General features: G+C 34.9%; 1 long non-coding RNA gene across 1 annotated transcript; it reads left to right on the top strand.

Annotated features, from left to right (window-relative positions):
- Positions 1 to 87,929: 87,929 nt before the first annotated feature.
- On the top strand, positions 87,930 to 139,553 carry LOC124521287 (uncharacterized). Its single transcript, XR_006964442.1, has 6 exons — positions 87,930 to 88,033; positions 93,073 to 93,191; positions 116,010 to 116,082; positions 132,600 to 132,772; positions 134,905 to 134,969; positions 139,333 to 139,553. It is a non-coding gene; the product is annotated as an uncharacterized LOC124521287 (long non-coding RNA).
- The last annotated feature ends 4,626 nt before the right edge of the window (positions 139,554 to 144,179 follow it).

Below are 144,179 nucleotides of genomic sequence, written 5' to 3'. Positions count from 1 at the left end.
ATAGCAAATTAAGGCTATTAAACATGCTCAGTGTTCCTGCTTAGAGCCTTCTTTAATCTCTCTCTCTCTCTCTCTTTTCTGTTTCTTTTTACTTCTTTCTGTAGCATTTGACAGTGTTTACTACTCTACTTTTTAGTCTGTAGTATACTACAGTTCTATTCTTTCCTGCTGCTCTACTTACTTCATTAACTTCTATCAACTTAGGCTTTTTTTTCCTACACACCCTTTAAGTGTAAATATTGAAAGTGTTCATGGTTCTCTTTCTTCCTTTATTATTTTATCTTATCAAATTAAATTAAAAATTTCTGAAGCCTACACTATGTTAAGTACTGTGTTATAAGAAACAGGAGATCTGGTCTTGCCTTCAAAGAGTCACAATCCAGTGAGGGAGATAGACAAGACATTAAAGCATGAGAATATAGCATAATACTGGGCTATCTAGAAGAGGAGCTATATTTATTTAAGTATGTGAATCCAGGGAGAGGCTTTATTCCATCTATTTCCAATGGATTCCTGTAAAGGTGACACTGGAATATTGGGATTTATAATAAGAAATATATATTTGGTCTTTGTCCTGTTTCTGACATAGAACTCCTAAAATCTTTAGTATTTCTTATGATGAGAGTCATAAACGTGTCTTGTTATGTTAATGAGGTGACTTTTGGAAAGCACCTAGGATGGGAGCTGATTGCCAGTGAAGTCAACAATGTGGTTAGAGGGTTAGTACTTTTAGTCCTACCCCCGACTGCTGGGGAGGAGTGAAGGGCAGTAGCTTGAGTTCAATTGCCATTGGCCAATGAGTTAGTCACTCATCTCTATGTAATGAAACCTTTATATAAATTCAAGGTGGGTGGGAGAGTTGCCGAGTTGATGGACATTTGGTGAGAGTGGCCATGTTCCTTCCCATGTACCTCACCCTGTGGATTTCTTTGATCTCTTTTTTCGATAAGCCAGTAATCTAGTAAGTAAAATGTTTCTTCGAGTTCTGTAAGCTGCTCTAGCAAATTAATTTAACCCAGGGAGGGTATCCTGAGAACCTCTGATCTATAGCTAGTTGGTCAGGAGCCCAGGTGATAACCTATACTTTCCACTGGCATCTGATGCACGGGGAGTGGGGTGGGGCATAGTCTTATAGGATTAAGCCCTTAACCTGTGAGTCTGATGCCATCTCCCAGTAGATAGTGTCAGAATTTAGTTAAATTATTGGACACCCCACTGATATTGGAGAATTGCTTGATAGGAGATACCCTCCCCCAATGGAATTTGCAGTTGACAGTTGAATCCTAATAGAAGGATCTTAAGTTTTAATTGGTACTAGAATTCTTTTACATGTGAAACTGGTTTTGAAGGCCTGAGAGTTATCAGGTGGAAATGGAGTGGTGGTGGAATGAGATGAATGTACCAGGCAGAGAAAACAGGTTCTGCACAGGCTCTGTGGACTTGTGAAAAGATAGGATCACCTGTTGAACTATAGTGGATTAATATGATTGAAACATGGGATAAGTCTGGGGGAAGAGAAGAAGAATGAGAGTGGTGTTAGAAGCAAATTTATAAAAACCCTTGTATGACACATCCTAAAATTTATGTGCTGGGTTATAGCTGTTACCCCTTGACTTTGATCTGAGGAACATTTCTTTCTTTTTCATGAAAACACACTCACCAATTCAATAAGGAGAAACCCACTGAATAAATGGAATTTACTGAACATAGTGCTTTTCTGGTGGCCTATTTAATAAAATTGCTGAGCTCTTCTAACAACCAAATCATTACTGATTTAATTCTTTTGATCCACACCCTAACACATACATGTTCAGGATTAAAAAAAAAGAGCAATAATATCTCACATACCATTTGAGCCATTCTGCAGAATCAGATTTATACAAACAAAAGTAAAAGGATTTAAGTATATATGCTCAGGAATGATAAATGTCCTGTTGAGTGTAGCAGCAAAAAAGAAACCAAGAAATCCTGAGTGTCTCAATAGCAGAATGCTTGAATAAATGTGATATCTGTTTTTTTTATGATTTATTATACAGCAGCTAAACAAATCCTACATTAGATCTATTGATTTAAGGGATTACCATGGTGTTTTGTTAAGTGAGAAGAGAATGAGCTGATGATGGCCTTGGTATGCCAATGCCTCCCTTACTCAAGTTTTGGGGTGACACCTTATTCAGGAATGACTTGAATTGTATTTCCATTCATGTTTTGGCTGATATTTTCTTTTTTCTCCATGTTGGATCTCCTTTCTCTTTGAATGATAGCCTTCTCTACATCACTAATTTGTGCTTGTGATGTATTGTTTCTTACTGATGTTAGGATTGCAAAACTAATTTCAAAAAGAGCATGGTTTCTTCACTTTTAATTTCTCTGCATTCATTTAGTGTTTAAAGTACACTTTTCTCCCCTTCGATCTCATCAAATTTCAACTACCACATTCCTATTTCTCTAGATGATATATTATTTGCATCTGCACAGATCCACATAATGCTAAAACCCTGGAGGTGTGATTATCCTGAAACACAAATTAACATTTGCATCAGCTGTCTGCAAGGGTGGTGAAAAATGCTTTTGCAGTGTTGCTGCCCTGGAAGAAGTTTAATAAATTTTCCTAAATATAGATAGAGAAGAATACTTTCTGACTTAACTACTATAAGATTTTTTTTTATTATTATTCAGAGGCTTTTCCTTTTGACTGTCTTCACTTTTTCATTACCATATGTTCCAGAATGAGAAATTAAAATTATTTTACTTTGTGTTTTTGCTGTTTGCATCTTTAAGTGGGCATCATTAAATATTTTATGGAAATTGTTCAACTTAAGTAGTAATTAAAGGAGGCTGTTTCCTTTTTTAAAAAATTTTTTAAAAATGTTTATTTATTTTTTGACAGAGACAGAGACAGAATGTGAGTGGGTTAGGGGCAGAGAGAGAGGGAGACACAGAATCTGAAACAGGCTCCAGGCTTCGAGCCATCAGCACAGAGACCGATGTGGGGCTTGAACTCACAGAGCTGTGAGATCATGACCTGAGCCGAAGTCAGACACTCAACCCACTGAGCCACCCAGGCGCTCCAAAAGAGTCTGTTTTCTAAAATCGTGCGTGGTATTAATGATCTTTTAGATGTGATTTTCAAAATTCCAGTATTTTTCTTTCCTTTATACTTTCCTACAGAATATTGTATATGTGGGCTTGAGCCTGTTAGCATTTGATAGGAAAATGTCTTCAAGACACAGTATTCAGACTGGCTCTGCCAGACCTCTGGATTTCTTCATCTTGCTTTTTCCTCACATTTTTTGGTCATCTTATAGCTCCTGTAACCTAATCATATACTGAATAAGACAACGGGAAAGATCTTAAACTCAAATGGTCTGTTATTTTTTCATGTGTTTAAAAAGTAGGTTAATGGTATAAGAAAAACTGAAATAATGTGCTAAGATATTTTAGATTGTCTACAATTTTAAATCACTCAGGTTACCCTTCTTTCTCCTTTCTCATGCAGAATTTCAAGTACTATCAATTGAGTTAATTATATTTTCCATTTTGTTAATGTTTTCCTCAGAGTCCTAATTTTTTTATAACCTTGGACCTGTTGATCTACTGTAATGTGCATGGTCTTTAGCCATTTCTGAGAAAGCTGTAGCAGACCAATCTTTGTTTTTCTTCTATGCTCTACTTAATGAAGATTATGAAGAGGCTTATAGTAGCACTACCATTTGTGATTTCATTATTGTTATTGAGTGCCAGTTTTTTTTTCATATGGTCACTGATGACTGGGGCTTTAGCTGTTCTATATAATAAGGATAGAAGTCTTTGAAAACACTGTCATCTTTGAATCTAATTAAGTACAGAATGATATAACCATTATTAATGAATGACTCCTTTTTTTTCAGTTTAATTTAAAATCTAGAGCTTTTCTTTACTTCCCCAAATAATTGTACTTGTGGTCAAAAGCATAATAAGTTAGAATATTGATTAATTGTGAAGAAAACCATAAATCTCATTTTCATCATTGTTTATATTATTAATACCATAGAAGAATCACATGAGAGAATAGGCATGGTAAGGCCAAGTTGTACATAGCCATTACTTGGTCAAGTTTCTTTGAGATTTGGATATCTTCTCTCTCAACTCTCAGAGCTAATGCTAAGTGCAGGGAAGGCAAAGAAGAAAGCTCTGATCCCAAGTTAGCTTACTCAGGCACCAGAGACCCCTCTTCCCATCCAGGTTTTCTTTCAGGAAGCAATATCTGGTTGAAATTCACAAACATTTTGTGAATTTAATATTGTATACAGACTTGGAAAGATATTTTTCCCCTTGTACCATAATGTTGTCAGCTGTGTTTATGAATTCTGGTGACCTTGGAGAGTGTATTTTTCCCCTTTGGTACCCATCAGGAACAGAAAGACTCCAAGAAAATATTGCATTCATAAGGGACAGTTTGAATGTAACCAAACAGATGTTTCAAAAACATACTTTTCTTAATCAAATATGGTCTGTGATGCACAGAATATCACAGGGTTTGATAAAAGCCTAGACTACAGACGCCTCATTGAGCTGAAATACAAGTGTGGCATGGCTTGTTAACAGAGCTTAACAGCTTGTATACTCTTTCACCCTGTTACATGCCTAATAGAGTAATAAAAATGTATGAGGGATAAAAAAAACGTTCTGATTTGTGAAACACAAAATCTCTGCTGTGAATTAGAATATTTTTTGGAGTTACAACTACATTTTTTGTACGTAATTTAAACTGCAACTAACTAGCAGTTTGTAGAGAGCTAATGCACATGCATGTATGTTTTATTTACATATGTGTGTCTATTTACCTTTCACCATCATTGATATACATGCACACTTTGTTTTTAACCAGGATAAGGTTTTCTTTCTAAATTAAGTTTTTAGTAAAGTGACTGTTTTATTAATAGGCGTCTCAGCACTCACACCCACCCACCAAGAAAACAACCAAAAATATTTAGAGTTTTAAATAAATTAAATCTCTTGTTAACATGCCTCATTATTTAGCCACTATTTGTGAGAATGAAATGATGTGTATTGTTAAGGATGAAAACACTTTCCAAATGTTGGCACTATTATCAAACTCTTAAAAATAACTTAAAAGCAGCTCATAAAAATTTGTATCATAATCTTTGAGTAGTTATTGCATTTCCCCAAACATTTCCCCTGCATTAGGTTTGCCAAGGTGATAAGGAACAGAAAGTTTGTTTAACTCTTTTTCCTAAAGTGGGATGAATGGCTTTTAGAGACTAGCTTCCTGCTGTGGAATGATCTATTCTAACTATACAGGTCAACATTGACTTTTGTAATCACTGAAGAGTTACAAAGAAAATGGTAGCTAAATATCCATGAACCAAAATACATTTCCCTCCCTTCTTTTCCCCTTTTATTTCTAGTATTCACAAACCTAGGGTAAACCTTAATAGGTAATTCATATTTTTTCAAAATTACAATTTTATTTTACAAGTATTATTATAATTTCACAATGTATGTAATAACCTTTTCTTCTAAATAACAGGGCTTTAGAAATTATTGCAGTTAGTTCAAGTTTATATATTCAGATCTTGCAAGAATTGGAGATCTATGCTAAAAATATATTTTTTGGTGCAGTGCCCAACTGGCTCAGTCTTTGGAGCATTCAAACCTTGATCTTGGAGTTTAAGTTCAAGCCCCACATTAGATGTAGAGACTATTTGAAAATGAAATCTTAATATATATATATATTTTTTTCTTTTAGATACTTTTTGTTTTAGATAGTACTATAAATTTCATGATATGAGTATTTCATTAATATATAAATTTAAAATTTAGAAATGGATATTTTTATGAGCCTGTCATTTTTCATGATTATGAGCATAATGCATGGTCACTGGCAAATAAAAACAAAACAAAACTACAAATATAGGAGGATCCGTTACTCAAATTAGGTCTACCCACCTAGGAATAACCACTGTTATGGTTTTTAATATATACATCCAGACTTTTCTAATATACCTCTATATGTTAGATATATATTAATATCAACATTATTCTATTATTTTACTGATATATTTGATGACGTGTATTTATTACAGATGTATTTACATGTAAACATATGTACCTATGTAATCCAAAAAGGTTTTATAGTATACAGATAATTTTATAACCAACCTTATATTTGCTTATGGGAATTAAGAATAAGAGCTAGAACTTGAGTCTTTATAGGAAGGTAGAGAAGACAGCCATGCCATTAGTTTAAGCTTTTACTTTATTCTTTTACCAAAAAAAAATTCTTACCCTATAAATACAGTAAAAGAAGAATAAAGAAAAATCATTCTATTTAAATAAACTCTAATAAGTCTGTGTTCTCAGTTTTACCCATTATACCATTTATAAACTATATCTATCTTAAAGCCTTCTTTATTTCTTCCTTTTCCTTGAAATATTACAGGGATATATATATATATATATATATATATATATTTCCATATATATATATATATATATATTCTCTTGCCTTATATCAATATTTATGATGGTTGAGGACATGGTAAGTAGGTGCTTAATAATGAATCGATAATGTATATGGTACCTTTCTGGGATGGGGCATCTCTGTTCATATAAACATGAAGGCTTCAGGAGCAGTGACATTTTCTTTACTTGTGAATCCCATGAGCATTTAATGAATGAAATATTTATTTCAATCCTTTTATGGCCTTGCAGAATATTTCAGAATATCCTCTAAAAGTATATAGAAGAAAATTTGCTTTTTTGGAAAATTCTGCTTTTGGATGTGGAGGGAGACGAGGCCTATAAATCTTTTTAGTCCTTAATATTTTTATTTTAACTTTCCTTAGATATTATCCTTTTAAATTATAGGCATCCAAAAATAATAAATAATGTAGAATCTTGTATCATGCGAATAAGGAGCTATGTTTATTTTTAATTATTAAATTTTTATGTTGCTGAATAATGAGTATACACTGAAAATTCAACTAATTGAAAACATAAAAACTAAAACATTGTTACATTAATCCAGATGCATTACACCCATCTGTAGCAAGCATTGAAATCTTTTCTTTAAAAAATGTTTTAATTTTAATTTTGATAGACTATATTTTAGAGTAGTGTTATTTAGATTCACAGAAAAAAATGAGTGGAAAGTACTGAGATTTCCTATATTCTCCATACCTCCATATACAGACTCCCTCCTTCACTCTCAAAGTCTCACACCAGAGTGATGCATTTGTTACAATAGATGAACTACGTTTCCACATTTTTATCATTCAGTGTATAGTTTACGTTAGTGGCCACTCTTGGTGGTGTATGTTCTGTGGGTTTGAATAAATGTATAAGTACTAGCATCTACCATTATAGTGTCATCCAGAGTAGTTTCACTGTCTGAAAAGTCATGTGTGCTGTACCTATTCATTCGTCTCCTCCCTACACCTGGCAACCGCTGATCTTTTTAATGTCCACAGTTTTGCTTTTTCCAGAATATCATAGAGTTGGAATCATATAGTATACAGCCTTCTCAGATTGCCTTCTTTAACTTAGTAACATGCATTTAAGGTTTCTCCATTTCTTTTTATGGCTTGATAGCTCATTCCTTTTTGGGAACTGAATAATATTCCTATTCCATTGTCTGGATGTACTACAGTTCATTTATCCATTCATTAACTGAGAAACATCTTGGTTGCTCTCAAGTTTTGGCAATTATGACTAAAGCTGCTATGAACATCTGTGTGCAGGTTTTTGTGTTCAAATTGTAAGTGTTCAAATTGTTTGGGTAAATACCAAGTAGTATAACTGCTGGATAATGTGATATGAGTATGTTTCACCAAACTATCTTCCAAGGTGGCTATGCCATTTTGCCTTCTCACCAGCAAGGAATGAGAGTTCCTGTTGCTCCCCTTGGCAGCATGTTGTCAGTGTTCTGGATTTTGGCTATTCTAATAGATGTTTTAGTGGTGTGTCATTGTTTTAATTTCTAATTCCCTAATGACATATAATGTTAAACTTCTTTTCATAGACTTATTTGCCATCTGTATATATTCTCTGATGAAGTTCAACCCTTTAGGCTATTTTTCAATTGGGTTGTTTTTCTTATTGTTGAATTTTAAGATAACAGTCTTGTAAGATCTTCTACAAATATTTTCTGTGTCTTCTTGTCTTCTTCAATTGTCTATGTCATATTGTGTGAGTATGGAAATTATATCTTTCAAGGATTTCATCCATATTATCTAAGTTACAAAATTTTGGGGCCAAGGTTGTTCGTAATATTCCTTTAATGTCCATGGGATCTATAGTGATGTCCCTTTTTTCCATTTCTGAAAAAAAATGATTTGAGGTATTTACATTTTATCTCTTTTCTTCCCAGTTAGCCAATTAGAAGCTTATCAATTTTATTGATCTTTCAAAGAACTAGCTTTTGCTTTTGTTGGTTTTCTCTATTGATTTCCTGTTTTTGATTTTATTGATTTCTGCTGTAATTTTACTATTTATTTTCTTTCTCTTTGATTTTCATTTACTCTCCCTTTCATAGCTTCCTAAAGTGGAAGCCTAGATTACTGATGCTAGATCTGTGGTTTTTTTTTTTTTTAATAAATGTGTTCAGTGTTCTAAATTTCCCTATAAGCCCTGCTTTCCCTGCATCTTACAAATTTTGATGAATTGTATTTCTATTTTCATTTAATAGAAAATATTTAAAAATTTCTCTTGAGATTCGTTGACACCTATATTATTTACAAATGTTTATTCAACCTCCCAAGTATGTTGGGATTTTGTAACTATTATTAAGCTACTGATTTCTAGTTTAATTCCACTGTGGTCTGAGAGCAGACATTGTATGATATCTATCCTTTCAAATTTATTAAGGGGTGTTTTATGGCTCAAATGCAGTGTAAGCGAATGTTGTATGTAAACTTGTGAAGAATGTATATTCTGCTGTTATTGAATGAAATAGTTGCTAGAAACAGTTGATAGTTATATTCAGTTGATTGGTGGTGCTGTTGAGATCAACTATGTCTTACTGATTTTCTGCCTGCTGATCTGTCCATTTCTGATAGAGGGGTGTTGAAGTCTCCAATTATAGTAATGGATCCATCTAATTCTCCTTACAGTTTATCTTTTTTTTTTTTAATTTACATATTTTGACACTCTCTTGTTAGGTGCAAACACACTAATGATTACGTCTTCTTGGAGAATTGACCTGTTTATTATTATATAATCCTTTTTTTCCCCAACAACTTTACTTGCTCTGAAATCTGCTTTGATTGAAACTAATATAGCAACTCCTACTTTCTTTTGATTAGTGCCACCATGGTATATCTTCCTTCAAGAATTTACCTTTAATCTACATGTTTTTATATTTAAAGTGCGTTTCTTAAAAAAAATTAAAGTGGATTTCTTGTATACAACATATAGTTAGTTTTTTTTTTGAACCACTCTGATAATGTCAGTCTTTTAACTGACGTATCTCTACCATTGATGGTTGAAGTGAGTATTGATATAGTTGAAGCAAAAGCTACTATATTTGTTATTATTTTATATTGATTGCCCTTGCTCTCTATTCTTTTTGTCTTCACTCTTCTCTGCCATATGTGGTTTTATTTTAGCATTTTATATGATCCCATTTTCTTTCCTTTTTAGCATACAAGTTAGACTTAATTTTTTTTAAGTGCTTGGCCTAGAATTTACAATACATATTTACAACTAATCCAAGCCCACTTTAGGATAACGTTATACCAGCTCACAGATAGTGTGAGTGCCTTCTAATATCAAAATTACCTTAATTCCTCTCTCCTAACCCTTATTGCTGTCACTCATTTCTTTTATACAGTAAGTATATGTAGTGAATACATTGTTAGATTCAATGTATGAACAAACATTAGATCAATTTGAACAAACCTTAGATCAATTATGAATAAGAAAAATAGCAGTTTTAGTTTTAATTAAAAGTTTTAATTTCATCTTCACCTATTCCTTCTCTAATTATGTGGATTCTAGTTTCTGACTGATACAATTTTCTGCCTCTATGAAGAACTTTTAACATTTCTTTCAAGACAAGTTTTACTGGCAACAAATTCCCTCAATTCTTGTTTGTCTCAGAAAGTCTTTATTTCTCTTTCACTGTTGAGGGATAATTTTGTAAGGTGCAGAATTCTAGATTAATGTTTATTGGTTTTCCTCTCTACGCTTTAAATGTTTCATTCTATTCTACATGGTTTCTGAAAAGAAGTCAGATGTAATTATCTTTGTTCTTCTATAGGTAGATATATTTTCCCTTGCCTTCTTTCAAGATTTTTTTTTCTTATACATTGTCTATCTATTCTTGAATGCTTTATAATTTATCCATTAGGTCTTGGCACATTAATCATAATTGCTTTAAATTCCCAGTTTGATGATTCCCAAATCATTACCAGATATGACTCTGGTTCTGATGTTTGCTCTGCCTCTTAATACTGCATTTTTGCCTTTTAGTATGTGTTGTAATTTTGTCTGGACAGCCAGAAATGTTAACCTCTTATGGAGGCTTCTGCTCTAGTAAGTTGTGATTATTGGTACAGGCATATCTTAGAGATATTGTGTGTTTGGTTCCAGAACACCACAATAAAGCAAATATTGCAATAAATACAGTAAAATGATTTTTTTTAGTTTGGTATAAAATTATGTTTTTGGGGCACCTGGGTGGCTCTGTCAGATAAGTGTCCAACTCTTAGTTTCATTTCAGGTCACAACCTCACAGTTCATGAGTTCAAGCCCTGCATTGGGCTCTGTGCTGACAGTGCAGAGTCTGCTTGGGATTCTCTCTCTCTCCTTCTCTCTCTGCTCCTCCCCAGCTCACTCTCTCTATCTCTCAAAATAAATAAATAAACTTCAGAAAAAATTTAAAAAATAAATAAAATTTGTTTTCACTTTACAGTAACCAATATGTATGCTAAAAATCATCTGACCTTTCAGTAAGTTGCAATCTTTTTGCTATGGAGGGTCTTACGTTGATATTGATGGTTGCTGACTGATCAGGAAAGTGACTGCTGAACGTTGGGAAAGCTGTGTCAATTTCTTAAAATAAGACAACAGGAAATTTGCTGCAGCAACTGACTCTTCCTTTCACAAATCATTTCTCTGTAGCAAGTGATGCTGTTTGATAGCATTCTTTCAAAATTGGAGTCAGTCCTCTCAAATCATGTTACTGCTTTATCAAATAAATCTATATAATAGTCTAAATCCTTTGTTGTCATTTCAACAATTTTCATAGTGTCTTTATCAGGAGTAGATTCCATCTCAAGAAACCACTTTCTATGCTCATCCTGAGAAGGAGCTCCTCACTACTCAAATTCTATCATGAGATTGTAGCAATTCAGTACTTATCTTCAGGCTCTACTTCTAATTCTACTTCTCTTGCAATATCCACCACATTTGTAGTTATTTTATTCACTGAAGGCTTAAACTCCTTAAAGTCATCCATGAAGAGTGGAAGCAACTTCTTCCAAAATTTCAGTCATGTTGATATTTTGACCTCTTCCCATGAATTGCAGATTCTCTCAATGGCATCTAGAATGGTGAATACTTTCTAGAGGCTTTCAATATACTTGGCCCAGATCCATCAGGGGATCCCCATCTATGCAGCTATAGCACTATGAAATGTATTTTTTTAATAATAAGACCTGAAAGTCAAAATAACTCCTTGATCCATGGGCTGCAGAGTGGATGTTGTATTAGCAGGTATGAAAACAATATTAATCTGATTGCTATCTCCATCAGAACCCTTGGGTGACAGGTGCAATTGGCAATGAGCACTAATCTCTTGAAAATAATATTTTTTTTGGTCTTGGGCAGTAAATCTCAACAGTGGGATTAAAATATTCAGTAAACTATGTTAACAAATGTGCTGTCATCCAGGCTTTGTTGTTCCATTAATAGAGAACAGACAGAGTAGATTTAACATAATTCTTAAGGGCCCTAGGATTTTTGGAATGGTATATGAGCATTGGCTTCAGCTTAAAGTCACCAGCTGCATTAGTCCCTAACAAGAGATTCAGCCTGTTCTTTGAAGCTTTGAAGCTAGGTATTTACTTCTCTATTGCTATGAAAGTTCTATATGTCTTATTCTTCCAATAGAAAGCTGTTTCATCTATATCGAAAATCTGATGTGTAGTGTAGCCACCTTCATCAATTATCTTTTTTCAAATATACTTTATTGTCAAATTGGCTAACATACAGTGTGTACAGTGTGCCTTTAGTTTTGGAGGTAGATTCCCATGGTTCATCACTTACATACGACACCCAGTGCTCATCCCAAAAAGTGTCCTCATCAGTGACCATCACCCACTTTCTCCTCTCCCACAACTTCCCCATCAATCCTCAGTTGGCCCTCTGTATTTAAGAGTTTCTTATGGTTTGCCTCCCTCCCTCTCTGCTTGCACCATATTTTCCCCCCCTTCCCACATGGTCTTCTGTTAAGTTTCTCAAGAACCACATATGAGTGAAAACATATGATATTTATCTATCTCTGACTGACTTATTTCATTTAGCATAATACCCTCCAGTTCCATCCACATTGCTGCAAATGGCATGATTTCATTCTTTCTCATTGCCAAGTAGTATTCCATTGTGTATAAACCACATCTTCTTTATCCATTCATCAGTTGATAGACATTTAGGCTGTTTCCATAATTTGGCTATTGTTGAAAGTGCTGCTGTAAACATTGGCGTACAAGTGTCCCTATGCATCAGCACTCCTGTACTCATTGGGTAAATTCCTAGCAGTGCTATTGCTGGGTCATAGGGTAGATCTAGTTTTAATTTTTTGAGGACCCTCCACACTGTTTTCCAGAGCAGCTGTACCAGTTTGCATTCCCACCAACAGTGCAAGAGGGTTCCCATTTTACCACATCCTCGCCAGCATCGATTGTTTCCTGATTTATTCATTTCAGCCACTCTGACCTGTGTGAGGTGGTATCTCAGTATGGTTTTGATTTGTATTTCCCTGATGATGAGTGACATTGAACATCTTTTCATGTGTCTGTTGTCCATCTTGATGTCTTCTTTGGAAAAGTGTCTATTCATGTCTTCTGCCTATTTCTTCACTGGATTATTTGTTTTTAAGGTGTGGAGTTTGGTGAGTTCTTTAAAGACTTTGGATACTCACCCTTTATCTAATATGTCATTTGCAAATATCTTTTCCCATTCTGACAGTTGCCTTTTAGTTTTGTTGATTGTTTCTTTTGCAGTGCAGAAGCTTTTTATCTTGATGAGGTCCCAAAAGTTCATTTTTTGCTTTTAATTCCCTTGACTTTGGATATGTGTCGAATAAGAAATTGCTGTGGCCAAGGTCAAAGAGGTTGTTGCCTGCTTTCTCCTCTAGTGTTTTGATGGTTTCCTGTCTCACATTTAGGTCTTTCATCCATTTTCAGTTTATTTTTGTGTATGTTGTGAGAAAGTGGTCTAGTTTCATTCTTCTGCATGTCGTTGTCCAGTTTTACCAGCATCATTCCTAAAAAGACGGTCTTTTTTTTCCAGTGGGTACTCTTTTCTGCTTTGTCAAAGATTAGTTGGCCATTTTTGGGTATAATTCTGGGTTCTATATTCTCTTCCATTGGTCTATGTGTCTGTTTTTGTGATAATACCATGCTGTCTTGATGATTACAGCTTTGTAGTAGAGGCTAAAGTCTGGGATTATGATGCCTCCTACTTTTTTTTTTTCTTCAGTATTACTTTGGCTATTCGGGGTCTTTTGTGGTTCCATACAAAATTTAACATTGTTTGTTCTAGCTTTGAGAAGAATGCTGGTGGAGTTTTGATTTGGATTGCATTGAATGTGTAGATTGCTTTGGGTGGTATTGACATTTTAACAATATTCTTCTAATCCATGAGCACAGAATGTTTTTCCATTTCTTTGTGTCTTCTTCAATTTCCTTCATAAGTTTTCTATAGTTTTCAGCATACAGATATTTTACATCTTTGGTTAGGTTTATTCCTAGGTATTTTATGGTTCTTGGTGAAATTGTAAATGGGATCAATTTCTTTATTTCTCTCTCTGTTGCTTAATTACTGGTGTATAGAAATGCAACTGATTTCTGTACATTGATTTTGTATCCTGCGACCTTGCTGAATGCATGTATCAGTTCTAGAAGACTTTTGGTGGAGTCTTTTGGGTTTTCCATGTAGAGTATCATGTTGTCTGTGAAAAGTGAAAGTTTGCCTTCTTCTTTGCCAATTTAGATGCCTTTTATTTTGTTTTGTTGTCTGATTGCTGATGCTAGGACTTCCAACACTATGTTAAACAGCAGTGGTAAGAGTGGACATCCCTGTTGTGTTCCTGATCACAGGGGAAAAGTTCTCAGATTTTCCCCCATTGAGGATGATATTAGCTGTGGGCTTTTCATATATGGCTTTTATAATGTTAAGGTATGTTTCTTCTATCCCAACTTTCTTGAGGGCTTTTATTAAGGAAGGATGCTGTATTTTGTCAAATGCTTTTTCTGCATCTATTGACAGGATCATATCATTCTTTTTTTATATATATATATATATATATATGAAATTTATTGACAAATTGGTTTCCATACAACACCCAGTGCTCATCCCAAAAGGTGCCCTCCTCAATACCCATCACCCACCCTCCCCTCCCTCCCACCCCCCATCAACCCTCAGTTTGTTCTCAGTTTTTAACAGTCTCTTATGCTTTGGCTCTCTCCCACTCTAACGTCTTTTTTTTTTTCCTTCCCCTCCCCCATGGGTTCCTGTTGAGTTTCTCAGGATCCACATAAGAGTGAAACCATATGGTATCTGTCTTTCTCTGTATGGCTTATTTCACTTAGCATCACACTCTCCAGTTCCATCCACGTTGCTACAAAAGGCCATATTTCATTTTTTCTCATTGCTATGTAGTATTCCATTGTGTATATAAACCACAATTTCTTTATCCATTCATCAGTTGATGGACATTTAGGCTCTTTCCATAATTTGGCTATTGTTGAGAGTGCTGCTATGAACATTGGGGTGCAAGTGCCCCTATGCATCAGTACTCCACAGCAAAGGAAACAACCAACAAAACTAAAAGGCAACCAACGGAATGGGAAAAGATATTTGCAAATGACATATCGGACAAAGGGCTAGTATCTAAAATCTATAAAGAGCTCACCAAACTCCACACCCGAAAAACAAATAACCCAGTGAAGAAATGGGCAGGATCATATCATTCTTATCCTTTCTTTTATTCATGTGATTTATCACATTGATTGATTTGCAAATATTGAACCAGCCCTGCAGTCCAGGAATGAATCCCACTTGATCACGGTGAATAATTCTTTTCATATGCTGTTGAATTCAATTTGCAGGTATCTTGTTGAGAATTTTTGGATCCATGTTCATCAGGGATTTTGGCCTGTAATTACCCTTTTTTTGGTGGGGTCTCTGTCTGGTTTGGGAATCAAAGTAATGCTGGCTTCATAGAATGAGTCTGGGAGTTTTCCTTCCCTTTCTATTTTTTGGAACAGCTTGAGAAGGATAGGTATTAACTCTGCTTTAAATGTCTGGTAGAATTCCCCTGGGAAGCCATCTGGTCCTGGACTCTTATTTATTGGGTGAATTTTGATAACTGATTCAATTTTCTTCACTAGTTATAGGTTTGTTCAAATTTTCTGTTTCTTCCTGTTTGAGTTTTGGTAGTGTGTAAGTGTCTAGGAATTTGTCCATTTCTTCCAGGTTGTCCATTTTGTTGGCATATAATTTTCATAGTATTCACTGGTAATTGTTTGTATTTTTGAGGGATTGGTTGTGGTAAGTCCAATTTCATTTGTGATTTTTATCTATTTGGGTCCTCTCTCTTGAAAAGTCTGGCTAGGGGTTTATCTATTTTGTTTATTTTTGCAAAAAACCAGCTGTTAATTTCATTGATCTGTTCTACTTTTTTTTTTTGATTCTACATTGTAGAATTATTTTTTTTGATTCTACATTGTAGAATTATTTCTGCTCTAGTCTTTATTATTTCTCTTCTTCTTCTGGCCTTGGGGTTTCTCTGCTGTTCTGCTTCTAGTTCCTTTAGGTATGCTGTTAGATTTTGTATTTGGGATTTTCCTTGTTTCTTGAGATAGGCCTCGATTGCAATGTATTTTCCTCTTAGGACTGCCTTTGCTGCATCCCAAAGGGTTTGGATTGTTGTGTTTTCATTTTCATTTGTTTCCATATATTTTTTAATTTCTTCTTTAATTGCCTGGTTGACCAATTTATTCTTTAGTAGGATATTCTTTAACGTTCATGCATTTGGAGATTTTCCAAACTTTTTCCTGTGGTTGATTTCAAGTTTCATAGCATTGTGGTCTGAAAATGTGCATGGTATGATCTCAAATTTTTTATATTTACTGAGGGCTGTTTTGTGATGCAGTATGTGATCTATCTTGGAGAATGTTCCATGTGCACTCAAGAAGACTGTGTATTCTGATGCTTTTGGATAAGAAGTTCTGAATATATCTGTCAAGCCCATCTGGTCCAGTGTATCATTTAGGGCCATTGTTTCTTTACTGATTTTCTGCCTAGATGATCTGCTCATTGTTGTAAGTGGAGTATTAAAGTCTCCTACAATTACCAAATTCTTATAATAAGATTGTTTATGTTTGTGATTAATTGTTTTATATATTAGGGTTCTTTCAAATTGGCTGCAAATACATTTATAATTGTTAGCTCTTCTTGAGGAATAGACTCTGTAATTATGATATAATGTCCTTCTTCATCTCTGTTACAGCCTTTAGTTTAAAATCTAATTTGTCTGATATAAGTATAGCCACTCCAGCTCTCTTTTGACTTCCAGTAGCATGATAGATGGTTCTCCATCCCTTCACTTTCCATGTGAAGGTGTCCTCAGGTTTAAAATGGGTCTCTTGTAGACAGCAAATACATGAGTCCTTTTTTTTTTAATTTTTAATCCTTTCTGATGCCCTATGTCTTTTGATTGGAGCATTGGTCCATTTACATTAAATTTTATTATTGAAAGATACAGATTTAGTGCCATTGTTTTATCTGTAGGTTTCATGCTTATAGTGATGTTTCTGGTCCTTTGTGGTTTTTGCAACATTCTACTCACAGAGTCCCCCTTAGGATCTCTTGTAGAGTTGGTTTAATGGTGATGATTTGTTCAAGCACACCTTTGGCCCCTTTCTCTCTCTCTTCTGGAACGCCTATGATATGGGTATTCCGTTTCATTGAATCACTTAGTTCTCTAATTCTCCCCTCATGATCCAGAATTTTTTTTATCTTTTTCTCAGCTTCATCTTTTTCCATAATTTTATCTTCTATTTCACCTATTCTCCCCTCTGCCTCTGCAATTCTCACTGTCACTGCCTCTAGTTTATTTTGCACCTCATTTATAGTATTTTTTAATTCATCATGATTATTTTTCAGTTCCCTGATCTCTGCAGCAATAGATTCTCTGCTGTCTTCTATGCTTTTTTCAAGCCCAGCAATTACTCTTATGACTATAAGTCTAAATTCTTGTTCAGTTATATTGTTTATATCTGTTTTGAGAAATTCTTTAGCTGTCATTTCTTCCTGGAATTTCTTTTGAGGAGAATTCTTTTGTTGTGTCATTTTGACTAGTTTTCTGTCCCTTATGTGTTTTAAAAGCTTGTTTTGTGCCCTGAACCTTCAAACACTACTATATCAAAGAGGGGTCATATACTGTCCAGGGCCTGGCCCTTCAGGAGCTGTTATTTGAAGAGTGTTACTTGCTCTTCATTGTTGTGACTTTGGTTACTTTATCTTCCTACTCATAGTGATGTTTTGGACCCTCCACCAGGTGTGCTTTGATTTGTCCCTTGAAGTAGCCCTGGAAAGGAAAACATACAAACAAATACAAACAGAAAACAAAAACACGCAAATATGCAAACAAACAAACACACACACAAAAAAAACAACAAAAAAAAAAAACAAAACAAAAACAGAAACACCAGCTACAAGTTAACAATAGGATGGAAGTTTTGCTGATGGAAGAAGCCTTATCCCATACAAAGAGAAATGACAGGGGCAGGGGAAAAGAAGAAAATCGATCAGGCAGAGAAACTATATGGCTTAATTCAGAGAGAGAGAGAGAGAGAGAGAGAGAGAGCGAGAGAGGGAAAAAAAGCAGGAGATATAGAACAGGTATAAAGAGAATAGATTAAATATGTCTCCTTATAAAACCAACAACCAGAATAACCAGACTAGAAGAGGGAAGAAATAAAAAGGAGAAAAGGAAGAAAAAAATATATAATAAGAATTGTCTAAGATTTAAGTCAGAAAATGCAAAACCACTGGGTGCCTTGGAACTGGTGGCAGTTCTGGTCTGCGGGGGGGGCATCTTGTTCTTCAGCATCAATCCCACTCCAGTACATACACAGTTACCAGGCACAGAGGGGCCTGGTTTGGTGTATGTGGTCCTGCCTCTACTGTGGGCATGCTGTCCTATCCCTAAAACCCCACCTTGATGGTGATGGTGAGAAAAATGGTGACACCCATCTCTCCCTGGATTGGGTGTCTCAAACCACTCTATTCGGGCCATCTTCACAATTCCCTGGGTGTGAACAAGGCGGTTTGTCCTGCTCTGCTGACTTCCACGCCTCCCTGGTGCTTGGCTGGGATTTAAACCCCGATGTCTTAAAGGGTCCTGCTCTGTGTGCCCCAGTTCCAGGGCAGTGCCACTCTGCTTGCTGACAAATGGCCTCTGGCTAGTGGGTGCAGGTGGGGTCCTTTGTCCTTTGAATGGTTATATACCTTCTTCCCACAGCACTCCAGGAAGGGGATTGCTTTCTCCCATTGCGGACTGTACCTCGGAACTAGTTACTGAGCTGGAGGCTGGATCCCCTCCTTCCCAGGTGCACCAACAAGGCAGCTGGGTCCCAGTCTGGAGAAACCCCACAGTTAGAGATTGGATCCTTCTCTGTCCCTGTCTGTGGTTTTTCTCTTGTCCAAATACACTTTTACAGCCTCTCTTTCTCTTCCCTTTGTCTCTCTGCAGAAGGGGATCCCTCCCATCTGTGCCTACGCCACCCATTTTATCTCTCCCGGTTCGCAATCATGCACCTGTGTCCTGCCAGGTTGTCCTCATGGGCCTCTGGAGACTTGTCTATCACTGTGCAGCCTGGACTCTTGGATTCAAAGTCCTTTGGCCTCAACACTGCTATGTTTAAGGGACAAGGGAATTTCAGGTTCTCTTACTTCTCCACCATGTTGAAGGATCCAGTCCATCAATTGTCTTAACCAGTTCTCGATAACTTGTTGCAGCTTTTACATTAGCCTTTGCTGCCTCACCTTGCACTTTTGTGTTATGAACTAACCTCTGCTAGCTTCCAACTTTTCTTCTGCAGCTTCCTCACTCCTCTCAGCCATCATAGAATTGAAGAGAGTTAGGGTTTGCTCTGGGTTATGCTTTGTCTTAAGAGAATGTTATGCTGGTTTGGTCTTCTATCCAGACCACTAAAAGTTTCTCCATATCAGCAATATGTCTGTTTCATTTTCTTATCATTTGTGTGTTCACTGGAGTAGTACCTTTAATTTCTTCAATAACTTTTCCTTTGTATTCATTTACAGCTTGGCTAACTGTTTGGTGCCAGAGGCTTGGCTTTCAGCTTATCTCTGGTTTCAACATGTCTTCCTCACTAAGCTTAATCATTGCTAGCTTTTGACTTAAAGTGAGAGACCTGTGACTCTTCCAGTGGAACACGTAGAGGCCATTGTAGGGTTATTGATTGGCCCAATTTTAATATTGTTGTGCCTCAGGGACTAGAGAGGCCTGAGGAGAGGGAGAGAGAGAAATGATGGGTCAGTGGAGCAACCAGAACATACACAAGATTTATCAGTTAGGTTTGCTGTTCTTATATGGGTGTGGTTCATGGTACCTCAAGAATAATTACAGTAGTAACATCTAAGATTACTCATGCCCATAACAAATATAATAATAATGAAAAGTTTTGAAATATTGTGAGAATTGCCAGAATGTTGCACAGAGACAAGTGAGCAAATACTGTTGGAAAAAGGGCACTTTAGTTTAAAATGAGTGGCTCTCAACGTTGGTGGTCTTGAATTTAAAAACACAACACTGGAAGCCAATGCCTCTCTCTCCTGGGCCTCTAGTTATGGAAGAAAAAATTAGAAAAATAAAATACTAAAAACATATCAACAATAAAACCCTGGATGCTTGGTTACCTTTAAAGTCTTTAGAACAAAAAGCATTTTGGCTTGCTTGCTTTAGGAAAAAAATAAAAAAAACAAAGTCTCAACAGAGTTAGGTGACAAGATTTATCTTTATCTTTCTAGATATATACCCAGACAAAATATAATTTATAATTACAAAAATATAATTTTATGGATCCAAGTACCTAAGAAATTCTATTTTGCTAATGCCTCTTGGTTACTTATATTTCCTAAAGGCTTTTTATGGACAATTGTCTTTAAGCAGATCATTCTTTTCCACAGCAATCTAACTTTTTATATGGGTTGTTGTATACTTCATTTTTCTTTGTAGCCCAGCAGTAACAAAAAGTAGTATACACTAAAGAAATAAACCTTGTGATTTTAAGAAAATTTTATTTTCTTAAATAGTATCTTTAGATCACTCATTGGACAAAAATAGAACATTTCATGAACTCTTTGTATTACCATAATATTTTGGACGTGTGATTTGCAGCTGTTTTTATTTTATGAATTCTGTTCTCTGATGAAGCAGGATGTGAGCTGATGTTTTTAAATCATATTGGGCAGGCCACTTTTTCAGAATATAAGAAAAGCAAGATCAAGAATCATTGCATTTACTTACATTTTCTGTGGCTGAAGGACTTTTATTAATGATATTTTCCACTGATTGTTTCAAGATGCCTGTCACTAGAGCTCTAAGCAATTCAACAAGTATTTCCTGAATGAGGCAAGTTCTCAGCATGAAATTTTTTTTAAATGAGAAAAAGAAATCTCTAAATAGTGTTTAATGATATGCTTTTGCAAGCATCATTTCCCCTCCCAAAAAGAGCCGTGTGAAATAGAATTTTCCATTTATAGAAAAAAACAGTGCTATGATGCCATAGTTCAATAAAACTTTCACTCTCCTATATTAAAGACCTTTCTAATAAATACTTTTCAACAAATATGGTTAGAGAAAAGCATTCCTCTCTTGGAGAACTAGACATATTTTATCATTTTTGAATATAGGATTTATCTTGCTGTGCCCTTTGTTTGTCTATTTGTTTCTCAGGGACTTGATTGCTAGAAGTTAAGAGTGAAATTTGAAGATTAAGTACTGTCATAGGCAGAATAATAGTACATACCTAATCACTAAAACCTCTGAATATGTTGGGTTGCATAGTTAAAGGAAAATAAGGCTACAGACTGATTTAAGTTTGCAAATCAGCTGACTTTAGGATAGTGAAATTATCCTGGATTATCCAGATAGGCCCATGTAATTACAAGGGTATTTAAAAGCAAAAAAGGGAATAAGAAGAGAGAACCAGAAAGATGGCAGCTTGAGGAGGATGTGGCCTGAATTGCTGCTTTGAATGTGGAGGAAAAGGACCATGAGTCAAGGAAACCAAATGGCCTCTAGGAGGTAGAAAATGCGAGCAAACAGTTTCTCCAGGAAACCCAATAATAGCAAATTATCAAACCTGAGGAAGTGGTTGTAGAACCCCCAATTTGTAGCCAGGTCAGACCTAAGTGTGGGTAGCCTGGAGACTCACTATGTATGGTTGACATCTGAAGTGGAGGTGGCAGTCTTGTCATTTGCTATAATGGCTCACAGATATCAGGGAAATACTTATGTTTACTGGTTTATTACACAGGTTACAATAAAAGATATAGCTGAACAGCCATGATGAAAATGTACATAGGGCAAGGTCCAGGAGGGTCCTGAGCACAGGAGCTCATGTCCCTGTGGAGTCAGGGAGCATCACCCTTCTAACGGGGTGAACCTGGAAGTTCTCCAAACCCCCCACAGTTTTTTGTGGAGGCTTCATTACAGAGACATGACTGGTACTGACTGAATCCCCAGCCTCTCTCCTCTTCTTAGAGGATGGGTAGGGGACTGACAGTTTTAAGCTTCTGTCATTTAATTTTTTTAATGTTTTTTTTATTGAGAAAGAGAGAGAGAGAGAGAGAGAGAGAGAGAGAGAGAGAGAGAGAAGCACAGAGAGAGGGGGACACAGAATCCGAAGCAGGCTCCAGGCCTGAGCTGTCAGCATAGAGCCTGACACAGGGCATGAACTCACAAACCATGAGATCGTAACCTGAGCTGAAGTCGGACTCTTAACTGACTGAGCCACCCAGGTGCCCCTGAAAGTTTTAAACTTTTAATTATGGCTTGGTCTTCCTGGTGACTGGTTTCCATCCCGAAGCTACTTGGGGTCCCCAGTCACTGGTCATCTCTTTACCATACAGACAAGACACTCTGGAGATTCCAGCTGTCTTAGAAGCTCTTTTGTCAGGAACCAGGGTCAGCCACCAAATATCAGAACAAAAGCTGCTCCTAGTACCCCTAGTGCTCAGGAAATTACAAGGATTTTAGGAGCTCTGTGTCAAGAAGTAGCGAAAGACATAAATATATATTTCAAGAAATATATATTTTCTTATTTCATACACACCTTTTAATTTATATGATCAGTAGTCTATTGCTAACATCCCATATAAAGGGCATTGAGAAATGGCTAGCATTTTACACAAGTTGGTTTAAGAGGAAATACTTAAATACCATTACTAAGATGCTTTTATTTTAATGGAGAAATTATTCCAGTAAACAATTTATATATTCTGCCCACAAATATTGGTAAACACATAATATTGATTTTTGTGATATTATTTATAATCTGTATAAAATAGCATATGATTAAGGACTGGAGAAAATTGCAAAAAACATATTTCAATGTTAATTTAATGTTAAGACTTCAGTCTCAGACCCGATTTAAGGTCACATCACCTTGGAGATTGGAGATATAATAACCAATGAAGAGCTAATTCATATTATAATGTTTTGAGCTTTGCCATCAAGAACAATATAGACCAGTAACATCTTTCTTTCATATTTTTAAATAGTAAAAATGATATGATCAAAATTACTCATTATTTTTTACTAAAACAATGTTTTTTGGTTCTCATCTGATATTACTTCAGGATAATGTATTTTCTGAGGTTTTGGTTTATATAATGAAATTTTAAATAATCATAGAGAACATAAAGGGGAGTAACAGGACATGAAGTTAGACAAGGACTCAATCATCAGCGATTTACAGGGGATTGTAAGAACTTGGGATTTTATTCTGAAAGCAATGTGCAGTCATGGGAGAGTTTGAGCAGAAGCGTGACAGAATCTGAAGTTTTATAAAGATCATTCTGCCTGCTGTGTTGAGAACAGGCTGTAAGAGCGCGAGGTGTGAACAGGGTGACTGGTTATGGCCTGGAATGGGAGGATAAGAAGTGCTTTTATTTTAGATGTATTTTTAAGGTAAAACTTGCTTTTTTTTTTTTTTTTTGGAAAAGATTAGCTCTAATGAGAGAGGAGTCAGGGATGATTCCAAAGTGTTTGCACTAAACAGCTAGATAGCTAAAGTGGTCATTTACTAACAGAAGCAGTTATTTTTTTTCTCCAGGAAAGCTGTCTATAAGATATCCAATGAGGATGGAGATAGATGTATGAATTTGGAGTTTAGGAGCTAGCTCAGCATTAGAAGTGTAAGTTTGTGAGCCATCACACTATAGATATATTTTAAGCCAAGATACTGAATGAAGTCACCAAGGAAGTTGTAAATGCGAGCATAGAAGGGAGGTAGTTACCGGAGAGGGATTTAGGATTGAGAGCAGAATTTTATTTTTGGTTTGCATTCCGATTAGTATAATCTGGTAGAAAATTAAAAAAACATCATGATGCAATGGTGGCAACTTCTGGAGAAATGGGAGAGAATGGAATCTAGATCTCAAAGTCTTAACATAGGAGCAAGATATTTTACTTGTCATGTGTCAGAACTAACAGTTGGTACTTTCTGTCCTTTTAAATTATAACCATTCTCATGGTGTACAGGATGTAAAGAGGCATCTAATTTTGCTTTCAGTTTGTATGCCTCTGATTTTAATGAGTTGAGCAGTTTTACATGTGTTAATTATTTGTTTGGGTTTTCTTTTTTCTAATGAACCCATTCATAAAACTTGAAGGCAAATGCATAAAGAGGATAAGCAGAACACCAGGGGCTAAAGGACAATACCAGAGGGGTTAACACATGTGTAATTGAAGTTCCAGAAGAAGTGAGAGAGAACCAGGCCATTTTGATCACATAGTAGCTAAAAGTTTTCCAAAAAATTTAAAAGGTATCAACTCATTTATTCAAGAAACTTAGCAAACCTAAAGAAAGATAAATACAAAGTTAACCACTGTTAGAGATATGATTGTCAAACGTGTGAAGATGAAATATGGAGAAAGCAGAGAAGGGAAAATTTGAGATGCAGCTGAGAAAAGACATCGCCTCCATCACTAAAGTAGTATGTACTTACTGTTCATCAGAAACAATGCAATAGCAGTATACAACACACACCAGAGGGGCTATTTCTTGAGGTTCCAGCAGAATCCTCTATTCACAATGAAACATGATAATAAGATGTAACCAGTAATTTCTGTAGGAGCCAGTCCAGGAAGCTGAACCACAATCTCTGAAACAATTGGCTCAGAAAATCAGGACTTGGTCGATGACTGCCAGCCTCATCATGAATCCACAAACCTTTTGACCCGGTTTCCAACTCAGGACCAACCAGGGCACCAAACACTTACCAAACCAATCACAGATGATGCTTTAATTTGAGTCATCCTACCTCCACCTCTCCCATGCCAACAGCCTTCAGTCAAAGTATAAAGTCCTCCTGGGGCACCTGGGTGGCTCAGCTGGTTAAGAGTCTGGCTTTGGCTCAGGTCATGATCTCATGGTTTGTGAATTTGAGCTCCACATGAGCTCCCTGTTGTAAGCACAGAATCTGCATCAGATTCTCTGTCCCGTCTCTCTCAGCCCCTTCCCTACTCACGCTCTCTCTCTAAAAAATGAATAAACATTAAAAAAAAAGTTTAAAGCCCTACTTTTTGTTCACTTTAAAACTTCCCAACTTCCTTGCCTACCTTTGGGTTTGTGCCAGATGCAAGTCATATTAGTTTCCTATTTCTACTGTAACAAATTTCCACAAATTTAGCGACTTATTAACACAAATTTGTAATTTTACAGTTCCAGAAGTTAAAAGTCTGAAATGAGTCTTACGGGGCTAAAATCAAGGCGACGACGGGGCAGTGGTTCTTCTAGAGGTTCTAGGGGAAAATCTGATCCTTGTCTTTTTCAGCTGTTCCGGGCTGTCCACATTTCATGACTTGTGGCTACATCATTCTGACCTCTACTTCTGTTGTCACATCTCTTTTGATTCTCTTGCCTTTCTCTTACAAGGATCCTTGTGTTTACATGTGGCCCACCAATATTATCCAGAATAATTTCCTCACCTCAAGATTCATAAGTTAATCATAGCTGCATAGTCCCTTTTGTAAAGGACTTTTTTCATAAGGTAACATATTTTGTAAGGTAACATATTCACAAGTTCCAGGGATTAAAACATAGACGTTTGTGATGATTGATTTATATGTCACTTGACTGGGCCATGAGGTATCCCGACATGTGGTCAAAATGTTATTCTGGGTGTGTCTATGAGAGATTTTTGATGAAATTAACATTTAATCAGCAGATTGAGTAAAGCATTTTGTCTTCCTTAATGTGTGTGACCTTCATCCAATCAACTGAAGATCTAAAAGGCTGTGTAAAAGGGAATATCTCAGGCCTGTCTGCTGAGATAGAATATCAGTCTTCTGTCCACCAACTGGAACTTATGCCATCAGCTCTCCTGAGTCTCTGGGTTACCAACTACAGATCTTGGGACTTCTCAGCCAATTCCTTATAACAGTCTCTTGATTACTGAGAAAGCCAATTGCTTACTATAATCTCTTTATGTATACTATGATAAATATTTATATCTCTCTAGGTGTATACACATATCTCCTATTCATTTTGTTTCTCTGGAGAATCTTAACTAATATAAGACCTCTGAGGGGCATTATTTAGCCTGCCACTCAACTGATGGGGGCTACTCCCTTGCTATGGCAAGCTCTGAAAATAACCTCTGCTTGTTACCATTTGGTAACTGCAAGTAGAATTTCTACACCATGTTGAGAGGTTTGGCAGTATCAAAAGTATAACTTTATATAGATTAAGGCAGGGCACATAGAAAGTACACCGTCAACTTTATAATGTCTCTGTGAACAGCTGTATCAACATACTGGAAGCCCACCCATTAGCCATGAACATTCACCACAGAAGTCAAGGGGCACTGATTCTGTTATCTGGAAAGTTGCAAATGACTTCCAGCACCAAAGAATTATTGGTCAAAACAAGAATCACACACAGAGATAAGTTTCCTTTTTTTATTCTTTGATATATTAAATTGTTTGTTTATATATTTTAAATATCCAATTCTATTAGTAAAGATCTAGGGTGTGTGTATATAATATATATACATGTTATATATACACACTGTATAATGTATATAGTGTCAGTTGTATGTACATGTATATATATAGATATATATCTGTACATACACATAATTATTGTTATTCTTGGTTGTGTCCTATAAAATTGTAATGATCACTGTTATTAGTTCATATGAAACCATTGCTCCTATGGGAAATAGAGGGTTATGTTCCTGTGATCACCTGGTCACGATTTCATTAACCAAACAAGACACAACCTTGTTTTATGTATTACACACACACACACACACACACACACACACACACGTATGAATATGTACACAGATATATATATATATATATATATATATGAACATAAGCCTTATCTATCTATATAAACATATATAAAACATAAGCCTTATTTAATATATATTTCTTACAAGTAAGTAATTGCATGGGCTTTAAATGATTTGAAGCTAAAGTCCTTGCAAAACAAGCCAGTCTCATCAGTACTGAAAATCTACTCTTTCACATAACTTTTTCTTTATAACACTTAGCAATATTAAAAAAAAATCTTCTTCAGACTTCTGATCCACAGAACCTGCCTAGCGTGCAAGTTTAACAGTTTTCACACCATATCACCTCTTGAAATGTGTGAGCTAGCCCCTACTAGCTGAGAAGGATTTAACATGTGCTTGGATTACATGACTATAATTTTCTTTAGTTTTGAGCCTTACAACAATACTGTCTACTATGCTTTATTATGATGATAATCAATGATTATTATCATTATTATTATTCTTCAGGTGTCATCTCATGAATCCACAAATTTACTTGCTTTTCCATAGCTTTATCACATACTATAGATGTTACTTTAGCACTTTGTGGAACATTTTACATATCGGTAGGCACATTTTTCCACCTTTCCCTGAATGTATTGTATTGTTGATTCATTAACATAGAACTCATGGTTAACAGCACTATAATTCATCTCAGAATAAAGCTTATTCAACACATTTTTTTTTTCTGTAAGGCATCACAGTCTTACACTTGGGAACACTAGACAGCACTTCATCACTATGCTGGGGGGGCATTTTAAAGAAAAAAAATCACCAAGGAAAAATACAAAACTACAAAAAAAAGTAGCAATAAAGAGACCACAATAAAGACACTTATTTACATATGAGACCTGAAACAACATGACAGTGTTGTTTGATCTCAGCTGGGAACATGTAGGTTGGGCAAATCAGATTTTTTGCAGCTCTGCACATATCTATGAAAATGCCCTGAGTTATGGTTTGCAGTTACAGATACATTTTATTGAATAGACAAATGCACAAACAGAATCCACAAATAATGAGGATCAGCTGTGTGTGTGTGTGTATTTCTAAACTACTCTTGAAATTTGTATGTAAATGTCCTCATAATGTCATTGAGGTCAAACTCTGATTATTTCTGAATTCCTAAAAAAAGATCTCTACCTTTCCATTCTAGCAAGTAAAACAGATGAAAATCCCTGATCTCATGCAGCTTGCCTCTGGTGGCAAGGTAAGGTAAGGACTGGCATATCATATAGAACTTATGCCTGAATATGGTTGTATTGATTTTAATCATAAAAATTTTTGCAGTATTTTGCATTTCATTTTTCATACCTTCCTAAATTTCAACATGTATTTTCCTACCACGCCTCAGTAAAGACTTCATCTCACACTGACTACATATGGCTGAAGATCTAATCAATGTGGGACCTCCCTCTAGCAGAGAACAGGTCCCAACACTTGATATGCTGCTGAGAAGTAGTATGCTATTTCTTTCCCATGGGACACTTCAGCTTTTCTTGAATCCTATGCAAAGCCAACTACTCATAATGATGAGTTTTAAGAATTGCTATTAGGTACTTCTTGCTATCTTAGAAAAATTAAAAGATAACTTCAGAAATGTCCTGTTGTCAATTAGGCTGGCAGTTAGCTTACATGTGTCAGTCACTGTTCTCAGGGGTGGTTTCTTATTTATATTATTATTCATCCCATAACTGTTCATTTTTCCTCTGGGTAAATACAAAGATTAGGGTTGTACATGGATGTTTGTAGTTTTAAATTTTTCTTTTATGGTCATAATCTGTACATGGTATGTAAGGATGGAAAAAGCAAAACAAAATAACTCCAGTGGTCATCCAAGTATTTCTAGTCACCTAATTCAGGACTGGTGAAAATGATAAGTTTTGTATTGTGTACAGAAAATTTAGAGGATAAGCAAATTATAAGAAGATATGTGCACACTATCAGATCTTCAATGAAATGTTTGTATGGTTAGTAAAGCCAACCCAACTAATATATTTTCTACTCTCATCTCTTCCTAGAATGAAACCTAAATCTGATATTTAACAAAAATCAAGGTTTTGTTGTACACTGACAAGGTTTTTAGATTTCAGTTCTGTACTTTCACTTAGATACTGGAAAGAGCTCTTGGAAACTTCTGGCTATCTAAAGATATTTAGTAATTAGATAACACAAGTATTTTCTGTGAAAATGACTCAGAAAAATACTACACATCACCATTTCATTCTGCTTAATTTATCAATAATCATGCTATGTTTAGAAATAAGAGTATTTTCTGGTAAACAAACTTGATTCTTTAAAAAATTCCATATAGGGGCACCCAGGTGGTTTAGTCGGTTGAGCGTCTGACTTCGGCTCAGGTCATATCTCGTGGTTCATGAGTTCAAGCTCCACATCGGGCTCTGTGCTGACAGCTTGGAGCCTGGAGCTTGCTTCAGATTCTGTGTCTTCCTCTCTCTCTGCCCTCCCCTGTTCATGCTCTGTATCTCTCTCTCTCTCAAAAATAAACATTAAAAATTTTTTTAATTAAAAAATTCCTATAAAGGTTATTGTTTTCATTGATTCATCTTGACAAAATGCTTATGTCTATGTCAGTTATAACCTGTTATTTTATAAACAGATGTTAGATTCCTCTGATTTGGAGCAATAGTGACTCAGAATAATGATGTCGTATTTTCCCAGAAGTATTTTGTAGTCTCATAAATTATTAATATTTTTATTGCCCCCAAATAAAAATTAAACTATCTTAACTCACTAGGCAGGAAATCAGCTTAGTGTTGTAATGTTCTGCTTTTAAATTTATTTAAGTGTCAATAATAATATAGGAATTTTCATATCTACCATACGTTAGGGTTTCAAAATTGTTTCACATATATTGTTCACCATATTGAGCTTTCAAAAGAAATAGACTATGATAAGTGTCTTCAAAGTAAAATTATGATTAATCAATTGTGTGGATAGCACAGCATAATCTAATGATCACATTTGGTTGCACTTACAAAGGAACTGGGATTCTTGGGCAACATCTCCATTTCAGTTTATGTTGGTGCTATTTCCTGCAGAAAACAGGTTTTTTTTCCCCTTAACATTTAATTCATATGGACATTATGAATTCCAGTCAAAACATTCATGTGGGGTGTTTAGATTTCCTTTTATAAAATCTGTAACTGATGCATTTTTATTAGGGTTAAATATTTTGGTATGTCTCCATCTTTTGCTACAAATACGGTAGCTAAAAATATGTCTAATTGCAGCAGTATCTCAAATCTTGTTAATCTCAGTTCTCCTTACCTATTTGATTGTCAGCAGAGGATGCTGAGCACAACTTAGGGTCACACTGCACATTGAATGTGTCATCCCTTTGAAATCAACGTCCCCATACTCTGTCATATCTTGTCCTCTCTCCCTCTTTATCCCCTGGAGGCTTTATAGGGAGACTCTTGATCTTTTACTTCAGCCCTCCGGAAGCACCCTTTCCTCACAGTTATTCACCCAGAATTATGCGTATGTTAATTCGTGTTCCACTTAGTTTCTTAACTCTGTAAAAACTAAGAGGTGTGCCTATATTTTGTTTTAGATGTCCCTGAATATTTCATAACTTGTAGGCATTTTTTAAAACACTGTCAGCTGGTTGGGTGGTTGATCTGCCTAGGACACAGGGAAGCCTTTTAGCAGGTTGTTGTATTGCCTCCACTTGCCATCCTAAGTGTTTTTGTTCTCTGAGCCTGCAAAAATGGTCTCATGTTTCATGTGAGTTTCCCTCCAACAGTGTAAAAATAATGTACTCTAAAATAAAATCATATATTAATGCACTCTAAAATAAAATCATATAGTGTAGTCAGTTCTTTGTCTTTTTTTTAATGTTTATTTTTGAGACAGAGAAACAGAGCACGAGTGGGAGAGGGACAGAGAGAGATGGAGACACTGAATCCAAAGCAGGCTTCATCAGGTTCTCAGCTGTCAGCATAGAGCCGGATGCAGGGCTCGAACTCACAAACCATGAGATCATGACCTGAGCCAAAGTTGGATGTTTAACCAACTGAACCATCTAGTGCCCCTGTAGTCAGTTCCTAAATCCAGTGTTACTCTCTTCTTCATCTAGTAAATTCTACATAAGTAAATATTCAGTGCAATACTAACACTAATAAGACCAAACATTTGGAGAAAAGCTTTAGGTACAATTTGCTTAGGTCAGTGGCCTTAATATTAGTGTATGGTGTTTGGTCTCACACTCACTGCGAGTCAATGGGCAACATTTCTGGATGAAATTGACTAAATTTTGGTATGTTTATTTTTCTTCAGCCACCTATTGATATACGTTTCTGAAAACAGAAATGCATATAATACGAGGGAAAGGCAAAAATGATATGGACTATGCTTAGTTAAAAGGAAGTGATTTTAAAAATTTATCATGAAAATTTTTTTTGTTTTAAATGACAATGCATTAGAAAGCATGATGTGGGAATTAACCTATAGAAACACATCTTTATGAAGCCACTCAGAAAAAGTGATTACCATAAGCTTAACTGATAATTGCTACCATAAAAGTCAGAATAATCTGTTGGGCCTTAGAAACGGTAAGTCGCTATCATTATTTGTATCAGTAATTCAATTTCTTGACCCCTACCCACATTATAGAGGATGTTTCTAAGAATGGAGTGATGATTCAGAACAGTAAAACAAAAAAACTTAAATCTAGAGCCATTTCACACTTGGAGGACACAGGTTATGACAGCTGGCCCCTCTCTGTGTCTGTATTTTGTTTATAATAATTGGCAGGATGCTATGACTTTCCACTCAGTACTACTCAGAGCAAATAAGAAATGTCTGATGAAGACACAACACATACCAAGCAATTGCGTGTTTTTAAATAAAGGATGCAACTTTGTGTGTCAGGTGAGGATGGGAATATTTGGCTGCTGATCGGACAGTTTTTATATTTCTCTTGGTAGACAATTCTTCCAAATATGGCTCAAGTGATGGGAATGAACATTTTTTACCAGCTGGTCATTGTCTTTTCCCTTGGGATGTAAATAAGCTTGGACAATATGATTATATTGTAGACACCTTTCTTGAAGATTTGAATGGTTCCTTGTAGAACTGCTTTAGGCTGAATCTTGATTGGGAAAGTTTTACTTACGAAGCTTATTGTTCATTCTTAGGACACAATCTTTCCAGTTATTCATGATATAGAAGGTATACTCTAATTAAAAACAAAAACTTTTCATTTCAAACATATAGAAATATTATGCTACTTAAAATTATACTTTCCATAGTATAGAAATCTAGAATATAATTTTTATACTTAGTACTTCAAAATTTTTGATAGCTTTATTGAGTAGTGGTTACCACACAATAAGCTGTATGTAAAGTATACAATTTTAAATATTTGGAAATATGTATGCACCTGTGTGTATATACCACAATAAAGAAAATGAACATACTATCATCCCTGAAGGTTTTCTTCTTTTCCTGTATATCTCTCTGTCTCATCCTAGCCCTTCCCAGGCATTCACACTGATGTGCTTTGTGTCACTATGGAGTTAATTAACATTTTCTATAAGTTTATATAAATATAATTATAAACATATACTTTTAATTGAAGTTAATTAACATTTTCTATAGGTTTATATAAATATAATTAGAAACATATACTTTTAATTTTGCCTAACTGCTTTCATTCAGCCTATTGTGAGATTCATCCATGCTGTTGGAAGTATGTCTTCCTATTACTACTGTATGAATAGACAATGAATTTTTATCCATTCATTCTGTTTATAAATATTCAGGTTGTTTCCAGTTTTTTACTTTGCTAATAAAATTTTAAACATGAAACTTTAAACAGAAACATATCAGCAATAACATTAAAACAAAATGGAATAAGTATTTCAATTAAAAGATGAAAATTATCAGACAACATTAAAGAAATATCTTTGGACTACTTACAAGAGACACATCTTAAATATAAAGGAACATAAAGTTTGACGTATTTTCATTTCTCTTGAGGAAATATCTAGGAGCGGAATGGCTAGGTCATGTGGTGTTGTACACTTGAATTCTTAAGACACTGACAAATTATTTTATAATATGGCTACACCGTTTTATATTTTCATCACCGGTGTATGAGAGTCCCAGTTGACCCACATCCTTGCCAACACTTGGTATGATCAGTCTTTTTAATTTCAGCTATTTTAATAGATGTATAGTGGCATACCACTGTAGTTTTAATTTGCATTTTCCTAATGAAAGATGATGTTGGGTATCTTTTTAGGTGCGTATTTGGTATCTGTATTGCCCATTTAAGAAAACTGAGTTGCTTATTATTATCGAGTCACTGAGCATTCCTTAAATATTGTCAATACTAGCTTTTTGTCAGGTATGTGATTTGTAAATATTTTCTCCAGTCTGTAGCCTGTTATTTCATTCTCTTAACAGTATCTTTTAAAGAACAGAAGTTCTGAATTTTGATGAAGTATGTCACTTTTTAAATGAATTATTTTTTTGCTTTCCTTCAATAAGTTTATAATTGTAGGCTGTATGTCTAGGTCCCTGATCGACTTTGAGTTACTTTTTTTACATGGTGTAAGATATGGATTAAAGTTTATTTTATGTTTTCACGTAGGGATGTGGTTTTTTTCAGCACTAATTGCTGAAGACACTATTTTTCCTTTTTTGGATGGCCTCTACCCAAAAAATCAGTGGTTAATATATGTTTGAGTCTATTTCTAAAATCACTTTTCTGTTCAAATCTCTTTCTTATTTATTTAACACTATTGTATTGATTACTGTAGCTTTATAACGAGTCTTGATGTAAAGTAGTGTGAATCCTCCAAATTTTTTGTTCTTTTGGAAAGTTGTGTTCTCTGCTCTTCGTCCTTGGTGTTTACATATGAATTTTAGACTCAGTGTCATTTCTACCAAAAAAGCCTGCAGAGATTATGACTTGGACTGTTTTAAATTTATAGTTCAGTTCAGAGGAGAGTGACATCTTAACTAAATTTACTCTTTTTCCCTGTGAATTTATGTCTTTCAATTTATTTTGGTCTTATTTAATTTCTCTCAGCAAAGTTTTGTAGTTTTCAGTGCACATATACAACATTTGTCAGAATTATCTCTAAGTATTTTATCACTTTTGATGCTTTTAAATAATTTTAAAATTTCAATTTCTGATCATTTATTGCTATTATACAGATATATAATAGATTTTCATATTGATCTTGTATTTCATAGCTTTTTAAAATTAATTTATTAGTTCTAGTAACATTGTTGTAGATTCCATAGCATTTTCTATATAGACAATCGTGTTATCTGAGAGAAAAAAGTTTTCTTTGTCTTTCCAAACTGTTTTCCTTTTATTTCATTTTCTTGTTTCATTGCACCGATTAGGACCTCTAGTACAATGCTGAATGGAAGTGGTCATAGTGTAGGTGCTGCCTTGCTCCAGATCTTAGGGAGAAAGCATTTAGTCTTTCACCATTAAGTACTGTATTAACTGTAGGCTTTTATAAATACCATTTATCAAGTTGGGAAGTTCTCTTCTATTCCTGCAGTTTTTATAAGAAATAGATGTCAGATTTTGTCAAATGCTTTTTCTACATCAATTGACACGATCACATAAGTTTCCTTCTGTAGTGTGGTGATGAATTACATGGCTTGTTTTTAAAGTGTTAAACCAAACTTGTATTTCTGAAATAAAAGCTTTTATCCTGTCAGGTCTTGCTTTAAGCCTCGTAGGGTAGCCCAGAACAACATTTGGTCTAATCTTCCTCCTACTGAGACAAAACCACCCTAAATACTCCTGCCTAAGTTCACCAATTAAATTTTCTACTCTGGCTGGCAAGAACAGGAAATATTTCTAGTTTAGTGCAATCTTCAAGTCATGTTCTTTGTTCTCTCTTCTCCTTTCCAGTGGTTCTTTTCCATGCTAAGGTAATTTCTTTAAATGCATGTGTTGAGTAGTACTTAGCTAAAGATTTGGGGAGGGGCTTCTACAGATCTCTGGGGTTCCTACTCTCTGTCACTCTGTCCTATGAGCTCTAGCTGCTTTGATTTCCCCAGATGTCCATCTTTATCTTTTCCATTCTTGGATTCCTCCTCCTTGTACTGTACAGTATAAATTCAGGCAATCTTAGTGTTCACTTCTATTGTTTCCCTTCTCTCAGGGATCATTGTCATTATGGCCTGATGCCTATGTCCTTGGAGGTTGTTTTTTTATGCAGTGTTTTGTTTTGTTTGTTTCAGGTCGGAGAGTAAATCCAGTTCCATCCTGAACAGAAGAAAAATCTTATAATATTTTAGAGTATACCTTTTCTCCATCCTCAAAATCTATTACTCTATGAATTAAATTATATTTGCTTTTTGGTAAGGTTGGTTAGTTTTTATTTTTAAATATTAAATTTCATCAAATTAAGTGGCACTTGTCTCATTTTTTAACTAAAATTTCTGGACTTTTTCTTTTTTTTGAAGTTCACAGAGACTGAATTCTGCTGTCATAATAATGAGTATTTATATGATTTGAAACTGGCAGATATCGACTTTGAAAACTATGACTTCATGCATTTTCATATGCTTGTTGTCTTCATAGCATTAATTGCTCCATTTTACGTGAAGAGTTTTATTATACCCATTTACTCATTTGCTAACTGTATGATGAGCTTGAGGAATAAAGTGATAAATCAGCCACAGGTCTTTGTCCTGTAGTACACAAAGGCCATGCTATTAACAAGTGAAGGTAGTAAACTGCTGATTTTCAAGTAAACACATCTTCTTTGCTAGTCATTGCAGTGTTTTGGTGATCAAATGTAAAATGCAGTGGCATCCAATGAAACCTAAGCCCTGGTGAGGTCATAGTCTGTGGGGATGCTGTTCACTCATTTTATCTTCACTGAGCTCCATTATGGTAACTGAAATAATTACCTGTGTGTAACATTATTTTGTATGTTTTCTCCCTTCAGTCTATATATAATTTTGTAATCAACATTAATTTTGGAGGGAACGAGTCAGGAGATGAATAGGCATATATTCTTTTTTACATCAAATAATAAATGTAGAGTTTTAAAATAGGGAACTTTAAGAAGATGGGATTTCTTAAACAAGCTGAGAAAATTGAATGCATACTCTAAGATATTAAATATATCTATTTTACAGCAAATTTTGGTATAAATACATTTAATAAGTAAAAGTATATTTAGTAGTATTCTGATATCAACTTCCAGTTCACAATAAAAAGGAACTTGTTTTAACTTTTAATTAGAATGGCTAATGGATTAGTCTAATCTGGTATGATCTCTATCCAAGTTTTTGTGATTCTCTCTGTCATCGATGTCTTATGAATTAGGTTGCTTCAGAGTCCTTATTAAAAATCACAGAGAGGGGCGCCTGGGTGGCGCAGTCGGTTAAGCGTCCGACTTCAGCCAGGTCACGATCTCGCGGTCCGGGAGTTCGAGCCCCGCGTCAGGCTCTGGGCTGATGGCTCGGAGCCTGGAGCCTGTTTCCGATTCTGTGTCTCCCTCTCTCTCTGCCCCTCCCCCGTTCATGCTCTGTCTCTCTCTGTCCCAAAAATAAATAAACGTTGAAAAAAAAAAATTAAAAAAAAATCACAGAGAATCCTGTTTTTTCTTAACCACTTATTTTCTTTTTTGTTTTATTTATTTATTTATTTATTTATTTATTTATTTATTTATATTTTAATGTTTATTTATTTTTTTGAGAGAGAGACAGAGTGTGAGTGGGGGAAGGGCAGAAAGAGAGAGAGATACAGAATCTGAAGCAGGCTCCAGGCTCTGAGCTGTCAGCACAGAACCCCACGTGGGGCTTGAACTCACGATCCATGAGATCATGACATGAGCAGAAGTCGGATGCTTAACCGACTGAACCACCCAGGTGCCCCTATTTATTTATTTTTGAGGGAGGGGGAGAGACAAAGAGGGGGAGAGAGAGAGAGAGGCAGGTGAGTGGGGGAGGGGAAGAGAGCAAGGGAGACAGAGAATCTGAAGTAGCAGAGCCTGACATGGGGCTTGAACTTAAGAACCGTGAGATCTTGACCTGAGCAGAAATAGGACACTGAACCAACTGAGGCACCCAGGCGCCCCTTAACCACTTATTTTCAAATTAAATATTTAAGTACCCAATAGTTATCAGTTGTTCTTCGTGGAAGTCTTTCTTGTACCCTCTTAGGCTCTGCAAACTGATGAGCATCTGATCTTTTTACTTAGCACCTTTATGAATGTTTTCACTGCTTTTTGCTTGACCTTTCAATTCTTACTTTTACTTGAGCATCTACACAGTGGCTTATGTCTCCTTGCCACAAGTAGCTCTCTTTCCTGGCTGAAGTACCTGTTCTTTCCAGCACATGGAGGCAAAGATAACTTTGTCCCTTTTTACTTGTCCCTTTTGTGGGGGTAAAAATTATTTATTTGGTATAATAAATGCTAAAAACAGATCCCCCTTTTTGTATGCCATGACTCACCCTGATTAATGCAAATTAGTAGTGCAGGGATGATTTAAACAATTTGAGGGCCTCCACATTGTAATCTACTTGTTCACTCAAGGCAGACAAGAGAACAGATAGGACTGAGTATTGCACAGTTAGAGGGAAGTTAGGGTCCTTGACATCAGTCTTGTTAGTCATTTATGGGATTATTTTAGAAAGTCAAATTCACTGATGTTTCCTCATCTGTAAAATAGAGGATATAATTAATTCTCTTCAAGATACATTAGGATTTGGGGCGCCTGGTCAGTTGAGCGTCTGACTCTTGGTTTCCGCTGGGGTCATAATCTCCCGGTTCATGGGATGAAGCCCAGAATGGTGCCTGCTTGGGTTTCTCTCTCTCTATCCCTCCTCTCTGCCCCTCCTCCCCATCCCCCCCCAGAATAAATAAATAAACTTAAAAATAATAAAAAAAGATACATTAGTCCTGAGAGCTGGAAAGAAAGATGGACTGCAATGAAATAACATGTGCATTTAATACAAGCAATTTCATGAAATTCGGTTACAATTGGGGTGATCATAGATTGAAATTTCAGACACAAATGTAAATCATATGGAAGCAAAACTTTATGGCTATTTCTCTCTATAATGCTCTGTATTTGTGACATATGCTTTATTGGTGGAACTGAGTGTTACAAAGAATGTTTTTAAATTATAATTAACCAAAAGTAAATACTAATGAAAGGCCAGAATAGATTCTTATGGAGTTCCACTCAAGATTGAGCACAGTGATGGTTTTCCAGTATGTGCAAATGACTTAAATAAAAATATGCATAGACCTTTCTTTATTCCTGACTGATTAGAAGCAATCGTTTAAATTTCTTCTATAGGTTATATCTCTTTGAATGATATTCTGTTTCAATTTATTAATATCTTCATTTAACACTGAGCCTTGTACCTAGAAGGTGCTCATAAATATCTGTTGGACAAATTAATTAAATTCAGAAATTAGCACATTTCTAATGGAGATTTTGTGGGTACAAATTTCTCTTCACAGTGTTTCTATCTAGTTATTGTGTAACAAAATGAAAAGTGCTTCTTGAAGAAGATGCTTTCTCTCACAGATTTCCTCAAAGGTTGAGGCACATGAGGGACATCTTTCATCAAGCATCCAATACTCAGTGAAGTGTTAACTTATTTATACTCTCTCTCACTTCATAAGCACCAAAGGTTTCTTATATCACTTTCTGAGGAATGTATTTAATATTGTTTGGATATCTTATATTACATTTGGACTTACCCTGGAAAAGGAAAGATGCTTCTCTAATTATAGGCCCTAAGTGAATTCTATTATTTAATAGCCTCTTTGAATCAAATAAAAATTAAAGAATCAGGGAGGTTTATTTAGCACTCCATGTTTTTGAAAAAAAGCCTAAATTGTTTTGTTCTGCATATTGGGATAGAAAATGTCAGAGGCAAGAGAACTGCAGAAAATGCTATTTGATTTTTGTCTGCATTGGTAAGGGGGGGCATAATAGCCCGGACAGTTGTCATTAAATATAAGCATAGTGGAGAGGAGATTTAGCATGGGAACTCTGGGGTTAGTCAGCTGCTGTTCACGTTCTGATGGACTAATTCACTGACTGTGAGCAAGTTATTCATTTATTTGTTCCTCAGTTTTCTCATATGTAAAATGGGGGTAATGGAAATAATATCTACCTCATAAGACTTTTCTTTACTTGGAAAATGCTTAACTCGGACAGGTAGATAGTAAGTACTTGTCAGATATTAGTTGCCATTATTTTCTGAGTGAAAATCCATTAGTTTTTAGTTGAATTTTTCTCCAAATGGGATTTGAATATAAAGTCTTCACTTTTTGGGTTATGGGCTTTATACCACTGGTTCTCAAACACTGGGCTTCTCATTGGGTGGAAACTCCTGGGCAGTTTAAAAGAATGTATTTATATCTGGGTCCCACCCCCCAGGGATTCTGATATAACTGGAATGGGGAGTGGCCTAATCACTGCAAGTATTCAAAAACTTCTCAGTGATTGTAGTGTGCATCAAAGTGTGAGAACAGTTCTATAGAATATCTTTCTTCAGCCACAGAGAACAAAAGCCAAGCCAGTGATTTAAAAAAAAAAAAAAGTTTGTTCTTGGTATCTGGAATAACACCATAGAAAAAGTCAACTGCAGGAACTCAGTTACATCTGCTTCTATATTCTGCCTTATTTATGTTATCTTCTCCCAAATTGCCAAATTGAAATATCATGTTTGCAGAAGGTTTAAGTCTTAATAAGATACTCCTTTTACTCCTGAAGTACGATGCCAGCCTGAGTGGCCTTTCTATTCTTTATAGTTGCTTCTTAATGTTTCACCATCACTTTCCTAACTATATTAGTGTCTATTGCTTTGTAATAAATTATCAAAAATGTAGCAGCTTAGAAAACACCTATTTAATTTATTAGCCCCACAATTCTGTAAGTTAAAAGTCTGGACACAGAGTTGCTGGGTTATCTGCCTAGGTTCTCATGCTGCTGAAATCAAGTTCTCACACGGCTAAGTTTTTATCTCTAGGCTCTGGAGAGAAATTCATTGCCAAGCTCATTCTTGCTGTTGGCAGAGTTCAATTCCTCGTGGTTGTAGAATTGAGGTTCCCCTTTTCTTTCTGGCTGTCAGCTGGGGTCCTCTCTTAGCTCCTAGAGACTACCTGAAGTTGACACTGTGAATGTTTTCTTTCTTCCAGGCCAGCAAGAATGTTTTTCTGACTTCCAATCATAATTCTCTGTGACTCAAGCAAAAGACCTTTGGATTTAAAGGACTCCATCCAGCCCCTATTCCAGATGTCTGTTCTCTAAGTCTTGCCTTGTGATACTCTCAGTTGCCCGAGGGTTGTGCCGTTGTCCTGGATCCCATCTCCCAACTTTTTTTTAAAAATTTTTTTTTTTCAACGTTTATTTATTTTGGGGACAGAGAGAGACAGAGCATGAACGGGGGAGGGGCAGAGAGAGAGGGAGACACAGAATATGAAGCAGGCTCCAGGCTCTGAGCCATCAGCCCAGAGCCTGACGCGGGGCTCGAACTCACGGACTGCGAGATCGTGACCTGGCTGAAGTCGGACGCTTAACCGACTGCGCCACCCAGGCGCCCCATCATCTCCCAACTTTTAATTCATACTCTATGGTTCCAATTACCTATTTCCCCAAGGCAACAATTAGCTAATTTGATAAAAGAAACTGCTTGGCCCACTGATGGACTGAGAATAGAAGACAGTCTTAATAGACTTTCTTTATACCTTCTCCATGGGATAAGTTTCCTTATTTCAAATGTCCACTTACAGTCTACTTTGATTGTTGGATTGTAGTGGGCCCTCTGAGAAAATGTTTTATTACCAGAGGGAAGACTATGTCTTGTTATAGGACATATGTTGAAAAAGCCTCATTTTTTTTAAACAGCATTTTGAAAGCATTCCAAGTGAAACAGATTATGAACATTCTGCTCCCCAAGGTAGAAGCTGTAAATAAAGATGAAAATTTCTTATGCTGGAAAATGACACTGATTAAATATGGAATAAGGGAGTTTATGTGAGTATTTTGGCCCAGTTATAAGCATTTTTCCTTGCCCTAGCATAGGTCCAGCTATTAATTTTCTCTGCGGGCTGATAGTCTTACTGTTGCACGGTGTTAACAATACAGGTGAAAAGTAGAGTGTGTGAGAGTTTACTACTCTGGGCCCAGTGGTCATTTATTTCACACTTGATTTCTGATATTTGGTCCTTATATATTTGCAGCTACAGAAGATCATGTTAAATGCTTTTGACTTCTCTAAATCCTATAGCTATTTTGTAGAAATTTGCTGTAATTAATACCACATCTTACTGCACAAATATATTCTCCTATGGCATACATAGATAAAATAGAATAAGTGACTTTCTTCTTCATATAGTCAGTACCTGTCAAGTGCCAACTGCTAGTGTCTGGTAAACTGTATATCTCTAGATATATCTTTCATCTTTGTGATCATTCAATTCTTAGAATCAATTTTAGGTCAGTGAGCCACAAAATGTCTTACCTTTTCTTCTTAGACATTGAAGCAGAATCTTAAGCAATATATACATCACTAATATCCTCATAAAAAATTAACTAATCATTCTTCCTTGTTTGTTTTGCCTCAGGGTATGCAATCTTCAAGACATCTGAGCTCAGGGTTTAGGTACGAAAGGAAGAGCTTTCTAGGCATGTTGGCATTTCTACCTCTTAGATTCCTTTTGTAGATCCCAATATTTCTTCCTCTACACATCTCCAAAAGAAATTGCTTTCTATCTGTCTTTAAAGCTTAATAAATATTTTAAATTACAACCCATTCAGTTTTGCTATTTGAATTACTTGGATTAATGATTTCTGCTGAAAACTTGTTCATAGCAAATAAAGGTAAAGAAATATATTGTATGTCTTCTACATCCATTTAATTTTATCTATTTGTGTGTCTAATGATTTATAGCTCTTCCTACAAGAGAAACTCTCTTATAACCAGAATTAATTGAGATCAAGAAAAATTTCAGTTTACCTAATAGATTTATTATAACAAATAATTAAAAAAGAAAGGAAGAAGGAAAGAAAGAAAGGAAGAAAGAAAGAAAGAAAGAAAGAAAGAAAGAAAGAAAGAAGGAAAGAAAGAAAGAAAATGCTTCAAGGCCAGTAGCATAGTATTAAGATTGTCAGCTTCTTCATTGGAATATTTTCAGGAAGATAATATAAAAGGCTGAGAGAGAGCTGGGTACAAAGATTTAAGTATAGAAACAATGGATATGGTATGTGGAGGATCATAGTCAAAAGATGAGGAAGAATGGAACTCTGTGAGACTTGTTAAAAGAATATCATGTTTGCCAGCAATTATAAAACTCTCTTACCCAAATACCAATTATTTTCATTTAAGACACACACTTGGAATTTGAAGACCTAAATTAAATTAAATTAAATTTCTCTTAGATTTAGTTTTCCTTATTTAAGAGAAATGAGAATCATTTGGTTCTCAATACAATAGTTCTGAAGTACTATCATAATACCTTATCATTTGAAGGGCATTGACCTATGGAAATACTGGCCACATGACCACAATTGAGTTGTAAGAAATATAGGGCATTGGTCTGGTGAGGAACTAGTGGTACTGGTGGTGGGGAGATGTTTGGGAGTGCTGGAAATGCAAAAGCTAAACACTGGACCTTTTGGGCAAAGCTGATGTTCAAATACTAGAAGGACTAAGTCTAAACAAGAAAGTCAGAGGTCAAAGGTAGGAAAAGCCATCTGGGAGAATCTGGGCAGGGATGGGGCCAGAACTGGAGCTGATAGCAGTGAAGAAAGGGAGAGAGTTTAAACAAACAGCACAAATATCAAAGGATGTTTCAAGTTTGCCTTACTAGCCGGATGGAGACCTGGAACCAGACTGCCTAGGTTGAAATCGGGCTCTCCTATACACTATAGCTGTGACACTGGTCAGATTAATTAACCTTTTTAAGGATTTGATCCCTTATATATAAAATGGGAAAATTATTGTAATAATCAACTAGTGGTATTGTGAGAATTCAATGAGTCAATACATGTAAAGCACATAAAAGTATGTACCTAATAGATGTTACTCTTGTATTATTGTTGTTATTTTTGTTTTTATTAAAGTGAATGAAATTAAATCAATTAATGTTCTAGGCACTATACCTTTTTTAATCTTTCCAACGTCCCTGTGATATATTTTTGACAGATGAAGAAACTAAATTTTAGATGATAAATGACCTTGCCAATATTTCATAGTTAAAAAGAAAAAAAAAAGATATGGGGTTGAATTAAGATACCTCTGATTTTCCAGATGACATACTGTTTTATTTTCATTTTTTCACAACTATGTATAACATAAAAAGTCTCACTAAAGGCTGTGTAATTTTAGATGAAAAGTAAAGTGATTGTGCTGAGTAAAGAAAGAAGAGATGAGCAGGTTTTGCTCTGAAAGAGTTTGGTGCATTTTCATTGTGTCTTAACTCTGCATGCATGTTAGCTAGGACTAGAAGAAAGGTATAAAAAAGTAAAAATTTAAAAGCAAAGAATAATTTTTAAAAACACATTGTGTTTCTTGCAAATAGTCCTGGATGTATGGTGATGACTGATAAAGTAACTTAATTACTTTGTGTGACAGAACATAGAATGAATGAAGGCAGTAATTGGAAGAGCATCTATGCAGGTATTTGGGGCTATGTTACAAATGGTCTTGAATTGAGGTGCCTGGCTGGTTTAGTTGTAGAGCATGTGACTCTTGATATTGGGGTCATGAGGTAGAGTCCCACATTGTATGTGGAAGCCTATTTAAAATAAAATAAAATAAAAATCAAATGGCCTTGAATTCTATAGTGATGATTTTCATCTATATACTGTAGATAGTGGAGAAATGTGTAAGATTTTTTTCAATAGAAGATGAAAATAATAAAAAATTTACTGAAAGAACCCAATAGCAAGGTGAAGGGGATTTTTACTTTGAGAGAAAATGGGCAAAGGATATCATCAGACTCGAAAAATTGTTGTGATAATGAGTTTTTTTTTAATTTGGATAATGGAAATAGGATGAAATACTTAAGGAAGTAATTAAGGAAAATAAGACTCAAAAGATTTATTTAATATTAGAAGCTTAGAAAGAATTGTGAATTGTAGATTTTTGGCTATGGTAACTGAGTAAATGAGGATTCATTGTTATATGGGAAGACAGGTGGAAAAGTAGGCTTTGGAGGGAAAATGAGGAACTCAGTTTTGAATGGGCTAAGTTGGAGGGATAGTGAGATAAGTTTGATAAAGCAGTCATTTGGAAACATGTCTCTGATATTCAGAAGACTGGCCAGGACCAAAGATGTAGACTTCAGACTGTATAATTAATAGTTGAATTCATGTGAATCATTAGATTACTCTGCATGAGAAGATAGATGGAAGAGAATATGGATAGCAATAGAACCTTGAGAAATATAAGTATTTAAGTAGCAATAAAGGGCAACTTGCTGTTAAAGAAGATGAAGCATAATCAGAGATTTAGTGAAGCTATACAAAGGTGAAATAGAAGATAAAAGATCAGGAAATTTTACAGATAGGATCGTCAGTTTCAGAACATTGGGACTGTGGGATCAAGAAAGATGAGGACTTTTAAGAAGTCATTGGACTTGACAACTGTGAGACAATAGGAGATTTTTTTCAAGAACATTTTTAGTGGAGTAATCAGAGAAAAAGTAGGTTAGAATAAATAGAAGAATGAGTGCAAGTGAGAAAGAGGAGGCTGCAAATACAGATGACTCTTCCAAGAAGAGTTGAGTAGGCAGACAATAATTGGTAGATAATTAATTATTGGGGAAAAGCATGATTTTCTTGGAGAAAAGAGAAAATAGAATTGATAATAAGTGATTTTTTAAAGTAAATTTTGAGGTGGAGAGGATGTTTGAAAATATTTGCTCCTGATGGTTTCTGTTTCCTTACAGAATGAAACAAGGACATCTGCTGGGCTTACAAACTGGGATTTGAAATCTACTAGTGGTTGATTAAAGAATTGGGACAACAAGTGGATTGGGACAACAAGTGTAAAATGTATTTCTAAAAACAGAGCGAGAAAGTTGCATAACGATATTGATTTCAATGTAATATATTCTTAGCAGCCTGGGAAACAGAACAAAGGAAATGAGCAGATGGGCTGACCCAGGGTTGGAAATTGGCAAGATAAATGTACAATGTCAAAGAGTAAAAGGAAATTGATCTAGGAAGATTCAGATAGATAAGGAAAACTGGGATCAGAGAACTTGCTATATTCAGGATCATTGCCAATGATCTGATGTTTTAAGAGAGAAAGTAGGACCAAGAAGAGGGATAAATGTTTGTTAGTTACCTCTTACCTTTCATGTTTTGCATGTATATTGTAATGAGGGATGAGTTTTTAAAATATAATTCCCAAGTTGCTGATATATGACTATTTTTTTTTGTAAAGATGTGACAAAATTGGCACAATCTAAATGAATAAAATAGCAGCTTAGACTTCTATATGGACTGCATAAAACATTGAAAGTGAAATGTATGTATTTTGTTCCACTTGTCTACCCAGTGACTTTAGGCAAGTCTTACTTTTTTGAGCCTTAGTTTCCTCATTTGTATAATACATGGCATATCAACCTCAAAGGTTCTTTGAATTGTCAAGTTTACTTAAAGTTTACTTAAAGTAAAATTACTCGAAGAGTACTGCTTCATGCCAGAAAAAGGGAGATGGTGATTTCAAGATCAAACAAATTTGGGAAACTCTACTGTGTTTTCCTCTTAAAATGTACCAGAATTCTGAGGAACATATTTGAGAAATCTTTTATTACATATATTTGATTTATTAAGGTCACAAGAAAACCTTGTGAGGAAACCTACATCAGGAAATATATTGCATATTGTGGCCAGAATATTAACCATATTTGTTCACATTTTATTTTGAGAGTTTCTATTACTTAATTTATAAATGTAAATCATCATATTATACTTGAAATATATTTTGGATTGTGATCAACCATAATTAAAAAAATATCATTCTTCCTATATCTTTAGTGGCTATCAATTGCTCAGTCATAGAAAACTCTCTGTAAGTATAAAATTTTAATTCATTTTATATGGCTGGCTTTGATTTGCTAATGTTTTTGTTCAGGGTTTCTTCCTCATCCTTATTCATGAAGATATTTGTCTGTATACTATCTTTCTTACAATATCAGGTTTTTGTAGCAAGGTCATGCTGACTCCATAAAATGATTTGGGAATTACTCCTTTTTCTATTTTCTGGAAGACTTTGTGTAGGATTTTACTTAAATATTTGGAAAAAAATTCTGGGTAAGTTAATTTGGGGCGGGAGATTTCCTTATAAAAAGATGACAAATAAAGATATAACAGTAATAGGAATACTTAAATTTTAAAACTTCTTTTGTAAAATTTTGATAAAATATTTTCCTAGAAATTTTTCCAGATCATGTAAATTTTAAAATTTATTGGTATATACTTGTATGTATATTTTTTCTTATATTTTTAAAGTTTGTAGCCTCTGTAATTATGTCCTCATTTTCATTTCCAATGTTGATAAGTTCTGCCTTCTCTTCCTTTTTTTTTCCTTTCTCAGTCTTGCCATATATTTGTCAACATTTTTTGTCTTTTTAAAGAATAAATTTGTGGTTTTACTGACTTTTACCTACTGTAAATTTACCTACCTACCTTTGTTTTCTTCTGCTTTTACTTTATTTACTTTGTTATTTTCTTTTAGTTTAATTTGCTATTTATTTTCTAATTTCTAAAGACAAATACATAGATAATTGATTTTCATTTTTTGTGTGTACAATATATATGTTTAAGGTTATAAATTTTCCTCTAAGCACAAATTTAACTGTATTCCTAGGCTTTTGCATATCGTTTTGTCATTATCAATTAGTGAAAAACATTTCATACTTTTCATTCTGATTTCTTCTTTGACTGTTTTTTTTAGAAGTTGGGAATTTTCTTATATTGTATTTCTGCTATGGTCAGAGATCGTACTGTAAATAATTTAAATCTTTTGCAATTTGTTAAGCCTTCCTTTATGACTTAACATATGGTTCCTTTTGATAAATGTTTATTTGAAAAGAAAATGCATTCGTTCATTATGGTGTGTCGTAATCTATACCAATCACTTGGGTCAGATTTGTTCATTGTCATTCTTTTATGCGGTTACTGATTTTTTATCAGTTTATTTGATCACTTAGAGAAATGTTATTTCTCACTATAATTAGGGATTAATCAATTTTTCCTTTTAGTTTGTTAACCTTTGATGAATATGTTTTGAAACAAAACCATTAGATCAATAAAGATTTTGAATTTTCTCTTTCAAGTGGACTTACCAGCTTATCAACATTTTGAAGTACCAGTTATTCTCTAATAATATGTATTGCCTTAAAGTCTATAACTATAAAAAATTTCTTTTTGTTTGGATTTTTACTTTTACTTTCAAACTTTATGTAGCTTTATATTTAATATATACCTTTCATAAGTAGCTTATTTTTTTAATAATGTCTCACATTCTTTTGGAATACTTAGTCCATTTTTTATTAATAAAATTGCTGATTTATATATTTCTAGTTAATTTCTAAATAACTGTTTTCCTACTTGTCCCATATGTCATCTATTATTCTTTTTTTTTTCTTGTTTTCTTTGAATTAACCAAATGCAAGCCTTAGATTATTTAGTCTTCCTCCTCCCCCTTACCTCTACACCCAAATTAGCTTGTTAGTCATACATTTCTTACTATTCTTTTAGTGATTATTTTAGAGGTTACAACAAGTATTCTTGGCTTAATACTATCTACTTTAAATTATTATCATCTCTTTCCTGATACTAAGATCTTAAAACCCTCTAATTTTACTTATCGCTTTACCACCTGCAATGACAGTATAGAATTGTCTACTTTCTTACTGCTTTTCCACCTTTTCTTCAGAGTAGATCTATAATTTGAGTCATATATGGATTGGATGAACAGAAACATAGCAAAGACAGGTATAAATTCATGTTATATACAAGTGTAAACTCTTTAAGTACACATTAATGCTGTACTGCACATCTATTACTGTATTTTTCTATACTTCAGTGAGATTTGAGTTATCAGAGATGTTTGAGAAAAGAGGAATCTCTGAGGAAAAACACAATGGGAAAATTCAAAACAATAGTTTTGAATATTTTGCAATAGTATTTAGTTATGTAAACCAGGGCCAAAGAGAGAATAACTATATTCCTTTTAGAGAAGGTTTAAAAAGTTCTGATTTTTCATTCACATAAGGATAAGGTTTAAAACAAGCCACCCTGTGAGTTAATCCCAGAATGAAAGCTTTGAGAACACCTAACAATGTATAGTAAGTCAAGCGAACTTTAGGAAACCCTAAATTTCACATACCATTATTTACTAAAAGTTGTGAATGCTTTTGAAAATAAATGTTAGGTTTATAATTGGAAGAATATTTTATAATGAAAATTCCCAGTTTTTTAAATTGTGAATGGGAAGGGAAGTACTGTAAACTTTTCCAAAGACTGTGTGCGTGTGTCTCAGTGACAGCAAAAAATGGGTAGTTTGGACTGAATCAAGAAAGCAAAAACCGGGCAGTAGGAGTTTGACTTTTAGAATCTGTATTGCTGTTGTTAGTGTAGCCACTGTGTACCATCTGCTTTCCCTTCTATCTAGGCAGGCCTCTCACTGATTTGGCTAATTCCATGAAGCAGTCTTTTCTCTTCACTTCCTCTACCACGCCTGACATTTTCTCCCTTCTGCATAAGCCACTTGCCCAGCTCAGTCATATACACGTACACGCTTGCTTGGGACACTGCTTGCTTTAATTTTGAGCCATTAAGCTTTACCATTTGCATTTATTTTCTAAATCTTTTGGATTCATTATATTTGTTTGCTTATAATACACAGTTCAATTTATTTAAAGCACATTCTTTATTATATCACAGTTAACATAACTAATGTGTTGTAGCTTGGACACAGTCCAGGCCTGGATCTCAAAGGGTGACTGTCAGATGGAAAGGATAAAGTCAGTGAGACAAAACGCTGCACTGAGTCCCAGGAGGCTCTTGTGTTTCAAACGTGTTAATGGAACTGTCCAGGTGGAAACCAGAGGCGTCATATCTGGGTCTCCTCCCTAGGGTTCCATAAATTCTCTTTTCTAGGATTCTGAATTGCTTTTTGAAGTTGTATTAAAAAATTGAGTGTATTTAAAGTGTCTTGCTGTAAGGTTCTCTTTATAGTAGTAAACTGTTTTTATTCTTCTGGACCACATCTAAAATTATTTTAAATAATCAATTACTTATGGTGATATTTTGCGTTACTCTACTTGGACGTTACATAAAAGTAATTTAATACAGAAGCAGTTATGTAGATCCTAAAACATCCGTTTTGTGTCAAATTTCTGATACAATATTTTTCTAATAATCAAGGTAGTTACATCAGGCAGAAAGACTATTCTTGTGGATTATAAAATGAACTATTTCTGAACCAAAGAGAACCCTTTGACTCTCCTTACATTTTAGTAAAAATTGAAGGCAGCATGTTTTGGGTAGGTTTTTGGTTATCTCTTCCTGGAGGGACTAAAAATGACACATTTAAGTCTGCAAATGAGTATAGGTTGTACAAAATCTCAAATGTTTTATTTGCATCTAGACAGCTGCAAGGCTGAAGAGAATTATTTTTATATCCACTAGTTAAGATCGCAGTAATATATAGTCATCTCACATAGTGGCAGAAGTGTCCTTAAATTGTAGATAATTGTCTTTAACTTACATTTATGCAAGTCAAATGGGTCAATAGTTTGGTTAAAAAAATAAGTATAAACAAAGTGAACAGAGTCAGCAAGAGGAACTCTTTGTATTGTTAGGTGACATACATATATATATATATATATTGACTATTTTTCCATTGCTGAACCTACAATATAATTGAAGCCATGGCTATCTATCACAATATTTTAAATTTGGTGACAGGAGTAAAATCAGATATTTCAAACCAGAAATGCCTTTAGTGAAAGGTTTATTGTTGTTGGTTTTTTAAAATATATTTTCAAGATGCCACAGGCTCTCTCAAATTTTCAATAAGATACCCATTTATACCTTATTATTAATACCACTTTACAGCTCATACTCTTAAGACATTAATAAGTTGTCCAGTTAGTAAATAATTAAGCATAGACAAATCTATGCTGTATAATGAATGAACTAGCATTCCTAATGGCCACACAACATTTCTTTAAGCTTGTCAACAATATAGACTATTTTAATTTATTTTCAGTGAGGAAACATGCTCAGAAAGATTGAGATTTGTAGATCAAAAAGCTATGAAATCAGAAATGGGGTTTGGATAGTTCTACCTGAATCTAGAGTTTGCCCCCATAACTCCTATTAGTCTCTCGGTATCTTCATTCCATACCTCTCTATTTCTTATATAAGCAAGAAAATCGAGTATGGCAAAATAATAATTATAGTTGTCTCCGATCTGGCTAGATCAATTAAAAGAATATTTTCACCTTAAGCATTTAAAGCCTTTGTTACAAATATTTTTATTGAAACAAAAATACTAACTCTGAATGAATAGTTCTATGTTGACAGATTATTTGGATTGCTCTACGAAAATAAATTATTGACCACTGTGCATATAATATCTATAACTCTTTTAGTGATAATTAATAATGATGATCAAATAGAACATTGTTATTTTATTTAATAGTGACAGGACATGGTTCCAGCCCAAATATATTTGATTCCAGCTGTGTAGCAATATAGCCAAATTATCAGAGTAAAACTGGTCATTCTTGCATTAGGATAAATGGGTTTTTAGAAGCATGAAATAAGTAAATGGGAAAATAATTAGTTATTAACAAAACAAGTAGTGGAGTAGAAAGTTTGAAAAACTAACAGGTATGCTAGATATTATAAGAAATATATTGAAAGAAGAAATTGTATGTCTTGTTTGAATCCTGATTTGAACAAGCCAATTATTAAAACAATTATGAGACAATTGGGGAAATTTGAAACTTATTAGATATGTATTAGATAAGAAATTATTTTTATTTTTATTTTTATGTGTGATAATATTTTGGGGGTACTTAGAGTGGAATGTTATAGTGTCTGGGATTTACTTTAAAATAAATCAGTGGAGAGAGGGAAAGAGGTTGGTGATGGTTGCATATACATATCTCTCTGTTTTTATGTGCTTTGTTTGGTGATTCTAATAAAAAAGTTAAGAGAAAAAGGACAAAGACAAAGATAGTGACTTAACTGATAGTGAACTTGTATGATGGTGAAGACTTTACATTCATAGTAAGAACATAGATATACTAAAGATTTGTCCTGGATTGTTTGGGTGAATCTTTACTGCTAAGTAACTACTCCTTAGTACCCAGTACATTTGAAAGTATTAAATGAGATAATTGCATTGATGAACATAGAGCAATCCCTGCATATAAAACAAATTCCAGACTTAATAGGTATTCATTTTATTTCCATAACGTTTGGGCTAAAATCAGTACTGCCTATAACCGTGTCTGTATATTAAAGAAATTTTAGTAGTTTGGTGAAAATTCTTATTTTACCTATAAGTTTAGTTAGGTTGAAAGAATTTGAATTGAACTCTTACTACATATTACTAAGCTACAGGAAAACTAAGGACAATAAGACACACTACCAGTGTCCCTATAATGATGAACTTATGCAAAGGCAGGGAGCTATGAAGAAAAACACATGACAAGAAAATAAGGAAACAAAGTTTAAGTGACTCTCCTAAATTATAACTGCTGAATAGTTTCAGGGATGAGTCCTAATTTCCTAAATCCAAGTTTCCCAGATTTTAAGCCTATGCCCTTCTCATAGATTACATCTTTGTTTCAGAAGAACAGGTTAGAATAGACAAAGAAAATATAGACTAACTACTTGCAGACACTTATGTATATTCAACAAGCTGACTCAGATCTGTGGCTGTAGTTGTATTTTCTCATTTACTTTTGGGGTCTCCAGGCTAGCACTGGACCTGACTTTAGCTAGATGTGCAACAAATATTTGTTAAATAGACATGCATCTGTATTTGGTTACCTTTTATGTAGGTGATTTATTATTCTTAAAACAAGTCCTCTGTGCTTTTATAATTTTAGTTTGCAAGGCAAAAATAACAAGCACTTAAAGGTAAATAGCAATAGAAAATGACAAAAAAAGAGTAGTAATTTCTTTCCTTCCTTCCTTCCTTCCTTCTTTTCTTTCTTTCTTTCTTTCTTTCTTTCTTTCTTTCTTTCTTTCTTTAAGTAAGCTCTACACCCAGTGTGGGGCTTGAACTCACAACTCTGAGATCAAGAGTTGCATGCTCTACTGACTGAGCCAGTCGGGCATCCCAGTAACTGATAAGTTTCTAATATTGTTTCTCTGAACAACTGAACTAGTCAAGTCCAAGGAGAGGATCCGAAAACCACCTAGTTTGAAATCAAAATTACATGTAAGTTTTAAATCATGTGCACAAATGAGACTATTTTGCTGTTTATATTATCAAATATTTGTATTCCTGTCTCAGAGAATGAGGGAAATAATTATAATAGTTGTTATTTAAGAATTCAATGCAATGATTTTTTTTGTTTCTGTTAATTCCAAAGCTGGTGTGCCAATTCTTTATAATTATTGAAACCCTTACACAAATATTTTTTTTTAATTTTTGATTTTGATTTAAAATTAAATGTGATTAGTGTGTTTTCTTGCATTAGATGGGAGATTATGGGTGTATAGAGTTCTGAAATGGTGGTGTATTGACTTAGATCAGAAATTACAGTGTTAACAAGATCTATGCATGACTTTTGAAAGATTTTTAGATTTTACTACTGTATTATTCCTTTTAACTCACACAAATATTGAACCTTTCTTATCCTCATGTATTTTTTATGTTTTTCTCTGAGTCTGGCTTCTAATTGAGCTCCCTGTGAAGGACTATGTCAAACCAATATGATTCTTGCTCACATATATGCACAGAGATTTCTTAGAAAACAAGACTGTAGAACGATAAAGCTTGACATGTGCTTACTGTGAGAAGTGAGAAAGTGACAGATGTGGGCAACATTTCTGAGGAGTCCAACTAGTCCACAAGTGAGCACAACCGTATCTGATTAGGCCGACGGCTCTGACTGTCCATTTGTACAAGAGCCTGCAGGTCTCATTGTTTTTCAGCTCACTTAGCAATTAATGGTGCCATTGTTTTGGGGGCAGCCCATTTGCAGATAGAATCTGGCAGAATCAAAGCTTAAGAGGATATAATGAGAGTAATCAAAGTGACTCATAATATATAAAACCCACAGCAATGATTGTGAGCATCAAAATTCAGGAGACCACGATTCTTCCACAAATAAGTACCACTTATATTTTTTCAAAGGGCTGTCAAGAAAACGTGAACTGTACTTAGAATGACCTTTTTGAAAAGTTATTTTTCTTCCATTATAATTATTAAATGTTTGTCTTTTTGTATTCTACTTATTAAAAGTGTATTCTGAGAATTATTAGTTTTGAAACCTTTCGCTTATTCCTTTACCCATCAAAATAATAATATTTTAAAACTTTTCATTTAAACTTATTAAAGCCACATTTTTGCCACTTCATTTAATGTTATAATACTGAGCCACTGAGAATGCGGATAACTCCCCACCCCTAACCCCCTCCATAACTTTGCTCATTCATTGAAAATGTGCTTCAGGCTAGATTTTGATTTGAAACAACCAAGTCACGTTCTAAATTAAGTAGAAAAATTCAATGTCCCTGGCCACTCTTAGGTTTTATCAATGCAAGACATGATTTTTTAAAAAAATCTATGGATGAGGGTAGAAGGCTTATAACCAGAAAAAATAATATTAAAACCAATGGTTTGTTAAAATATACAGGCCTTAGAAAACTTGAAATCCCAAAGAAAGGGAAAAAAGTACCTTAAATACTAATATTATTATGCCATAATAGTATTTAAGGTTATAATAATGATCAAGAAGAGGAATATTAAAAAATTACCTTGTTATGGAATAATAGTTAACTTGTTTCTGCCAGTTTTGGCAAATCCATCGTGTGATTTTTAGATAGATCTGGACTGAGTACATGGAAGTGATTCAGCTATGATTCTACCATAAAACAACACCCATAGCATCTTCCTCATCTGATGTAGACATCAGATTAATCCAGAGTTAAGCCATTTAACTCTATTTCATAATTGATTGCAAAGCTAGATTATTAGTAGAGCTGTTGACAATCATCAATGCAGTTATCTTCTATCTTTCTGTTCTTTTTATACAGCTTATCTTCACTTCTGATATTCATGTTCTCCAAATAACTTGGCCATTGATAGTTTGATACAGAAAAAGCAATAAGCTGTGGAGCCAGATGGACCAAGTCTTGAAAATTTTCCAATGTTATCATGCTATTTCTCTAAATACATAGTATATGTTGATGTGCATATTTTGCTATAAATTTGGTTCAGAGATGTTTACTAAGCAGTAATGTGGTAGAATTTATTTTTAGCAGTTGTAATAAATAGCATTATTATAAAATAGATGTTTTTTAAACTGGTATTTAACCACTTTTAAACTTTGATGGTTAACTGAATTAGGGTAGTAGTATCTCAAAGTTACAATATATTCAGTAGAAGCACATTAGGTATCAGGGACTCTTATCTGAAAACACTATGTTGAAGTATGACTCCTTTTCCTTTTTTAGTATTTACATGAGAATTATCCTCAGTTTGCCCTTTTATTTCTATTCTTTCCTTATAAATCACCAGTGGCTTCATCATCTATTTATTCGTGGATGATTTTTAAATATACATCCCTATTTTCAACCTCTGTTTTGAGCCTTACCATGAACCACCCCCCCCCCAATTTCCTATCGACATTTTCACTTAATATGTCCTCACACTTCATAATTGACATGCAACAACTTCCAGTATATTAATTGCCAGATTTGATTTGGATGTTTTGCCTGACCAACCCAGTGTGCCATTTTCTGACCGATACATATGCATTCCTTCCTAGGTTACATGCAAAACCATATATAAGAATAAAATGTATTATAGCTGATTTAATTGGCAAAGGATAACAAGTTTGTTATGCTTCTCTGTTATTTCCTTCTAAAACACTAAACGTTTTTTCTTTTGTAATATCACTAAAATTTTTCAAACTTATTTCCCTGGTATACTTTTGTGTCCATGGTCACGGTCATTGTCCATGTTCACGCTCAGTGTCTATGTGACTTGCTGTTGGGCACAGAACACAGCTGCTTGCAACTCACAGGTGCTTAATACAATGCTTGGTGATTAATAAAACAATCTGAAAATGCTGTTTAGTAACACTTAAAACAGAATGTTTCTTGGAAATTTTTACCTCCCTCTACCAGCATGAGTGACTAATGACCATTCTAAAAATGCAACATTAGGTATATAGCTAAAACTTAAGCTCCTTGTCTACTGTGCTAATTGATAATTCCAATGTTTTTGCTTTTGAACGAACCAACGATATTTATATAGCATCTTAAATTTTCTATTTTTTACCAAGGCAGTTGTACACTTAAAAAATATTACCAATTAATTCCATACAGAATCATGTGATATCTTCCCTGTATTTGCTAGTATTTTGAGTTTGGGCCTTGTCATTGGCTGCTAGGTAATGACTGAGCTTTGGATCCCAGAAGTGTGGTACATGTGTCCAGAACTAGATCATCAAGGAGCAAATGTCCTTCTGCCATATTTTTATTTTGGCCCAAGTTCTCAAACTCACGGTTCTCTTTGGAACTTACTTTCAACAAATACCAGTGGAGGTTCAGAAAAAGCTGACCTTCTGAGAGAAATGTGACATGAAATATACAGCAGTGTGCCACATGTTCAATTTAAGGCAATGCAGGTTAGTAGCTAATAGGAAATCGTGTGACAGTAACAAGATGGTCCAATTTTTCACTTGGATGATTTCTCTACGAAAAGTCTAAATAGCAAACACCACAGAATGTTTGCTTCACACGATAGATTTTTAAATTTTTCAACTTCAACATATCTAAATAGCATATAAAGTCTGGCATTTGTAAGAAAAGGTGACTGTAATTTATCAATTTTTATCCTTACTTGTCTGTTTGTTAACTTGGTGAATGTATTGAGACCGTCTGCATAAATTTCCTTGTTGATGTTGGCAAAGACTAATCTGACAAAATGCAGTGAAACATGTGGTTCCAACTCGCTAGAAGCCTTACCCTGTATGCCTGAGTGAGTTATAGAATAATAGGGGGATGAATATTAGTAACAGGCCACCAGGAAAACTCAGAAACTTTCAGGTTTCTAAAGACCATTTATAGCAAAATACAAAAGTACTTTATACTGGTTTCTGTCCTTTAAAGTGTTATATGAAATACTTAAAATTCTTAGAATTATGTGTGAATATTTTGTTGAAATACTAAATACATAGGAACTTTGAAAAAATATATATTTAGATTATATTACCATTTCTGCCTTTTAGCAAAACTCAATCACCTTTTTTTATATATATATGAAATTTATTGACAAATTGGTTTCCATACAACACCCAGTGCTCATTCCAAAAGGTGCCCTCCTCAATACCCATCACCCACCCTCCCCTCCCTCCCACCCCCCATCAACCCTCAGTTTGTTCTCAGTTTTTAACAGTCTCTTATGCTTTGGCTCTCTCCCACTCTAACGTCTTTTTTTTTTTTTCCTTCCCCTCCCCCATGGGTTTCTGTTAAGTTTCTCAGGATCCACATAAGAGTGAAACCATATGGTATCTGTCTTTCTCTGTATGGCTTATTTCACTTAGCATTACACTCTCCAGTTCCATCCACGTTGCTACAAAAGGCCATATTTCATTTTTTCTCATTGCCACGTAGTATTCCATTGTGTATATAAACCACAATTTCTTTATCCATTCATCAGTGACCTATAAAACTCAATCACTTTTATCATCAACTTAAGCCCTTGATTTGATGTTTAATAATTTTCGGTTGAATTATGTAGCTATGGCATAATGGTTATAGAAGTATATGTGAGATTCCATTGTGTATATAAACCACAATTTCTTTATCCATTCATCAGTTGATGGACATTTAGGCTCTTTCCATAATTTGGCTATTGTTGAAAATGCTGCTATAAACATTGGGGTACAAGTGCCCCTATGCATCAGCACTCCTGTATCCCTTGGGTAAATTCCTAGCTGTGCTATTGCTGGGTCATAGGGTAGATCTATTTTTAATTTTTTGAGGACCCTCCACACTGTTTTCCAGAGCAGCTGCACCAGTTTGCATTCCCACCAACAGTGCAAGAGGGTTCCCATTTCTCCACATCCTCAAATACTATGTGGCAACGAGAAAGAATGAAATATGGCCCTTTGTAGCAATGTGGATGGAACTGGAGAGTGTTATGCTAAGTGAAATAAGCCATACAGAGAAAGACAGATACCATATGGTTTCTGTCTTATGTGGATCCTGAGAAACTTACCAGAAGACCGTGGGGGAGGGGAAGGAAAAAAAAAGAAGTTAGAGAGGGAGGGAGCCAAAACATAAGAGATTCTTAAAAACTGAGAACAAAAGGAGGGTTGATGGGAGGTGGGAGGGAGGGGGGGTGGGTGATGGGCATTGAGGAGGGCACCTGTTGGGATGAGCACTGGGTGTTGTATGGAAACCAATTTGACGATAAATTTCATATTAAAAAAAAAAGAAGTATATGTAAGAACCTAAGTACACGGATACTGTTAATGTCAACATTTTATTTGCCTATAGCTGAAAAAAAACCCTGAAAAAACCTCAGGTTTTATAACTAATAAATTTATTAGAACCTCAAAAATTAGTCTTCACTGTGTGTAATTTGAATATTTTCTCAAGCATAATAGATACACCCAGAAAAAGCAAGATTTTGGTAGACCCAGATTAATGCATTATTATTTCTATTACCCTAAAGCTTTAAACACCTACATGCCTGAGGGGCATAACTTTGAACATTTTCAAATCAAATACTATAGAAAAAATATTTATAAAATGGAGTTAGTTGCAAAAATTTCAAATAATGATCAAGAATATATCAAGTATAAAGTGTGTGCCGTGGAGGCTACAAAGATCCATATGATCTTTGTTAAATGTCTCACTCTGGTTAAGTGACAAACCTGAAGTATTCAGAGAAAAAAACTACCTGCCAGTGTGTATGAACTTTATTTTAAATACAATAGAAATGAAAATTCTATGTATTTTGTGCAAAATGAATTTTATGTATTATTTTATTAATTTTAATCTTGATAATAATCTTGTAGGATAAGAAGATAGTGAGTCTCAGAAGCCTTAAAAAGATTGCCTGTAGCCACAGAAGTAGTGATTGACAGTGTTAAAATTTTACATGTGTCTACTCTCCTCTGAAGCTAACGCTATTTCCACTGTGTGTGTGTGTGTGTGTGTGTGTGTGTGTGTGTGTGTGGCAGGGGGTTGTGTGTAATTATTCATTTATTAGTAAGAGCTGAGAGAAGAAAAATAATGTGGGATCTGATAAGTAGCTTAAATTTAATGGAATAAGTGAACTTTAAGCCTCATTCTAGAATTGGAATAATTTTGATAGGAGAAGGGCTCTCCAGATTGAGGTAATGGCATAAACTGCAAGATAGGCATGTAAGGCCTTTCTTCTAAATAATGGCTCTTTAGGTAACTTTTGTTCTAGTCCTACACTCAGCACTCTATTGCACAGCCTCATCATTTTGTTTGGAATGATTGCCAGAGGCCTCAAACTAAATCAGAATCTCTCATAGTGTCTTCTTCATCTAATGTAGACATCACATTAATCCTTATAAAATGTGCATTCATTCATTCCTTCATTTTCCATTTATTTCATGTCTACCTACTATGTGCCAGGCACTATGCTAAGTGTTAGAGATACTATGACAAGTCGAAATGTCGTCTCTGCCTTTTTGGATGTCTTAGTAGCCGTTGAGGAAGTAATTTGATAAATGATTTTAAAGCTTAGATAGGAAGTCTAGGTTACCAATAAAAATTTAAGGATCATCTTCAAAGTGATGATAATAGAAATTGTAGGTGATTCTTAGGAGACAGAGGAAAAAATAAAAGAAATCTGGAGGAAGGGTAAAATTTTTTAAGGGTGATGAATTTAAGAGAGAGAGCAGGGGATAGAGGGGAAAGTATGCAGGAAGCTAAAGAGAACAGACTAGTCAATGGAGGGAATGTTATTCTGTTGTCAGTTGGATTTTGCCTTCCCAACCACACCAAGCAGCATGATGTAATATCCATGATACATTCTGGGGTGGAGAGTTATCAGTCAGCCAACAAAACTGATACACCATGTCATGCTATACTTCTTTCTTTCCCTTAGGAAATTGACAAAGTGTTTTATTTGTGTTAACTTACAATGCATTTAAGACTAAACAAAGGGAAAACTGGAATTTAACATTGACATTTCATTCCTGTACCTTAAATAATTTGATTAGAATAATCAGTGACTCATAATTATAATTGATGCATTAGTAAACACATTTTGGTATTTAAGAAATGAAGTGATATACATATTACTAAATACGATAACGCTAGTAATTTTCTCACTCAATTTGTGTTTAAGGATATGTCACCAACAGTGATATTCAACTTCATCTGAAATTCAAAACATTGAAGTTAATTTTTAAATATTTTTATTGAGTTGAAGCTAGAGAGTTAAAGAACAGTTAAATTACTAGAAGATCGACTATATACACATGCAATGGATGCATTTTAACTAATGCAATCTTAGTGTTTAGCTCACTATCAACCTAACAAGACTGAAATTTTAAGTGTTGGTCTAGTTATTTTGAACTTATAACTTTAAAAATGCATGAACTCATTTAACATAAAATGTATAATTTCAAAATTAGATTAATTTCCCACTGCACTGGACTCTTTTCCGTCACCTCTTCCCTGATTACAGTTACTTGTATATTTCTTGACCTTTGACAAATTGAATAGATCATATATATGTATCAGTCTATGTATATATGTGCACATGTACAATAATACTGAACATTTAAATTTCTAAAACATTGTCAGATGTATTGCATAGTGAGATTCAAATTTCCATATCTTTATTTTATTTCTATTTTATTTTTATTTTTCAGATGTAGAAATGGAGGCCCAAAGAAATTAACTAGGTTGTTGGTTATATAATTATTTAATGGGACTCTAGATCTTGATGTCAGGTCTTCTGATTGTTAAAGTCACTTTATTCTCAGGTAAGCCATGCTCACATGTTTATCTTCTTTTCCTTTTTTTCTCATATGCCGTAGAATAAGGATGTTGATTTACAATCTTTTACATTTTAATAAATATTTAAGATGTACATGTATTCATACTCTAGCTATGCAATACATCAAATATATAAAGTACCCATTTAAAACAAGACAACTTACATGCCATTAAACAAACTAAATATTTTGACTCCCAGGTAGAAGCTAGTCTAGTTAAACTATTAAGATTCTGTAAGAATATATCCACATGAAACTTTTGCAAATGTGTCTGTGTACAGTTACATACAATATATTTTAACATTCAACTCAAATAATTATATTGAAACATCTTATTTCCTATAAGGATGAAACGATGTACAGAATGACCCAAAATGTCATAGCGAGGCATCATTTCCTGTACGTTTTTAAGGATAGGAAAAGTAAATTAAAAGTAGAAGTGTAAAAAGTAGATTATGTGGTGGCCTTCGGAAAGAAATGATTATAATGTAAACTAAAATGAAACTCCTATCTGGGAAAAAACGTAATCGAGCTTCATGAACAGCTGCACCTCAGAGGGTCAGGCATATGAGCAATTAAAATTAAACAAGTTGATTTTAATATGCCTTAGTAACTGTGATTGATCTTACCGAGCTGTTGTTGACTATACATCAAGAAACAATTTAGGATCCAGTTTAAAACAAAGTTTATAATCCTTGCTTAATGGATTTTGGTACCTCAGGCAATACCTTGCTGTAAAAATGATTACAATGTGCCCTGTCTCTGTGTAATCAATAAAACCTCTCTCTAAAATTAGTTAGGTTCCAGAGACTCCTCAGCGGGCTTGGCAGTGTCACGTCTGTAGAATTCCAAATAAGCCATCTATCATTATTTCCATACACGAGGTTCATTAGACACCTCATTCTTTATCTTATTAGCACTAAAGTCAGCTAAACAATCAAACCAAAAGGTCACCTTTAACAATACCTATTTAAACCAAAACATACATCAGAACATTATTAATACAATACATCAAAATGCAGTGGGAAGAATTCCTAGAAGGCCAACGAAGAGTTATTATTAAAGTAACTGAAGATATACACATTTGGAAGTTTAAGAAAAAACTTCTAAAGTGACATCTTAAAAAGAGAGATTTATTCTATTATTGAAATCCACAAACACAAAAACTCCTTTAGGTTGTACTATTTTGAAACATTTTTCTTTTGTATATCATGAAATTGAATTTGTAGTTTTTATGAAATGAAGGACAAAATCAATAACTTTAGAGTTACTTTAAATTCTTTTTAAGATTATGCATTGCCCATAAGCACATGTTTCCTGATTGTATTTGGTTTTTTAAATTACATTTTTGTCACTAATATTTTATGACAGAATTCTTTGTTTTAAAGAAGTTGGTGCATTTCAGTTCTACAACTTATATAGCTAAAGAAATTTGAAGTTTCACTTCCATATACATTAAAGGTCTATTCACCTAGTAGTGAATGTTCTGCCTTTAAGTGAACCTAATATCAGAAATACATATAAGTTCTGGAAATGCGCTCGATATGTCACCCGGTGTATCATGTGAATAAAATGAGAAATTAACTTAATACCTCTTTATATATTCATTAATTATAATTTACTTAACTCTCATTTTGTTTTACTTTTATATACTCAGATAAACTTAGTGATCAATAGAATTAATTTCTACATCCATAGTTAGGATGTATGTGGGTAGGTTGCGTGCTTACCTTAATCTAACGTCCTTTAGTTCCTTTATCCAATTGCAAAATGAATGAATACATATTTGTGTTTCTGTTGGATCAATTGGGCCCCTAAGAATATATTTTGATAATTATTAGTGAGGAATGAAGACAAATATCTCTTGTTGAATATTTGTAGTAACTCCACTGAATGCTTTGTCATTGCTATGTGTATGATGAGTGTGAAATACTTTTTAATGGCACTATGTGCCAGACTCTATTCTGTGAACGTTTCGACTCTTGTAATCCCTCCCAAGTCAGCACTGTAGTTTAATTGCCATCATTATGTTTATTTCAGCTTGGTACTTTCAGATCCAAATGTGTCTCCCTGCCCTCTCCAAATACCCTGTTCTCACTGCCACTGGGATATATCACTTAATTAAGAAACGTAAATCATAACAATGTTAAGAAAGCCTTTGTTTTTCATTCTCTTTTATCACCCTAAGACAACACAGTGGAAGATGAGGGAGGGGGAATGTGACTTGCTATGCTGGTATAAAGGAGGTTTTAAAAGAGCTTAGAGAATGGTCAGAAAAGATGCCGAAGGAGAGGAGAGGCAAAAGGAATTTAAAGAGAAGATATTGACTTGAAAAGTAATGAAGAACTTAGATGGAGGATGACAGGCTTAGCGTTTTTAAAATTGATTCAGAACATTTTAGAGAATCTTAGAAGAAAAGCATTATAGACGTCAATAAGCCTGATAGCCATATTAATTTAAATCAGCTAAAAATATGAAAAGACAGATGATATAGTTCTTTTGGCTTTTGTTGTTTTGTTTCTTTTTTAGGATTTAAGATTTGCTTTAAAGAACAGACTATTCCATGTTAAGATTATAATCATATGGTACCAGGACTAATAAACTACTGGAAGATACCAGATATTTCTAGTTAAGTATTTTAGTTGTTCAAGTGTGTTAAGTGAAAGAATTTTTGAACTTAGTGCTAACCTTAATGATCAATAAATAATTATAACTGATAACACAAAAGGTATTAATTAATAAATGGATGGTATTAATGGCAATAAATCTGAGAGGTAACTGAATATTGTAGAGAACAGCATTGGACTTCCTTCAGTTGTTTGCATGGATTTTTTTTTTTTTTAAGGGACATAATCACAGTGCTGGGTTCCAAGGCCTATAGCGCCACCCAGCCCCAACTTTAGAACAACTCCAGTGGTGTAGAAATATTTAACTATAAATCCATGTCCCTCCATCAGTTTGAATGTCTTAGGATCAAAAGGATGCCACAGTGCTATGTTATTTGGTCAAAGCAGTGCCTCTTTTCCATGATTACTTTTTGTGCCTCCAGCTGCATGTGTAAGTGAATGTATTTTGATGTCAGATAGACCTATTTTGAATGCTATGTGACTGCTTCCTCATCTGTAAAAGGTAATAATGCTTATCTCAAAAAACTGCTAGCGGGTTAAGTGTAAACTGCCTAGCAAAATATCTGGCACATATTAAGTGCTCAATAAATGTTAATTATTACTATTATGGCTAGCTCTCAAATTGCTCTCTCGTGGAGTTTATAGCACTTCAGGATGTTTATTACCTTTTGAATGATGCCTCAAGTTCTGTTTGCTTCACAAACAGTTTTATTGATAGGCAGTAGTATTCATTTCAAAGTAAACAACTTTCCTTTTCAAGTTAGGTGGAAAAGAGTAGGAGGTAAGGAATGTCATGAAAGGAAACTGACAATGACAGAAGACCAGCCGCACCCAGCATAGACTAAAAGGGAGATTTCAGAAGCAAATGTGCCCCCTTTCTGTTTCCACCTTTTTTTTTAAATTTTTTTTTTCAATGTTTATTTATTTTTGGGACAGAGAGAGACAGAGCATGAACGGGGGAGGGGCAGAGAGAGAGGGAGACACAGAATCGGAAACAGGCTCCAGGCTCTGAGCCATCAGCCCAGAGCCTGATGCGGGGCTCGAACTCACGGACCGCGAGATCGTGACCTGGCTGAAGTCGGACGCCCAACCGACTGCGCCACCCAGGCGCCCCAAGTTTCCACCTTTTTTATATGAGTCCTGCTGACACAGACCTGCCCTGAATGGCAAAATAAGAGAGGAACAGGGGTCAAGGATGGGTCCCAGGCATGCTGTGTTTTGTAGCTATCCAAGGGCTGTAGCAAACACCTCACTCTGTAGATGTTTCTATGAGTCATTTAATTAAGGTATCTACTTCAGCCATTCATTTACTTATGTATTTAAAATATTAAGTACCTTGTGGATGGTGTAGATAATGAAAAAAAAAAAAAAGAGATTACTTGTCTTCATGCAATTCACAGTCTAACACTACAGACAGCCAACTAAAAGAAGGCCAGAGAGTGATGAAATCATGTGAGGCCATGATGGAGACAGGGTGGGGAAGATAGACTTATGCTGGAAGGACTTAAGTTAGTGACACTTTCCACTTGAGAAATGCATGCAAAGTCATAAAATATATGATGGTGTAAGCTACAAAGGAATTTTCCCTTCAATCCAGTAGAATCACAATTTGTGTCAGATGAAGCAAGACAGGTGAAAGCTTAAATATTAAAGAACATATTTAAGGATTGAGAGAAAATGAAGGAAATCTGAGGGTATTCATATAGCATGATGTCAGTACAGACAAAACATTTGAACATCCCTTTCTTGGGTCATGGAACTGAAAGGAAAATAAACTCCAATTCTGAAAATTTTAGAGGATTTTCTCTTTCAGATAGTAAATTTCAAGATATGTTTCCATTTTCTCAGTGTTTAAATTCTTTATATTTACAAAATTAAACCAAAGCTACAGGTTTTGCTTAAATTGGGGGTGAAGGTCTATTTTTTTTTTCTTTTTGACAGATGACTTTGCCCAATGTTTGGTGTTGAGTTTCCATCAAGAGAATAAAACTCAGTAAGTCCATCTACCTGTGCTTTTAAAATCAGATGCCTTTTACAAAGAAGTAAGGTTAGTGAATTGTTTAAAAAGAGAACTGCACAACAGAATGTTTTTAATCCTTGGGCAACAGCAGGCTAATAGAAAGCACATTATCAGGGTCAGCAAATGCTGTCATTCTTAAGGGTGGATATGCTCAGTCTCATGTTCTTGAGGGAGTAATACCTGGTGGTCTCTAGAGATTTTCCTGAGTGAAAAAATGGTAAAACCTGCTTTCCAGTTGAGTGATTCTCTGTCACCCTACAATGAAAACAGTTAAAATCTGGTTAGGTATCAAAGTATGCATCTTCCAGTACTTTCTTTTCCATTTGAAATGTTAAGGAAGAAACAATGGATAACCCATCATGATTTTTCTGCTTGAAACTGCAGATCTGATCTTACATAAATTCAAGGAAAATTCCAGAGTGAACAAAACTGTTGTATATGATTTTTTTAACTTCCACGTTTTTAAAAATTTTGGCATGACTAATGTTAAAAATATTTAATGAAACAAGGATAGTATGGACATAGAGATTTTAAAATAATCCAGATTTTGCCACTCTTGCTTTATCTAGTTGCTATTGTTTCGTTATTTTTTTAAGGTATTTTATCTGATTCATTAATTTTTTAAAGTAAAGTTTATTTATTTATTTTGAGAGAGAGAGAGAGAGAGCATGAGCAGGGGAGGGGCAGAAAGAGAGGGGGAAAGAGAGAATCCCAAGCAGGCTCTGCACTAACAGTGTGGGGATCGAACTCACAAACCATGAAATCACAACCTGAGCTGGAAGTCAGACACTTAACCAACTGAGCCACCCAGGCACCCCTGTTAAGGTATTTTAAAGGTCATTGATTTTGTTCAATTAAACTATCTAGGTGACAACTACATATCAGTTTATAGAAATATTTTTCATCCTTTTTCTGCTGCAGAGTACTCTTTCATATAGATATACTATAATTTATTCATCTTCTGTGGTTGGGCAGTTTGCTTGTTTATAAATTTTGCTATCAGTAATTAAATTTATACACTTGAAGTATTGTATTTTAGAAGACACATACACACTTTAGGGGAATTTTTAGGTTCCTAGAAGGTTCCTAGAAGGATCCTGGAAATTGGATATGTGGTTCAAATGCAAATGTCATTTATTGAGTATAGTCAAATTCCTCTGAGTGTTTGAGAAGACTGCCTTGCCAACATGAGTTGCCATTCTGATAGGCAATCAATGACGCTGCCAGCGATTTTCATTCACATTTCTCTTGTTATGAGTGAAGCATTGTGTATTTCATAAGTTTAAGGATTGTGTACGTATTTTTTCCCCTGAGGGTTGGCTACTCATGTGTTTTTGCTATTTTTATCTGAATTTTAAGAACAATTTGTCTTAGATATAAATTACAAATATTGTCTTCTAGTTTGTCATTTGTATTTTGACTTTACTTTTGATGTTTCTTGCTGTAGCTTTTAAAAATACCATCACATTTATCTTGTTTCTTATTGCTTTTGGATTTGACACCACAAATTATTTATCTATGCTTTGTTGTTAATGTTTGTATAGATATTTCTTTTTCATCTCATCTCTGATTCATTTGGAATTTATTTTGGTCATAATATGAGTTATAAGTCCATTTTTTAAACAAATGTGACATATAGGTTTTGCTGATGCCTTTTATCAGATTGAGAAATTTCCCTTGTATTTTTAGTTTGCTGAGAGTTATCATGAAATGGGTGTGAATTTTATAAAATGTTTTTCATCATTTAATATGATCATGGGATTGATCTTATTTATGTTGAGAATATAGTAGACTATATGAGTTGATTTTTTACTATATCATCAGTCTTGACTTCCCAGGAGAAAACCCACTTTATTAGTAGATTTTACCTGGTTTTATATTTTTGAATTAATGTCTATGTTCATGAGGAATATTGTTGTGTAGTGGTTTTTTTCTTTTTCTTTTTTTTTTTTTGCTTTGCTTTTTTCTTCTTTATGTACTGTCTTTTGTCTATTTGGGTACCAGGGAAATATTCCTCTCATAAAATAAATTGGAAAGTGTTCCTCTGTCTTTTCTTTTTAGGAAGAGATAGTTTAGAGTTGGTCATAGTTCCTCTTTCATGTTTGGTGAAATTTTCCATTGAAGTATCATAGCCTGAAGGTATCTTTTTGCCAAGGTCTGTCAGGGGGGAGGTTTTTAATAATTCCTTACTAGTTTTAGTGCTGTTCAGGTTATGTATTTCATCTTGCTGAGACTGGACAGATGATGATTTTCAAGGAATTTCTTCAATACATTTAAGTTGTCAAATTTATGTGTGTAGAACTTCTTCAACCATTTTTGAAAACCAGGAAGTATTATATTTAATAGTTTCCTAACTTTGGTAACTAAGCAATAACTACCCTCACGATTTCGATTGCACTAGTGTAGCTAGGCATTATAATAAGGCAAGAAAAAAAACCTAGTTGAAATGATCACATTGTTTAGCTCATCTCAGTGCTAGCATCAATATATAAAACAATCTAATTCTAAATTCTAGAGTAAGTGGAAATTGAAAGAAAAAAACTTACAATAGCATCAAAAGCGTGAAATACTTTGGCAACAGATATGCCGGTCTTAGATATCTAAAACTGTAAAAAGATAAACTTAAGAGCTAAATAGGGAAGGTAAACTAAATAAGGAAGATAAACTTAAGAGCTAAATAAAGGAAGAAATATACCATGTTTATGGACCAGAAGAAACAATAATATTAACTTGTTTTTTGCAAATTTATCTGTAGAATTAACAGCAACCCTAGTCAAAATCCCAGCAGACTTTTTGTTCGGAATGATCATCTGATTTTATATTTTATTTTATTTTATTATTTACTTAGAAGACTCCTCCCCCCCCTTTTAACCTGCTGTGTTTCATGCCACCAGATTCTCAGCCCATATAACATCATTTAGGTAGCACTTCTTTAGGAAAGGGAAGGACACTGAGAGAATCCAGGATGCTTTCAAACAAATTTTCTGTCATCTGTCATCTGGCTTGATGAGTAGCACTTCTAATGTGAGATGTCAAAGTGATGTTCTTCAACTTCAGCAGAAGATGATCTCTGGGCCATAGGTTGGAAATGATTATAGACCTAAAACTAAAATGTAGAACTCTAAATTTCCAGAAGAAAACAGAAGGAATTCCTTGAGTTAGACAAAGTTATCTTAGGACACAAAAAGAATGAATCATAAAACAATGAATTTTGCTGCATCAGGATTAAAAAGCTCTCTTCAAAAGACATTTAACAAATGAAACGACTACCTAGAGGCTGGAATAAAATAATTGTAAACATATTCCTGTTAAGGATTTTACTTTGGTATATAACAAGAACTCCCCAAATTCAAAAATTAGAAAGCAATCCATTACAGAGTGCTAAAGGATTTGTACCGACATTAAACCCATAGAAGAAAAATGACTGGCAAATAAGCACGGGAAAAGATGCTCAGTAAGGAAGTACACATTAAACTCCAATAAGATACCTCTCCCTACCCATTAGAATAGCTAAAACAAGCGAGCAATAACAGAAAACCCAAACAACAACAACTGAGAATACCAATTGCTGAAAAGTCACAGGACCATTGGATCTTTCATGCTGCCTGTGAAAATGCAGCATTATACAACCATATATATAAACCATACAATCCAGATATCTCACTCCTAGACTAGAGAAATGAATAAAATGTCCACACAAAGACTATGTTTTATAGTGTTATTCATAATCTACAAAATTTAGTTGTCTAGTGAATTATAGACATTATTCATAATCAGCAAAATTTAGTGAATTATCTATTATCAATTACCTTAAACATCTGATTTAGAACAAAAAATGTTAACCATCTCACTTTTTTGTTGATCAGGAATTCAGGAGTAGCTTGCCCAGTTAGACATTCTTTAGAGGGCTACTTGAACATCCTCATGGTGTGTCACCTGGGAAAGATGGACTACAGTGTGATTAGAAGAAAAAAAAAGAGAGAGAGAGAGAAACTATCTTCCCTGCATCTTAACTCCTCTATTACCATGTTAATCTTTGATTTAGAAACATGCATCTGGCACCTACCATGTATCACAATCTGTACTAGGTAGTAGAAAGGGCAAAATAAGTGAGGCAAAGCTCCTGCCTTTAAGCACTTTCTAGTGTGTTCATACAAATGGACAAGAGTAGAGTTCTTGAAATATAGCTTTGTAAATTATTAAATATGTCTGTTTCTGTAAAATTATTTTTCACTGAAATAAGCATATAATGTAGTTCTTTCCTTAAAAATATACATAAAAATATCATTAAAATGCCATAAAAAGTTTTAGTTTTTCTATAGATATTTCAAACTCATTTCAAGTACATTTACATTTTTAGAGTAAAACTTTAGAATCCAATATGGAATAAAGATCCATGTTTTGGGGCTCCTGGGTGGCTCAGTTGGTTAAACATTTGACTTCAGCCCAGGTCATGGTCTCACAGTTTGTGAGTTCGAGCCCCACATCGAGCTCTTTGCTGACAGCTCAGAGCCTTGAGTCTGCTTTGAATTCTGTGTCTCCCCTCTTTCTCTGCCCCTTCCCAGCTGTGCACTCTCTCTCTCTCTCAAAAATAAAAAAACATTAAAAAAAATCCATGTTTTTAGTATTGGAAATTCCCAATACAATAAAGTTGTTTATCCATTTCTATGAAAAATAGGACTATCTTCAGTCACCATCTCTAAACATAAGGAAAGATAATCTGTGAAATTTTGATAGATCCTTTTTATATCTCTGTAATTAAAAAAAACTTTTATTAAACTATAATATGCACATTGGAAAGAGCATTTATTGTAAGTGTGCTGTCCAAAGAATTTTCTCAAACTGAATAACCTGTGTCACTAGCAACAGAATAAGAAATAGAATATTATAAATATCCAATAACCCCTTGATCCATTTTTGATTACTTCATCTCCCCAACAGTAACTGTTCTCCTGAAATCTGTTGACATAGTTTTGCTTGTTTTTGATCTTTATGGAAGTTGAGTTATACTGTGTGTACTCTTATTTCTAGTCACTGTCATTTAATGTTATGTCTGTGAAATTCATTCTGTGCTGCATATGATTTTGGATCATTGATTCTCACTGTTGTGTATTGCTGAGAATAACCATAATTTATCAGTTCTACTCTTTCAGGCATTTTAAGTAGTTTCAAGTTTAGAGATCTAGCAAAGAGTATTGCTATAAACATTTGATTGTGTAGTTTCATATATATATATATATATATATATATATATATATATATATTTCTGCTAGTCATATACCCAAGAGTGGAATAGCTGGGTTGAGGATAGGCATATGCTTAGATTTATAAAATCCTGCTAAAAAGTTTTGAAAGTGGGTATATATAGTTTGTCTTAAATTTTTCTCTTGCTTGCTTCTCATACCTTTCCAGTAAAATGCCAGTCATGGCATGGTAGAACAAATATAGGCATTGCCCAAAGTAATCCAGAAGAATAGAATTCCTTTGAAATCCTGAAAATTTACGTCAGCTTTATTTTTTATTTTCTCTCTTGTCTGAGTTTAACCAAGGTACAGTTATTGATCACTTAAATTATGTAATATCCACCTAAATTGTGAGTTAAATTGAAGCACCCAGAGCATCATTGTCAACTCTACATCATCTAGTGTACCACTTCCTACCCGTAGAGATAACCCAGTTTGAGAAGTATACTAGTATAGCCTAGTATACTAATACTAGGCTATAACAAGGGCAGAATGGACCTAATGTCTATTGAGTGTCTATTATATGACAGTCATTGTCTGGGACTAGCATGTGCATAATAATCTCATTATCCCTCATCATACAAATCCTCATGAGGGGGATATTGTTATCCTTATTTATATAAATTAAAAAAAAAAGAAGTAGAGGATATGTAGGATGTATCTGGTCTATTTCACTGAGTTTGTGTGGTTTGTGAAGTTTTAGAAAGGGAACTTTTTACTATATTTTGTCAGTTTGTATGGGAAAGATGGTGAGTGGGGTGGAGGACAGAAGATATGTTTGAAAATGCTGTGAACTAGATTTAAAAGACCAGGGTTTAGATCATGTTCTGCTCCTGGCTATGTTACATAAGGCGAGATTTTTAATTCTTCTGAGTTTCAGTTATCACTACATGTAAATATGAGATAATATTCTCTTCCTATTTCCATGGGTTTCTGTAAGAACTACACATAGTAAAAAAAAAAAATAACAAAAGGTAATGTCAGAATGTTACACAAATTAAAGTACTTAGTCTACTCATCATTTCTGTGCACATTTTTTTTTCTGTAATATTTCCCCCCAGTTGTATGATTGCCCATAACACAGTGCTTATTTTTTTTGGAAGTCAAGTTTATTGAGGAATAATTTACACACTGTAAAATTCTGCCTTTTTAAGAAGGCTTGCATTCTAGGGCAAAGCTATAAGACTTGGGGAAGTTGTCTTCTTTTGGTCTCAGTTTCCGGATCTTTATTTTTTTTTAAATTTTATTTATTTATTTTGAAAGAGAGGGAGAGAGTGAGTGAGCACGCCAGGGCAGGGGAGGGGCAGAGAGAAGAGAAGGAGAGAGAGAGAGGAATCCCAAGCAAGTGGTCAGCTTAATCTCAAGAACCATGAGATCATTACCATGAGATCAAGAGTTGGATTCCTAACCAACTGAGCCACCCAGGCATCCCACCAGATCTTTAAAGAAAGGGAAGGTAGCTAGAAAATTACAAAGTTCTGTATTTTCCTTTTATTAATGTTTATTTATTTTTGAGAGAGAGAGAGAGAGAGAGAGAGAGAGAGAGAGAGAGAGAGAGAATGAATCCCAAGCAGGCTCCAGGTTCTGAGCTGTCAGCACAGAGCCCCACATGGGGCTTAAACTCATGAACTGCGAGATCATGACCTGAACAGAAGTTGGATGCTCAACTGACTGAGTCACCCAGGCACCCCCCTCTATTTTCCTTTGATGCAATTTAGATTTCTGGTCATTATGTTTAGGAAGGGGCAGGTGAAGTGGGAATGACTTTGGGAGTGCTAACTATTCTAATTTTAAAGATAAGTGCATACATTTACATGTCAGTTTACATTGCAGATGTAATAATTGAGAAACACAGGAAGAGGCAGAATTAGCAGTTTTTTTTAAAGAGGAATAATTGATTCGCTTATAAAAAGAAATACCTTAAATTGATAACTTACTTGTGTACATAGGTAAGAGTTTCCTCAAGCCTAGAAATCTCCAGAATATAAAATTCTTTCTAAAAACATTCAACGCAATTCCAGTTTCTATCTATAATGTTCAAACAATTTTGCAGAGCATGTAAGGCTCTTGGTCAGTTTTCCATCCATGGTTTCCAGAGTTCTCTTCTAAAGCTCACCCAAGTCCTTCTTCATGACATCTCTGAAACAGCTGTGAGATTTTGCCTCGGGAGTCATGTTTTGGTGCATCCTTTGCCTTGAAGCACTTACTTCTCAAAAGCTCACTTTAGACCATCTCTCCTCTGGGAAGGCATTCTTATTATTTCCAGCTATAGATTGTGAGCACTGAGATTTGCTGCATTAGCTTTGACTCACCGGTGCATCATATAGTGCTTGGGCACATAGTTGACATATGTAGTATATCCTTAATGAATAAATGAATATCTTCATTAAATAACATTTGCATATTTTAGGCAATTCTTTAAATAATTTCACATTACTTTGTGAATTTCCTAGAAGTGACATTGCTTCATCACCATTATGTGCTATATCCATTTATATTTAAGTTTCACCTTGTTAAAGAATAATATGTAGTATGAATACTAAATTTCAGTAATTTTTACATTAGGTGAACATACTTTTACAAATACCAGTGTTAAAACAAAAGAAATACAATCCTTTATTATGTACCAAATGGTTGTGAATGAAGTTTTCTTTTTGGTATGACTGAATGAAAACACTGGATTTGCTAAGATTTGCCAGTTATTGTCAATTTCTTCCTCAGCTATTTGATTGTTTTACTTTAACAATTAACAGGAGCTAATGTGGACTTCTAAATTGAAGACATTCAGTTTGATCATGAACATCTGGAAGCATAATATACAATTTTTGTTCTGTGCTTTAGGAAAGAGAAAAAAGGGAGTGATTATGAAAAAAATATTTTAAAGGGTAAAGGAATATTTAGAAACACAGAAGCTGTTTTCAATCCTTTGATCCTTGATTTAATGTAAAGTTATCTTACTTAATTTACTCTTGTGCTTACTTAAATAGTTCAACTTATTCATATATACTATTGAAAAAAATCAAAGATTTAAGTATATTACTATTAATATCTGAGAGTATCTGAGAAAGATGTGTTCTCACTTATTAAGAAAGGTAGTATTTAAACATTATGCTACAGTTTGATGATGCCATCCCTTGACAGAGAACAAAAACAATAAACGCATGCTCTATAGATTTTAGTATTTATGTCAACCTCACCCACTATCTTCAATTCCTATGACAAATTTCTCCAAAGTACTATTTGCAAAAGATTTGCATAGGAAATAATACATGTGCAACTCATGTATTATATAGGAAATAATACAAAGGAACTTATCATGCTAAATGCTTTTGGAACTTATTATATTTCCTATTCTTATTTTCCATGGGTGATTACAAACTGATATCCCCTAGAACTCTTTAAGAGACCTCTGTAAAATGCTGACACAGAGGAAAGAAAACATGCATTTGGATACATTCACAATATGTTCAGAAACTTGTCTTAAACTCTCAACCAGGCAGTATGCTTGAGAATTGAAGTTACCTTAAGTGTTTGTTCTGATGAGGACTGAGAATTTTAGACAGAAATTTACAAATTATTTCAGATTTTAGAAAATGAGGTTAAGTGAATTTGAAGAACAGAAAGCAGATGTAGGTGCTGAGCATATTCATGATTGAGAAGTTGCTCGTAGAGAAGACAGAACAGAAAGGAAAACATTTATATCCTACTTTGCAAATTTAATAGCAGGGCTTTTCAATTCTTACTTCATATTTTACACAAGCATAGCCCTATCCCTATTGGGTATAAAACTGATAATTATAATGCAGAAGTATGGGAGTACTGACTGAAGTCTTAGAGTTAGATATAATTATTTTAACCTTTAGCAAAGTAATAAAGTATACGCACATGGTAAAGCATCAAATATTTCGGGAAGTCTTATTGTGAAACAAGAAACCTCTCATCCCTCCCTTCCTTAGTAAAAACCTGACTCCCTAGAGGTATCTGCAAGCATTTTCCATAATTAATTATTTTAGTGCTAACTTTTATAGCTCTAATTATTATGTTTAATTAGTGATTTGTTTATTTAACTATAGATTATTACAGGTATTGTTGTTTTTATGATTTTTTCCAGCATGCTCCCATCTTGTTTTTTTTAACTTGTTCATTTCTCTTGGAATTTTTCTCTAAAACATTCTGTGTTTGCTTCACTTCACTCAGATCTCTTCATGTGTCACCTCCATTGAGCAGCTGTTTGTCTAAACTAGCTATTCTCCCCTCCCCCAATTTACTTTTCCTGATTCTATTTACCATTGCATGATATTATATATTTGTTGTGTAATTGATTTCCTGCTTCTCTCCCTTGTTAGTGAGTTATGTAACAGAGGGCATTTTTCTTTTGCTTTATTAGTGTATGTATCGTTTAGAACAATATTAGGCAAATTGTAGGAATTTGTCAAATATTTGTTAAATACATCAGTGGATAAAGTGCTTAGAATAATGCCAGATATGCAGGGTTACTGGTTAATTATTATTATTATACAATTTAAAAATCTCATAAACTCAAGAAATGTTTATCTTGTTTATAATATTAACATGGGCATACCAGTTTCAGTTAAATTTAAGATGGGTTTTAGATAATCAAAACTATTCCTGTGCACAAATGTTATTTATTTTTACTATCCAGTAGATGTGATATGTGTGTAAGATAAAGGGTACTTAGAAATGTGTCACAAAGGTAGCCACTTAATGTGTAATTGAGTTATATGTATTTAACAAATTTTTATTTTGGAATAATTTCAGATCTACAGAAAGTTGCAAGGAGAGTAGAGTGTTCTCATATACCCTTCACCTAGCTTTCCTGAACGGTAGTATTTTATATAATCATTTGTCAAAACTAGAAAATTAACATTGGTACAGTGCTGTTAATTAAAGTATAGGCTTTATTTGTGCTTTTTCAGTTATGATATTTTTCTGTTCCAAGACCTAATCCAGGATATTACATTGCATTTAATCACAATGTCTCCTCCTTATCTCTTTCAATCTTTACCATTTCTCAGCCTTTTTGTTTCTCATGACCTTGACAATTTTGAAGAGTACCGGTCAGGTATATTTTGAGAATTTGTATTTGATATTTTCTCATGGTTAATCTGGGGTTATGGATTTTTTTTAGAGATAAGTGAGAGAGAATAAGTGGGGTAGGGACAGAGAGAGAGAGAGGAAGAGAGGGAATCCCAAGCAGGCTCAATGCTCAGTGTGGAACCCAATGCGGGGCTTGATCCCACAACCCAGAGACCATGACCTGAGCCTAAAATCTAGAGTCATACGTTCAACTGACTGAGCTATCCAGATGCTGCTAGGGTTATGAGTTTCTGGTAGGTAAAATATTTGGTACAGAACATGTTAAAGAAGTTATTTAGATAAAAGTCCAAGTATAATTATAAGCCTACTACAAGGCCAATTACATTTTTAAAAATTTTCATTTCTTAAGAGTCTATGGACTCTTTTCATGTCAATCAGTGGCACACCAGAATTGGGATTATATTTTTATTTAAAATATGGATCTGAATTTGAGAAACTTAACAGAAGACCATGGGGGAAAGGAAGGGGAAAAATAGTTTCAAAGAGAGAGCGAGGCAAACCCATTAGAGACTCTTGAATACAGAGAACAGATAGAGGGTTGTGGAGGTGGTGGGGGGAGAGGGGAAAACAGGTGATGGACATTGAGGAGGGCACTTGTTGGGATGAGCACTGGGTGTTGTATGTAAGTGATGAATTATGGGAATCTACTCCCGAAGCTAAGAGCACACTATATACACTGTATGTTAGCTAACTTGACAATGAATATATCTAAAAAATAAAATAAAATATGGACCTGTTTTATGTCAAGGTGTAAACAGTGGGTCAAGGTGTGTGTCAAGGCTTGTGTCAAGGTGTAAACAATGGGTAATATTTTTAAATTGGCATTGATACTTTCCAATGGTCCTTTGAAGGACAAAGTTGCTGCTCTTGCTGCTGATGCTGCCGTTCTTCTGCTTCTTTTCTTCCTCTTCCTGTTCTTTTCATCTTCCTCGCTTCCTCCTCCACCTTCTTTATATTAGGCAATTGCTGTAATTTTTATAAACTTTACACAGTCTTAAGATTTAGTGAAACATTTTCCTTTATAACCTCCCACATACTTTCTATTTTTGAACAAAGCCTTCACTGTAATAATAAGCATTGATAAAGATAATTCTCATGGCAATTTATTTGTACATTTCCACTCTGGGTGGGTTTTTGAGATTCTATTTTTTAGCATGTCATGTTCTTGAAAATGCATCTTCTTATTCAGGTTATATATTAGAGCTTCTCCTATTTCCAGGTTAAAGCAGACAACAGTAGCTATTTGACCTATGAAATATCTTCCAATGTGTGTATTGTCCTTAACTCCTGATGATACTGTTATGGCTACTAAGAGTAATTGTGTCTTCATTACAACAATTGCTTGTCAAATGATCATTACTAATCTTGTGATAAATTATAATTCACAAGCAGAATGTGTTTTAGATAGTAAGTATCAATCTGTCAACTGGATTTGTAAGAAAAATCAAAATAATTAAAGTCAAAGAAAATTTCAGGTGATTTTTAAGAGATTAGGGATAGAAATTCATATTATACAGACACAAACACTCAGTCAAAACGATGCAGAGGGTAAAAAATGGACAATTGTGAACAGTTGGTCAGTAAATCTAAAATATAACTCATATATTATTATGTTTTGATTATTACATGTGAGTATATATGTTTTATATAGGTACATTTTATTATATTATGGGGTTTTGATATGGACCTTTTATTCAAGAGTATCTTCTTGGCTATGAGGAAAGACAATTCCTCTGAATTTGTCTTCATACAATATCAAATAATAATTTACTATTAACATAACATAAAAATAACAGTGAATACTTATATAGCACATACCACCTATGTCCTAAAGTTGAGGGGACAAGAAGAACAAATTTTCCAAAGAGGATAATGCGAGTTTATAGTAAGAATGGAATGTCAATATCTATCCTATGGTTCCCTGTTTCATGTATTATACCTGCTGGGGACACAGCGACATATAAGTTGCTGATATAGTGTGATATAGGGATCATTGAGGATGGGCCCCAACCTCTCAGGGTATTGTTTCCAAACTTGTGCCTCAGTTGTACCTTCAAAAGGCCTTTTGACTGCTCTATCAGGCTAGCAGTTTCTGAGTGGTGCAGCATGTGATAAGGGCAGTGAGTCTAATGGGAATGTGCCCACCGTTAGGACTCCTTTGCTCTAAAGTGAGTGCCTTGTTCCCATGCAATATTATGTAGAATTTTCCATCTAGGGTCAATAGTTACCAAATACTGTATGCATTTGGAGAGTGGTGCTGGCTGACTGTGCTGGCAGCTATGCACATAATGTGATCACATGTTGCATCCAAAATTTCTGAAACAGTAGCTTTTCCAGCATCTGGTATACCCTACGGCTAGAAAGGGGCAATGTCTGCATCTTTGAAAAAAGTAATGAAATTGATCATCAGTTAGCCTATCTTAAAAATGATATGAAATATAATCTATGTATATTTACATGTAAATTAAGAAAAGACTATGGAGAAATATCAAAGAAAATTAAAACTTCCTGTCATGATTACTCTCAGATCCGTTCCCTGGATTTCCTTGTTCTGCTCCATATCAGTGAGAACTATATTTTCCCACCTCCCTGGCTCTCTGTCTTCTGCGAATAGGTTAGGGAAAGCACCAGGGAAAATCCAGGGTATTTTTTGACTCCCACATTAGATAATGCCTTAGAAGCCATCTACATTTTGTCTGGGATTCTAGCTTTCCTGGACAGTCCCTCCCTGTCATGGTCCCAGCTTCCCTCAGGCCTCTCCTGCTGGGTTCTTGTTCTCACTTGACAGCCTGGTTTCTGAGCTGTGGTTACATTACCTGTTTCCTCTGTCCAACTAGGGTAGCACCTTCTTACTATTGCTTCCTTTAGGGTTCCTTACTGTTTTCTGTTTAGCCATTCAGCTTTTCCATCACTTATACAACCAATTCCCTGCATTAAATGTCCTCTATTTGAATACGTAGAGTGGCTTCTGTTTTCCTGACCAGGAACTACCATGAATAATTTACTCCTCTCTATTGAAACTTGAAAACTGGGTGAAAGAAATCATTTTCAAAAAAATATATAATTTAATCAAATTAATTTTAGGAGAGATGAACTCAATACAGCAATTTAGAAGAATCAGACTCATTAAAGATTTAGCATCACCTCCTCTTCCCAACCAAGCAAAAGCAAGAGTGAGGCTGCAAGTTCTATTTATGCCATAATGTGTAGATAATTCCAATGCTATTTAAGCTTTTCATCATGTTTCAAAAATAAAATTTGCAAGTTACTTTTATGGAAAATTTTATACACGGATACCAAACCTAACAATTAAAACATCAAAAAGAAAAATACAGGCTAGTCTCATTTGTGTTGTCAGTAAGTATCAATGAAAACATTCTAAATAAAATAACTAAAAATTACAGGATGATATAACAAACTAAAACCTATGAATGAAAATGGGAAACACTCTTACATACATTTCATTAATATGAGGAATCCAGCAGAGCCATTTATATTCCCCTTTATTCACAAAAGGGAACTAGGCAAATGAAATTTTTAAGATTCACTGAGAAAAAAAAGCACTCAATATTTATGTCTTCATCAACCAGAGATTCCAATTTGAATATTATTACACAAAATAACCAGTTGACAACAAGACCATTTGATATTAAAGATTATGTTCTATAAGCTCTAACAATCAGCATTAAAATGTCAGGGTCATGGGAAAATTTATTTATTTTGGAAATAAATTACAAATACATTTGTTATGATAACAGAAAATAGACAAGAATGGCTAAAGTTTAAAAATGTAAACATTTTTATTCTATGTTTAGTATCAGAAAGGAATACATTGATATTCTTGTCACTATTCTTTTTTTTTTTTTTTTTTTAAATTTTTTTTTTCAACGTTTATTTATTTTTGGGACAGAGAGAGACAGAGCATGAACGGGGGAGGGGCAGAGAGAGAAGGAGACACAGAATCGGAAACAGGCTCCAGGCTCTGAGCCATCAGCCCAGAGCCTGACGCGGGGCTCGAACTCACAGACTGCGAGATCGTGACCTGGCTGAAGTCGGACGCTTAACCGACTGCGCCACCCAGGCGCCCCTCTTGTCACTATTCTTAATTTGGTATTTTATCAATGCAGATTCTCTTGTCTCATGTTATAATCCCAACTGGCATTCTTTCTGCAACAGCAAGAAAGCATTTTTTCCCTTCTGAATTATCTGAAGTTCTTTTTCTAAAAGTTGTTAGTAAAGGGTACTTGCATTTATAAATTCAAATACAAAACAATCCATTTGTTAAATACTAGATGGCAAAATTGAGAGCCTAAGTAAAACTAAATACTAAAATATATAGTACAGTAAATAGAGATCATTAATGATGATATCCATAACTGTAATATGTGACTTCAACAGACGTTGGAGAGAAAGTGGTGAATGAGCACCATCAATTCAAAGAATAGTTAATATTGGTCAATACACAAGACAAATTGAATGCACACTACAATATTACAGTCCATATAGAAAAGAAATTTGGGAGCATCTGGGTGGCTCAGTTGGTTTAGCGTCTGACTTGGGCTCAGCTTATGATCTCATGGTTTATGAGTTTGAGCCCTGCAGTGGGCTCTTTGCAACAGCCTAGAGCCTGGAGCCTGCTTCAGATTTGTGTCTCCCTCTCTCTCCACCCCTCCCCTGCTCATGCTCTGTCTCAAAAATAAATAAACATTAAAAATATTAAATAAGAAAAAGAAATTTGGTAGAAAATTCCCCAAATTGGGCAACTGTAGTAAATTCTTACATGGCATCATCAAGAACAATTTGTTAAATTGAAAGTAATTTTCGGGGCACCTGGGTGGCTCAGTAGGTTAAGCCTTTGACTCTTGATTTTAGCTCGGGTCATGATTTAACCGAACCCTGTATCAGATGCCTGCGCCGGGCTCCGTGCTGACAGCCTGTTTTCACAGGCATTCTCTTTCTCTCAATTAAATAAACTTAAAAAAGCAAGAAAGTAATTTTTCTAAATTTTCAAAAATAAAAACCAAATGTTAATCTCTTGTGATAGGAGAGGGATTTGTTTTCCCTACAGAAAAGTTATTACAAAACTGTTGTCATAAAGAAAGTAAAAAATTGTATAGCTAAAATTATGATAAAAGTATAATAAAATTGTTTCAATTAATAAAAATATTTTTTCTGGACATTGTGGTGTTTGTGGAATTTTTCAGCTTTAAAAGTATGCACCGTTGATTGTGATTTCTTCTTTGCTCTCAAGTGAATATTAATATTAATTTTTATGCCTTATATATTTGTACTTTAATACTATTTTTTCTTAGAAATTGCTTACAAAATTAAATAAACTTCAGGACTAAAACTTTTCCTTTCTTCAACCTGTCTCAAATCCTTCAGGGAGTTTGCAAAAATTCAGTAGTAGGCAAAATACTTTCAAAATCCAAAGAATGAGAGTTCAAATTTTATGGCAATGTCACCTAGGAATTGAAGGACAAGAAGATTCTAGCAGATGTATGAATTAGCGTCTATATTGGAACAGCCACAGGCAGTAATGTCCCCCTGGAGATCCGTGTTGCTCATTAGCATATTAGTATGTCTGAGGATCCCTATGCCAAACACATGGGTTTAGTGTGTTTATTTCAGCATTTGTCACAGGTATTTAATCACAGAACCCTTAGTCTTGGTATATATGTAGGCATTTTGAAACATTTGGTAAATATTAGAATAAAATGGTTATCAATAACAAAAATTGAACACCAGGAAGAGATTTTCTGCAGCCAGATTGCATAAGACTTCCAAAATTCCATTTGAGAGCATTTCCATTAATCTATGTTTTACTGCAAGCATAGTCAATGTGATATCTCATGCTATTTTCCTTTAGGAGAAAAAGGATCCAGCACATGCCAGCGCTTTTCCACAGGTGACCTTTAGCTAAATAACTGCCTGAAAGATATTTCTTGTGGGAGTTTGGGGGGGGGGATTAAAAAAATCAGCTTTCACTGTTGTTTTTTCAAACCAAAAACATTGCTACTGAACATTGCTAGTACCGTTCTTGGGCTATTGTGAAATCTTATCATTTATTGATAATAAATAATGTTAGATATAAAGAGGAGACAATTGAAAAATTAACCTTTCTTCGGTCAAATTATGCTTTTCTTGATTCCTTCCTACTTTGTTTCCTGAGTGTTTGGTCAATTCATTTTTATTTTCAAGAAAAAATAGCCTATTACAATTGGGAATGTTTTGATTGTCTTGTTCATATGACAGTTTAGGAAAGTTTTGTTTTCACAGGCAAGCTAAATTTCTACCTTTGGCCACAGTATTTCTAGTAATCATCTAATATGCTCTTACATCCAAAAGTATGTGGGAGGGCTTTTAAAGTTGAAGGCAAACATTTTGAAACCAAACATTGTAAAGAAACTAAGATTTTGTGTGTGTGTGTATAGTTATTTTGATTTTCAAATTGCAAATGTTATTGAAAACTACTTAAAAATTTTTCCTTTCCTTTTCTTTACTGACTGTGTTGTTTGAAACTATTGGCTCATGTACTTGGCATGGATATAAACAACATAAGGACAACCAAAAGGAAATTAATCCATCACAGTTCTAATTTCAATTTGCCTATTTTTATCATTCACATTTTTACCATCTGGAAATTTTTCTATCACTAGCTAAAAATATAATATTTTTTCAAATACTTTGGGATTTTAAAGACATACATAATGAAATTTTATTCTCATCTTTTGTGACATTATTTACCATACTTAAAAAGATCTGTTATTTTAATGATGCTTTACATGAATACACAAAACATACTATAGACTTATATGTATATGTAAATATTGATATTTGTATTTATGTAGAGTCAAATAATCAGGAAAATGAATTATATCTAAATACCAAGATACTTGCTTGAGTTATGTTCATTTTTTCATCAATGTCTTTGCAAAATAAATCAATTTCATATAACAATGTTTTTAGTATTATGGCAAAAAATTATAGCTATGAACATGCATGTAGCTTTAAAATCTAAGGCAATCAAATAAGTAGATATTTACAAAATAGAAACATTTTAATACCATAATAAACTTTAACTAGGTTAGAATGTTGAAGTTTATTATTTTTTTGAAACAAATTTTAAGCTAATAACCATAGGAGAATTTGAGTTTTCTCTATCCTCTTATGAAAAATGTATACTGCTGTAAGTGAAAATTTGTGTTTTTGGCTTGTATGTATATACAAGGTATGTATTTTATAAATAATTACATAGATAGCAGATTTTATTGAGATATTAACTTGCATTGACTTTAGGACTGTTAAAGTCTTGGATTTGGGGGAAAGTCTCTCTTTTTTATCACAACAATTCTGATGTCGCTCTGCCATATCAAAGATTTTTTAGACAATGAGTTGCTTTTACACACTAGAAAGTTAGTGTGGGATTTTACTAGCATATCTATGGAGAGGCACCCATGTCATTCATTAGTGAGGCTAAGAGTAATTTCTGAAGTTAGAGGGCGTTTCCCTCTTTCTTTCTCTGTCAGTCTGTCTCTCTCTCTCATATCATATACATGCCTTTAAGATACCTGTTTCTCAGCTTCAGTGTCCATGCTAAATGCTTTATGAAAACAAAAAGTTTCACAGGGTAGTTTTCCTCACTGCCTTCCTTTCTTTTTCTCAGTCTTCTTGAATATATTTTCTTTGTTGATACTTCCCTAAATATCTTTGATATCATAGGATCAAACATTTTGTGTGTGTGCATAACATGTTCAATTCTAATCCCACAGATTTTATTTTTCCATTCATTTCCATTACTGCTTCTATCTTTTTAATATCCATTGTTTATTACTACTTTTCTCCTGTGTATGTTCTAACCTTTTGGAAAAACTTATGTTTGATATATATTTATATTTCTATAATATTAAGCTTTCTATAGATTGAATAAGGATAGTTATATAATTTCAATTAAAGTGAAAAAGTGACAGATTTTATTAAGGAACAACATATGCAAGTTATATTATATTTAATTAAAATGTAAGTAATGTTTATTTAATAAAAAATGACACATCATTGCAAACTTGTGGATAATGAATATCAAGTTCATGATGATAATAAATTAACTTTGAAAACCAAGACATTTTTTATCTGGAAAGTGTAACCCATATAGCCTTTGTACATATATGTATACTGATGTATGTAGGTGGATACATACATGTATGGCATATGTTTGTGGATATAAATGTTTTAATTGTCCTAAATTATATTTCCTTAAAGAGTCAAATCAGCTTTTTTTTAGCAGACTACTTTTATAAATATTTCACATATTATTCTTGGTTTAATAATCAATATATCTCAAAATTTTAACGTATCTCATTAAAAAATCTATTGGTCCATAAATCTTTCATGTTAATTTTCTAATGCATTTTCTAATGCTTTTCTACATCAGAATTCTATAAACAGGAGCAGGCTTACCATGTGCTTCTTTACCAGAATTTTTTAAAAGTACTACAATAGAGTGTCTGTTTCCATAAAGCTCATAATGGGAATGAAATGCCTGAGGCAAACATGTCTTCTTTGCCTTCAAAAATGAAACATCAAAGAAATACTATTTGTATATAAATATATGAAAATGTTCATAAATAAAATCTTTGTGCATTGAGATAAAATGGAAAAGCATTCTTAAAAGTTTCTTTCAGAAGTAGTTTCCTAAAATCACAATATAGGGACTATGGGTATTAAATAGTTGACAGTGAAGTCTTGTGATCCTTTTTCAAAGTCCATGAAGTTTATTTGGTGACTAGTAGATAAAGAAGAAACTTCTGGGAAATGAGATTTCATATTCTATGCTTTAGGTATCATCAAAGGTAGCACATTTTTGGTCAAAGGTTAAAATGAGAGGCATAATTTAGTGAATTATGAACATAGTATTTTTTCTATAAAGTATGTATTAAAGAATAGATAAAAAAATTACAGATGAAATAGATCCAAAGAATTTTACTAGACAATAGCAAATCAAAAGACTGAATGATGACATATCTAATGACTGCCCTAGTGGATGCAAGCATGTAGTATGAAATAGACTCATGGCACTGACTACATAATTGCAAGTGGATAACATTATTATTTGGAATCATTGAGTTTTGAGTTTGTTTTTGTGGCAACTGTTAGCTGAATCAGAGATTTGGGGATACAGGAATGAAAAAATGGGTAACACTCTACCCACATGTTTTAATAAACAAAACACCTATCTATAATAAATAGCTTGGTTAGATGGTATTAAGGACAAAAACAAGTAGAGGAGAGGAATGGAAAGTATTGGAGGTATAGCTTTAAATATAGTAGTCAGGAAAGCCTCACTGAGAAGGGGATTGTAGCAGGCCAGTTTCCCAGCAAAGCAAACTCTGAGAAAAAGACTTGAGTGAAGAATCAATTACCCCTCTTATGATGGGCAACTGAGTGGCAGTTCTAGTTTAAAATTGAATAATATATTAACATATCATCTAGCAGAAGTATTCTCTCCTTTCTGTGATCCAAGACTTCTAAATCTTCAGAATCAAGAGTCACAACCAGAGGAAGTACAAATTCACAGAAATGGGTAATTTAGAGTGATATTAAATAAGACCACTCCTACTGTCTCCTCTTGGTTCCCAGACTCTTGCATTATACCAATTAGTGATATAGTGTTGGGTCAAACACGAACTCTGCTGGATGAGATGCTATGAATAAGAAAGGCAAAAATATATGTCAATTCCAGTGAATATGAATTGTTGCTCCTTCCAAGTTTGAAGGGGTCCAATGTAGTCAATTTTCCACAGAGCACCTCTCAGGAATTTGCAAGGTTTGGTGTGTCATATTGGAGCTTTTTGTTTTGTTTTGTTTTAAGTTTATTTATTTTGAGAGACAGAGAGAGAGAGAGAAAGAGAGAGAGAGAGTGAGAGAGTGAGCAGAGGAGGGCAGAGAGAGAAGGAGAAAGAATCCCAAGCAGACTCTGCACCATCAGTGTGGAGCTTGACGAAGGGCTTAGACTCATGAACTGTGGGATCATGACCTGAGCCAAAATTAAGAGTGGAACACTTAACCGACTGAGCTACCCTGGCACCCCTGGAGGCTCAGCTTTAATATTTCTTGCTGGCACCTTGAACATTCGGTGTTAATAGTGAATGAGCCTTGCTGAATGGTGAATTCACCAGCCTTGGTGAATGAGACACCATAGTGACAGACGTATGTCTACTCATTTGATGTATCCATTTGCCAGTACTCTGAAGTCTGATGGTAGTGGCTGACTAAAGTCAATTAGCAAGTTATTCTCTCTACTTGATTGTTGAATCAGGCCTTTTCTGGGTTCAAACTTTCCTGGAGGATGTCAACATGTAATTCAAAGATCTCATTGATGTCCAGTCCCATATATTCATCCATAAGCCTTTTGCCCAGACTTTCTTAACCTCATTCTTCAAATGCTTCTAGGCCTTTGTCCAACCAGCCAAGCCATTTCCCTTTACCCATATGCCTTTATATATCCTAACGTTGGCATTCTTCCCTTTCCACACAAAGTAGATGAGCAGATACGGCGCACACTGAAAAGATTTCTCTTAATATTTTTCGGGACATTGGTAGGCTTGAACTCATGTACACACATCCTAAGCTGACTTATTCACAAATCAAATTCAGATTTTTCTACATTTGTCAGCTGATCATAAAGAACCACAATTTGTGAGGCTATAAATGTGCCCTGAGGGAGCAGTGCTGGTAAAACAGTGATAGAATTAATGGACCATGAAACAATGTAGTCTATTTCTATTCTGTTGTCTTTCTTGTGCTCAGTAATAGATATACCATTTCCAATTTATAATTGGACTTATTCCTGGACATGCCCAAGTTTCTGAGTTGGTGGGTCTGTCAGATCCCAGCCCATACTGCACACTTCATATGCCGCGTTAGAGCTGCCCGTGATTAAGTGTTCTGTTAGGTCCCAGTAGGATATCAGGAGCAGTTAATTATCAATAACAAATATATTGCAAAGAATATATGCAAATATACCAAGTTATTCTTTCCGAATCTGAAAAAGATCTCTTTGATTCAGATGTAGCATTTAACAAATATTTCCCCTTCAGGAAGAAGAGTAGCAACATATACATGGACAGAGACTGCAGCCAATAGTGCAATTTGATTGTGCCCTTCTTCTGAGATGTAACGGTATCCTGAAGGACAATTTTCAGTGTTACCATCTTTTTGTTATTTGTTTTCAGAGATGAACATCTTCTCCAGTGATTGTGCATCTCTGAAAGCAAAATCCGTTTATAATCAAAAGAGTTCAAATAAATTCAATAATAGATAATACATAACCTTAAATAAAGAGGTGACCTTGATGGCTTTCTTTGTTGTTTACTTAAAAAGAATAATAATTGATTATTTCCCATTATTTTATCTCCTAATTTCATGTAATTTACCTCCACGTTTTCTAAAACAGATTGAGTTTTTCTATGTGGTTTACAAAGAAACACTCAGCTGAGTGGCCCGTATTAAAAGCTCAGTAAGCGGTTACTCTATGCTTGCATTTCCCTTTTACTCAGCAGCAACTTTAGTGTATTTCCTTCTCTGTGGTTGAAATGGATTCAGAAATAGCTTTGCAGGAAATATCTGAAGGGAAAAAATTCCTAGTATAATGATCAGGCAGAGGACTGTAATAGATTTAAGTAGAGCCTGGGTTAACTATAAAAGAAGGAAACTAAAACATCATTTTTTTAAAAGTACATTTTTATCATAAGAAATCAAAATCCTTTACTTGGCTTTTTTTTTTTCTAAGACTATAGTTGAATTCTCCTTATCCATAGTTGAATTATGCTCAGCAGAGAATGTTGAACTCAATTGTCCAAAGTCAGTCTAGTTGATCTTGATAGTAGAAATAGAATAAGTTCTGAAGCAATAAACTGATACAGATTTTTACTCAAATTATGGTAGAGTTTATTTTTACAAAGGAAAAGATAGGAAGATAGTGCCCATAAGTTTCTGAAAGTATACTTAACCAACATTTTCTTGATGGAAATTAGAAATTTTGTTATCTGAAACATAAATCTCAAAATGGGAAGTAATGTTTACTATGGGATTTTAATTTCATTTTATTTTTCAATGAAAAAATGATTAAAAAATAAGTTAGTAGAAAGTCACCATGATGAGAAGTCAATAAAAAGTTATATTCGAATCTACCTGGAAGCAGGGCAAATAGGTTGACCTTGATATATATCTGCCATCCTAAGATATTCATGAAAAAATTTGACATTGTTTAAATTTATTAATAGTCACTTAAATGACAAATTGTTACCAAAGAAAAGTCAGTAGGCTAGTATATATCTTGGTTGGATTTTTTTTAACTGCTATTAAAATCATACAAAGTTCTTAAAGTCCCTATTTGAAAATGTTGCTGATACTGTCAGTAATGATCAGTTTCCTGCTGTGTCTCTGTGTGCATTGCAATATTTTGGCTCTAGGAGAATGTTTCAAAACATGCAGATAAATTACTTCAGGATTCCTGTATCTTTCAAACTATTATTTTGGAATTTTCATAGCCATGCACCTGGTTCACTTTTTTTTTTTAATAGGAAAAGAAGGAAAGAAACACAATTGTAATTTTCTATATTCCCGAGAATGAGAGATATTTCACGGGTCCTTTTAATGACTTGACTACTGAAGCTTTTTTTTTTTTTTTTTTCTGAAACTGCGTGTCAGGTATGACTGTATGGCTAGCACCATGTTGGTCTGATGGTAGTAGGGAGGGTGCGCTGAGGTAGTGTGGATATGTGTGGAAAGCACAGAGGAGTCCTCCTTGTGAAGCATTTTCTTGCTCATCTGCTCTTCTCCACAGACCCTCTGTCAGGTTCCTGCCAGACACTGCCTTCCAGAGACATGCAATGGCTTAGCCCGTGGTCTTGCTGTCACTGAAGAAAAATCACTGTCCTGACATCTGACCAATCTGTGAGGATTTGGTTCTGGTGGATAGCTTGTTTCCAAGTGTTGCTTTTGCTCCTCAGTTTAAATGTTGCAAGTTTTCTTTAAAAAAAAAACCTGAAAAATAGATGAAAATGTGCTTAAATAATTGATACCTAAGAGATACTATAGCAGTATAGTAGGGTTACCTATTAGTAGATATTTTTTTAATAAATTAAGTTTATTTATTTTCAAAGAGGGAAAAAGACAGAGAGAGAGGCAGAGAGAAAGGGAGAGAGAAAATCTCAAGCAGACTCTGTGCTGTCAGTGTGGAGCCCGACATGGGGCTCAAACCCACAAACCATGAGATTATGACCTGAACCGAAGTCAGGAGTCATACACTCAACCAACTGAGCCACCCAGGGGCCCCCTATGTAGATTCTTTCACATAGATGGGAAATTAAGGCTATAAAATGTCAAATGACAACCGAGGATCAAATGAGAAATTGGTTATAGGTGAACTAATTATGTTGAAGCTGGCTAGAATCTTATGCCACTGTGCCATATATTTTAATGTTATTATCTTAACATATACTTCTCACAAGTTCACTGTGACTAACTCATTTCTATTTGTTTTTTTAATGCTTCCTTTCAGTGTCTGAACCTAAATATTTAACTTTTTACCTAATTATTGATATCCCATTTTACAGGTGAGGAAATTGAGGCATAGGGAAATAAAATTACTTGCCCAAGGTCATACACTTGGTAAATGGAGGGGCCAGGATTTTATTCCTAACTGCAGCTCCAGATACCATGCTCTTAACTACTGTGATACCCTGCCCTCCTTTAGCCCGATATTTTATAGAATACCATACTTGGATTCATTTCCTCATTTATTTATTCAGTAGCCAATAGTTAACTGTGCATTACTGTGTATAATAGTCTGTATCAGGTGATAAGGATAAGTTGCCAATAAAAAGAAACAGGTCCTTGAATGACCGTTTCCACATATGACTGCACAGTAAATGTCATCTCTTGGTGAGTAGATTCTCAATATTATCTAGAAGTCACAGTCAAAAGAAAGAAATAATTGAGATGAGGGATCCAGTTGTAACTCATAAAAAGAACCCTCTGCAAAGGCCAGCCCAATCCCTTCAATAGTTGCATTTCCAACTTAAAATGTTCGTGCTACATTTTGAGCCCACTTCATTTGGTCTTGTCCTCAGGTAGAGATGGGTGTGGTTGTCTAGTATTCCCTGTGTTTAGACAGTTTGTATATTTGAAAATTATTAAATTATATGTTTCAAATGTCTAATTTGCAGGTTGGCTAAACTCAGTTCCTTTGCCATTTCCCATACATTTTATTTCCCAGTTCGAAAAACACATTTTAACAAAGGAATACTGGTTAATATTTATGCTGAAATAAAATATGAGCCTGCCATACCATTCCTCTTGTAAAACAAACTGCTTATATTAGGAGAAATATGTAAAATACTTTTATTGTCCATTTTAATCTTGGGTTCTTTCTATATTAAAAAATTAGTATGTAGGGGGAGAAAAATATTGATATTATTTTATGAACAGAAAAATGAATGAATAATTAGATAGCTATTAGACTGCAATGTTAAAGAAGCAGAACAATGCTACATGGTACATTGAAGCATCTGTTTTATTCTTGTTCAATGTCAGGGAAAGACATTGGCAGTTGTAACTGTCAATGTCTCTGTTGTAGCTCCAATATCTTGCCAAGATGTTTGTTTTTAAAAAAAATCACACTTATTTACATGCCCAGCCCAAGGGCTTACTATTACCTTAAGGTAAAGATCATAGCAAAACAAAACAAAACAAAACAAAACCCAAATATCTTACAAAGAAAATTAACATTCTTTTTCAAATGTATCAGAATCATTTACGTTAGGAACAGGACACATTTCCTTTTTTGACATGAATGTGCCAATTATATTACATCCTGTATATTAACAAATAGCCTATTTTAAAATAATGCAGAGCTAAGGTACAAAAAACCAAAGCTTTATCTTAAAATAAATACTATTGATTTTCTGAGGGCTCACTGGAAATAATGAAATAAAAAGAGATGCTCGGCTTCTAGCTTCCCAGCATCACAGCCCATATAGTGTTTAAAGTGCTCTAAAAGAAAAGAGTGATTAGAGATTTGATGGATGAGCCCCTCAATTTATTTCTTAAAAGAGAAGGTCCCTATCTTACAGCTAAAGCCACATGAATTGCTCAAAGTCAGATGACTGGATGAATTCTTTATTGAAATGACAATGAAAATAATTACGTTGTTAGATTGTCAGCTTTTTAAAAAACTCTTTTGGCAATCCAGACACACTGACATTAGTAACAAAGACAGTGAACATTTTTTAAACCAATGTCCCTTAAACATTCCAAATGCAACACCATTGAATTGCCATTTTGGTGTGATTACTCAAAATAAAGAATGGAGTTTTGGAGACATATCAGGTAGTGAAAGAAGAAACAGACCTTTGGTACTTACAAACTTAAAGTAAGGGAAAACATCTCAATTGTTTAGAGGGCTTTCCCCTTCAATTTCAGCATTCCCTATTTATTTGCAAAAAGACGTAGTTAAATCTGGTTAGCTAATTTAATATGTATATACTAGAAAAGAACGAGGTTTATTATTATGGCCTGTTCTGACATACATGACAATAATGGAATTTTAGTCAGAATATAAGTAGATTTTTGTGAAAAGAATAATTAACATATGCTAAGAAAGGTATTGAACAAAAGAATAATTATAAAGTCTTCCCTCTTTTCATTTTTATTTCAAATATTAAAAAGGAAATGAAAAAATGGTGTGAAATTTTAAATTATTCCTTTTGTTTAAATACATCTGTCACTCTTTCATGCTTGATATACATTTTTGTTTAATGTAAGCCTATAGGATATGTTAACCCCATAGTTTAAGAAAAACATTTTCTGGTGAAGAAACTAAGGCAAAGGTACTCTTGTCTCATCTTTCTGGTAGAAATTCAGATTTCCCATTTGAAGTTTGCCCTTTATTTCTACATCTTGACTTGGTACATATACCTAATACATAAGGTAATTGCTTACGACCAAATTCTGGACTCCATTTATTCCGATAAGTAATTTCTAAACTTGGAACATAGATAATTTTAATTTTATTTAAATAGAAAAATCTTATTTTCAGAGGAAAAAAATGTAAAGGAAATCCTGCTTTTATGGAAAGAAAGTATAAACTAGTAATCTCACATTGAAAACCTAAGTTTTGGGGCAAATTTTAGTGTTTTTTATTATTGGTTAAAAAAGACCTAAATATAAAATTGCCCTCTATGTAATCTTCACATTAAAGATCAAAAACTAGATATAATACTGTCTTTATTTCCATGTTATAGAAAGTTAGGGGACAGACTTAGATATCCTTTTATTAAGTATCACTTTTTGGAAGGCATCATCATGGGAGGGGCAGATCGAGAGGGAGACACAGAATCTGAAGCAGGCTCCAGGATCTGAGCTGTCAGCACAGAGTCCAATGCGGGGCTTGAATTCACCAACAGTGAGATCATGACCTGAGCTGAAGTTGGAGGCTTAACCAACTGAGCCACCCAGGCATCCCAATACTTCTTGCTTCTTAATTTGATGTGAAATTATTTTTTTCTGAACTTTATTTATTTTTTAAAATGTTTGTTTATTTATTTATTTATTTATTTATTTATTTTGAGAGACAGAGAATGTGAGCAGGTGAGGGGCAGAGAGAGAGGGAGAAAAAGAATCTCAAGCAGGCTTCATGCTGTTAGCACAGATCCTGATGCGGGCTCACTCTCATGAATTGTGAGATCATGACCTGAGCCCACATCAAGAGTCTGATGTTTAATTGACTGAGCCACCCTGGTGCCCCAATTTTTTTCTGAACTTTTAGTAGGATGGTTGGTTCTGGAAGAGTTCCTAAACTTCTTTCAGTTCCTTCTTTTTTTATTTTCATCCAACACTAAAAGTATAGAAGCTTGTTTTCTAAGACTTCCTGGTTTTGTTTCCTGCTTCATCTTTCTCTGAAAGTTTTTATTTCTTTCATCTCTATTATAATTGTTCTGCTCAATTTTTATTTCACTCCAGGCAGTTTCTCCTTAGCTTAGGAGACCTAACTGGTCACTTTTGAGATTTCCCAGGGGCCAAACTGCTCTGGCCTTTTTAGATTATTTTACTGTGGACCCCTCAACTCATCTCATACAGGTTTTGGCAAGAACACAATCAGTTTCAGCTACTGCTTTCAAATGGCAGTGTGGTTTGGTTATGTTGCATATTTTGAGGTTCTTCTTTTCTTAGTTCCATCAGTCAAAGTATTGCTTTCTTCTGCTTCCTCATGTACAGATGCTGATATAATATGGGTCTTATGGTCATTGAGTGTTGGTTCTCAATCAGTTATATTTTGAAATTTATAGGGATACCTTGCTGCCTTGCTTTGCTGTAGATATTGCTTATGAGGTTTTCCATTTGCATGCTCTCTTGCTCTTCCAAATAAGTAAATTAAACATGAAAAAATAAAAATTCAATTAATGTATCATTAAAAACAGAAAAATGGTCACTGCCATTCCTTTATTATCTTATTATCATACTCTGATTCCCCATTTGTTAGCCTATTAAAGAATAAGATAATTATTCCAGGATATGTTGGGAGAAAATAATAACAATGTTAATATAAAAAACCCCAGCAATTCAGGAGGCTATTACCATTAATATGATGATTATTTTTAATAATAATGATTATAGTGACTTTCAAAGATTAAATGATTATGAAGAACTAGGAAGAAAATTAAGGGTTTTTTTCTATTTTCATAGAAGACTATCAAAGTGACATTTGGAAAAAATACAAAATACTTTTGAAAAGAGACTAGCTTTATAACCATGTGAATTTTAGAAGAAAGAGAGCAAGCCAGTTACTTTAACTCGAACCATAAATGCCTTGTTAGAGAAAAGCATGGCAAATCAATCAGAGTTAGTGTACTGGCTAATATGTTGTCTTTTGATTGGTTTCTCCATTATTGGCCTATCAAGGTTAATTTCGTGTGTGTTTCAACTTACCACAGGTTATTGGTCTGTCTTCTCATCCACAGCAGAGTTCAAAATGAGCACAGCTTCCCCACAGAGCAGGTGCTATGAGCAGTGTAGCAGATCATCTGCCTCAAGATCTTCTTCCTACTACCAGGTGCGTTGCTCGACATGAAGCCAAGAGTGTGAGCTATTTGCACTGAGAGAAAATAGCAGTGAAATCTAAAATATTAGCATGTGGTATGAATACAAGTCAGTTCTCACTGTGGTCACCTCCCGTTCTCTTCTGCATGATATGCCTTCTTCAAGCTCAGAAGAAAGGGGTCATTCTCTTTCTCTCCCCTTTAAATCCCTGTTGCTCATTATACTTTCCAAATTCCAAATTTTACAGTTAATGCCAAGATAAACCTGCTAACTTATGTGGCTTAGAATTGTAGAACATGTCCCCTGGCATGAATGTTTAAAGAATAATTAGCATATGTGGTGAAAATCGGCAAGTAATCTCAATTCACAAAAATTGTTAAAATGTTTTCAATTTTCCATGAAGTTCTGGGGAATGTGACACTCCAGCACCAGGCTACATCTGCAAATTCTAATTTTACATTTCAAAATCAACCTGCTATCAATATATTATGTGATTATGTGTGTAGTTTTGACAGGTAATGTTGATGCAATTGTGGCATGGGCATTGCCAATGTGAATAATTCAGTGAATAATGAAAAATTAAATCAATTATTTGCCAAATTTCAAACATCAATATTTTGAAATATCCCTTATTTTTTTAGATATGTTGAACACTTTATATTTCAACGTTTATGGTCATATGACATATGACTTATTTGAATAAGATGCAATGGACTCATAGGCATTTCTTATTGTCACTGCAAATCCAGTCTAATTAAATTTTATGTCCCTCATTGTTAATGTTTGTGACCACTTCTCAGTTTCTGGTTAGAAATTTAACTAAGAACATTTTGATACTAATATTATGATAAGTGATTTTTGTCTAGTTCTAGAAAATATAGCATACATATTATTTTTCTTGTTATTTAATGTCCATTATTTGAATTAAAAAGAACATTTGCATTTCCTTTTGAGCACCAGAAAGGGAATAATGCTTTTATTGTTTTGAATTGAACGTAATTATTAAATTGCTTTGCTAGCCTTTTCTCTTTATAATAAATTATCAAAAGACAGACTGTTGTATCACTTTTTAAACATGCTTTAGCGGGGCGCCTGGGTGGCTCAGTCGGTTAAGCGTCCGACTTCAGCTCAGGTCACGATCTCACGGTTCGTGAGTTCCAGCCCCGCGTGGGGCTCTGGGCTGATGGCCCAGAGCCTGGGGCCTGGTTCCGATTCTGTGTCTCCTTCTCTCTCTGCTCCTCCCCCGTTCATGCTCTGTCTCTGTCTCAAAAATAAATAAACGTTAAAAAAAAAAAAACATGCTTTAGCAAGGAATATATAACATAAAAAAAAAATTATTTGCTTAGAGACTATCTATGTGAGTGTATGTATCTGCTTATATACTCTCATATACAATATACATATTCAGACACGATTTCAAAGGGCAAATAACTACATATTTGATAGAAAGTTATAATTCATATCATCATAAATAATAAAACAAATGGGGGGCGCCTGGGTGGCGCAGTCGGTTAAGCGTCCGACTTCAGCCAGGTCACGATCTCGCGGTCCGTGAGTTCGAGCCCCGCGTCGGGCTCTGGGCTGATGGCTCAGAGCCTGGAGCCTGTTTCCGGTTCTGTGTCTCCCTCTCTCTCTGCCCCTCCCCCGTTCATGCTCTGTCTCTCTCTGTCCCAAAAATAAATAAACGTTGAAAAAAAAAATTAAAAAAAATAATAAAACAAATGGTACTTTAAATGTAAGCTATTAGATATTCAATTAAATTTGTTTTGTGTAGCAAAATAACGTTAGGAATATTTTGGTATAAAGCTGACATATGATTGATGGGGAGTTGGTAGATAGGGAGTTGGTTCACATAATTCATTAGAGTTTTGAAATGGTAAGACACAAGTGCCATACTACTTCTAGGGAAAATTTTAAAGAAGGTAAAATTTTTGTAATTTCCCTATACCAGCATCCACTTATTACTGTCTGTACCCCTTTTTATATATGTTTTAAAAGTTATTATTTTTAATTTCTTTTTTTTTTTTTTTGGCAATTGACCCAGGCCTCACTTTATCTGGAACTGCCCTTGCTGTTTCAGGGCAGAGATAAAGTCTTCTCAGTCTACAATCCAATAAATCAGAATTTAATAATTAGTTCACTCCCTTTTAGCTCACTTACCTAGACACTACAATGACCACTTACTCAACATTCAAAACTTATTACAATATTCAGTGTCTTTCCCCATTGAAATTACATGTACTACAGGGACAGTGTAGGTCAGCATTCCTGGCAACTTAAACACTTTGGTAAACACAGTGCTATTAGCTTTACATAATCTATTTCTCAAGACTCTTTCAAATGCAAATTTAACTTAGGCAAAAATGAAGGGAACTTACTGGCCTTCTAAGCAGCAGAGTGCATCTATGGATTCAGGCACGGCTGGATTCAGGGGCTCAAACAATGATATTGGCACCACCTTTTGGTTTTTATTCTATCTTTGTTTTGGTTTCATTCTAAAGATCTTTTACATGGCTAGGAAAATGGATGTCTGCAGCCACAGATTCAGATTCTCCCGGTGACTACATGTAAATAAATATAATTATACATATAAAGGTAAATATAAATGTATAACATAACTTATGATATGTCTTAATTCATTTGATATTCATAATAACCCATGAAGGGTAGATACTATTTTTTTAATCTCAATTTTAGATGTGAGGAAAATGTAACAAAGAGAAGTTTATGTAACTTTCAGAAGGTCACATAACTCTGTGGTGGCAGGTCCAGGTTCCCAACCCAAAGGGATCTCAATCAGAATCCATTTTCTTTACTACTTCTCTCTAGTAGACCCGTGTCTAACAAGATGCACAGAAGTCTGTGATTACCCAGCAGTATTTTTGTCCCTGCTCTCAAACTGATCTTTGTATGTCTTGAGATGGAGGAATACTTCACCAGGAAAAACAGATACTGAATGCACAAAAACAAGGGTGTTGTTTTGATATTGTTCATGGGCCTCTGGATCACATGCTTGTGCTCTGGGTTAGGGAGGGACTGGAGGGCTGGTTGGGGGGCTGACACTCCCACCGTATTTAGCTGATGAGTGAAAGATAATTTCTTAAAAGCAAAGTAGTTTTCTTTTGACAAAAATAGATACCTTGAATTCTGTGTGATAAAAATAATATTTATTATTTTCGCTTGCTTAACATACCACATACCTATGGTCTTTAAACTTGTCCCCAAATTCTTTGACACTCCTCCTTTAAAACCTTCTCTTCATCTGGAGTGTGGACTTTGTGACTCACATCCAATGACTAGAATGTGCTAAAAGTGAAGGTATACATGACTTTTGGAGGTCATAAGAGGCATTACAGCTCCCTCTTCTCATTACCTCTTGGATCACTCACTCTGAGGGAAACTGGCTGTCATGTTGTGAGGACAGTCAAGCAATCTCCCAGACAGATCCATGTGGAAAGATACTAGGACCTCCTGCCAACTACTAAAATGACTTGATGGTCAGTTCTCTTTAAAGAGATTAAAAAAAAGAAAAACTTTGATTTATATTTACCAACATGTTTATCATTTTTTAAATTAAGTTTTTAATTTCAATTCCAGTATAGCTAACGAATAGTGTTATATTACTTTACGGTGTACAATACAGTGATTCAGCAATTTGATACATTATTACTCAGTGCTCCTGGTGAAAAGTATATTCTTAATCTCCTTCACTTATTTCACCCATCCTCCCCACCTTCCCTCTGATATGTTTTATTTTAAATGGGTACCCTCAGGGCACCTGGATGGCTCAGATGGTTGAGTGTTCGATTTCGGCTCAGGTCATGTTCTTACTATTCTTGAGTTTGAGCCCCACATCAGTCTTGCTGCTGTCAGCTCAGAGCCCACTTTGAATCTGCTGCCCCACTCTCTCTCTGCCCCTCCCCCCACTCATGCTCTCTCACAAAAATAAATCAAAACAAAAAAAATAAATGAGTACCCTCAGTTAAAGTTTTTTTTTTAATTTTTTAAAATGTTTTTATTCATTTTTGAGAGAGGGAGAGAAAGACAGAGTGTGAGCAGGGGAGGGGCAGAGAGAGGAAGACACAGAACCAGAAGAAGGCTCCAGGCTCTGAGGTGTCAGCACAGAGCCTGATGCAGGACTTGAACTCACAAACTGTGAGATCATGACCTGACCTGAGGTCAGAGGTTTAACCTACTGAGCCACCCAGGTGCCTTTCAGTTAAATTTATTTTATTTTCAACAAGAACATTTTTTTTTTTACTTGAAGCACACTTCACAGTACATAGTTCTAAAAGATATATATAAAACATTCCATTTAAGAAAAATGGAATGCACTTTTTCTTCAAGAACACACAGAAGAATCCCCTTGGTTAACTGACATAATAAGGGGCATAACAAATATTACAAATTTAAGAAGACTGGTGCCAGGTCTCATTTCATAAGCAGACCAGAGCACACTAATTAAAACTCTTGCCACGTTCAGGCCAGGGACCAACCACTGCCCACAGCAGTCAAGGAGGGCCTCTGTAGATGACTGCCTGAAGGACAAAGCAGCCAGAACACAATAGCATAGCGCACATAGCACACGCTGGAGACGCTCCCTGAAGTGCCAGGCCCTGGGCACTTTGTGACCTCTTCTTCATAAGGCCATTACTTTTAGCAGCTGGAGACTTAACTGGCTTTTCTTAAACACAGAAGAAGGCAGAGAGTTAGACAAAATGCCAAGATGGAGTAATTTATCCCAAATGAAAGAGCAAGATAAGGTCATAACCAGAGATCTAAGTGAAACAGATATAAGTAATATGCCTGATGGAGAATTTAAAGCAACAGTCATAAGGATACTCACTGGGTTTGACAAAAGAATAGAGGACATCAGTGAGACCCTTCCCACAGAGATAAAAGAGTTAAAAAAGGATCAGAGATGAAGAGTACAATAAATGAGATTAGAAATAGAGTTGATATAATGAGGAGGCTGGAAGAAGCAGAGGAACAAATTAGTGACTTAGAAGACAAAATAATGGAAAATAGTGAAGCTGAACAACGGAGAGAAAGAAGAAAATTTATTTCAAGAAATAATAGCTGAAAACTACCCTAATCCGGGGAAGGAAACAGACATCCAGATCGAAGAGACACAGAGAACTCCCATCAAAATCAACAAAAGCAGGCCAACACCTAGATATATTGTAATTAAATTTGAAAAATATTGTGATAAAGAAAAAATATCTTAAAAGCAGAAAGACAAAAGAAATCATTAACTGGGGCACCTAGGTGGCTCAGTCAGTTAAGCGTCCAACTCTTGGTTTCAGTTCAGGTCTTGATCTTGCAGTTTGAATTTGAGCACTGCATTGGGGTTTGTGCTAATAGTATGGAGCCTGCTTGGGATTCTCTCTCCCTCTCTCTCTGCCCTTCCCCTTCCCCTGCTCATGCTCTCTCTCTCTCTCAAAATAAATAAATTAATTTTAAAAAAGTCATTAACTTACAAGGGAAAGCCCATAAGGCTAGTTGAAGATTTCTCAACAGAAGCTTGGCAAAACAGAAGAGACTGGCATGATATAATCAAAGTGCTAAATGGCAAAAATCTGCAGCCAAGAATACTCTGTCCAGCAAGACTATCATTCAGAATAGAAGGAGAGATAAAACATTTCTTAGACAAATATAAACTAAAGGAGTTCATGACCACTAATCAAGCCCTGCAAGAATATTAAAGGGAACTGTAAAGGAGAGACCAAAAGTAACAAAGACAAGAAAGGATCAGAGAAAATTTCCAGAAACAAATGACAAAATAAGTAATAAAATGGCAATAAATATGTATTTATTAATAGTTACTTTGAATATAAATGGACTAAATACTCCAATCAAAAGACATAAGGTGTCAAGATGGACAAAACAATATGACCCATCTATATGCTGCCTACAAGAGACTCATTTTACACCTAAATATACCTGCAGATTGAAAGTGAGGTGGTGGAGAAACATTATCAAGCCAATGGGTGTCAAAAGAATGTTGGAGTAACAATACTTATATTGGACTTTTTTGTCTTGTATTGTTTTTATCCTGCTTTGGTATCAGGGTAGTACTAGCCTCATTGAATAATTTTGAATGTGTTCCCACTATTCCATTATTTGTAAGATTTGATAAAGATTGTTATTAATTATTATTATTTTTTTAATGTTTGGTAGAATTCACCAATGAAGCTGTGTGGTCTTGGGCTTTTCTCTGCTGGGATATTTTTAATTCCCAATTCAGCTATTCTTGTTATTGATTTAAGAAGATTTCTTACTTCTTGGATATAAGATTTTAGCATTAAATCTTGGTAACTTGTGTGTGCGTGTTTAGGAGTTATCTGTTGTTTTGTTTTTTTTTTTTTTCTAGATTGTCTGACTTGTTATTATATAATTGTTTATAGTAATCTGCTATCACACTGTGTATTTCTGTGGTTATCTGTTTTATTGTTTTTTCCTCCATTTCTCATTCCATTTTGAATCCTCTCTCTTTTTTTCCTAGTTAATATAGTTAGAGCATTGCCATTTTTTAAAAAAAACTGTTCATTACTTTCAATGTTATGTTATTGTTTATTCTGGTCTCTATTTTATTTCTGATTTTTCTTTGTTCTTTCTTCTACTAAATTTAAGCTAAGTTTCTTCTTTTTCTAGTCCCTTCTGTTATAATGTTGTTTATTTGAACTTTTGTTTCTTAATACAAGCATTTATAGCATGAATTTCATTCTGATGTCTGCTTTGCTGCATCTCATAGGTTTTGGAATTTTGTGTTTTCTTTTTCTTTTGTTTTGAGACATATTTTGATTTGCCATTTGATTTCTTATTTGGTCCATTGCTTATGCAGAAGTGTGTTGTTTAATATTTACATATTAAATATTTAATATTTACATTGTAGATTTTCCAGCTTTGTTTTATTATTGATCATTAGCTTTGCACCATTGTTGTTGGAAAATATACATGTTTATCATTCCTGGTGCTCTTCATTCCTATGTGTAGCTCCCAATTTCCATCTGGTATCAATTTCCTTCTGGTCACTTTTAGATTTTCTTGTATTTTAGTTCTGATAGAGATAAAATGTGTAATTTTTTTTACTTGAGAAATTCTTTTTCCTTCATTATTGAAATATATTTTCACTAAAGAAAGTTCTAGGTTGACAAACCTTTTTCTTCAATTGCTTTGAAGATGTCTCTCCATTATTGTCAGGCTTGCATTGTTTCTGACAATAAGGCTGTTGTGTTTGTATTCGTTCTTTTGCACTTAATGCATCCATTTTTATTTGTCTTTAACAATTTGATTATAATATGCCTTGGCATTTTTATTATTATCCTGATTGGTGTTTGTTGAGCTTATTAATTATATTTTTGATCAAATTAGAAAAATTTTCAGCTATAAAGTCTTAGCGTTTTTTTTCATCCTTCCTACTCCTCTCTTCTGAGACTCTAATAAAATTATTCCAGTAGCTATTAGATCAGTAGTTATTTTCCAAATGCTCTGTTCATTAAAAAAATTGTTTTTATTTTAGTGCTCCAATTTGGATATTTTTGATTATTATATCTTCAAGTTCAAACATATTTTCTTCTGCACCGTTTGATCTGCTGCTAATCCCATTTAACTTACTACATTGTATTTTTATCTCTAGAAGTACTATTTTTTGTATCACTTCATCATGATCTTGTTTTCCTTACTTCCTTTATCAGAATGAGAGTATTTATATTAAGTATTTAACATCCTTATCTTCAAATTTAATTATCTATGTATTTCTGGCTTTGTTTGTATTGATTAATTTTTCATATTTCCTTTATTTGCATGCCCAGTAATTTTTTATTGTTGATGGAGATTGTGAACCTTATGTTATTGCTTGCTACATTTTGTTGGTATTGGCAGAAGAATATATATATATATATATGTATATATATACACATATTAAATATACATGTTTCAAAATATATAACTTCTAAATATATAAATATTTCTAAATATTTAGAATGCAAATATTTATAAATAATATTTACAAGTATGAAAAAGTCCAGAATTAGATTAGACTCCTATTATATATATTGTCATTGATTTATAACAAATAAGACTGTTCAGTGAGAACACTACTCTTTGGGAAATAGTACTGGAACAATAGGATATCACTATGGAAATAATAAAGATCAATCTTACTTCACACTGCCATAAAATAATTAACTTAAAATGGATCACATGTTTAAATGTAAAAGGCAAAGATACAACACTGCTAGAAGAAAACATGAGAGAATACCTGTGTGACCTTGGGATAGGCAAAGATTCCTTAGCTAGAATACGAAAAGATAATCTATGAAAGAAAAAAAATTATATAAACTGGACTTCATCCAAATTAAAACAATTTTCTTTGAAAGAAATGATTAAAAAATAAAAAGTGAGCCACAGGCTGGATAAAGATATTCACAACACTTCTCTTAGAGGAAGAACTTTTATCCACAATATATAAAGAATGTTCACAACTCAACAGTAAGAAAATAATAAACCCAATTAAAAATGAGGAAGGATTTGAGAAAACACTTCAAGAAGATTTATGAATGGCCATTGTACTCAAATCATTAATCATTGTGGAATTCAAAATAAACCACAATTAGATACATACCCATTAGATGGCCAAAATTAAGAAGATTGATAATACTCAGAGATGGTAAGAATGTAGAAAACTGAAATTCTCATACATTGTTGATTGGGTTGTAAATGGTACAACTATTTTGAAGAACAGTTTAGTAGTGTCTAGTCAAATTCAACATATACCTACAATATAACTCACTTCATTCTACTTCAAAGCATTTATCAAAACAAAACAAAATATGTATCTGCATAAGCATTTATACACCAATATTTATAGCAGCTTTATTTATAATATTCCAAATTGGGAGCAACCCAAATATTTACAACTGGTACATATATAAAGATATGGTAAATCCTTATAACAAAGTACTACTCAGTCATAAAATGCAACCAACTGCTGATATACATAATAACATGAATGGATCTTAAAATCACGTAAATCAGAAGACATCAGGTAAAAAGAGGTTATATAGTATAAACTTCACATAAAGTTCTACAAAATGGAAATCAATCTAGATGTACATGTGTGTAAGAAATCAACAAATAAGCAGTAGAAAATTGAGAAGAATAATGTGAGGGAAAAAAAAAACAGAAAAAGGAAAAAGGGATTAGCCATAGAGAACAGAACAAAGAAGGGAATCTGGGTGGCTCAGTCAGTTAAGCAGCCGACTCTGGCTCAGTTCACCATCTCCTGGCTTCTGAGTTTGAGCCCCACTTTGGGCTTTCTGCTGTCAGCGTGGAGCCCACTTCAGATCCTCTGTCTTCCTCTCTCTGCTCCTCTCTTCCTCGTGCACACGCTCCGTATCTCAAAAATAAATAAACATTTAAAAAAAGAACAAAGCAAACAAAACAACAATTTGGAAATGGAAAACATTTTCTTCATACATCATATAGATTTGTAAAACTTATACAGAGATCTTGCATTGTCAATAATTTATAGGCATCTTTTTCTTTTACATTAGCTTAAATATTAATTTCCTTTCTCTGACAAAATTATAAACCAATTTGAAAAATTTCTTACTTACCATTCAAGACACCAACATGGTAATGAACTATTAGAATTATTTCATAATATATGGTTATACTCCCTTGGCCTAGTGTAATCATTTTCTAGTTAATATTGAAAAGAATAAATTTGTACCATAGATAAGACCATGAATCCAGCAGAGAACACAGTGTTTCTAGTTTATAAATTTGTACACACATAAGACAGTGTTATAGTTGTAAAATATGTATAGTGGATCCACCTTTTCTCAGATCATGACATATTTACAAATCGTAATTTCCTCTGGAGATGTACTGTGGCTAAATTACTGTCTGCTTTTGCTCCAGTGCCTAGAGGAAAAAAAATGCATCTAATTCACCTTGGTTTAGATTTTAGTAGTGAAATACGTAAACTTAGTTCTTCTGTGAATTTTATTCTCTGTGAGCATCAAAGCAAATATGGAGAATTTACTTTAACCAGTATAGAATGCATAATCTGCAAACTTAAAAATGATATTAAATAAAAAACTGAATAAGGAAAATCTTTTCAGTGAGGTTACATTGTCCATTCACCAGCAATTAAGACTTTTGATAAAAATTCCTATAAATTGGTGGGTATTGAAATTGATACAGGAAATTATGCATATGTAATTATAGCTATGACTATCTTTTTATTTACCAAAGCCTAGGACAGTTTGCAAATTTAGTCACTCAGTTACACCTTGGGCATAGATTAGATATATATGGAATATAACTTTATGGAAAAGAATGTATTTGATTTGGGAGAGAACTTCCATATGATTCCCTACATCACAGTGATTTACAGAAATTTACAAATGAACTCAGGAGATTGCTTATTAAAAACCCTACTCTCCCCCAATCCCTGCATTTCTAGAATGTCTTCTACAACATGACAAACATATTAATTCATCATCTGGATTAACACTCTGATATTGGAGAGCTAATGTAGTTAACATTTATTGAGTGCCTTTCATGTGTCAGACAATAATAAATTTTTATGGTCATTAACACTGATAAAGCTCTTACAGCAAATCACTTTACAATGTACTAACTTATCTATTCTTCCAAATACCCTGTAGGATGGGTGGTATTATTAACACATTTCACAAATGGTGAAACAGCTAGAAGTTGGTATGACAGTGATGTAAATTGAGGCAATTTGTGTCTAATGTCTCTGTTTCTATTTTAAAGTTTTTAAATTTATATTTGAGAGAGAGGGAAGGAGAGAGAGAGAGAGAGAGAGAGACTGAGCAGGGGAGGCACAGAGAGAGGGGGAGAGAGGGAGAGAATCCCAAGCAGGCTTCATGCTGTTAGCACAGAGCCCAATGTGGTTCTTGAACCCACGAACCATGAGATCATGACCTGAGTTGAAATCAAGAGTCGGATGCTTAACCGATTGATCGCCCAGGTGCCCCAGTGTCTCTGTTTCAATCCACTATACTGTCTCATATCATGTTATGTGTCTATATATATATATATATATATAGTGTATCATTTAAGTCACACAATAATATCACACAAGAGACTACTGTGTCTCATGTATAGAATACAAAATTATAAAGAGAATGTCAATATTTGAGACACGGACTACCACTTACTGTGTGATTTTATACAAACTACTCAATCCCTCTTAGCTTGATTTCCTTATCTAGAATAGGGGAACAACTGCTGCTTTGTCTCTCTCTTAGGGAAGTTGTAGAAGTGAAAGAAAACAGTTGATGTTAAAACACATTGCAGCTTAAGAACTATACTAATATAAGATAGATTTTTAATTAATTAATTTGCTTATTTACAACATAACCCACTCAAATAACTAACTGTTCAAATGTTTTTCTGAACAGAAACTTTCCCTCAGGGGCCAGGATGAAACTTTATTACTTCTTTTGAAGGGTTAAGAACTCTGGAGCCATCAAAGGTTTACTATAAAGGTTTCATCCTCTTCTTTATACCTACTGATTTGAAAAGCTGTCCAGTACTAAGTACAATATTCCAGATATGGCATGACCAATACAGAGTATTATTGATTTGTTAAATTATTTATTTACATTTTACATTATTTATAATCCCCATCTATCATGTTTCTGTTAATAAATCAAGTCTACATTCTTAAAATTTTTGGCAGTATCATCTCAGGGATAATGGATTTTGAACATGTTGCTGGCTGAAAAATAAAGTTTTCTTTCATATGAACTACTTATTTAAAAGCTAGGAATAGTTTTTTCCTCACAGACAATGGTTTGAATGGTAGGAAAGTATAGTTGTGGGAAGGATCTGTGCAGATTCCCAATTTTATTCTGAATAAATTTTTCTCTTCCTTTTTTTCTTTTTCTCCATGGGCCCAAGTTTGGTCTCAGCAATGTGAATTATAGAAATCTAAATTACCCCAAATATTCTTTGCATAAACAATAAATAGAATCACTACTTCTTATCTAGTCCTCCTTCTCTCTAATAGAGGCAATGGTAGATAGGCACAGGATCTTCTACTGCCTTCCATTCAGTGACCCATGGGAAGCAATAAAACATCCTAATTTTATAGGCTGTCCTTTGTGTATTCTTCCATGTATAATGCTTGAACTAGAGTCAAGGGAGGAAGAGAGTAGGTACATTCCATTCCTTACAGGGACAGCAATAAAATTCCCACTGTTTTTTAAATAGCTTGTCTACAAAGACTGTGCTTAGTGATAAACCACTTCATTTTCTTTCCCCTCCTTCAATAATAAACTGTTTTCTTTAATTTTTTTTTCTTTGCAGTTCTAGCGGGAAAATGTTCATTATGCTGTCATATATCTGTGTTGAAAAAACATCTCTAGATCCTACACTTAATTTTTTGGTGAAGTTTATAATAATCACTACCCAAGGTACAGAATTGCTGAATTTTTCATGAGGTCTTTATAATTAACAATAACACCTGACTTCTTTTATGCCATTAAAAACGTGCCTCACATGACAAGAAAGAGGTAACTGAAGTGGGGGCTAAGTGTGTGAATTGGCTTCAAAAGAGAAGGAAAAGTCTCAGTTGAACTATTAAGGCGTATTCTCTTGAGAAAGGTTATGATTCACAAAAAAATGTTACACACTTATAAAAACAATGAAAATGGTGCACACAAACAGTGAAAAACATTTTAAAAGTCATGTATCCGTTCAAAATAACTATTTCAATTGGATGATGATATTCACTCATATTAACTGAAATGATCAGAAGGAAATAGAACTGTTTGTGAAAAAAAAAAACAGTATCAAAATAGGGCAGATATTAACCTAAAATACAACAGTATGTTCAATGCTATAATTAAAAGGGCTAAGCCTTTTTAAAAAAAAACTTTGATGTGCTGGTAAAAATTGAAAGAAAACTCACTTTTGTTTATGTGGCAAGCAGAATAATGGCTCCATGACCCGGTCGGTAAAATTTGGGAATATGGTACTTTACAGGTAAAAGCACTTTGCAGATGTGATTAAGTGTTTTGAGATAAGGAATTATTTTGGATGATGTACGTGGGCCCAATGTAATCACAAGAGTCCTTCCAAAGGAAAGAGGGAGGCAGGAAAGTGAGAGAAGTTTTGAAAACAGAGGCCAGATGATGAAACGTCTGGCTTTGAAGGTGAAAGAGGCCAGGAACCAAAGAAGCTGAAAGAATAAGGAATGGATTCTCCCCTAATGCCTCCAGAAGGAATCAGCCTGCTAACACCTTGATGGAAGCCCTAAAAGACTCATTTTGGACTTCTGACATCCAGAACTGTAAGAGCGAGAATAACTTTGTGTTGTGTTAAGCCACTAATTTTCTAATAATTTCTTATAGCAACAATGGGGCACTGATACAATGCAACACGTGAGTTTTATTTTAACTGTATAATATAAATTCATTGAATACTAACACAAATCCAGTATTAATTATTTCATAAGCTGTAAATATAATTTTAAGTATTGAAAGCAAATGCCTTTATATTTGGGTATGAGCTATGAGTTTTAGATCTCTTGGAATGTTAAGAACTGTTCTGTTAAAATACTTAATCACTCAGTTAGATGTTAGCTTTATATATGACAGCCTCTAACTCAACTTCTTTAGTAATAGTGATGTCAATTAGCCCTTCCAATGATAAACAACTGTATTAACAATTCTATAGTGAGGAATTTGTATTCATAATACAATGTCAGGGATTCTAAATGTGTAAATTGCTTCTGCCTTAAAAGTTTTTTGTTTGTTTGTTTGTTTTTCCTCATTAAATTACGGTCAGAAGCCAGAAGAAATCAGACATCATACCAATGGGTTTAAATTATTAGGAATTTTGAATGAAGTGTCTAACTCTGTGAGATTTCACCATAATTACAAATATTTTACTTTATGTTATGTAGACCCACAGCTTTGAAATGTTTTTTTGTTTTTTTTTTTATTTTTTTTTTTAACGTTTTTATTTATTTTTGGGACAGAGAGAGACAGAGCATGAACGGGGGAGGGGCAGAGAGAGAGGGAGACACAGAATCGGAAACAGGCTCCAGGCTCTGAGCCATCAGCCCAGAGCCTGACGCGGGGCTCAAACTCACGGACCGCGAGATCGTGACCTGGCTGAAGTCGGACGCTTAACCGACTGCGCCACCCAGGCGCCCCGAAATGTTTTAAAACTATATTACAGTCTAGTACTGCTGAGAGGCTTATGAGATATTTAATAAACATCTTGAAACCCATTTACACTAGCACATTTCAGTGAAACTGTTTCCAGTAAAATAGAATGTGATAGAATTGATTGTACTGCTGAATGTAAATAGCATTTCAGATTGGAGTTAAACCTCCCATGAAAGATTAAAAACAAGCACCTTGTCAAACTTTGTTATTAGGGATCATATTTAAAAATGTGTTGTGCATGATTTATTTTACAAGAAAGTAAATGTTAGCGTATTGTAGGGCAATAAATGGTATTTGTTTGTGTATACAGTAAAAAAAAAATCCTTGACTATAAAGCCTCCTGAAATATTAGATATGCATCTAAAACATTTTCTTGTCAATAAATTTTGACATGCAAGATATTGGTATTAACTAGACATCTTGTTCATTAATTTAAGTTTTTACAAGATAAGAAATATGCTATAGAAAACTTCACAATTCTTAGTTGACCATGGCTATATTTTTAAATAAAATTAATTGCCTTAAATATAACTATGTATAGGTTTTTTAGAACTAAATTACATATATACTATGTATATACTACATATATATATTATATACTATAATTACATATATAGAATTTTTAGAAAAAAATTCCTGAACATCCCAATGGTCTTCAAAACAATTTTGTTATATATTTCGTTTATCTGCCATGCTTAGATCTAAAGAAATAAGTAAATGGATGGTACCTGACTTGTATTCCATATTTTTAAACTTATAAAACTAGACGATCAAAATTTTGAGATTTCGATATCAGATCAAAGTCTATTTAATTCAAAAGGTATTTAAAAATATGTTTTGATGAATTGAAGCAACATAAAATTTAATAGATATGCACAATGACAAAGTGGTCTTTTCTTGACGTACCTATGAATACTAATACCTCCACAATTAAAGCTTCATCATGGGTATGGAGGCTGACTTCCAAACCTTAGGAAAGATGCATATTGCTACATTCAACAATTTGTCAGATACTGACATTTGGCTTCCCAGCATGTATGAAAGATCTGTAATGAGGAGGAATATTGGTTGTTATGCAACAGATATCTCCATACATACTGTTTCCATGATTTTTGTTTGTTATGTGCTGTTTAAAATTTCTAGACAGCACAACACAAATGCTAGTCTATGACAAAATAAGAATAAATGCCAGAAGGAGCAATTTGGAATTCTTAATTCTTAATGTGTAAAAAACATGGAGTCAGAAGGTAACTAGAAAGATTTTTCGGATCACATAAGAACTTCTCCTAGTTATGATCTAGATACATTTATAAAAAGTCTTCATATCACCTCAGACATTCTTTTAAATATTCCTTCAACAAATATTTATGAAGCAGGCACTGCTTTTTTTTTAGTATGAAATTTATTGTCAAATTGGTTTGCATACATTACCCAGTGCTCATCCCAACAGGTGCCCTCCTCAATGCCCACTTTCCCTTCCCTCCCACCCCCCATCAACCCTCAGTTTATTCTCAGTTTTTAGAGTCTCTTATGGTTTGGCTCCCTCCCTCTCTAATTTTTTGTTTTCCTTTTCCCTCCCTCATGGTCTTCTGTTAAGTTTCTCAGGATCCACATAAGAGTGAAAACATATGGTATCTGTCTTTCTCTGTATGACTTATTTCACTTAGCAGAACACTCTCCAGTTCCATCCACGTTGCTACAAAAGGCCATATTTCATTCTTTCTCATTGCCAAATAGTATTCCATTGTATATATAAACCACAATTTCTTTATCCATTCATCAGTTGATGGACATTTAGGCTCTTTCCATAATTTGGCTATTGTTGAAAGTGCTGCTATAAACTTTGGGGTAAAAGTGCCCCTATGCATCAGCACTCCTGTATCCTGTGGATAAATTCCTAGCAGTGCTATTGCTGGGTCATAGGGTAGATCTATTTTTAATTTTTTGAGGAACCTCCACACTGTTTCCAGAGAGGCTGCACCAGTTTGCATTCCCACCAACAGTGCAAGAGGGTTCCCATTTCTCCGCATCCTCTGCAGCATCTATAGTCTCATGATTTGTTCTTTTTAGCCACTCTGACCAGTGTGAGGTAGTATCTCAGTGTGGTTTTGATTTGTATTTCCCTGATGAGGAGTGACGTTCAACATCTTTTCATGTGCCTGTTGGCCATATGGATGTCTTCTTTAAAACAACATCTATTCATGTCTTCTGCCCATTTCTTCACTGGATTATTTGTTTTCAGGTGTGGAGTTTGGTGAGTTCTTTATAGATTTTGGATACTAGCCCTTTATCTGATATGTCATTTGCAAATATCTTTTCCCATTCCATCGGTTGCCTCTTAGTTTTGTTGGTTGTTTCCTTTGCTGTGCAGAAGCTTTTTGTCTTCATGAGATCCCAATAGTTCATTTTTGCTTTTAATTCCCTTGCCTTTGGGGATGTGTCAAGTAAGAAATTGCTGCGGCTGAGGTCAGAGAAGTTTTTCCCTGCTTTCTCCTCTAGGGTTTTGATGGTTTCCTATCTCACATTCAGGTCCTTTATCCATTTTGAGTTTGTTTTTGTGAATGGTGTAAGAAAGTGGTCTAGTTTCATCCTTCTGCAGGTTGCTGTCCTGTTCTCCCAGCACCATTTGTTGAGAGACTGTCTTTTTTCCATTGGATATTCTTTCCTGCTTGGTCAAAGATTAGTTGGCCATACTTTTGTGGGTCGGATTCTGGGGTTTCTATTCTATTCCATTGGTCTATGTGTCTGTTTTTGTGCCAATACCATGCTGTCTTCATGATTACAGCTTTGTAGTAGAGGCTAAAGCCTGGGATTGTGATGCCTCCTGCTTTGGTCTTCTTCAATATTACTTTCGCTATTCATGGTCTTCTGTGGTTCCATACAAATTTTAGGATTGCTTGTTCTTGCTTTGAGAAGAATGCTGGTGCAATTTTGATTGGGATTGCATTGAATGTGTAGATAGCTTTGGGTAGTATTGACATTTTAAAATATTTATTCTTCCAATCCGTGAGCATGGAATGTTTTGCCATTTCTTTGTATCTTCTTCAATTTCCTTCATACGCTTTCTATAGTTTTCAGCATACAGATCTTTTACATCTTTGGTTAGGTTTATTCCTAGGTATTTTATGCTTCTTGATGCAATTGTGAATGGGATCAGTTTCTGTCTTTCTGTTGCTTCATTGTTAGTGTATAAGAATGCAACTGATTTCTGTACATTGATTTTGTATCCTGCAACTTTGCTGAATTCATGTATCAGTTCTAGCAGATTTTTGGTGGAGTCTATCGGGTTTTCCATGTATAATATCATGTCATCTGCAGAAAGTGAAAGCTTGACTTCATCTTTGCCAATTTTGATGCCTTTCATTTCCTTTTGTTGTCTGTTGATGCTAGCACTTCCAACACTATGTTAAACAACAGCGGTGAGAGTGGGCATCCCTGTCGTGTTCCTGATCTCAGGGGGAAAGCTCTGTTTTTCCCCATTGAGGATGATATTAGCTGTGGGATTTTCATAAATGGCTTTTATGATGTGTAAGTATGTTCCTTCTATCCCGACTTTCTCGAGGGTTTTTATTAAGAAAGGATGCTGAATTTTGTCAAAGGCCTTTTCTGCATCGATTGACAGAATCATATGGTTCTTATCTTTCTTTTATTAATGTGATGTATCACATTGATTGTTTGCAAATGTTGAACGAGCCCTGCATCCCAGGAATGAATCCCACTTGATCATGGTGTATAATTCTTTTTATATGCTGTTGAATTCGATTTGCTAGTATCTTATTGAGAATTTTTGCATCCATATTCATCAGGGATATTGGCCTGTAGTTCTCTTTTTTTACTGGGTCTCTGTTTGGTTTAGGAATCAAAGTAATGCTGGCTTCATAGAATGAGTCTGGAAGTTTTCCTTCTCTTTCTATTTTTGGAACAGCTTGAGAAGGATAGGTATTATCTCTGCTTTAAATGTCTGGTAGAATTCCCCTGGGAAGCCATCTGGTCTTGGACTCTTATTTGTTGGGAGATTTTTGATAACTGATTCAATTTCTTCACTGGTTATGGGTCTGTTCAAGTTTTCTATTTCTTCCTGTTTGAGTTTTGGAAGAGTGTGGGTGTTTAGGAATTTGTCCATTTCTTCCAGGTTGTCCAGTTTGTTGGCATATAATTTTTCATAGTATTCCCTGATAATAGCTTGTATTTCTGAGGCATTGGTTATCATAATTCCATTTTCATTCATGATTTTATCTATTTGGGTCATCTTCCTTTTCTTTTTGAGAAGCCTGGGTAGAGGTTTATCAATTTTGTTTATTTTTTCAAAAAATCAACTCTCGTTTCATTGATCTGGTCTACAGGTTTTTTTTTTTTTTAGATTCTATATTGTTTATTTCTGCTCTGATCTTTATTATTTCTCTTCTTCTGCTGGGTTTGGGGTGTCTTTGCAGTTCTGCTTCTATTTCCTTTAGGTGTGCTGTTAGATTTTGTGTTTGGGATTTTTCTTGTTTCTTGAGATAGGCCTGGACTGCAATGTATTTTCCACTCAGGACTGCCTTCGCTGCATCCCAAAGCATCTGGATGGTTGTATTTTCATTTTCATTTGTTTCCATATGTTTTTAAATTTCTTCTCTAATTGCCTGGTTGACCCATTCATTCTTTAGTAGGGTATTCTTTAACCTCCATGCTTTTGGAGGTTTTCCAGAGTTTTTCCTGTGGTTGATTTCAAGTTTCATAGCATTGTGGTCTGAAAATGTGCATGGTATGATTTCAATTCTTTTATACTTATTAAAGGCTTTTTTGTGACCCAATATGTGATCTGTCTCGGAGAATGTTCCATGTGCACTTGAGAAGAAAGTATATTCTGTTCCTTTGGTATGCAGAGTTCTAAATATATCTGTCAAGTCCATCTGATCTAATGTATCATTCAGGGCCCTTGTTTCTTTATTGATCCTGTGTCTAGATGATCTTTCCATTGCTGTAAGCGGGGGCATTAAAGTCCCCTGTAGTTACCACATTCTTATCAATAAGGTTGCTTATGTTTGTGATTAATTGTTTTTTTATTTGGGGGCTTCTGTATTTGGCACATAGACATTTATAATTGTTAGTTCTTCTTGATGGGTAGACCTGTAATTATTATATAATGCCCTTCTTCATCTCTTGTTACAGCCTTTAATTTAAAGTCTAGTTTGTCTGATATAAGTATGGCTACTCCAGCTTTCTTTTGACTTCCAGTAGCATAATGTATAGTTCTCCATCTCCTCACTTTCAATCTGAAAGTGTCCTCAGATCTAAAATGAGTTTCTTGTGGACAGCAAATAGATGGATCTTGTTTTTTTTATCCATTCTGATACCCTCTGTCTTTTGGTTGGAGCATTCAGTCCATTTACATTCAGTGTTATTATAGAAAGATATGGGTTTAGAGTCATTGTGATGTCTGTTGGTTTCATGCTTGTAGTGATGTCTCTGGTACTTTGTGGTCCTTGCAACATTTCACTCACAGAATCCCCCTTAGGATCTCTTGTAGGCCTGGTTTAGTGGTGATGAATTCCTTCAGTTTTTGTTTGTTTGGGAAGACCTTTACCTCTCCTTCTATTCTGAATGACAGACTTGCTGGATAAAGGATTCTCGGCTGCATATTTTTTCTGTTCATCACATTGAAGATTTCCTGCCATTCCTGTCTGGCCTGCCAAGTTTCAGTAGATGGGTCTGCTACTATTCTTATGTGTCTCCCTTTGTAAGTCAGAGCCTGTTTATCCCTAGCTGCTTTCAGAATTTTCTCTTTATCATTGTATTTTGCCAGTTTCACTATGATATGTTGTACAGAAGATCAATTCAAATTACGTCAGAAGGGAGTTCTCTGTGCCTCTTGGATTTCAATGCCTTTTTCCTTCCCAAGATCAGGGAAGTTCTTAGCTATGATTTGTTCAAATACACCTTTGGCCTTTTCTCTCTTCTTCTTCTGGAATTCCTATGATATGGATATTGTTCCGTTTGGTTGCATCACTTAGTTCCCTAGTTCTCCCCTCATACTCCTGGACTTTTTTATCTCTTTTTCTCAGCTTCCTCTATTTCTATAATTTTATCTTCTAATTCACCTATTCTCTCTTCTGCCTCTTCATTCCATGCTATGGCAGACTCCATTTTATTTTGCACCCCATTTATAGCACTTTTTAGCTCCTCATGACTATTTCTTAGTCCCTTGATCTCTGTAGCAATAGATTCTTTGCCATCCTCTATGCTTTTTTCAAGCCCAGTGATTAATTTTATGAGTATTATTCTAAATTCTTCTTCCATTATATTGCCTAAATCATTTTTGATCAATTCATTAGCTGTCGCTACTTCCTGGAGTTTCTTTTGAGGAGAATTCTTCCGTTTCATCCTTTTGGGTAGTCCCTGCAATAGCTCTAAACTGAAGGGCACTTCCCCTGTGCTGTCCACAGTAACTTGTGTTGGTGGGCGGGGCCACAGTCAGACCTGCTCTCTGACCCCAGCCCACCGCTGGGGCCACAGTCAGACTGGTGTGTACCTTATCTTCCCCTCTCCCATGGTCAGGACTCACTCTGGAGTGGTGTGGCCCCTGTCTGGGCTGCTTGCACACTGCCAGGCTTGTGGTGCTGCTTCGATGGGATCTGGTGTATTAGCTGGGGTGGATCTGCAAGGTGCACAGGGGTGGGAGGTGCAGGCTTAGTTTGCTTTGCCATAAGTGATCCCCTGCTGGAGGGACCCTGCAGCACTGGGAGGGAGGCAGGCCCATGGGAGGGATGGATCCACAGAAGCACAGCATTGCGCATTTGCGTGGTGCAAGTTCGGTGACTGGAACTGGTTCCCTTTGGAATTTTGGCTGGGGGATGGAAGAGGGAAATGGCACTTGCCAGCATATTTGTTCCCCTGCTGAGCTGAGCTCTGTCTTGAGGGACTCAACAACTGTCCCTCCCAGTGTCCTCTCACCCTCCCTGCTCTCTGAGAGCAGAGCTGTTGACTTTTAACATTCCAGATGTTAAGTCCTGCTGGCTGTCAGAACTCATGGAGTCCTGCCCCTCCACTTTTGCAAGCCAGACTTTGAGGGCTCTGCCTTGTCAGGTGGAATGCCCCTCCACTGCCCTGGCTCCCACCGGCCAGTCTGTGTAGCATGAACCGCCTCTCCGCCCTTCCTACCCTCCTCCGTTGGCCTCTTGTCTACTGCTTGGCTCCGGAGAGTCCACTCTGCTAGTCTCCTGGCGTTTTTCTGGGTTATTTAGGCAGATGTCAGTGGTATCTAAGCAATCAGCAGGACAAGATGAGCCCAGCATCCTCCTACACTGCCATCTTCAATCTTTTCCTTCTCCTCCCCCAAGCAGGCACTGCTTAAGGAGCTATGAATGCCACAATGAAGAATACAGATGTGAAAACTTGACCTTTAGGATTACCTTTTGAGAAGAGGCAATTAACAACATAAGTAGGTAGAGTATTATGAAATGAGATAGGTGCTGCAGAAAAAAAAAATGCAGGCTAATACCAGGGTCCTAATTGTACCTGGCCTTGATTACCCAAGCCAATATTTTAGATTTTTTATGAGCTGACAATTGAGAAGCACCTGCATAGTAATCAACATCATCTATTTATTTGTGAAAATAATCTTACAATTATGTAAGGAGCATTTATTTTTACTTATCAGAGCAAAACTTTTCTAAAGGAAAAGAAGCATCTTTATTAAACTGTATTTACACTTAAGATTAACTGTGTTTTTGGGGCGCCTGGGTGGCGCAGTCGGTTAAGCGTCCGACTTCAGCCAGGTCACGATCTCGCGGTCCGGGAGTTCGAGCCCCGCGTCGGGCTCTGGGCTGATGGCTCAGAGCCTGGAGCCTGTTTCCGATTCTGTGTCTCCCTCTCTCTCTGCCCCTCCCCCGTTCATGCTCTGTCTCTCTCTGTCCCAAAAATAAATAAAACGTTGAAAAAAAAAAAAAAAAGATTAACTGTGTTTTGGTTTTCTAAAAACCTAGGTAAAAAAACCTAGTCCTCTATCTGTAAGTACAATGGTCATGTCATATCCAAAGATAATGTACTTAGAAATTGGTAAATATGTATTTATTTATATATCATTTTATACCAAGCAATAAACATGCTGTGTTGTACAGAGGCCAAAGACAGGCCACCCCAAGATGGGTTACTTCAGCATGGAGATTATGATGACCTTCCCTATCTTTGACCTCCCTCCCCCCCCCCACCAACCTATTGCCTAAAAAGAATTTAGATAGAGCACCAGATAACTACATTATAGACAAGGAGGAAGTTTCAAAGTCTGTTAAAATTCCTCTCTAAGTCCCATTGATTGAGTGTCCCAGCAGACATTTACTAAACACTGACTTTTTTTTTATCTTCCTGTGAATTTCATCCCTTCCCTTTGAAGTCCCAGACCTGTACTCACTTCTCCTTATTTAGAATGACATATATACTTCATTTTACATGACTGTCTTTGGGATTTCATGTCTGTGTAGACTTCCCATATGTCAGAAGTTAAATCTGATTTTCTCTTATTAATCTGTCTCATGTTAATTTGATTCTTAGTCCAACTATAAAAATCTTAGAGGAAAATTTCTTCTTCCTCAATGGTAGTTGTAATAACAACTTTCAGTTACCTCTCTGCCCAGGTGCTCCCAGGTGCTATTGTCTCGGGATTAAGTTTGCTGCAAGCTGGAGTTCTACAGGAGCCATTCTCGCAAGGTGAGCTCACTTAACTTTGCTGTTGAGGTTTCCCCATGGCAGGGGTTCAGATCAGTGTCTTCTAGCTGGCATCCAGGCAAACAACAGATACCAATAGCCTCAAAATTGAGTTGGAAGACAGAAAGTGTTTTTTTTTCCCTTATTAGTAATTATAATGCTTTTAATACAACCTACAGCAAAAATGAAACAAAATTCCCAAAACTCAAAACCCAAACTAAAACAACAAAAACACAATAAAATCTGAGATCAGGGAAATTCCCTCAGAAATAGGACTGTTAGGGGCACCTGCGTGGCTCAGTCATTTACTTATCTATGATTCTTGATTTTGGCTCAGGTCATGATCTCATGGTTTGTGGGATCGAGCCCCAAGTTGGGTGCCATGTTGACCATGCGGAGTTTGCTTGGGATTTTCTCGCTCTCCTCTCTATCTGCCCCTCCCCTGGCTCTCTCTCTCTCTCAAAATAAATAAATAAACATTAAAAAAAAAAAAAAGAAATAGGACTGTTATAGACCAGCAAAGATTGGAACATCATTTATTTTGGAAGTTAACTGATTAAAAAAGTAAAATCTATAGTGGGTGAATACAAACACATACTATTGTATTCTAACTAAGAGAAAAACAGTTCTAAGGTGACAGAATTTTAAAAATGCCCGGTGAAAAAGAAGCTAGATAGAAAATTTCTATCTTCTGATGATCACTGACAGATCAGTTATCTCTCTAAAGTTATTAGAAATGTCATAGCTATTTGCAATGTGTCATTCTGGGTTCCTTTTTATCATCTGTTCTGGGATATATTATGGGTATACGGAGATCTCAATTTAAAGACATTTTTTTTATATACCATCCTTTTACTTGAAAGGCTCAATATTGATATAAATGTGTTACATTAAAGTATGTAAAATATTGTCCTCTAGATTATTTTTTAATATTTTTTCATAATTTTCTAAATTTCTTTAGTAACATTTTACTGCCATAAACTTGATGTCCATGGGTTTTAATGTGCTAGAAGCAAATTATCTTGAGTATATGATTTTTGTATTATGCATTTAAGCCTTTGAAATAATTATTTTATTATTCTTCTAATCTCTGTCCTAGTCCTTTCTTCCATTAGTTTTAAAACTAACTGTGTCCCTTTTCAAGGTCTGACAGTTGTATATTTTAAATGAGTACCGTATATTCAATTCTTAAAAGAGGAAGGCAAAAATGGGAAAATTCACATAAGAGTGAACAATTATACATTTTAAGCTTTAGATGAAATACTTTTCATAATTTTAAAAAGTTTTAGGTACCAATTTGTATTGTCAGGGAACAAGAATGTCCTGTCACCTTCAAGGTGCTTCTCGCTGGACTAAGAATCAAATTGACATGAGCTAAATTAACAGGAAAAAAATCAAATTTAATTTCCTACATAGGGAGAATCCACACCAATAGGAAATTTCAAAGAATTTCAAAGACAGGCAAGATGAGGTATACATGTTATTCTAAACTAAGGAGAAGGGATAGGGATCTGGGACTTCAAAAGAAGGAAACTAATTTACAGAAAGATGAAAAAAGACTAAACGTTTGGTAAACAAATGTTTACTGGGGCACTCAGAAACCATAGGACAAGGAAGACTTTGATCAAACTTAGGCCTTGCTAGGTTCTTCCCTGTCTACCATACTCCCATAGCTAGTTAGTATACATTTCCTAGTATAATGCTAGTGATAGTTCTCTTCCTGGAATAGATCCTCTAAATTCTTTTCAGGCACTGTGTGGCGGGGGGGGGGGGGGGGGGAGGGTGGTAAAAGAACTTTTCCTAAATCTGCTGGGTTTTGATGGCCTTTAATTCAAAATAATCTTCATGCCAAAGTGTCCCACCTAGGGCAGCCTGCCCTTGGCTCCAACAGTATTAATACTTTAAAATTAATGTAAAACTTACTAGTGTTAAGAAAAACTAACATCTTAAAGAAAATGATTAGAATGGAATTAAGAAAAAAAATGGCATAAATAAGGAATAATGATTTCCAAATACAGGATGGCAATTTTGTCCTGTATGTATTGCAACGTGCAGAGCTTTGGAATCTAAGAAGTGAGACACTAAGATGTGTCTGCTTTTCCTTCTCACACTGGCACACACTCAGCTAAAGCCCATGGCAAATAATTGGTGATCAGGGAGAATAAGCTCTGAGTTTGGATGTCCTCCAGGTCCCCGTCCACCACATCAGACTAGGCAGCCAGTAAAGTCCCCGATTGGTTCTTCTTAACCTCTCAAGAATTCCTTTACTGGTGGCAGGCACAATTTCCCACCTCTACTTAGAAATAACTCTCAGAGCTAAGGAGCTGCCAATTTTTGCTAATTTTCAAAGCACCAATTAGTTTAGATTGTTTTCCATACAAAGCTCTTAAATGTAAATTTTTTTCTTTGATTTAATATATCTTTTTCTACTTCTTACAATGGGACTAATGGCATGCCATGATTTATATAGCCAAAATAGAACCTGAAGTCCAAGTATATATTTTAAATTATTGTCTGAATTATTTAAATTTTTTCAACTTCTTTCTCACATTTGGTGTGCAAATTATATCTCCTCCTGATCTGGAAAAATATGCCTATTATCACAATTATTATAAGAAAACTAAGGACCAAAATATAATTAACGTGTTTTTGATTTTGAGGAAATCATTGAAGAGAAGAAAAAATCACTAACTATAAAATTACAATGAGAATAAGTTGAATTTTAACTCCATTTGGGTTCAATTTAACAACATTCCTTCCCCATTTGCTATTGTGTCTCGTAGCACTACTAATAGTTAAAAATAATGTGGAAAAATAAATGTAATATCTGCTTTTTTTGGCCAAAGGGATCGTTTTTGTTCAGAAAGAATGCAGAAGCAACCTTAGCCTACAGCTCCGTGACTGTGTCCAAATCAGTCACAAGTGAAGCAATGGATTCGGTGTTTTCCCATACCACGGCACCCATAAGGCACGTACACGCACTGCTGAGAGGAATTCTGGGATTAGGTCCAAACTAATTTTTGTTGTGATTATATAGATCTTAATAATAAGAAAGGGCTATTCAGCTTTGGGGCAGATTTTCAGATTGTTAATCACCATGTTGTTTTTCTCTGCAGAAATGTTATATTTATCATTTGGCTAAGTCTCGTGCATTGATGAGTTTCTCATTTCTTGGGAGATGTGAATTGATTCAGAAAACTCCTAACCAGCATGCTACTGGCAGAAAAATATATTTCGGTTATTTAAAAGGCATTTATTGAGCTCCAACTTCCAGAAGCACAGCATGTTATGATGGGGCAGACACAACAGAATTTTAAATTACGTTTTTTGTTTTTTGTGACTATATTAACATGCATTCCTGAAATAATGTGCAAAATGCCATAAAGCAACAAATCTAGAACTTGTGGCAATTTATTACAAAGATCTGAGAATAAAGTGGTTGTCTTTGTGTTGGGTGATGAGTCCTTTAGGAAACTAGAGGTGGAGTGAAGTTCGGTTTTGAAGGGGGCATTTGAGGGTAACGATGAGGTATAGTAGGAACTGACCATACACCAAAATATACAAGACAGAGTGATATTTTCATAAAGATCAGTTCCTTCTTAAGTAGTGACATTGTATTATAAATGTAGACACTAAATAGAGAGCCCAGTCATGTAAGTTCTTACACACTATTAAAATTGTAAACACTACAGCCCAATCCATAACCCATTTAGTTTTTCCTCTTAATCATCCAGGATTTTTGTAGAAAGAAATTATATGATGGTTAATAACTGTGTCCTCTACAATTAATTTCACAACTAATAGACCAGTTTTTAAGTTAGAAGATTATTTATAATCACATAATTAAAAAAATATTTGGACTTTGGGGGAAGAAATGCTGAATGGAAAAGATGTTAGGAGAGGATGAACAGATTGGGAAAAAAAAATCAACCAGAGTGATAAGAAATTCTGGAGACACACACACTCTAATGTCCTATTTTTAAACTAATAGAAATATCGCAGCTTACCCATTTCATGTCAGGAGTTCAATCTATTTCTTTTAATAACACGCTGAAGACTTGTGTTAGTGTGCATCAGCATGCTGAGGCCAGCATCTCAAATGGGATAGAACATAATAATCTCTCCCTGACATATCTGATTACATATTTTCCTAAATTAAATGAAAAATATTGACAAAAATTCAATGAAAATCTGTTTTAGGGAATGTTTTGGTTCATAGACCAAGTTTTAAAACATCTACCCACACTAATACTGCTGTTACTATTGCTACCTAAGTAATAATTTGTCTCTATTGGGCAATATATTCAAGACTTTCTGAGTCACTGTATTTCTATCATTGTCACTGTTTGTTCACAAATAGGGCCTATTTTATAGCTATATAATAATAAAGAGTAACAGAAAGAGTATACAAATATACATCAATACAAACACCGGGGTAGAAAATGTAACTGTTTAACAAACAATGGCACTGTGCTTATAAAGGGAGATTGGCTAATGCAAGTATGAAGTTTTCTCCAAATGGTCTATCAAACGAAGTTCCCATAGGCACTATCTTCCTTTTGATAGGATTATGTTTTGCTATTTCAGCTTTCTCCTTCCTTTTAGATAAACGGTACAGCCTTTCCCCAGCCCCTTTGTACTCTTAACACCCTTGTTCAACTTCTGTGTTGCTGTCCCATTACTGCTGAGGACACTGGTGGGGAAGAGCACAGTGAGGCAAGCCCAGAGTACAGTTTTGAGACCAGGAGAGTGAAGGGGATATTTTAACGAGCTCATTCACTGTAAGCCGAGCTTCTAGATTCAACTTCAACAACTTCTGACAGTTTTGACAATGAAGGAGTAGCTTGACATTTTCTTTTTGGGAACATAAGTGCCATCTATCATCCCAGTTGTCTAGTGATTTCAAGAGCTGCAGAGGAGAGGCTGAAATGCTTTGTGTATGGAACACATCTGAGGTGAGAAAACTGAAGATCAACTGAATCTCAGGTGAGAAATGGGATTCTTCTGTAACAACCTGGAAAACCGAGACAAGATATGCTGAATAGGAGTTTATAAAGATGAGCCTCACCAAAATAAATAGCATTGGAATATATAAAAATTCAAAGGATTCAAAGAAAGTATTCAAGGGATTTCAGCATCTGATGGGAATTATGAAAGATGATCTCTAGTTTTATGAATTAATTCATAAAACTTTGAATCACTTTTGAGATTGAAATTTTAAACCTAGAGGGTGGGATTTAAACCTGTTTAATGATTCACTTTTCAAAAAGCACCCACGTCCAAAAATGGGTTCCATTTCTAACCGCATACCAGTTGCAGGAAAACTGAACAAATGACTTGACCCCTCTATATCCCAAATGTAACATGTGTAGATGAGGGGTAGTTTTGGTATTTGCCTGAATAATTACCTTGACGTTATTTATGTAAAGTGCTTAGAAAATGCTTGTTCCATAAGTGCCCTATACATGTTAGGTACCAGTTTTATTATAAGCCAACGTGTATTTTGCACAGTAAGCACAGTTTAAATAATTTCTATACATTCCAGTTTGCAAATCAGTGATTGGCAGAAGCTCATAAAATGTATTTATTTGTTTTGATTTTGAGTTTTATGGTTATTTGAACAGACTTTAAGACCTAAGCTTCCTAGGTACATAGATGTCAAAATTCGTAATTATGTGAAGTAAAATATATGAAATGTCAAAACTCATAATTATGTGAAGTAAAATATATGAAATACGAGTACCAATAATTCCTCCAGTCTCTTTCTATTTATATGTCATTCAAAGTATTTTCTTTCCTAGTTTGGTTTTCAGCAGGTGATGCATTTTCAGGAATTTAAGAGGTCTGAAAAGGAGAGGAAATAGATCCTAAGACCCAGGCATCCCATTCTTCCTTTATTTCAAAGGCAAGGGAGCAAGAGAAAGAAAATGGAAAGTCCCAACCAGCTCTCAATCATGAATTTCATCATCTCAAAAGAGGCACACAAAACAAAATTGAAGTTTTCAAAAAATAAGAATGCCCGGAGGAACTCTCCTTGTTAAAAGAATACTTCTTTCCTAAGCATGTTTGTTAACAAGGAAGGCAATTATTAAGTTCTGCAAGAATAGAAGGGAAAACCTAGCAATCTTATATGGGTAACTGTGTTTAAATACCATAAATAAAAGATTTATGACTTGTGTTAACAGAAATCATGCCTGAATAAAAGATTCCTCTGGCATAGATGGAACAGTGGAGGATGTCGAAGATCCTTTGGGTGCCACTTGAGAAAGCAGCTGGATTATATTCCGGTTCTGTCTGAAGTTTGCTTTCGGGCAAGCACCAGATGGATTGCACATTAGATAAGATTTTGTCTGGAACATTTCCGGGTGTCACTGTCCAGACATTTTCTTATGAGCTTTCATGATAGCAATTTTGAGTTGGAATTTCTGGTAGGGATAAAGAATTTTTATAATATCTGTATTTATACTGGCAGCCTGACCCACCCCCCTTTTTAAAAATTGTAATTACCTCTTTCAATTACTTTACTTTGGGAGTAGAATATGAAGATTTAATAGGATGGCATTGTGTTTAGAATTTATAAAAGATGCTAAAATAAAAAGACGCATCAGTTACAACAGAGTATTCATTGTTTGGAAAGTGATAGAGTCAAATGGCATTGATTTCTAGCATAATGGACTATGACCCTCATCCATCTGTTCAGGACCTGATGCAGAAATCAATATAATCTTTTCCTGGGGAAGCCCAAGGCATTCTCTGCATTGAGTCATAGGGCTTCCAGATTGCTAATGTGATTAAAAAATAATCAAGGCCTTCCAGAAGCTTTATTTTCCAACGTACTCTAAAAAGTTTTCCCTTAGAAAGAGCTCTTTCTGATCAAATTTTGTTATGCAGTTTATTTCTTTCATTCTTTGCAATTCAATTATAGTACAGTTCCATTGATTATATCTCTTAAGACTCCCAGCTGAGTTCAAGTAAAAGTGCATTTGCAGACTTGTTTAAAATCTACCACTAGTACAAAAGGAGTACTCTTAAAGTATCAATAAATATTTATGGTAGGATATTTCAAGGTTGTTAGGAAACTCTGCCTTCAGCTTTGGACAGCAGGGGGGATTTGTATTGCTTTAAGAAATTTCTAAAAACGTATAGCTTTTGCTATTGTTTCAGATGTATCTAAAACAGTTATTTTTTTTCTTGGACTGCAAAAAAGTTCTGTTAATTTACTAACATGCTAAAAATGTTTCAAAAATTTTATTGTGCTAAAATAATCTCATATTTGCAAAAGCCTGAGAATCTGAAATGTAGCTTTTGCTTCAGCAGTTAAAAAAAAAGACAAAAATTTTCACATGCTTTTGAAAGGACAGTGTGGCCTGAATCAAAGAAAAATTGAAGTTTCATTGAAAGTGGAAGGAAGTGGGGCTCACTCCTTCATATGATAAGGTCATAACAGATTTTATTTTCTTCTCTGACTTAAGTGGTTGTTAAGAACAGGACTTGTGTAAATGCTGGAGATCGTAATTCCCTTAGCATCTTTCCTATCTGTGCTTCAAGGCATTTTCTATCCTGGTGCAGCTTTCAGAGTTTATATCAGAGTTTCTAGAAATGTCAATCTGTGAAAGTATATAGATGAGGAAATAATGTTGATTAAAGAGTCAAATTCGTTGCAAATTGATTCACAATGACTTTATAAAATATTTATTATAGAACATTTCAAAGAAAAAAATTGTGGCTCTGTAATAGTTTCTGTAAATGCACAGTCCCTGTCAAATAAATGATAATCCAAGAAAAATGCAGAGTTGCCCATGATACATGTACCTTTCTCATGAGTAGTTTGCCTATTTGAACTTTTTTAATGTTTATTTTTGAGAGAGAGGTGTGCACGTGAGTGGGGAAGTTGCAGAGAGAGAGGGAGACAGTATCTGAAGCAGGCTCCAGGTTCTGAGCTGTCAGCACAGAGCCTGACATGGGGCTTGAACCCACAAACCATGAGATCATGACGTGAGCTGAAGTCAGACACTTAACCCACTGAGCCATCCAGGCGCCCCAGGTTTGCTTATTTGAATTAGCGTTTGTTCCACTCAGTGTGCATTGATATCACTATAGTCCTTGAAATTAAAAAGGGTATAGTATACTTGGGGATAATGCTAGTTACCTGAAAATGGATATGATACATTCTCATTACTTGCAGTAGTTAAGGCTTATAAAATCACTGTGAATACTGAATTAATGCATATTGAATCATTACTCCTACCAGAAATACAGAATTAGTTTCCTGAAAGCCTCTGATCACAAAATTTTTATCACCTGATCAACACATAACCTTGGTTTGTGTGTATTTCTATTTAAAGACACTTAATATATATTATTAATTCTTTAACAGTAAACTTGCAGGCAATAACACTACAATGCATGCCTTGAATGAAACTTATCCAACGCTTTTTGTCCATAAGGCACATCACAGCCTTCTTGAGTTTGGAAATACTTCAGCACTACACTTGGGGACCACTTTAAATAGTGAAATAACATGGCTCAAAAGACCACCAGAAAACATTTGTTTACAATATGAGAACTAAAACAACTAGGTTGGGCATGGCTTTGTTTGACCTCAGCTAGTAATGCCTAAAACAGGTGACTCAAATTTTTCATTGCTTTGTGTATGCCCATGAATGACCCCAAAGCACTTTGAGTACTGATTTTGGGGTTGCAAATAAGTTTTAGCAAGTAGATGAATTCATAATTCACAAATACAGAATGCACAAATAATGCGGATTAACTATAATTGGATAAATTCTCATAGTTGTTTTTCCCTACTGTATATTTAGGTTCTGCATAAAATGCTATGTTAATAGATGTAATCTGAGTGTTACAAACAAAAGTTTCCAATGCGGCATTTTTATCATGGAAATGAAAAGTAGAGATAACAAAGATCTTTACTATATTGTATTTAGTGATTTTAAATGATTAAACGAGGCAAATTGTCTACTAAGCAGTTAGAAAAAAACTACTCTCTTGCAGAAAATTCTTTTAATCCAATCATACTTCAGATTAGTACTCAAAGATTTTAGTTTTATGGGAATGAGTATACATTTGGGTCAATGAAAAACTTAATGGAACATGAAAAGCTTGTTAAAACAAAATGGAAATTGCTAAAACTATGTATCTTTCACAAAAAAGGAATAAATTAATCCACATGAAGAATACATAATATAAGACAGAGGTTTTTAACACAGAGGTTTTAACACAGTTAAGTTAATATTACAAATCTGATAAAATTGAGAGTAACTAAAAATTGTTCCCATCTGTTCAGTAGCTGATGATTAATCTGTTGATGATATAAATTCACTTTATTCACAAATAAGATTATTTGTGAAAGGACCTATTGATGCTAACTGCCAGCTTTGAACAAGCCAAGAGTTGAACAAGAATGGGATCCATGTTAATTTTTTCTCTGATTAAGGTTAAAACACACTGGTGAGTAGAATCTGAATTCTTTTCTTTTTTTTTTTAAATTATTTTTTAACGTTTATTTATTTTTGAGACAGAGAGAGACAGAGCATGAATGGGGGAGGGGCAGAGAGAGAGGGAGACAGAATCGGAAGCAGGCTCCAGGCTCTGAGCCATCAGCCCAGAGCCCGAGGCGGGGCTCGAACTCACGGACCGCGAGATCGTGACCTGAGTTGAAGTCGGACGCTTAACCGACTGAGCCACCCAGGCTCCCCTCTGAATTCTTTTCAGTGTTATAAATGTAAACAGTTTTACTTAAGGAGGTTATACATTACACTAAAATTTTATAAATGATTTAAAAGATAGAGTGTTTAGTGTGGATTCAGGCACTGGATGTGCAGACATCACTAATTGTTACTAAGCCAAGAATTGTTTATAAGCAATCCTCCATTTCGTTGTCTGGGTAAAGAGTGGGGTTTTCTACTTATTTATAAATACTTGTACTTGCTTCATAGATTTAGCTTGTACAGTACAAACTGATGATCCAATTTCAAAATTTTGAATGCAAAATTTATATAATAAAAATTACAATGGAAACAACAAATTTTTTAAGCAAAAATATTTAAAATTTGCTTTTAGATCTTGTAGCCATTTTGAACAACAATCCGTCTCATAGGTCTTACAAATTCTGGTTAAGTAGTTAAAATATTTTTATTTTCCAGAATAATGAATAATTTAAATGCAATTTAGACATGTGCTATATATAGTAAATATGTATAAAAGGTTTCCTAAGCTGTACTGTTAGAAGCAAATAATCTCATTTTAAAATGCTGGTACAGCAAAACATATATAACATAGTATGTGACAAAAATAAACCATCAAAAATCTATGACTATAATCCTTTGAGGAAAAGAAAAAATCATATTATCCAGAGTCTTTCTTTTTCAGTGGGATAGGATTGGCAATAGTAGTCTGTGTCTGAACACCAGGCCTCGAGTCTAATTCTAGTGAGATCAGCTATCACAAATAACCTGTCTCAGAATCCCATCCCTCTCACCTGCTACAGGTCAGAGCATTTGCCTGTACAGAACTTTAAGAAGATATTGAGAACATCATCACATGCTTTGTGGATCTTTCTACTTTTATAGAACATATCAGAAAGAGACATGTATCAAGTGCCTCTAAGGATATGTCTGGTGTATATGAATTTCACATCTTTATATTGTTATGTGGCAAAAAGCCATGTATTATAAAGAAGAGTTCATAATTAGTTTTTACTAAAGTATGGATTCTCAAAAAGGGAAAAAATATATAGATAGCTAGACAGACAGATAGATATATCTATATCTATGTCTATCTGTCTATCTGTCTATCTATTCATCTATCCATCTATATACCTATATACCCAAGATCCTGGGTATTTGGGAATATCACTTTTACTGAATAAAATTTTGGGGAATTTTATTTTCAAATGAATGATGATGTCCTCAAAATAGTTATTTTAGTAGGTTACATAATTTCAAATTATTCAGGCAATACTAGCAAACCTCTGTTACTTTGGAAAATGGCTACTTTAAAAAAATCAAGATTTTTATTTGTAAAATCAATTTCTGAGGTTTTCTCTCACAGCTACATGTAGTAATTTTCACGGAACTTTTCCATTTTTGCCTGTAGCTCCACAGTCCACCAGAAAACATAATGTAGTAGGTATTTCTTAATTGGTCTATAGAATCATCAAGTTTCAGTCTCGATGGGCACTTTGGACACTACGGAAACAACTTTATCCAACATCCTCACTCTCTCACTTAATTGCCAAAGAATTGAGATTCAGACTCAGGAAGCAGCTTGCCCAAATTAAACAAAATTCTGATATTCTTAGCTAATAAAAATAGAATTAATTTAAGATAGAATTTATTTTTGAATTGTTAGAAATAGTAAGTCAAGGGAAAAATCTCAGAGCATTTGATGGCCATGTAAAATATAATTTGAGATACAATATAGGAGAATAAGCTATGGTATTATAATTTCCTTTTTTAAAAATAAGATAATGTGAGATATCTAATGATATTTATTAAAAATACAGATTAAGACTTATGGTATAGATTCTATTCTATTGATGGGAACATTACAGAAGCACTAATACTTCACCCCATGGGGCTTCAAATTCTCTCAAGGATCCTGCTTAGATTTGATCATTTTTTACTCCTTGTTAATATGCTTTTAATATTGATATGTTCTTAAGATAATATAATCTTATAGCTCTAAGGAACTATTCAGAGGTCCATTTAGAAAAGCTCATTTATTTTATAAAATAAAATTATTTATAAAATAAATGAAAAATTCACTCTAAGAGTGATGTCTCATCGGGGAGTATGAAGGGTCTTGTTTTTATCAAGTGTATGTGCTATGCATTTTTCAGCTAAACACGGACCATATCTTTTCTTTTTTATATAGTTTTTATCTGATTAGACATTAATCATTTTAATACTATTTTCAATACCTAAAAAACTTTAAGAAAATATTGACTAACTCTAAAGATCTCCTAGAGTAAATCCTGAATGGAAATTTAAGTAGCAAAGGGAGCTCTTACAAGTTCAGGTCACAATTTTAGAATTTAGAATTAAGAGTAGCTTTGCCTATGCAGATGTATTCTAAAGGCAAGTATTACAAGTAAGAACATTTTTTTTTAAGTCTATCATCAACTGACTTATCTAAAATATAAATCTCCCTTGGCTTTAATAGTGCTTCTGCATCTAGAGTTTGGAGAACGCAGTAGTGGGTTCCTTTAGAATCTCTGTCTTTTTGAACTTCCTACCTGATATGTCATTTCACACATGTTGCAACAATTAGTTACATGATGTAGTGAACAAAACATTAGCAGCAGTATGGTACTTTTGTCTCAGGTAAGTATTTAAACACGCTATTCTAATGATAAAAAGAGAGGCTGCTTTAAGATAAAAGAGAATTTCAGCGAACCTGTATATAATTCCTCTATTGGTACAGTAAAGCTAATAAAAACAAACAAACAAAACCCTTTTAGGTTCTTCCTTTTTCTCTTCAAAATAGTTAAGTCTATTGGATTTATATAACTTTTTTTCCCTCTAAAATTCTTTGTGCAATACCTTGCAGAGTAATTTCTACCCAATTTTATATATTAGAAATGAACTCCACACAGGTGTGTTTGCAGAGGTAGCACTTGTGTGGTGGTTTTTAGCAAATAGTGGAAATGAAAATTATAAAAGTAATGTCATTACATGATAGTCATCTTCTTGTAAAAAAATTTTTTCTACTAGCATGGAGGGTTTGGAGATTGTTTGTCAATAGGGGATACTCTTCTTTCCTGGAAAATACTCCATCTCTCCATTTAAGAAATACATTTGTCTTTTTTAAAAATGAATTCAAGGGGCGCCTGGGTGGCTTGGTCGGTTAAGCGTCCGACTTCCGCTCAGGTCACGATCTGACAGTCCGTGAGTTCGAGCCCTGCGTGGGGCTCTGTGCTGACAGCTCAGAGCCTGGAGCCTGTTTCAGATTCTGTGTCTCCGTCTCTCTCTGCCCCTCCCCTGTTCATGCTCTGTCTCTCTCTGTCTCAAAAATAAATAAACGTTAAAAAAATTAAAAAAAAATGAATTCAATAAGGAGAACAATTCACTGATCTTTATAATGGGACTACAGAATATGGCATCTCTGACTGAAGAGACAAGCTGACTGCTACTGTGGTTATTTCTGTTGCTATTTTAGGAATAGCCCATTAACTCCTGTTAAAGCTTTAGTACTGACTGGCAATACAAGTATTTGAGAACTCAAAAGGAACTGCCGGTGGCATGACTTTTCATACTGACTTTTCATATTGATGTGTAACAATCCGGATGCTTCTGGTTCCAAATAAGAAAATTCCAGCCACAAACTGGCTCAAACAACAAAGAAATTACAAAAGTGTAGAAGTTGTGTGAGTTTCAAGTTTGTTAGATTCTTTTTTTTAATTTTTGTTAATGTTTATTTTTGAGAGAGAGAGAGATAGAGTGCAAGCAGGGGAGGGGCAGAGAGAGAGGGAGACACAGAATCTGAAACAGGCTCCAGGCTCTGAGCTGTCAGCACAGAGCCCGATGTGGGGCTCGAACTCATGGACTGTGAGATCATGACCTGAGCTGAAGTCTGGCGCTTAACCGACTGGGCCTCCCAGGCGCCCCAAGTTTGTTAGATTCTGCAGCTCAAGAATATCATTAAGGGCTCAGGTCCCTCCATGTCTCCTGTCTACATTGTGCCATATTAACTTCTTTCCCCGTGCTTATAATATGGCTACGTAAATCAAAGAACTGCTTATTTTCTTACGTACAAATCTCCTCTTTTGTATCCATAGAATAAATCTTTCCCTGTGTTCTTATTTAGCATAAGTCACCTGCCTATTGCTGGGGGAAAACCCTACAATGATCCATCTAGGTTCCTCAACCAGTTACTGGCAAGGGAAGTAGGTGACATGACTGGCTTTTCTAATTAGGGATCATTTCTGGATCTGGAGTCAATTACCCAAGCTATATGTTTTTATCCATGAAAGAAGGCTGGACTGTATACTGGGGATTTAAGTATAATAGGTTCATTTTTCCTATATAGTAGCCTCCTCTTACAGATGAACATAAACAAAAGAACTTAAGAAAAAGCTATTTAGGGAAATAAGAATTTGAATAGACATGAAAACAACAGAGATCTAAACTTTCCGTATTTTCAACAAGGAGATCATCTTTCACACAAAACCCTATTTGCCTAATGGGAGATTAGCAATAATAAGGACTACATATATCATTAAATTCTAGTTTAGACCTTTTTTCCCTCAGTCTAAATGAATGCCTTTTGGGTAATTTATTCTACGAATTTAAAGATTAACTCCCTATCACATCTGTCTTTCCAGCCTCCTGGAGTCCTGGCTCCTCTTCCTCCTTTTCTGACTAGTATCTGAGTACAGGAAGAACTGGCATTTTCTCAAGTTGTTGGCAGGGGCCTCTGTTCACACAAAGCCGTTTCTGCAGCTTGGTCATGGCTCATTACTACCAGGCTCTGGGTTAAACTATTCTCACAGCCTCAGAGATGGAGACTTTGCAGCTGGTGCACCACTTAGTCTGCTCTAAACAGAGACAATTGTCTCAAGACAATTGCTCCCAGAAAGGTGGGCCATTGCTCTTTGTTTATCAGGTACCAGTCAGGCTCTTTATGACCTGCAGATCACCTGATATCTGACTATAACTTCTACTTGGTCCCCTGGCTTTGGTGATTCCCCATACTTTCAAATATAGCATCCCATAACTTCTTGCTATTGGGAATTCCCTGGTACCTGGAATATTTGGGTAGCTACCAAAGAGCACTTAGTGACTTCTGAAGTTCTTTGGAGCTTTCAGTGGAGGACCTATGGCATTGGATAGGATTAGATGAGCAAGAATTAATTTACTTGCATAAACTCTTTTGGGACATTAACTCTCTGGTAGGACTCAGTAGGAATAGGCAAAGTCAGGGATATGGTAGCTCTGAGAAGTGTAGAGAAAGCAGTGGTCCACACCAAATGAAGTTGAAATGCCTGAATTATGATGGAAGGGATTAAAGAGTCCAGTAAGATAGGCATGTTGGAATGAGTACATTGTGAGAAGCCATAAAACCCCTCAGAGGAGTAGTGTATTTATGAGAGGGTCCAGAGGACATATCAGTCATATTCATCAGGAATATACTGCTTGAGAGGGGCACTGGCATCACTAAGAAGTTCAGTGGTAGCTCTCGTCGGCCGGCTAGGACTTGTATGGGGAGAGGTGGTCACACAGTTTGGCAAGGAGACTGATGAGGACCTAAAACAATAGAGGCCAGGGATGGCACTTTGCCACCAGAAGACGGGGCCTGCAACTATCACAGTAAGCTCAGCAACATTTATTTTTTTGTCCCCGAAATCTTGATGCATGTTTGTTATAACAACTGTGACTTCCTTAACACAGAAATGTGAAACTTAAAGGGGCTGCCATAACATAAAACTAATACATGTGGTATTAACTTAGACATCGTGTACTGGATGGTGAGGAAATGTGAGGATCCCCATTTAGTTAGTAATCCATCGCTGTAAATCAGATGTTTTGTGCAAAACAGGTAACCAAGAGCCTATATCTTATTTTGAAGAAAAGGAAAAACTATAAAAAAATTATTTATTATCTGAAGCCCCAACCAATTTCCTTAAATGTAACTAAACTTAGTAAAATGTCCGTGAATAAAAAAATTATCTTATTTAAATGAAAAATTGTTAACTTTATTCTATTTATTTTGAGAGAGAGACAGAACATGAGCATGGGGACCCGCAGAGAGAGAGGGAGAGGGAAAGAATCCCAAACAGGCTCCGCGCGGCCAGCATGGAGCTGACTTGGGACTGGAACGCACATGAATTGTGAGATCATGACTGAAGCTGAAATCAAGAGTCGGACGCTTAACTGACTTAGCCACCCAGGCGCTCCTAGATGACAAATCATAAAATTATTACTTGCCAATAACTAATAATTGCTCTGCCTGTAAAAATGTATTTAGTTTGCATGCTATTCATATGCAAACATCTTCAATACACTTATGTATAATTCTGACATTCTGTCAATTATATTTAAAATGTATCTTAAGATTCACCTCCACTTTTTTGTTGTTTAGAATGTTATATTGAGTTTGGGGAACATAAAATGTGTGTGTGTATATATATTTATATATACATTGATGTAAATGCATATTAAAATATGAGCTGAAAATGGATTACTGAGTGATATATCTATTAAATTTGTATATTGAAAATAAAATGTTTCCTGCTGAGAAAATTTTTAAATGGTAGATATTTTGCAGGATGAAAGCTGGAGATACTAGTTATGCACTGAAAAGAGAGTGAGATCAATGGATATGGGTCCCAGTCTTGGAGAAGTTTCAGAGTCAAGGTATTAGATTCAGTGAACTAGGAAGATAAGAGGTAATTATCAGAAATGTTTAAACTGGAAAAGATTTTGGCATCAAATATCTTCAAATCTAGTAGAAACCAATGTCAGATGGTAATCAAAAAAGACTTTGTCCTGTTCTCTCAGCACTTCTCACTCACCCCTGCCAACCCTGGAGGCTTCAGAGGTCTTGAGTCTCATACTAGTGTATGAATCCAAGATGGAAGAGTGACATGGCTGGCTGCCAACCTTCTTTGTTGCAAGCTAGAAAATGGAGAAGTTTTAACTTTGAACAAGAAATCTTTCCCATATATTCAGAGGTAATTACTTGTCATCCTCATCTAATTCTTCAGAGCTCCTTTTACCTCCATGTCTGTGCATCTCCCAACGATTATTCTGCAGGTAAGGATACTGCCATATCAGCCAGCCTGGAATGGCTCACGTGTTAGCCCCTATTTCCTTGCAGTCCACCCCAGGTAAGGCTGCCTTTTGGTTCTCAGTGCCTTCCAGGAGGCCTTCATGCACAAAATAAGGATGTTTCCTCCTCCTCCTCTTCCTCCTCCTCCTCCTCCTCCTTTTTTCTTCTTTAATCAAGATGCTATCAATTCCTTACCCCAACCCCACCCTACCCCAGCATGTAGAGGCTTTTCTGTGCCTCACCATTATATTCATAGTTACTTCTAGTTTTTCTAGTTTTTTTTACTAGTTTACTAGCTTTTCTAGTTCTTTTCGGTCATGTATGACTATTATTTAGCAACAAGATGCCAACTTTTTCCCCCTGCTGAGAAGCACTGTTTCATCTCCACAGTGCCATAAGCCATCCCACAGTTGGCATCTTCAAAATACAGTTATTCCTTTTCTCCCTTTCTTCCTTCTCCACTATCTGAGGGAAGATTTAGTATTGTACCTCCACTCCCTCCTGTACCAACGCTTAGGTTTTAGGAGATACAGAATACCTTTGAGGATTTCCTCATAGTATGTCCTCTTTTGTTCCAGGTTTCATATTTTTTTTGTTCCCAGAAAGATTATCAGCCCATTAAAATATGACAGTATATAGAGACACACATATTATGTCTGTGGTTATATGCATTAATTAATGTTCATATGTCATCATTTTTCTTTCTCTCCTTCACTGTCTCCAAGTCGCAGTTTTCTTTCTTTTATTTGGAGAATGTTTCCTTCCTCTAGCCCTCCTTCCCTACTTCTTTCTTTCTTTCCTTCTCTTCCTTTTTCTTTCTTTCTCTTTCTTTCTTTTTTTTCTTTCTCTTTCTTTCTTTTTCTTTCTTTTTCTTTTTTCTTTCTCCTTTTCCTTTCCTTTCTTTTCCATTCCTTTCCTTTCCTTCTTTTTTCCTTTTTCCTTTTCTTTTCTTTCCTCTTTCCACAGACAAAGGACAGTTTATTACAACAAGAGCAGTGGCCAGAATATCATCTTTCTTCTACCAGCTCTCTGAAACCCAGTTCCTGCAGGGTGACAAGGAGAGGGTCAGGTAACACAGGTGCACATGGGGATGCATTACAGGAGAGGAACCCTGTGCTTAGGAAACACAGATTTTTCAAAATGTGTAATAAGACTGCCTGAACTTCGCCAAATAGGGAGACACTATTTTTATTGCAATGGCCAGTAAACGTATCTGCCCTTTGTTTTCTCTATCTCCCGAAGTTGTTTGCTGTACAAACATCCTTGAAAACATCAGCCAGAGCAAAGGCAGTCTGTTTGTGAAACCGGCAGAATCGAAAGAGACTTAGAAATTGTCTCCCTTGGGGCGCCTGGGTGGCGCAGTCGGTTAAGCGTCCGACTTCAGCCAGGTCACGATCTCGCGGTCCGTGAGTTCGAGCCCCGCGTCGGGCTCTGGGCTGATGGCTCAGAGCCTGGAGCCTGCTTCCGATTCTGTGTCTCCCTCTCTCTCTGCCCCTCCCCCGTTCATGCTCTGTCTCTCTCTGTCCCAAAAATAAATAAACGTTGAAAAAAAAAAAAAAAAAGAAATTGTCTCCCAATCTTCCTTCTCTGCAATTTCACTCTCTCCTCTCTAAATACCCTTCTCTGAATCTTATACTGTCTGATAACCTTTTCTTGTTGCAATCATCTACAAACCTGAGGTTACTTCTCATTTTCTGAAAATTTCTGAAGAAATCAGTATATTGATTACTCTAAATACAATTGCCTTTTGGTTGTATAACTTCTTTTCCTCCATGATCTTAAAATTTACCCTATTTTTTGATTATTTGTGAGATGAAACATCATTTCATATATTAGGTATTTGATGGATAGTATTTTCTTTCAGATGCTTTTGATAGCATTCTTACTCCCTGGCAAGTATGTATAATATTCTACATTCCAGTATGGCAAATAGTATTGATATATGGCATCTGCTCTCTTTTCTTTTGTTCCTTTGTAGTTATCTTGTTCTTTCTGTCAGAGAGTTTGAAAGGATTTTTTTTTTTTGTCTTTTAGATTCAGAATTTGACCATGCTAAGAGCTAAGTATGTATAATTTTTCATCATCCACCTGAAAAACAGGTGAGTCCTTCTGGTTTACAAACTTGCATGTTTTTTTCCTTTAGGAATTTTTAGTGTTATTATTTGTTACATTATTACCCATGTTCCATACTTACATTCCCCTCTCCCCATTTGGACCTATTATATTATATCTCCTGTTCCCTAGCTTCTCCCATACAATATCTATCTCTATTTGTATTTGTACTGTAAGATATTTTTAATTAATATTCATTTATTTTTGAGAGAGACAGAAAGCTCAGGGGAGGGGTAGAGAGAGAGGGAGACAGAGGATCTGAAGCAGGCTCTAAGCTGACAGCAGAGGGCCCGATGCAGGGCTTGAACTCACAGACTTTGAGATCATGACTTGAGCCAAAATCAGACTCTTAACCGACTGAGCCACCCTGGTGCCCCTGTAAGATATTTTTTGAACTTAAACTTTCAAACCAATAAAACGAGTTTCAAATCAATAAACCAAAAAGTCTTAACGAGTAACATGCTTTGCTTAAATCATTTCTTGATTCCTTTAGTTTGCTAAGGCAAACTTGGTTCCTGAGTGTGTCTTATTTTTGTGTGGTGCATTGAAATTTAAGTGCTTTATTATTTGGTTATTCAGGTATTTGTGCAACTAACTCTTCAAATACTTCTGTATCTTTAATTTTTGTGTCCTGAAATCTGACTCGCCTTGACTCTCTGACTACTAGACTCCCTTATATAATATGTTATATATTATTTAAATTTACAAACTCATTTTAGCTCATATCTGGTTATTGTCATATTCTTATCATAATCCCTTAGATGGTGAAAGGCAAAGAAATGTTGACCTTATGGGATACAAATATAAATAAATGACCAAGATTATCTCAATGTTCCACTTAGCTTGACTGAAATTTATATAGGTTTCTTCTTAACCACAAACTCCTAATCTCCTTTTTCTTAAAGCATTTACCTTAGAAAACTTACATTGTGAATTTTTTTCTGTGCCCCATTTAAAAAGCTTCTTGCATGTTTATAACCCAGGAAAGTCTTTCTTGGAAACCTAGGGGCTATAACTTTGAAATGCAATCATCAAGGAAGATAGTACCCCTATTTCCTAGTCTGTTGGAGTGTAGGAGGCTAAATTCAATGGGCACCAATTAGCAAACAGATGGCTTAATCCCATAGAAAAAAAAGGGAAATAATTCAATATGCTTGATGCATCCCATTGATGAACTTACCCCCTAACATTCTCCAGTACTTTTCCACTAGCACCCTGACTTAAAAACTCTCCTGACTTTTTTTTTTTTTTTTGGCAGGGTTGAGTTTAGTCTCTCACTCCTGTTGTAATAATCTTAAAAAAAAACAACCTTTTTTTTAAAGTTTATTTACTTTGAGAGAGAGAGAGAGAGAGAGAGAGAAGCATGAGCAGGGGAGGGGCATAGAGGGAGAGAGAGAATCCCAAGCAGGCTCCATGCTGTCAGCACAGAGCCCAATGCAGGGCTCGAACCCACCAACTGTGAGATCATGACCTGAGCTGAAACCAAGACCTGGATGTTTAGCAGCTGAGCCACCCAGGCACCTCTCTATTGGAATAGTCTTGAATAGATCCTTACTTGTTTAGCTTTGGTGCAATTTTTGCTTTGACAGAACCTAGGAAGCCTACTGCTCTGTAATTTCCATCTCAGTGTCAGAAGAGACTCAGCTCACCAATCAATCCTCTCTTGGGCTCTAGGGAGTCAAGGACACTCATTATCTTCATATGAGTATCTTCAGCATGACTATCATGCACAGTCCGCTGAATGTCAAGCTTGTGCCTAGATCTGCCAGTTTCCAATTCTTACCCTAGACGTTGATGATTTTCTCTAGACACATGCTCAGGCCTATCTGTATGATTAGCCAAATGTCTGCCTAGTCACCCAAACCATGTAATCTTTCAATTATGAAAGTACTAAATGTTTCTAAATATTCTAAATGACACAAAAAACTATGAAATAAAAATGAGAGTTCCTACCTTATAATTCCTTTTGGTATAATCCCATTTGCTCAGGGGATTGTCATAAAAATAGAAACTTTTGTATTATTTGTTTTATTTTGTGCAAATGTAAAATCATGCTAATAATATTTTTCCATAACTTGTTGTTTTTAGTCTCTGATATATCTTAAATATATATAATTCTTGAATTTTGTAAAGTTGGTACCTTTAAGATACTTGTATGCCACACTCTTACATTAAATGTTGGTCAAAATCAAATGCACTTACCAAATTGGAATATATTGTACACATAGTAATTGAATGGTCTGGAAGGAATAAAACCAAGGGTCAAAGAAAAAGTATACTTCTCATGGAAGATTTTATGAACATTTACTTCAAACAGAATTTTCTCTCCTAGGAGCCTTTAAATGTCTCTAGTAACACCAGAAACTACAGAACAATTTTATTAAACTACAGGTAAATTGGTTGAAAATAAACTGGCTGATTTGACAAAATGATCATAATGACAAATTGCTCAACATGACAAATGGTCAAAAATTAATATTTCTAGTCATTGGCTTCAAATTATTTATAATTTTGTGTGTCGTGGAGATGTTTTGGCAATTTTTACATACCTTTAAGAATTTTTTCCTTTTATCAAAAGTCGGGGAGGGGGGGAAAGTAATATATTTTGTGAACTCTCAGAGGGTTTGGAAAATTTGTACAGGTTTCTTAGCATTTTGTCTCAATTTTCTTCTCTAAACATGTCACTGAATGTGCAGTGAGGTTGCCCATACTTCCTTATACAGCTTCAATCTTGAAAGCAGAAATCATTTGAAATTGTAGCAATAAGAGCATAGCACAGTAAAAATTATGCTTAAAATGTTTCTGGAAAAACCTTGCTTTAAAGTAAAACACATATGCAAAGGGAAAAGACAAAAACATGATTAAAGTAAATGAAGTGGACATTGAGAGAATACAAATTAATTTAAAAAATAATAACTTTAAAAAATAGAAAGTGTTGGGGCGCCTGGGTGGCGCAGTCGGTTAAGCGTCCGACTTCAGCCAGGTCACGATCTCGCGGTCCGTGAGTTCGAGCCCCGCGTCAGGCTCTGGGCTGATGGCTCAGAGCCTGGAGCCTGTTTCCGATTCTGCGTCTCCCTCTCTCTCTGCCCCTCCCCCATTCATGCTCTGTCTCTCTCTGTCCCAAAAATAAATAAACGTTGAAAAAAAAAAAAAATTTAAAAAAAAAAAAAAAAAAAAAATAGAAAGTGTTATCCAAATGATGGTTAAAGTTCTGAAATTTGTCTTCAGACAAGTCACCTGCAGCTAGAAATAAAATAAAAAATTCATGAACGTAAACCCAATAAGCATTATGGTTAAAAGATAATTTTTAAAAATAGAACAGAAATGTAAAGATACAGAAGTTGCAAACACCTCTATGTGTACAAAGTTAATAATATATGAAAATAATCAATGTCTAGAAATACATTTGCCATTTCAACTAATTCATTTGTGACCAAGTATTTCAAATTTATATTTTGAATCAATCACTTAACGCTTAGCAGCATGAAGCCAAATTGTCCACAAATAACTTTAATATATTTGCTGCTTCTGTGGAATTAACAAGATTTTCTCTACCATTCATGAAAAGGGTGGGGCGCCTGGGTGGCGCAGTCGGTTAAGCGTCCGACTTCAGCCAGGTCACGATCTTGCGGTCTGTGAGTTCGAGCCCCGCGTCGGGCTCTGGGCTGATGGCTCAGAGCCTGGAGCCTGTTTCCGATTCTGTGTCTCCCTCTTTCTCTGCCCCTCCCCCGTTCATGCTCTGTCTCTCTCTGTCCCAAAAATAAATAAACGTTGAAAAAAAAAATTAAAAAAAAAAATAAAAAAAAAAAAAAAGAAAAGGGTGTGGGGCAGGTATAAACTCAAATCTCCATAGGAGAAATTTTGCTAACATTTAATATACTATTTGAAGTAAAAAAGTATATTTTATGTGCAGCTTATGAGTTGAATTTATCTTTATAGACAAACATGTATCTCATAGAATGAATTAAAATTAATTTCCTTTAAAATATATTTTCAGGGGCTCCTGGGTGGCCCAGTTGGTTCAGTGTCTGACTTTGGCTCAGGTCATGATCTCACAGTTCGTGGGTTCAGGGCCCACGCTGGGCTCTGTGCTGACAGCTCAGAGCCTGGAGCCTGTTTCAGATTCTGTATCTCCCTCTCTCTCTGCCCTTCCCCTGCTCACAGCCTGTCTCTGTCTCTCAAAAATGAATAATTATTTAAATATTTTTTTAAATATTCTATTTTCAGATACTAAAGTGGACAAATTTAGCCCACATTTATTTGTTTGTTTATTTGTTTATTTATTTATTTAATTTTGTGAGTAATGCAGAAGCCTCCATTATCTGTCTTTGTGTTCTTGTTTCCTTCTAGCACCTGAAACTGGGAGCACATCACAGAGCAGGCATAAGACTGACAATGGAACTATTCTGGGCAACATTGTCATTAAGGGACATGTGACAATTTCCAAAAAATGCTCCTTTTAGAAACATGAGAAAAAACCCACTTCTTTTAATCTTCAGGAAAATGAAGTGATTCCTTAAAAGTAAACACAGCATTAAGGCAAAACAGTCTTTCCTTAAAAATCAAAAATATTTAAGGGGCTCCTGAGTGGTTCAGTCAGGTAAGCGTCCGACTTCTACTCGGGTCATGATCTCATGGTTTGTGAGTTCAAGCCCCTCGTTGGGCTCTGTGCTGACAGCTCAGAGCCTGGAGTCTGCTTCGGATTTTGTCTCCTTCTCTCTCTGCCCCTCCCCGCTTGTGCTCTGTCTCTCTGTCTCTCAAAAATAAATAAATGTAAAAAAACAAAAACAAGTTTAAAAGAAAATAAAAAATATTTTGAGGAATCTGTCGCTACTTAAAGGAAATTCATTTCAGTGGCCTAAGAGGTCACCAGTGAGAAATGTCTCATTTCTAAAGGAAAGCTTTACTTCAAACAAACAAGATATAACATAAAAACAAAACTTGTTCTTATCAGAATTATGTACTTTTAAGTATCCAACATATTCAAACTTCTAGAAACAATGTAGGAAGACAGAGCTCTCTTGAAATGGACCTGTTGCAGTGTAATGAGATGCCAAAGAAAACATTTCATTTGATAATAAGCAAATATTAACCTAAGAGCACTTTAAGGGAAAATGGAATGCAAGAGTCACCAGTGGATCTTAGAATAGTGTCTCTATCATACTAATAAAGCATGTTTATATATTGCCCAAGAATATAGCTTATTCCCATTTCCATCTTACTTTTATTATACTCAATGCTCAAGTGCTTATAAGTCCTCCTCTATTGTAGAAATACTTAAGGAAGATAACTCATCAGTTTGACTTTCTTGAGGAATCAAATAGAAAGGTCTAATGCAAGATACTGTCTCTGAATAAGAAGAAAATGAATAAACTAGAAGAAAGTGAAAAATGACAATATCCCTGGGTAAATCTCAGGATTCTTTGGAATGTTACTAGTTGGAGACTTTTTGCCAGGAAATATTAGTTTGAGAAAAAATGAATTCAATTTAAAAAGGAGGAAAATCAATTAGATTCAATTTTAATAATTCTTCATTTAGAATGAGTGTGTGTGTGTGTGTGTGCATATAGATATAATACTCTATGTTCTAGTTCTGTAGTGATGGAAATCCCTTTCATTTATTGAAAATAACAAAACAAAAAGGGTTGGGATAATAACAGCTTTGCTTTGTTAGCAACTTCTCAGGATTCCGTAATAGATACATTAATTTGGGTTATTTTGCTGGGAAGCTGAATAAGATCAGAACTTTATTTTCTTCACAGCTTTGTTCACTACACTGAATCCATTTGAAAGTCCTCAGAAATTTCACCAGCCTGGACTAGTCGTAAATACTATCTCAACTCTGGTTTAAATAGGACTTTTCAATTCAGTCTGATAATCCTGGTGGGAAGCTGTCCATCACCCGTATGAAAGAATAAATGTGCTTGTTTAAATAATCAGTTTTCTAGGATTTTGGTCAAATGTTTATATACTGCCCAAAGTCCTTTTTTTTTTAACTTATCAAATTTTGGATCATCCACAAATGCCTTAAAATATTAGGTTATATGGTCAAAAGGCAGAATATTGAATTAATATTTTAAAATAAACATATGAAGGGTGCCTGGGTGGCTCATTTGGTTGAGTGTCTGACCCTTGGTTTCCATTCAGGTCATGATCCCAGAGTCATGGAATAGAGCCCTGCATCAGACTCTGTTCTAAGTGTGGAGCCTACTTGGGCTTCTCTCTCTCTTCCTCTGCTCCTCTCCCTTTGCCCCTCTCCCCCACTCACACTCCCTCTCTGTCTGTAAAAAAATAAAAATAAAAATAAATAAAGTAAAATAAGTGTACCATAAGCAGGAATCTCTAACTTTATGCTTTTAAAATTCTTGAAAATATCCCCATCTCTATTTCATAAACAGACTCAACAGCGTGGTTTGGGGGATTACTGCTCTTTATAATGCAAACTTGCTCGTTTCAAAATTGTGATTTTAAAAGTTTTCTAAATTATGTAGTACAGTGTTGCCTTTTAGAATAGTAAATAATAAGGTCTCTCAATGGTACAACTTCTGTGTAACAAATAAATCTAGCCTCTATAGCAGTCCTTGACAAGGCCCTAGGTAACAAATTGCAGACATTTAAGGAGCAGCTTCAAACATAAATGCATTTTGTAGATCATTCAGAAAACTTTTGCTACCAGGATTTTCAGAACACAAGAAATACATATTCCTGGGTGTATGAGGATTGGAGCAGCCTCAGTCTGAGGAAGCTATCGTCAAAACTCTGTTCACAGTTGTAAGTTTAAAGATCATTGATCCTGACATATGACATGTCACACTGAGTATGAAATTTCAAATTAAAAATAATGCAGCCCAATAAATAGCACATCACATGACATGGCATCAGATGCTGGCAAAACTTTTGCTCTTTACAGTGTTGGGTGAGCAGTGACAAACAGAATACCATGAGGGAAATTACCGTGTCATATTTCAATATATGAGGGAGAAGAACATGGTTTAAGATAGGCAAGTGCACATGTATATTTGCACAGTGGATAAAAGGTGCTTGAATTTCTGTGGTAGTCTGTGTTTTAAAGACAGGTTGGATGAGCACAGGGTAGGAGTGTCTGCACACATCAGAAAGGAAGGCTGGAGGCAGCAGTAGATGAACTTTTATCACAGAAATCAGCAGATCATTAGCCAAGTTTGCTGGCTACAGAGCAGATGGCTTCTGTTGCATAGGGACTGGTTTGGGAAATAAAAGATTTTCAAAGAAACCTGTTCATTGCACTTAAATGTGTGTACTTATAAAATTTTTAAATACATATTTATGCCAATTACAAACAATTGCTAATTGATGCATATTCCTGAGGATAATGAATTTAAAAAGTGTATTCTACAGTTAATATGAAGTGAATAAAGATGAGTAGCCCAACAATCTTGGGACTCTTCCCAAATATTGCTGGAATTTGAAACTAGTAAAATGTTTGTGTAGGAAGATTACATTTGGATAAAGAAGACTCTGGAAATCCAGGTAAGTTGTTTCTAAAAAGTAAACACCTCTGTCACTCAGTTGGTTAAGCACCTGACTCTTGGTTTTGGCTAGGGTCATCGTCTACCAGTTTGTGAGATCGAGCCCTGCATTGTGGAGTCTGCTTGAGATTCTCTCTCTCTCCCTCTCTCTCTCTCTGCCCCCACCCCTTACATCCTTTCTCTCAAAAATAAAAAATTAAACATTAAAAAAATACATGTATTTTCAAATTCTAACAAAATTCTGGTCAATATGGTAAGCCAAGCTAATATAGAAAGACAACCCCACTCACTGCAAATACATGCACATGACACCACGTACATATGTTAGGTATAATATAATACTTTCAAACTATACAGTTTTTCAAATAAGTAAAGGAGTGAACAATTTCTAGAACTAATAGGTAACTAGAAAATAATTTGGTCCACGTTAGCTGCAATAGGAAACAAAAGGCTATTAAGAATCAAGTAAAAGCCTTGAGGTGGTGGCTTTAATGCTCAAATAGAAATGAAGAATAGTGTCTCAAGCTTGTTCAATACAGGGACTAGGTATAATCCTGAGTAAATCAGGGATCCACTGACTAATCCCATCCAGGGATAGGATCCTGAGCGGCTGTGCCTACTGACATTGGGAAGCTGCATGTAGGTACCAATCTAAGTTGGGATATGAAAGGATAAAGACTCATTGAGGAGGTACCGGAACCTCAAGCTTGACTCATTGCTGTGGGGCCTGATACAATGCTCCCTACAAGATTCTAGAAAACTGAGCTGAGAAGTCAGCAGAAAACTGCTTCAGAACAGTTGAAACTCACAGGGTCCTGATTAAAAACAACTTAAAAGCTGGTCTGGACAAACCCGTGTTTGGGGAGTGACTATAGAAAACAATCCTCATTGAAAATGAGTTCCTAATCAGAATGTATGATAAAGGCTAGAAAATTTATATACTGTGAACTAGAGAGAAGAAAAAAATACAAAATAATGTGTTAAAAATATTTAACAAGATTTAAGACAATTCTGGTGATCTGGCATACTTGATGTCTGGATAAACTATTCCTGAAGAGAACACCTAAGAATCCTGGATCATATATTTAAAATATCTTTTTAAATGCATAGTTGAACTGGTAGGAGGTAAGACAGAAACATCAGAGGTCAAGAATTATGATAAACGTGAATCTGCAAAGTTAAAAGACAAAATGTGGCATTTTCCCTAATTTCCCCTAATGTGGCATTTTTCCCGTCTGTGTGGTGATATGAGTTTTTTACTTTTTTCATAGCAAAATCACGTTATTCAAGTGTAAGAAGACTGGCTTTTTGGAGCCACAGTGCATGTTTATTACATGAAAAAAGAAAAGAAGAGCACCTTAATCATTGTTAGCCTGGTGAAGTAGCAGCGGTGGAAAGGTTTTAGTGACCCTGAGTTAGATTTTAGGAGTTTGAGATTCAGCCCTGACACTTCTTAAAAACAAAAATATAATATATAAAATATCCAGAGTTTAAGTGTATGGCTGAATAATGTTTACAAATGGATAATTGGTACCTCCATTATGAAAAAGAGTATTAGGACAGACCAAGAAACCTCTCACATATACACCCATTCAATAACCAACCAGAAAAAAATGTTATGACTTCTATCATCCTGTATTTGTTTTGCCTTTTATTGCACTTTGCAAAAATTAAATCTCTTGTCTGTCT

This window comes from Lynx rufus, unplaced genomic scaffold, assembly GCF_022079265.1.
Source record: "Lynx rufus isolate CCGP_SWC_20201006 ecotype Redwood Valley unplaced genomic scaffold, mLynRuf1.p SCAF_3, whole genome shotgun sequence".
Lineage (NCBI taxonomy): Eukaryota > Metazoa > Chordata > Mammalia > Carnivora > Felidae > Lynx > Lynx rufus.
The sequence above is the reverse complement of the archived record's forward strand: the minus strand, read 5'-3'. Positions and strand labels throughout refer to the sequence as shown.